Here is a 121,896-nt window from a genome sequence, read left to right as displayed (position 1 = left end):
GTTGGATCCATAAGTCATGACCATAGGTTCAAGTTCAGGGAGGTAAATGCCAACTTCCCATCAGGGCTCAGAGGTTGGGGTCGGGGAGAGGAGAAGGCACTGCTGAGCACATACTGCATGCTGCACTCTTAAGATATCTTACTTGGCCAGACGCTGTAGTGCACACCTGTAATCCCAGCAGCTTGGGAGCCTGAGGCAGAAGGATCGTAAGTTCAAAGGCAGCCTCTCTAACTTAGCAAGGCTCTAAGCAAACTCAGTGAGACCCTGTCACTAAATAAATTATAAAAAAGGAGGGCTGGGTTTGTGGTCAGTGGTTAAGCGCCCCTGGGTTCAATCCCCAGTACCAAAAAAACAAAAACAAAAACAAACAAACACAAAAAACTTACTTAATTGCAAAATCCGGAAGAGGAGGATGTTGTTCTCATTTTATAGGAGAAGAAACTGAACACCAGAGAAGCTAAGCATTTGCTCTAGGCCACAGAGAAAGTAAAAGATGGAGCTTAGATTAAAAACCCAGGTTCATCAGACTCAGGACAAAGAAATCAGAGCTTAATAACATTGAAAATAAGAACACATTTAAGTGATATTAGTCCTGAATTTGAATGCAGAACCTTTCCAGAGTCTTTTTTGGAACCATTCTTGAGCCAGCCTCAGGGTGTAGAGGTAGAAACTCACAGCTCCGGCCTGGGAGAAGAGAAAGCCACTCTACAACAGGTGAATGTAATGAACTGGGCATACAGAAAGCTCCTGTGGGAGCCAGGAAACCCAGGGCTTGGGCTCCAGGGAGTCCTGGTGAGCTGCAGAGCAGGGGGTGTCTGAGGCAGACTGGCTTGTCTGGGAGCTGGGGAAGGTGTGGTGCGAGACCAGGCAGAGTGAAGCAACCCGGGGAACCTCACCTCTGCCACTCAGTGGTGAGGCCTACTGAGGCCCCACTCCAAGAGAAGAGAAGAAGGATGGCCAACCCTGGACCTCTGGCACCCAGCCTGGAAATTGGGAAAGAGAGCAGAAGGCAAGTGGGAGTCCTGGAAGGCCCCTACAAGCCAGTGAGGGACGTGCCTCTGGAGAGGCTGGGTGGTTCCAGGAACTTCACCTCCAAACACAGAGTTATCTGCCACCCCCTGCTGCGTCTGCAGCTGTTCCTTCAGGTGGAAAGGGCTGGAGACTGGTGTTCAGGGGTAGGGAACATGTAAGGAACAGATGTCCTGGGAGTCATTTGGTAGAGGAAAGAGGGCAGCCCAAATCTTTGTGCGCACAGGGGAGACAAGGTGAATAACATGGACAAAGGTTTCTAAGGTGGAAACCAGGTCGGAGAGGGATCACTAAGGTTAGCAAAGGCTAGGCCATGTTGGGTCTTGCAGGCCTTGTTAAAGTTTTTAACCTTTATTCCAAAGGCAAGGAGAAGCTGGTGAAGGCTTTAAGCAGAGAGGTGACATTATTTGCATTTTGGAAAGACTGTTCTCACAGCATGATTGAAAGGCCTGAGGATGAGAAGACAGATGAGGAGAAGCTTGGAGAAGTGCGGGTGGAAGGCAATGGTACTGGGGTAGGGGGGTGTCAGGGAGGTGGGGAGACCTTGGGGGTTGAGGTATTCAGGCCTGGTGACGGACTGGATATGGGGCTTTGGGGGGCTGGGTCCTGGGTTTCTGTCTTGTGGATGGTGGAACTTTCACTGAGCGAGGGAAGGCCAGGTGTGGGGTGGGCAGAGAATGTGAACACGAATTGTTCCCGATGTGTTAGAGACACTGTGACGTCCCATGGGGAAGGGCTGGATGGGCCGTTGGATATTTAAGTCTAGAGTCCAGGCCCTGAGTTGGGGCTGAGAGTTCAGAGCTGAGAGTCATAGGCATCTGGACAGTAATTGGAGCTACAGAACCACTGTGCCTGTTTTTCCAGGGCCCCCCTCAGTCTATCACCTGCTCTAGGAAGCTGCCCATGACCCCACCCCACCCTGAGGCTGATCCAGGCCCCCTCTGGCTCCCAGAGCTTCTCCATTGCCATGTGTCTGCTGGCTCCCTTGGATGGCAGGCTCTTTGGGGACATTTGCCCTCGTGTCTCCAGAGCACAGCACAAACCCTGGCACAGAGGAGGACTTAGGGACAGTTTGGCAATGGAGGCATAAACTATCAGCATAAAGGGCTACCATAGAAAGTAATGAACTCCAAGTCCCTGAAGGCCTCTGACTACAGGCTCTACAGCTCTTGGGGGATTGGGGAGATTCCCATATTCAGCAGGTGTCCCCTGGCTACCTACCTGCTCAGCCCTGGATTCTAGTTTTCCAGGACCTGAGTCACCTCTCCTAGTGAGGCAGTAGTGTTGTTTCCACCAATCCCTAAGTCCGGGATTTGTGCTCAGGTTCTCTGTGGCTTCCTCCTCCAGAGAGGTTTCTGGAGGCCATGCTGACCTCAGCAGGATATCCCCTCCCCCCACCAGCCTCTCTGGTCCTGGGGCTGCCACCCAAGCGTAGATGCCTTGCTAGAGTTTAGCAGAAGCTGCTGAGGTGGCGCTGGCTTGGGCTGCTAGGCTGGCTGCCTGCCCTGCCCAGCCTCCTCAACCTCGGCCTTGGCCTGGGCCCTCCTCCTCCCCAGCTGCCTTCACTCCGCCCCACTGTGTCTCACTGCAGTGCTTGGCTACAGGAGCCAAAGTGTCCAAGCCTGGTGATCCTAGGAGCCCACCAGAAGGCTGACACAGAAGAGGAGCAACTTGCAGAAGATGCACAGGATACAAAGAAACCTTGCCCTTAGAAGGGGGAGAAAGGAGGAGGCGGGCAGAGAGCCCTGGAGGCCATGGGAGGCCATGACAGATGCTCCGTCCAGCCTGGAAAGGGAATGTGGAGCCCTAGGTGTTGGGCAAGAGGGTTCAGGAGTCGAGGTTGGCTGAGATGGATTTTTTGCTCTACAAATCAGCCCACTCTCTCTGGTTCCCAGTCCCTACCACACTGAGAGCTCCCGGAAAGCTGACGGCTTCTTTCACCTAGCTGGATGTCCTTAGCTAAGGCAGAGAAGAGTTCTCCTGTTAGTCTCAGTCCCCTGAGGCCTCGAGATTGGCCCTCCTACCAGACTGGGTCAGGGCCGGCCTAAACTGTCCACGCAAGGTACTCAGCACCACTGTGGGAGGAAAGGACGCCAGGGGTCCACAACTCAGACAGGAGAGATGCTCGGGGGCCTCCAGGGGCCCATAGTTCACAACTGAGCAGCCTTGTCCCATTCGCAGAGGGGACAGTGAACCTCAAAGCCTGGACAATAAGGGATAAAACCAGCAGAGAGGAGAAATCTGGCCACCCAGAGCTGGAATCCTCTCGGTGTGGAAGGGCCTGATAACATGCGCATTTGTTACAAGAGATGGGAGCGCTGGGCTGGTCCCACCCTGGCTCAGCCTTCAGCCTGAGATAGCCAGGGTTCGGGCCTGCAGCGCCACACAGCTCTGGCAGGGACCGCGGTGGGAACCGCCAGGCAGCCCAGGAAACAGCCCCTGCTTCCAAATCACTCCAGGCTCTGGCCATGAGGACTCGGCGGGACTGAGACACCATGGATTGCTTGGATTTTAAATAAAATTTATTTTGCTTATTTTCCCAGCGTGTGTTCACTATAGAAAATCTGAAAAGAGAAATAGAAGTTGAAAGAAATAAAACATGCTTGTTTGAAGAATTTCCCTCCAGTCTTATTTTTTTCCTGTATTTTTTCTCCATAATTATGCAAACACTGCTAAAATCTTTTAAACTGTTTTTACTTTATTTTCTCTTCTGATTATTAAGCTCAAAGGTGCTTTTTTATTTTTAAGTAAACATTAAAGAGCAGGAAAAATGTTACTCGTGATCCCATTATCCCATCCAGCACTGTGAGTGGATATTGGAATATTTACTTCCAATCCTCTCTGAGTCACGACCTTTTTCTTTTTAACATGGTGGGAACCTTAGGTGCAGGTGCTCTGTGTTTATAACCTAGGAGGTGGCATGATATTTATTAACAGCAAAAGCCCACCTGTGTTCAAATCCTGGCTCCATCACTTACCAGCTGGGCAACTTTGGTCGCCAAAGTCTGCTAAGCCTCTGCTAAGTAAGCCTCAGTTTTTTCAGCTGTAAAATGGGACCAACCTCTATCTAGCTTACAGAGTCACTTAGAAAATTTGTATATATAAAATTCTTGGCAATGCATCCAGCACCTGGTAGGTCTTTAATAAAAGTGTAGTGGACATTTGTCACATTTTTTTTTTCTCCCTGAATAGGACTATTTCATTGCTTTGTACATTGAGTGCGTCTCCCAGTTAGGCAAGTTCTTGTGGAAGCTAGGACCGTTCTCCCACTTCAAAGTCAAGGTGGCCAGATTAGCACCCCCCCTCCTTTGACAATTTGGCCAAAAGGGTGTCTGGCTCAGGATTTGGTTTGAGAATTAATGAGGTGGGGAGGCTCCTTTAGAATGGGTGTGTGTTTGGGTCACGCAGCCCTCAGGATATGCATCTGAGTGATGCTCAGAGGCCAAGGCAGTGGGGTCAGCTGTTCCTGTGGTGTGAATCTGGCTGTGAATCCAGCTGCCCGCTCACTTGATTCTCCAGTGTTCTCATCCCTTCTGAGCTGCCTGGTGGAACTGCCAGCAAGTTTTTCCATTTTGTGGAGCCTACATCCGTTCCTGTTGCTTGCAATCACAAAGGTCACTTCTTAAATCTTTTCAACAGTAGAATACGCTAGCTTCCATTCCCAGCCCAAGTTCTCATGAAGAAAAGTTCTGGATGTGCTGTGCTGTGCTCAGTGCTGGCCTTTTGAATAAAGAACAGGGTGACCCTCAGATCCATGCCCCTGAGCCCAGCCTGGAAAGGGGAGGAGCTGCAGAGGAAAGAGTGAAGCACAGGAAGGAGGGAAAGGAGGGCTTCTGCCTGGTGAGGGGCCTCCTGCAGGCACGGTGTGCGGTCCGCTGGACTCCTCAGGTTCCTGGGCCTCAGCTGATGAACCCTGTGATCTGAGCAGCCGGAAACACAATTCATCTCCATACCCTCTGACCTCAGTGCTCTCATGTTTCCCAGAGGACATTGGCCTGGTCCAAGATAAAAATTCTAAGGATCATCCAAGACCCTTCCCCGGCTCTCTTCCTTTGCATCCAGTGGGTCCTGGTGAGCTTTCCCCTGCATACCTTTCTGTCCATGCCTGGCCCCCATCCCCAGGATACCAGTCCACCCTGTCATTAGCTCTCACGTGTATTTGTTCACCAGGCCCTTGCTCACCCCAAGCAGGTCTTCAGAAGGGGTGAGGAGCACGTCCCTGGAGGTCCACTCTCCTTTGACCAAGACTGCTGGTCTGAGTATCTCAGGCCTAACCAACTTGATAAGGGAGAATATTGGTGCCCCCTTCTAGAACCCCTGGGGCCCAGCCTGATTTGGGTTCATCTCTGTTCTCCTGTTTCCCTCCACCAGCTCCATCACAGGGCCTGGCATGCTGTCTGTGCTCAGGGAGTGTGGGTTGATCAGGGACTCTGGGATCCTTGCCTCAGGCCTTTCTTGGCATATGCCATCAAAGTGAGACCCGGATCTGGCTACTCTCCTGCCTCATCTCTCCCTTCCCTGCTCATCCTCTAGGCTCTGTCCACAAGAACTGTTCATAGTTCTCTGAATGTGTGCCAAGCTGTCTCACTGCCATGCCTTTGAACATGCTGTTCCCTCCACAGCCAGGGCAGCCCGATGAACCCCACTAATCAACCCTTCCTTTACGACTCAGTGAGTGCTGGCGCTGCCTCCTCTGGGAAGCCTTCTGGAGCTGGCCCTGGGTCCCTCACTGTGCCCACTCCATGCCCTTCCCACACAGGACTCTGCTGTACCACTTGGCACAGCCAGCGCTCCTGGAGGAATGGGTCTGTTTCTCTCTGTACCTCCTGGCACAGAGGGTACCAGGACAAGATGGCTTCTTCTCTGCCTGCCCCCACCCTTTCGGTGGCAGAAGATGCAGCTAGAGAGGTTACAGGGCTTTGAATGCCAGGCTAAGGAGAGAGGCGTGGCTAGGTTGGTTTTGTTGAAGGATTCTGGTGGCTGGGGCACCCTCATTTGGAGACAGGATAGTAATTTTTCAATTTGGCCCTCTTCCAGCCCAGAGAATAGGGGATTAGATCTCAGCAGGAAGGTGGAAGATGGGTCTGGGGTCACTGCTCCCCCTTCCCCTTCCCTCCCTTTCCCCCTGTGCATTTGCTCTTAGCCCTGGGAGTTCCCCTGCAAAGGAATGGGGTCTAAAACCCACCCCCATTACTCAAGGGTGGAATCCAAACCTCAATCCCCTGTTATGTAAGTGAATTATCCTCTGTCCCCAACCAGCGCCAGCCAGATCTCCTCCTCCTCCTAATTGATTTAATCTTCTCATACCAGAGAGCTAGGCTGGGGTTGAGGAGATGGCATTGATCAAGAGCCAGCACATCAGTGACGTAGATGCATTAATTACAGAGAATCTGGGTCAGGGATTGGCTCTGGACGGCCCCGATTCTCCACCTCCCACACCACCCCCCGAGTCATTTGGGTGTACGAAAGGACATTTCCAGCAACTCCTCATTCCTCTAGCCCCAGTGCTATGTATAGAGAGTATCCCATGAGACCCTATCTGTCTCTCAGATCCCCCCAAACCCCAGCTCTGGGCAGAATCTCCCTGTACTCCAGTCTGAGCACAGGACACAGATGAATCTAATTTACTGAAGAATGAAGAGAAGAACAGAGGACTAAATTTTAATGTAGGAAGAGACCTTTCTTGACTTTCCACGCCAAGCAAGTGTCCACTTTGCAGCTTTCTTGAAGGAAGATGCCAGGCCCTTCTCGTGCACCCTCAGGAGTGGGGAGCTCATTCCCCTGGTTCAGCCTTCCCTTAGTGATAGCTCCACCTGGGAGAGAGCCCTGTCTCTTGTGGGGCTGTGGCTCCAGTCTTGTGGATTCCTCTGGAAACCAGCTCTGCCTCTGAGACCTCAGGGCATCAGACCTCATCTGCCCTCCAGATCCAGGGACACGGTGATCACCACCCCTGAGTTTGTGCTTCTCCAGGATGAACACTCCTGGTTCTTTAACATTTCCCCATGTGTGGACTCTCTAAATCACTCCCGACTGTATCTCCTGTGTGCATAAGCTATGGATAGCATCACCTCTCTAGATTCCGAGAGCAGATCAGACTCTAATGCAGTATGAATAGCTCAGGTCAGAGCAGGACCATCAGTCTTTTTTATCTCGTTATTGGATTTATATTGATACAGCCTGAAATTGCCTGAGATTTTTTTGAGGGGGGGGGCTTAGCACTTAACACTTCTGATTCAGCTTAAGCACCCAGTCAGAAAACCTCCATGGTCATTTTTTTCTGGCACTAGCAATGAATAGTCAGTTTCCTTGAAACTGACATTTGTGACATTAGGAATATCTCCATGTTTCCTCCTCCATATTTCCTCTCTTGACCTACACTGAAATTTTTCTTCCCATACAACAACACAATTATTTATCTACTTATTCACCCACACAACTGTCCAACTATACATCAATCCATCCATTTACTGTCCCTACTATCCGGTACACACCATTTGATTCATCTGTCCAAAGATTCACTCATACAGGCAGTCACCTGTCCATCAAACTATCCATCTACAAATCCACTTACTTTTCATCCATTTTATATCCTCCTATCTAATCATGCACTTTATCTGTCCATCCAGTCACCCATCAACCCATCTATAAACCCACTCTCCCATCCACATGTTTATCCTGCAATCTTCTCTGTGTCCTAGTCACCTATGCATCGAATACTCATCATCCATCCATCTATTCATCCATTCAATATTTAATGAGACACTCTCACATGTCAAATCTTGTATTGAATATTCTGAGGAATTTGAAGCTGAATAAGATACATTCTCACACACACACACACACACACACACACCCCTCATTATCCTTATAGAAGAGTATAGGAGCAGATAAAAAAATGGCGCTAAATACTATAAAATAGAAACTAAAATAAAGTTTGAGATTTTAGAGGAGGAAGAAATGGCATCTGAATGAGGTTATGGATACTTTCCTGGTAGGAGAAATATTTGGTGTGGGTCTTGGTTGAACAGCAGTATTTGGATACGTGGGTGCATTGGAAGGAGTCTCAAGTAGAAACAGCACATCAAAGACGTGGCGCCTTGAGAGCAGAGTTCATGTCTTATTCTTCATATCCCTGACAAGGTGCCTGTCAGAGGGCTGAGTACACTAAGAAACTCAATACAGTCTTGCTGATTGATGTTATCCTTCTCTTTTCTGACAGGGCACCCTTATGCTTGATTAAGATAAGAATTCACTCTTTACTTTTAAGAGTATTCTATAGTTGCCTTGCTGGATGGCCTTGGGCAAATCCCAAAACATTTCTGAGCTTCAAGTGGAATTTCTGTGTCTATGGGGTGCCAGGCGTCATTCTGACTAAACTGTGGCTCTCAATAGAGTCTCTTTACCCAATCACCACATTTCAGTCTCCAATCACAGCCTCTATCTCTGGAGAGCTTTCTCTTCCACCTCCATCCCCCAGGAAGAAACGTGAGGTTTCAAAGTGTCTGGCTGTGTTATTGATTCATGCCTGGGTGGGGGCTGGGCAGGCAGTATTTAAGGGCAAGTATTCCCAGCCTAACGGAGTTAATTATGTTCATCAGGAAGGGAGAAGAGAAAGGAACAAGGCGCTCTGGTTATCTACTGGGCTTTAATCAAATTGAGAAATGAGGAAATCCATCACCCAGAGGCTGAGGCAGTTGGAGAGCTTCGCTTCCGCTGGCTTCAAGTCCTGTAATGGGTTGGGCGCTGTCCAAGGTGCTGACATCTCCACTTGCTCTGCGTTCCTGGGAGGAGCTGGGAGAGGACCACTCCCAGCATAGGGCTGGCAGCTTCTAGGAGAGGGCTCAGGACAGACCAAGAGAGGGTCTGGACATGTTGGGAGAGGCTGGAGTTTCTACTGTCCTTCCTGAATCTACCCTTTTAAATTTATCTCTCTTTCTGTTAAGGAAAACATCCCTTTTGTGGCCAGAGCCCTGAGGAGGGACTGAGGAATCTACAGAGAGGGGAGGCCCTAGATTTCTTGTTGCCAGGGAGACTTCTGAGTCCATCTGAGAGTGGAGGCACAGTCCTTGACCTTGGGAACTTCCCTATCTTCAGAGAACACGTGGCTTCTGCTCTTATGCAATCCTCAGTTTAATGACAGAGACATAAACTTGCCTTTGGGAATTTATTGATCTGGTGGAGGAACGCCATTCAACCTCTAACTCTAACCCAAGTATATCATTAGGGAGCCATGGCCTATGTCTACATGGAGCCTCCGTCCTGATAGGGAAGACATGGTCTTCCTTTGGAAAATTCCCAACCAGACTGAGGAGACATAACTCTTGGTAGAAGGGGAAGTCTCCCACATAAATAGGGGAACAGCTCAGAGCTTCACATTATGATTGAAGTTATTGCTATTAGACATTTAGTGTCAATCATGGAATTCTTCCTGGTAGAGGTGAGTTTGAGTTGGGTTTAAAGAAAAGCAAGAGATCTGGGTCCCTAGATCTTAGGCCCTTTGAGAAGCATGACCTAGTCTTCTCATTCTCTCCTATCCCCTTTGGAATAAGGACAAAGTTGGTTATAACAAAGGCTCTTGCTTAATGAATGACCACTAACATACAGGGAGTGACTGCACCCACTTGGTGACTTGAGAGACAGCAGAGTGGGGGTGGGGCATGGATCTAGGAGGACAGTGGTTAGAGTGCAGAGCCTGAGAATGGGGTGGGAGATGGAGGGCAGAGAATATAGTGGGCAGAGGGAGGAACCTGATAAGTGCCCAGGCCACTGAAGCATAGCATTTGAGGCAACTGCCTCATGTTTCTGAAGCTGGTGAGAGACACTTTATTGAACCTTAAATTGTTCAAACTAGAGTATTAAATTACAAAAATCATAGACTTCTCAGCATTTTGAATCATGGAAAAGTATTAAAACCATAGCATTTTACCAGTGTCTTGAAATTATAAAACTGCAGAAGGTTAGAGTCAGAGAACTAAAAATCCATATTGGAGAATCTTAAAGTCCAGGAATTTCAGAGTCAAATCGGTGGTGGTGGGGAGACCCCAACAGTTCATTGACCCCCTTTATCTGTGTCAATTACAGTGCTGGGAGTATTCTCATGTTATCCCATTTAATTCCCACCACAAGTCTTAAGCCATTCATTTCCATCTCCACTCAATGCCAGACTTCTGACAAAGATTTATCAAACACAGGCTTGTATAACCTCCATGAAAAGGAAGTCATTCCATCTGGGCATAGCTCAAATGGCAGCTGGAGGGTTCTCCCTTATATAAGTTGACTGTCTCCTTATAGTGTTCCCACACTGGTCCAGTTCATATCCTCTGAGCTACCCTGTGCAAGTCTAATCTCCCACTCACATGACAGCTTTTCAGATGGCTAAAGACAGCCCTCATTGCTTTCTTCTCCAGGATAAGCTGGCTTGTTGATCATCTAACTAGAAATGGGACAGCAAATCAAAGAATATTTGAACTGGAGAGGCCCTTAGAGGTCAGCCCTTCTAGAGACTTCCTTTCACTGTTAGGCAGTACGGCAGGATGGGTGGGAGCCTGAACCTGGGGGAGACCAGCCTGGCTTTGCAATGCTGAGATCCAGTTCCAACTTGCTGCATAGCCTCTTGTCACTTGGGTCTTCGTTTCCTTATTCCTAAAATCAAAAGAATAGTAACACCAGCACAATAGAGTTGATGTGAGGATAAACGAGATAATGCAAGGGAAGCTGTTAGAGGGCTTGGCACCCAGCAAGCAGTCAATAAATATTAGCTATAATTATTGGAGGCCCAGTCAGGGCAGGGACTTGCTCAAGATCACAGAGCAGCTCAGAGGCAGACCCGGGGTTAGACCAAGGACTTCTGCCTTCCTGCCCAGGGGCCTTCCCATCCAAAACATCTGTCTACCTTCTTCAGAAAAAAAGGAAAGAGCCCAGAGAGAGCAGGGGGTACTTGGCTCCCTGAATCAGTTAGGATGCAAAGAAGGGACCACCTGCCTTAGGCATAAGCTTCTTGTTTCCTTAACAAGAGGCCAGAAGAAGATGGCGCCAGGGATGGTCTGGTGATTCAACGTCTCTGATGACCTGAGAGTTTCGGGTCCTAAGCTTGGGGGAGATAGCTCTTATGATCACAAGAAGACTGATGTGCATCAGTGCTCTGTCCTCCCAAGCCAAAAGGGTCTGGTAGCTAAAAGGGTCTGTTCCTTCCCCTCTTAGCCACTCATTCACCCAGAAGGAGTGCCTTCCCAATCAGGGAGCTCTCACATCTCATTGGCCAAAATAAGTCACATGTCTACTCTTAGCCCACTTGCTGGCAAAAGGGAAGACACTTCTTTTCTGGCTTGGTTACCTCTGTGGGTAGGCACCTTACTACTGCAGGGAAGAAAAGGTGAAGGACAACAGGAAGGCAACCAACAATGGCTGTGACACTCACCTTCCGTCTTCTCTCTGGATGGCCCTCCCCTCCTTTCTGCCTCTGCCAGGAAGTGGTCTCCCATTGCTCTCATTGGCCAGCATACCCTCTTCTATCATGCAACTGAGCGTTGCCTAATTCAAGTTGCATCCTGCTTTGTCAAGTTTTCTCATCTTCTCATGCCCAAATCTTGTCTCCCGAGCCTGGCTGGGATCATTGTGAGAGCAATAGTAACTACTAATGCATAAGGACCTCCTGTGCACCAGACATTATTCTAGGTCCTCGTGGGAGTCATCTCCCAAAGGCTCCCAATGGTCCACATCTCCTGGCATTCACACACTTTGCTTTCTTCTCCCACATTATACCAGGGTTAGCATGGGTGACAGAATATGGCAAATGTTACAGTGTGTCACATCCAGGACTAGATGATAGAAGATACAATGGCTTCCATCTTGGTAGCACACATTCTCTTTTTGTGTGTGGTGGGGTGGTGGGTATTAAGGATTAAACTCAAGGGCACTTGACCACTAAGTCACATCCCTGGCCCTATTTAGTATTTTATTTAGAGACAGGGTCTCACTGAGTTGCTTAGTGCCTTGCTGTTGCTGAGGCTGGCTTTGAACTCACGATCCTCCTGCCTCAGCCTCCCAAGCTCCTGGGATTACAAGCGAGTGCCACCGTGCCCAGCTTCTTTCCCAGGTCATTGATTCTAGGGGAAGTTAGTTTCCGTGTGAGGAGTGACCTTATTTAGAGGCCTGTGTAAGAAGGAGTAGCAGTCTGGCCAACTGCCAGCAAGGAACAGAGTGGGCTGGGAGGAGGATCCTGCAGCGCCAGTCGAGCCTTCAGATGAATACAACCCACCGCTGACACTTGACAGCAGTGTCAGGAGTGATTCTGAGCCAGCCCCCCCCCAGTCAATCGACTTGTGGGTTTTTGACCCTTGAAATCATGTGAGATTAATAAATACTGGTTGTTTTAAGCTGCTAATTTTTTTGGGGGGGGTAATTTTTTACTCAACAACAGATGACTACTGCAGTGCTACACTGTCACATTCAATTCTCACAATTCCGATGGATTGGAGTTTGTTTCTCTCCCTTCTGGATGGAAAAAACAAAGCTCAGCAGAGTGGAGTGACACCTAATAAGTGGCAGAGCTGGGATTTGCCCTCCTGTCTCTTGGTTTCCAAAGCAGAAGGCACCTGTTTTATCAGCTGGGATGTCCCAGCATGAAGGTTGAAGAAATAGGACATGAAAAAGTGGTCTCTTTCTCTCATGCGTCCACCCCCCTCCTTTTTTCCATTCCAACCAGATTAGTTAGCTGCTACTCTATCTATCCATCGTGTAGTGATTTGGGGTCAAGCTGGCTTACCGCAAACAACATGGGAAATTGAAAGGGGGATGGATACCTAAGCTCTTGAGTGACCTTGGACAGGTTCCTACACTTTTTGGACCTTAGTTTCTTTACCTAATCCATAGGAAGAATAATCTCTCCAGGGGGCCAAGAGAAGTCTTGTAAACATGGGGAGGTTTGCTTTGAGGAAGGAGCAGCCCTGACCCGGGCTCTCTGCCCAGCACATCTACGTCTGTATAAGTGGTGAGGCACCTTTTCCTCTCCACCTGCATCCAGGTTCAGGGAATAGAGGCACTGGGGGTCTGTCCTGACCGGCTTCTTGAGCCTCACCCTCACCACGCCCTCTCTCTCAGACCAGGCTGCAGCCCTACAGCACCAGTGGAAATTTCCCCAGGCTGCCAGGAGCTTTCTGTGTGTTGAGACTTTATCTCTGCCGTGTCTTTGGTCTAGACACCCTTCCCACCTTCTCCACTGGGCGCGCTCCTTCTCAGCTTTCAAGACTCAGCGTAGATGTCCCACTTCCAGAAAGCTGCTCCTGACCTGGATCAAAGCCTCCTACTTCTGTGGATCATTGCTCCAGTCTCCTGCCTGAGTTCCTGGCTTCTAGCTTCTCTCTTCCACTCAAAGCCCCCACAGTGCCCCCAGCGCCTTTCTAAAATACAAATCTTTGTCTTGTCACTCCCTGCTTAAAATAACCCGTCAATGGAATAATCCATCAATCAATGCTTCAAGGGCTCCTCCTTGCCCTCAGGAAAGCATCCAAAGCCTTCGGCTGGACCTCAAGGCTTGGTCCCTGCTGCCTCTTGGCTCTTTCCTGATTGTGCTGCTCAAGCAGTACACGCCAGCCGCAATGCTCTTGCCACCATATTCCAGACATATTGCTCTGTCTTTGCTCATCCCTGTTGTTTCTTCTGTCTACCCCCATCTTCTCCAGCTGGGGAAGCCCTGCTGAATCTTTAGGGTCAGTCCTGCTATAACCTCCTCCAGGAAGTCTTCCCGGTTGCACCCAGGGAGAGCCACGGTTTCCTCTTCTCCCCTTTCCTGTGTAACTGCTTGTGCCTTTGTTACTATTTGTCAGCTGTCTGCTTCCAGGAGGAGTTTCCCGAGAATCAACTCTATCTGACACATGGTTGTGTCCCAGCAGAGGGGCACAGAGCTGACACGCAGGTCGTGCTGGCTGGTTGGGGAGGCGAATGAATGAACGGATCCATCCTTGAATCACCACTCCTCAGCCAGTCTCAGAACTTGTGCTTCCCAGGGCAAACCCACTTTATAGCCAAAGGGGAAGGAGAAGGAAGGGACTGAGCTGGAAGGGAGAAAGAAAATCAATAAAAATGTAAATCTAGTGGAGAAAAGCTGTCCCAAGCTGGCTGTGGCAAGAGATAAGACTGGGAAGGCTGAGCCCTGGCTGACAGCGGAGGAGAGATTAGGGGACAAGCAGAGCTGTGGCCAGGGCAGGGCAAAGGGAGTGTGCCTCCTCCCCGTCTCCTCCACCCCCTCCCACTCTCTGCTTTGTGGGCTCATTAAATCCTTCCAGGCGCAGGGGAAGGGGAGGAGTCTGACAACCCCGGTCATCAGGTGCCCCTCCTGGGAGCCGGAGGAGCATTATTTTATCTGGTTTGCACATTCTGTGGGGCCAGACATCCTGATCAACCTTACTTTGCAGGTGAAAAAAACTGAGTGCAGAGGAGTTGTCATTTGTTCAAGTCACTCCAGGAGACTAAGGTCTGCACCTAAATCTGACTGTCTTTACAACTCTCATCTTCGCATTCCATGAAGGGTCTGGACCTGAGACCCTGGATTTGCAGGGGTCTCACTCAACCTCTGAAATTGCACATGCAATTGTATTTGTTTGTATGTGTGTGTGTGTGTGTGTGTGTGTTTTAATTATGAAGAGTTTATGTCTTTAATCAGATCCCAAAGGTGATTGCTACCTGTTCCCCTTCCCCGACCCACCCATTGCCTATCCTATGCCTCTCTGGAGGTGGTGACTTTGAACTGGGCCTAGAAGGTTGGGTAGGAGTTCATGAAGCAGGGACAGAGACAAGCAGAGGGGTAGGGGTGGAGCAGGCTGAGTGGCCAAGCAGCACGGTCAGGGGAAGAATTCCACACATCCAGGCCTTGGAAGGGCTGCTTTCTCCTCACTCATTAGTGTGCCAATCATGATTCCTGGCTCCCAGCTCCTGAGTGGCGTCTGCCTGATTTGGAACTTCCAGGCATACATGTGCAAGTAAAGGAACTCGGGGCCGGGAGTCAGGACGTCAGTCCCAGTCCAGTCTTCTGCTGGATTTTCCCACCAGTAGACTCCAACAGTAAGACTTAATGTCCTCTCCTCCCACTCCGGGAGCAGGGACAGGAGCGTGAGCAAATACTGTGGCTCTTTTTTAAAAATATTTTTTAGGTTTATTTTTTAGTTTTAGGTAGACACAATATCTTTATTTTATTTTTATGTGGTGCTGAGGATTGAACCCATGCATGCTAGGCAAGCACTTTACCACCGAGCCACAACCCCAGCCCATACTGTGGCTCCTCATTGGCCACAGACTATACTGGGGAGGACTGATCCCTAAGGGACCTCCAGTCCTTCTCTGCTCCATCCCTTGGTTCTTGGTCCCATGTGCCCCTTTCAGTGACTCCTGAGCCTCTTCACCCTTACCAGTCTGGAAGACTTCAACCATAGGGACAAGAGTCATCTCCTCCAGCTCCAGTTCAACGCAGAGTTGGGCTCCCTGTGAGGTTCATGAATTTAGGGCATAAAAACCTTTCCCCAGGTCCAGGTCATGCCTCACCAATGGCTCATATTGTCATATTTTTGTGAAATTTACACAGGTAAGACACTCTGACCCCAATCCAGGTTGCAAATTTCTTTCCACTCCAATGTCCCTGTGTCTCAATGACACAAGGGACCATTGACATTTTTGGGATCTGGCCAAGGGGGAGTCATGTTGGGGGTAGATTGAATTCGGGTCCTTTGGAATATGTTTATGTGGATCTCAGATAGTTCTGTGTACAGGTAAATCACTGTAGCCATCTCTGCATAAGAATGGCTTCTAAGAATAACCCTACCAATTGTCCACCTCACTTGGCAATATGACATTAAGATGTCATATCATGGTATAAATGTGTTTTGTTTCTTGTGACTTGAAAATATATGGGGAGAGGAGGAGAAATGGCAGATACAAGGTTTGAAATGTGCAAAGCCAGAAGCTGGTCTGTGGAAATGTATTATTTTAGACGTATGCATGACAGTTAGTTAATAACTATTTTTTCTGAATCGTGTGTAGAATTTTTTTTTCTCATTCTGGGTAAATATTCACTTTCTTACCTAATTTTGTTCAGGTTCAGCATCCCGAATCCAAAAATCCAAAAGCTGAAATGTCCCCAAATTCGAAGCTTTCTGAGAGCTAATGTAGTAGTACGAGTGGAAAGGTCCATACCTGACCTTAGATCATGGGTTCCCATCAAAACACAGGCTAAGTGGGTACAGTGGGGCACACCTGTAATCCCAGCAACTCTGGAGCCTGAGGCAGCAGGATCATCAGTTCAAGGCCAATCCCAGAAAAAATTTAGCAAGGCCCTCAGCAACTTAGAGAAACCCTGTCTCAAAATGAAAAACAAAAAGACCTGGGGATGTGTCACTGAGACACATTGGTGAGGTCATGCCTCACTAATGGTTAAGTGCCCCTGAGTTCAATTCATGGTACAAAAACCAAACCAAACCAAAAACAAAAAAAACCAAACTACCCTGCAGGCTATGTAGATGAAGTGTCTATGAAACAAAAATGAATTTTATGTTTAAATTAGGATCCCATCCCTAAGATATCTCATTATGTATATGCAAATATTACAAAATCTGAAAACAATCCAAAATCTGAAAGACTTCTGGTCTCAAGCATTTTGGATAAGGGATCCTCAACCTGTATTCATAATTTTGAGCTCTTTTTATTAAAGAGGTCTCCCCAAATTGTATTAGCTTCAGTACCCAAAGATCTGGATGCAACCCTGATTCCACTCTATTTTTTCTGTGTGGTCTTGGGCGAGTCGCTTATCCTTTCTGAGCCAGTTTCTTCCTCTGGAAAATGCGAATAACAATGTGGATAGGTGAGGACTTGCACAGCCTCATGACTTTATTTGAATCATTTCTGAAACCATTACTAGAGGATATAACCCAGCCAAACGGAAATTAGACCAGAATATAAAGAGAGAGAAAGATGCAATATACCAGAAATAATGGTGCGCACTGAACCTAGTCAAACTTAAATCTAAATAACTGGAAATAATGTGGTTGTTGCAGAACTCTAATGCAGTTTATACGAAGGGATTTTTGTAATAAAAGAGACATTATGCATGAACAAATTTAATAATAAGCTGTATCTATAATTTCAGATTATTTCTGTGAAATTTGGGCAACAGGAGGGAAGGAGAAGAAATATAAACATACTAAAGGCCTCATCTGGTTGGAGGAGACTTTGAAATTATTGGCATTGATAAATGCAGGTCCTGCTATTTGTTAAACATTTACAGTCAATCAGTAGAATAAAGCAGGCCTGAGAACATCTATCCTTCCTTCTTCTCCTTTCTCATGGGAAGGCCCCACGTGTTCCCAACCCCAGCTTCTCCCCAGCCCCCTGCCCAGGGCTGGGCATCCAGGGGTGTGGGAGTTTCTGCCTCCCCAGCAGCAGGTCCCAGCCAGGTCAGGGATGTGGTGGCAACAGAGGGTCTGGGAGCAGATCAGGAGACCTTTCTTCCTCCTGGGAAATATGCAGGCCAGATAAGCCAGGCCAGAAACCCACGCAGGCCTGATAAAGCAAAGGATCCCGTGGTTCAGACCCGAGCGCTGCAGGGTAGCTGTGTGCAGAGCTGGGCACTACTACTCCTAGGGTGACAGGTCCCGTGTCACACTGATCCAGGCATCCCAGAGAACCAGATGCTGCCCTTGACGTGTCACTGAATCAGACATGGTACAACCTCGTGATACAGACTCGGGAGCAAGGCAAGAAATGGGAGGAACTAGGATTCTATTCACAAAAGTCACAAAAGTGGCCCCTGGTCAATGTGTGAGACCTCCGCCATGCAGAAAGAGCTGTGAGCAGGACTGAGTATGTGCTGGAAGTTAGAATGTACCCACATGTGGGGAGGGGTCTCCCTCTGCACACCAGGGCCCCTGGGCCAAGGGCTAAGCCTCACCCCTAAACGGTGGCCCCCTGAGGATAAGGGCTGGAACTTCCTGAGCCAGAGAGTGAGTCTCCCCCTCAGCTAAGGCTCCCTTCCCCTCCCCAGGCCCAGTGGCCCTGAGTGAGGCCAGCTTCCTCCTCCCCACGGGGCTTCCCTTCGAGGCCAGCACCACTCTTGGCCTCCAGGGGGCGCCAAGTGGACACGTCTTGAAGGTGGCCTGGGGCTGGGGAGACCTGAGTTCATTTGACCACACAGATGGTCAGAGCCAAATGAGCCTGGAAGCTGGGAAGCTCATTCCCACCTGACAGAGGAGATGCTTGGGACTCAAGATGCTGGGCTGTGGCCTGGTGTGGAGGGCAGCTTGGACTACTGTGGTCCATTTCCCTCCCCTCAGGCACAGGAGAGATATGCAATCTTTCCACCCAGGAAAGTTTGGTTCCAGGTCAGCTGTCTGGCAGGGGAAGGAACAGGGAAGACCCTCTTGCTTTAGAAGTGGCCAACACAGCAAACCCCCCAAATAACTCCTTGGTTCCAATAAGCAAAAGCCCAGAGTGGGCCGGTAGCTTATCCAAAGTCACACAGCAATTTAGGGAAGGAGCTGGAATTGAAACATAGTGCTCCTGACACCCAATCTTGGCCAAAGGACTCAGAGGAGGTACCTCTGTTGACCATCACTCATGGACAGGTGAGGCCAGGGACAGCTCACACACTGGAATCCTCTGGCTGCTTCTTTGGCCCTGACATCAACCGTTGCTGCTCTAGGCCAGGGCTGGATGTGGTCGATTTGTGCCCTGCCTCTTTGCTCTGCTGCCTCAGGATGGCCAAAACCAAGGCAAAGCAGACCAGGGAGCCCGTTTTGAAGAAGAACTGGAGTCCAATGAACCTGGGGAGAAACAAGGGACTCTTGGACTCAGGAGCCCCAGGTCCAGGGCTCAGACGTCCTCGGGCTGGGGCTGAGTGGAGTCAGCTGATACCACTCATGGTGCCATAGGAGACCTTGAGGCTGGGGGTGGGGGGCACTGACTCCCAGGGGGCCCTACCCTGGAGGAGGCAGGGAGGCTCTGCAGAGGGAGCCTTTGGCGGGGCAGAAGCCAGCAGGTCCTCCCCACATCCACCCTAGACCAGAGGCCTTGGAGCCTTCAGGTTGCTTTAAGCCCCCATTGTACAGATGGGTAGACCGAGCCCCAGTGAAGGCAGACAGGGCTTTTCCCCAACCCCACCCTCATCTCTCTTACAGTTGGGCAGCTACTGATTCTCCTCGTCTATATAAGAAGGAACGGTGTCCCGCACCCAGGACTGGGGAGTTTGCACTGGACATTTTAATGGGACCTCCACTCTCTGCTGGTGTCCTGCCTGGGATTCTGAGGGTCTTCCCAGCGCCTTACCCACGTCCCCTGGCCCAAGTCTCACCGGTTCCGGAGCAGGTCATTGTCATAGTAGCGGCAAACAGCTCGACGCCCACAGCTCAGGGCCCAGTGCACACAGGTGGTATCAATAGCGCTGCCGTGGATCACAGGGCTGGGCATCCAGGCTAGGGGAGGACGTGCTCAGGGGACAGTAGAGATCCAGCATTCCCAGGCCCCTCACAATCTTTCAGGGGCTCTGGGCCATGGTGGGGGCCTCTAACCCACCCCTTTGCTATGAATCAGAGGAAGCCCCCATCAGACTGGCCTCTACTTGCATCTGGGTTGGGTCTGCTGCCCCCATGCACCTGTGCCCCTGCAGTCTGGCACACAGGGGACATCTGGGTCCCTATCACCACCACCAAAGGGCCCAAGCTGGCTCTTTACCCAGGACTCTCAGGAGCATGAACTGGATCCCCACAGCCAAAGTCTTGTCTTCTTTCTTCACTCCCCTAACAAGCAGGGACACGGCAACGTGAGGGCCGGCAGCTGAATGAAGGTCACCATGCCCTTCTCTGTCACCACCCAGGCCAGCCCCCTGCCTGCCTCCTGGATCCCTGTGTCTTCTAATATCTATGAGGGGCTTCATTCCTTTCTAATTTTCTACAAAGCAGATAGTGAATAAAATAATCCCAACAGAAGGAGGAGTTGGAATGATCTTGCTCCAAGGTCTCCTCATCCCAGCCTCTACCCTGGGGGACCTCGACTTTGGACTCAGGTGACAATCTGTCAGGCCTGGAGGGCACTGTCAGGACAAAGGCCAGGAAGATCTTGGACCAAGAGGCAGTACTGGGCACGGGCTGGGTCTGTGATGGACGCTATCTGCTTGTGACCTTGGCGGGGCCTCAGGGTCATGGGCCTCACTTTTGCAGTTTGGTCTCCTGGGTGCAGCCCTTGTGGCTCACCCACTGTGGTCAGGGTCAAGTGGAGTCCACCTCCTCCTTACTGAGTGATGCCTCACTTGGGGGAGGCCAGGCCAGGGCCTTGGGGGCAGCATCCCCTCCCCTGGTGCGAGGAGGGGCCTGGCTCTGCTGGGACCCCAGTCCTACTCCCCACCCCACACACTTTCTGTAGAACTGGGGCCAGTCCCTGAGCTTCCCACTGTGGCGAGGGGCCTCTTGGTACACCCCCCCGCCCTGCCTCGGCCTTCACCTTAGAATGAGCATGAAGGAGGGGGTGTGGGTGAGGCTGGCCAGCGCCGCCCCCAGGCTGACCAGGAGAATGAAGGGCAGCACCAGGTGGCTGCAGGCCGAATCGCAGGAGCCTGCAAGCACTGGACCACGCCCGCTCACGCAGCTGCAGTTGGTGTAGAGAACCTGGGTGGGAGAAGGGGGAGTGGAGTCTTCAGAGCCTCCAAGGGCAGCGGCTGGCTGAGGGGCTGAGGCTGGGGGAGGTGCCCCAGAGGCCCAAGGCCCACAGCCAGCTGGGCTGGCGCTGGCCGGAGTTGGGCCTCTGGTCCCTTAGCAGAGTGCAGATGGCTGGAGGAACCACGCAGGTGCCTGGACAGACTGGGCAGGGCCTGGGCTGTGGCTACTGGCAGCGAGAGAGAAGCACAGAAAGAAAGGGGGAGGGACTGGGAATAGCAGCAGCCCCAGAGATGCACCCATCGCAGGGAACCGCCCTGGAGCGGAGCCGGGTGTCTGACCACAGCCTGCGTTCACACTCCCTGGGAGCCTGGGGACCTCCAGCCAAGGGCTCTATAAGAAGTGGTCTGGCTGCAGTGAACTTGGGCACCTGATAGGAGCAGAGCCAAGCCAGGAGGCTGGACTTTTCTTTTCTTCCCATCAGATCAGCATTTCTTGATGAGTGTGTCCAGAGTTGCAGGTGGGCACAGGTGTATAGGGGTGGGTCCTGTCCACTCTCAGGGCAGCCACGCTGCCCTCTGCCTCTCTCCTCAGCCATGGCAGCCTCAGACACAGCCCTGTGTGAGCAGGCTGGGGAGTCCTGAGGTGGAACCTGGCTGGGGGGCCTGGAGGTATTTGAAGCCCAGCAGAGATGGAGATGAGGGTGCTGTACTAAGGATACCCAGGAGGCTGCTGGGAGGGGGAACTGGTGGGGTGCAGGAGAAGGGCCCCATTGTGGGTCAGGGTTGGATGAGTAAAGGAGTTTTGATTTGAGATTATTTAGGAGGTAAAATTCAAGAAAGGTCCACGTGCATGTGCGAGAGAGAGAGAGAGAGAGAGAGAGAGAGAGAGAGAGAGAGAGAGGGACTTCAGCTTGGGTAACTCTCGGATGCTCTTTCCATTGTCCTGCAGAGCTCATGTGCAGGACAGGGCTGTGCTGCCACATGTGTGTGACCTCCTAAGTCCACACCATGTCATACTTCAGGGAAGGTGGTCTTAGCTCTTTGCTACTGGCTGAACAGCCCTCTGACTGGAGACACAGTGGAGGGACAGGTGATGGGGAAGCGCGCTAAGGCCAGGTTCTGGAAGAGGGATGTCCTGCCGCTGCTCCTTGGCTCAGAGGCAGAGGCTCTGGGATGGACACCAAGGCCAGACTTTTCTCTCAGGATCTGCCTGACTCTGCACTCATGTTTATGCAATCTTGGCAGAATTGTTCTCACAGATGCCCTCTGTTTTTCCCGTTGCCTCTAACTCCCACTCCTTGGGCGCTCAACTCCATCCTTTGAGTCTGAGGCCCCCCCAACACCCACCTTCCCCCCTCACCCCATCACTCACTCGTTCATGGAGCACAACCATCCTGTGCATGGATCCACCCATCCCTAAGCCCAGGTGCTCTCAGTGGGCCTGAGGAGGCACATGTGCCAAGGAAAACTCGAGCCAGCAATGACCCCATGTATTGACCCTGACTAGGCCACACCCTCCTTCCAATACTATACCCCAACTCAAACCTCTGTGGTGGTCCAAAGCGGGCTGGGCTGGGGCCAGAGCCTCAGGATCTAGCCCCAGCTCTGGTGTTAAGATTCTGCAAGCTGGGTGCGGTAGCGCACACCTGTAATCCTAGCACCTTGGGAGGCTGAGGCAGGAGGATTGCAAGTTCAAAGCCAGCCTCAGCAACTCAGGGAGACCCTGTCTCTAAATAAAATTTTAAAAGGCCTAGGGAGGTGGCTCGTTCATGGAGCACAACCATCCTGTGCATGGATATTATATGCAACCCAGGTTCAATCCCCAGTACAAAAAAAAAAAAAAAAAAAAGAAAAGAAAAAAGAAAAATAAAAAGACTCTGGGTGCACTGCTTGGTCTTTTTCTGGGTCTTCATTTCCCATCTGCACAATGGGCATAACAGGAGTGGTACTGAGTGCTTCGAATCTCTAGGCACAGTGCCAAGTGCTCTTACGGATGATGCCATGTGGCTCTTCACTTACTAATTAATGAATTCACCCAGGAAAGCATTTATTTAGCCCAGGCCCCACAATCTAGAAGGCATTCCATAATACCATCTCTGTGTACAGACTAGGAAACTGATGCACAGATTAAATAATCTGCCTAAACCAATGGAGCCAGGTAGAGGCAGAACAGGGATTTAAGCCAGGTGGCCCGGCCCCTCAGTATTCAGGGACCCATAACTGTAGGAGTTTGCCACCTACCCAGGATCTTGTCCTGGGCCTGATGGTCCTGGAAGAGTTTTCAGAGAGGTCAAACAAGGTCAGAACAGTGAGAGCTAGGAGGTCCCAAAGACTGGGACAGCCGTTATTCCAAACACCAACAACTGACACAGCTGTGGCTACCCCTGGCTGGCTTCTGAAGGCCCACCAGCCACAGCCACCAGCCACAGCCACCAGCCAGGTGTTTTCCTCTGCAGAAGCTGGGGCCCTTCATCTCCCTGGAGGAGACTTGGGCTTTGGTGCTCATGCCCAGCACTAGAAGTTCTGCCCGACAGGTGGGGACTCTGGAGAGGGGAAGATGTTGTCATAACAACCAGGCTGATACCCCCCCTCCCCCCACATGCTTGAATATAGCCAGGGCCTAAGGAAGGAGGGTATTAGCCCTATTTGTCATTTGGGGGAGCAGAGGAGAAAGGGGAGGGGCAGTAGTGGGTCTTGGGCAGAGGCCCAGGTCTGCACAGAATGCTGCGGCTGCTCACACTGCCCGTTTCCCTTCTGGGAGCTCCCTGAAGGCCAGGCCCCTTGGCTATAGGTCCTCAGTCCCCTGCACAGGGCCAGACACAGAGGAAGGGCTCTGAGGAAGCTTCATTGAGTGACTGGCTGGGTGGCCTGTGCCAGCCTCCCCACTGTCTCTGTGCCTCCTGCCTCTGCTCCTTCCTCCATACCAAGGCCTCAGGTGTGGTTGAGCGCAGATATGATGCTGCCACTCCCCTGCTTAAACCCTCCAGGGCTCCCCATGGATCTGTCCGAAACGTCCCCACTCTTGCACAGGCATCCACGGCCCTTCCTTTTCTGAGTCCACCCATCAATTTCTTCCAGATCTTTTTTGCGATCCTGGGATTGCACCTGCTAGACGAGCACTCTACACTGAGCTACGTCCTCCCACCCTGCTGTCCCGCCACCCGCCTTTCTTCAATTTTGAGAAAGCAGCTCATTAAGTTTCCTAGGTTGGCCTCAAACTTGCAATCCTCCTGCCTTGGCTTCCCGAGTAGCTGCGATGACAGGCATGTCCCACTGCACCAGCCCAAATCTTTACATATGCTGTTCCCTGACTTGGAAAGCCCTTCCCACTCAAGTTCCGGTTTTCCCATCCATCCTTAAAGGTCTGGCACAAATGCAGGGCCCTTGGAGCCCTCTGGGACCCACTGGAGTGGGTGGTGTTTCCTTCCATCCTTGCAGGTACTACAGGGATCATTCTGCCCGTCAGCACCCCTGGAATTCCTGAGAGCTCTTTTCTTTGCAACCTCTCTTAATGGAGAGCTGGGGGCCAGAACTGACCCGCCTCCCGGGGCCAGGCCGTGCTGTAAGCTTATTGAGAGAATAATGTTCTACATCTGCCAACAGAAGGAGAAAGAGACATAGGCAGAGCTCCAATAGAGTGGGAGGGTTCAGAGGAGCAGGGACAGGTCTGCAGAGATGCAAAGGGCAGAGGCCCCGAGGGGCACAGTTACGCCAGACGCTGCCTCACCTGGCTTTTGTCCAGGCCCTCCTGGGCCACTTGGCTTGTGCAGCCGGCGTGGCAGGGCGTGATGTACTCCACTCGGGTGCTGGGGTCACAGACAGGGTTAAAGTCGTCCGACGGGCAGGAGCAGGGCTCTGCACAGCCTGGAAACAGCTCCAGCCCGGGCTGCGTGCTGATGGGGGAGAAGGACAGACGGCAGGGTTGGTCCAGCTCTCCTCCCTGGGTCACGAGCTGGAGCCACCCTGGCAGCTCCCTGGGAGCAATGGCCAGAGACCCGAGCTGTGGCTGGGGTTTCTTGCTGTTGGGTGACCCTGTAGAGGTGAGCTCCCGCAGCAGGGGGCGTGGGAGCGGGGAGAAGGATAAAAGTTCTTGAGGTCTCCTGACAGGAGAAGGGGGGAGTCTGGGCTGGAGGCCATGGAACCTCTTATCTGCCCTCAAACCTAAGCAAATATCACTGCTCCTCAGGGGCCCTTCCCTAGGGAACGCAAGGGTAGCTCCTTCCAGAACTTAGTGTTAGATCAAGGGGCCATTCTCGCTGGGAGCTGGGTAGCTTCTTATTCTCAGAAAATGACAGCTCTACAGGGGGACTCATGGGGGACTTGACCAGCTGTGGGATCTCCAATGCCCCTGCCTCGCTCGGAGCCTCAGTTTCCCTGTCTGTCAGTGGGGCCGGGGCTCCTTCCTGCCCGTCACCCTCCCAGGCTCATGACCTCGATGCTCGCTCTACTGTCCTGATCACTGTGCCCAGCCCCATCTGCCTCCCTCCTGAGGGCCTGCTACCAAATCTCGGGGATGTCCCTACTCCAGGGGGTCAGGGCAAGGTGGGGGTATTCAGGGGCAGGAGGTGAGAGAAAGGCTGAGTCCATGGGGGCAGATCACTCTGGGAAGGGGACAGAGACAGGGAGATGTCTCCCTGGGATGCAGGCTATGGTCTGGCTTCATGGTAGGAGGGAGCATAGCACACCTGGCAGGAGAAAGAAGCCCAGAGAGGCTGATGCTTTGTATAGGGTCACACAGGAGGCCAGCATCGGCCAGGCTGCAGAGGAGGGAAGCAAGGGGAAGACTGGAGGTCCCCACCTTGGGTTTGGGGAGGGAGTGGGGCAGAGACCCAGGCTGATGGCAGGTCTGGCAAGTTTAGCAAAATCTCAGTTCCATGGAGAAGAGGAACTGACAGGGTTGGGGAGGTCAGGAGAGGAACAATGACTGAGATGGGCCTCTGGAAACCTGGGAGGGGGTTGCAGGGAGGTGCTATCAGGGCAGAGGTGAGCTTCTCCCTCCCATAGGTGGGGGTCTCCCCTGAGCCCAGGGGTGGGGGGGCATCGCCAACACAGCCCTTTCCTTCTCCTCCCTGTCCCACAGGCCTGCTCCCGTCCTGGCACGGCTCCTTTGGGAGGGGACACAGGTTGGTGCTATCCTGAGCCAAGCCGAGGACTCCTCAGGAGGCTGTGCCTATGGGAATCTGCCTAGGGGGAGGCACTTCCCAGAGCCATCGGCCAGCAGCTGGAAGGCTGAGCAGGTGAGAGCTGGTGGGGGTGGGGGCTTCCTCAGTTCCACCTCTCTCCTTGGATCTCATTGCTTCTGTGGGGAGAGTGCTGTCCCAGGCTTTGCCTTCTCCCAGTGGCTGGGTGATCTTGCCGCTCTGAGTCTCACTAAAATGGATAATACGGGGGCCCACTGCTGGGTTGAGTGGGAGACCCTTGACTCTTGGGAGCTGTCCCTGCCTCTTGTGAGTCATGCACAATGGTTCACATCTGTAATCCCAGCAGCTTGGGAGGCTGAGGCAGGAGGATTGCAAGTTTGAGGCCAGCCTCAGCAATTTAGCAACTTAGTGAGGTCCTGAACAACTTAGCAAAACCCTGTCTCAAAAAAAAAAAAAAAAAAAAAAAAGTGGATGTGGCTCAGTGGTTAAGTGCCTCTGGGTTCAAGTCCCAGTACCAAGAACAAAAAAACATGAGAAGTTTGACTTGCTCAGTTGGTCCCTAAAAACTTCTTTAGTGACTTAGAACTCAGAACTCGGTGACTAAATTGCAAGAATGTTGATGAGAACTCTGGTGAGATCAGATGTCAAAGCCAAGGAGGGAGAGGAGAAGGAAGGAGAGAGGGCAGGAGGGAAGGGCTGACTTTCCCCAGTTACTTAAAAAAAAAAAGTGATAAAAATATTCATTTAAATATTAAAACAATTACTTTTTGCTATAAAGGAAATCATTGAAAGAAACTGGGTCCCTCCTCCATCAGGGGGTTTCCCACAGACACGGCTGCAGTGACCAGACTGGGCTCTGTACACTCAAGGCCCACGCCAGACAGCGAGCTGCCTCGCTGTTCTGTTTGAGAAAAGAAAGGAGAGAAGGAAGGGGAGCGAGAGAGGCCCGAGGACAGGACCTGGGATCCCTTGGCCCTGAGCAAGGCCCCATGTAGCTGCCACCAAGTGGAAGAAGCCCCAGGTGAGGAAGGCTGGCACCTGGGTGCAGGAAGGAGATGCCAAGCAGGAGGCGGACAGGGGAGGTGGGGATTTCTTGCTGGGTGTTGGGCCAACCTAAGCCTGGAGCAGTTTCCAGGAAAAATGAGATCATTCTGGGACAGAGGCCGGAATGGAACTTCCAACAACCTCTCCAAGAAGGCTCCCAAGGGGAGGCAGGCACATGTGATGTGGGAGGGGGAGGAAGTAGGAGGGAGTGGGGGTGTGGGAAGAAGTGGGAGGGGCATAGGCATCAGGGATCTTACTGTGGAGGAGGGGGCAGTGCTGCCCCACAGACTTAGACAAAGACTTCTGCAATGCTAGGATCATGGGACAACAGAATTGTAGTTCCCAGGATCTAAGAACCAAGAATCTCAGAGACTTCCAGCCTTTCCATGCATAAGTCCCTTTGACAGCATCCTTGGTAGGGGCCATTGACCCTCATCCTCTCTCCCATCTTAGCCCAAGGGCAGGGCCTTGCTTCCTCTGGGCAGGCCTAACCTCTGGCTGGGAGCAAAAGCTTTCCTCTGGGTGAGCCAGGTCCTACCTCTTATGACATAGCCTTCACTCACTTACGCTGGCCCTGCAGGGCGCGGCGGCCACTCTGGAGATGCCATTGCACCAGTGGCTTTGCCCCAACTCAGCCTGTAGCCCTCTCCAGGCCTGAGCTTCCCTGGCCTTGAAGTTCCATCTGGGCCCCTTTTAATGGTGCCTGCTGCCTTCCCTGGAGCCTTCCACAGAGAATGTCCTGTGCCTGAACCTTAGCCCAGGGAGGGGCTGGAATGGAGGATTCTGGGGCAGAGGTGGAGAGACAGAGCTACAGGGAGGTGAGAGTAAGGTAAGGGATGCCCCACTGACCTGGCTTCTGCCAGGTCCACAGCCCTCCCCGTCCCAGCCTCCCCGCGCTGGCCCTCACCCCCCCTGCACACACACCCACCTGGGCTGGTGGATGATGCCTGCAATCTGGTGGGTAGAGCAGCCAATGAAGAAGAGGGGCAGGTTGAAGAGCAGGCAGAGCAGCGACCCCAGCAGGCAAAGGGCACCACAGCGCATGGGGCCCAGGTGGAGGCGCTTGACCAGGACGCCCCCCACCACGATGCCCACGATGGCTGAGGGGATGGTGAGGCCCCCAATGAGCAGGTTGGCATAGGAGGCTGTGATGGAAAACTGGCGCTCCAGGAACTTAGGCAGGAAGGTGGCCATGCCCGCCACCATGCACGACATGCACACCTGGGACAGGACCACCAGCAGGAAGATGGGGTGGCGCAGCGTCCGCAGCAGCACCCTGGGGAAGACTGTTGGGTAAGTGGGAAAGAGGTGGGCATGTGCAGGCCGGCTCTCTACACCCTGTGCCTGTCCATCCCCTCCTGTTCAGTTCAAGCCATTCTGTTCCTTTCCATTCCTTCCGCCCATCCCATTCCATTTAATTATTTTGCATTCATTTCTGATCTATTGCATTTGACTCCATTCCATGTAATTCTATTCCAGTTTTGAAATTCTGTTTCATTCCTTCCATGCCTTTGAGTTAGATTGCATATTATCCAATGTGTTCATTTCCATTAAATTCTATTCAGTTCCGTACAGTTCTGGTCCATGCCACCCCTTTAGATTTCATTTCATTATTTACTCCATCTGATCCCATTTCATTCTTTCAATTCTACTTAATCATCCCTTTTCCCCAGCTAGGCCCCTTCCATCCTGTCCTGCTGTAGCTCTTTCCAAACTGACCCAGACCTAGTCCTCCCTCCTGGGTCCCCAACCCAAGCCTGCATCCCTAGTTTCTCCAGAACATTTTGCCTAACAGATTACACATTTTCTTAATTTAACTGTTTTATTGTCTTCCCAACCTGTTTTTTTAAGATCAGGTTTTTATTGTTGTTGTTGTTGTTGTTTTGTTTTCTAGACTGTTGTGTTAATTACTGATCCTCCAGAGCGGGGGCACAGGAGGCACTCAATACACAAATGAAGAATGAATGAAGAAGTGAAGGAATGACGATGAATATGTGTTCAAATATCAAAATGTCTGGGGCCGAATCTAAGGCCTCTAGAGAAGGTGAAAGCCTAGAAGGCGTAGTACTGGGAGGCTTCCTGGAGTTGGGACAAACCTAGAGGGGTCCTGGAGAGGCAGACTCTGAAGGAAAAAGAATTCTGTAGAAGCCCAGCATGGCCCAAGCTTGGAGCGTGGAACAGAGGCGGCCGCTGGGGCACCGATGACTCTCCTGCCCCCATCTCCTGTCCCTAAAAACAGTGCTTTGCCTCACTGCAGGTCTGCTAACCTGCGTGGAACACAGGGATGGATAAGTCCCTTGCCCTCTGAGGTCCAGTGCCCTTATCAATAGGGGCAGCCCAGGGAACATCCAAAGGCACTTTCTGTGTTCACATGTTCCCCTCTCCACTCTCAGCAAAAGAGGGAGAGCCATGTTTCTACCTGCAGCAGGCAAGACTGAAGTTAGAAAGGGGTGAGGGAGGAAGAGAAGCAGAGCATTTGCCAGGCTGCGGGGCCAAGCCAGCTGGTGCCCTAGTGCCTTGGGAGGGGAGAGGAGCTGTTTCCTTAGAAGCCAGGAAATAAAGAGAGATGGTCCAGGTGGGGTGGGAGGGGGCCAGGGCTATGGAATTCCCCCTCTGCGCAAAGCCTATCCAGCCAGTACTTGCAGTGCAGCAGCATGGCCTGGCCTTCACCCCAGGTGGCTGCTGGGCCTCTCTCCCTCCCTCCCTCCCTCCCTCCTGTGAGCTGCCTGGCTGGGGCATCTGAGGTCCTATATGTGCCAGGGGATTTTTGCTATGGCTTGACCCAAGTTATACAGACTCAAGTTATACCTTCACTGCAAGGTGGGGCCCAGCAAGGGGCAGGGACACGCCCAGGCCCAGGTTCAACCAGAGCAAGGCCAGGAATTCCCCAGAGTCCCCTGACTCCTACTGCAGTGCCATTCTCCCTGGATCCCCTCCTCCCTCCCGCTCCACTCCTAGCCTCTCTGGCAGCCTGACTTCAGAGAGTTCCATCCACTGATGGTTTCTTGCACTAATCACTGCAGTGAACTATAGGCACATCCTCCATCTCAGAACCCACAGCCGTCTCCAGAACAGATGGAAAATTCCTGGAGGACAGGGCTTTGCCTTTCACTCAGCACTACCTGAAAGGGAATTCTAGGGCCTGCCTCCGGCTCAAAGGCAAGTCTTCCTGAAAAGACAGGGCTTCCCTCAGCTCAGTACATGGTCTCTACCCCCAGACACACCAGGGCAGAGAGTCACTCGGTGACAAAGCCAGGGGCCTCTCTCAACTCAGAGGCCTGTACCTGCCTCAAATAGGACAGGCCCACTCAGTTTAGGACCGATCCCATGGGCCAGGGGCTTTCTTTAACCCAAGGACAATGTCTCCCTCATTAGTCAGTCTCCCCCAGCTCAGGAACCTCGTATCCTCCATCAGTCATCCCCCATGATTCCAGGTGGTCAAGGCCACGCTGTGGGTCAGACTAGCCCCTGTGGAGCTCAGTAGAAGCCCAGAAACCAGGCTGGCTAACTGGCCACAGGGCCCATGGTCAGCCCTGTCATGGTCTCCTGCAGGCTCATGTAGAAGCTTAAACTACCAGAGACAAGCTGGCCTAGAACCCCAACCCTAGGATTCAATTTCAGCAACTGGCTCCAACTTCCCTCTGGGCAGGAGCCAAAGCAGTGATTAATAAGCTCTTCCATGGTGCAGTGTGCTGAGGGCTTCCAGCAGCTGGGGATGACCTGAGGTTAGGGAGTCCAGGCCCCTGCCTCGAGGCTCAACCTCATGGAGTCCAGGCATCGCTTTCCCTGGGAGTGCTGGAGATCAGGGATTGGGGCTGGGGGCTAGATTACTAATACCCCCAACATCCAGTCTTAAGAAGCTCTTCCCAAGGATTGGGCCTAATTCTTCCCTGTTGAAAAGTCCCAAGTGAGGGATTATGAATGACACCATCCTGAACCACAGGCAGCTCCATTTAATCTTCTAGGGTTTGGTCGTAATAAGAACTATAGGGTAGGAGTGGTGATGGGAAGAATTGTTCCTTTTGGAAGTACAGTTTTTAAAACAACGTAGAGGGACTTTCCATTTATCATCCCATTTGATTAGGGCTATCATCCTTGAGAGTGGCAAAGATTACTGACCCAATCTTTCAAATGAGGAAACTCAGGGAAGGAAAGGAACTCTACTAGACTGTACACTGGCTAGTGTGGTGGGCCGGCCTCAAGTCCAGGTTGTCTGACTTGCCATCCAGGGCTCTCCCAGAGCCTGCCACACAGCAGGCACTCAATCAGTGTTCATGGGGTTGGACTCTTTAGAAAGGACTGCCTGGTCTTTTGTGGACTCTGGTGATGGGATTGATCCGAGCTACATTATTCTTATCTCATTGAGTCTGAGTCTTACTGTATTGAGAAATTGCATGGAGGACACTGAAGCCCAGAGAGAAGCAAGGACCCAGAATAAAAGCTCAGGTCTCTAGATCTTAGCCCAGATCTCCCTCATCAGCCTAGGACTTTAACAAGTATTTACTGAGGCCCTGTTTGCAGGCTCATTGGTGGGTGGGAGAGGAAGAGCTCAGGCCTTGACCTTCAGAGACTCCTCACTTAGGGGAAGGGCTGGATAAGTACATGGCACAGATCTGAGCTGATACAGAAGCTCTGAGGGTTCTGAGAGCCCAGAGGAGGGAGGGAAGCAGCCTTGCTTGCTAGAGAGCCAGGCATGCTGAAGCAAAGAGTGGCTCTTGAGCTTGACCTAGAGGGACAAGAAAGATTTTGACAGACAGCAATAAAAGCAGATGTTCTGGGCAGAGAGCAGAGACTCACAAGATGTTCCCAGCCAAGACTCAGAAGGAATGTGTGGTGCTCATGACAGGCCTGCAGGAATAGAAGGTGAATGGAGATAGGCAGGTAGGGGTTGGGTCATGCATGGTCCTCTGGCCCTGCCTCCCTAGCACCTGGCCTGAACTCACTCACCTTTGATGAACTTGATCACAGACAGGTTTGGTGCAATCTGGACTAGGCCATCCTGCTTCTTCAGGGACTCCCCAGGGTTCTGCTCAGAGGGAGAGTTCTCACCCTGGGGAAACATACAATCAAGGGTAGCCAGCTGGATGCCAGAGATCCTACCCAGAGATGGCTTTGGACTCAAGGAAGATCTGGGAGGGTGGGGAGAGAGGAAGCTCTGTCACTTTATCAGACACAATGGAGGCCAACAGTGTTCCATTTGTTCTTGGCCCTATAGGTACTCAACAGAGGATTTTAAGAGAGGGAATAATGGCAGGGTGGTTGGCACACATCTGGGATCCCTGTGGTTTGGGAGGCTGAGGCAGGAGGTTTGGAAGTTCAAAGCCAACCTCAGCAAATTAGTGAGGCTCTAAGCAATTTACAAAGACCTTGTCTCTAAAATAATAATAAAATATGAATACTAATAAAATATGAAAAAGGGCTGGGGGTATGGCTCAGTGGTTAAATGTCCTTGGATTCAAATTCCTATAGCTAAACTTTGTCATCACCATCATTAGCATATTAATAGTCACCAACTTGACCATGAAAATTACCACCATAACTATCATCATCAGTATTATTCCTGTTACCTTAAAAATCGTCCCAAATCATATCTCCAATATCCTGAATACATGACCAGTTGATTCGAAATGATACTATCATCACAACATGATTATTACTACCATTGTCTCTGTCATAGTTCCCACCACCACCAGCACAACAATTGGGATTGTTATCACCGTCTCCTGAACCAATATGATTATCAGAATCATCAAGAACATGATCACTGTCTTGAACACCATCATTATCTTTGCCAGGGTCTTCACCAGTATCAGTGTCACCAACCTCATCTTCATCACCACCACCCATATCACCACCAATGTCACCAGGAACACCGTCAACTCACGATCCTGTCATCATCACTACTCTCACCACCAATTATCTCCATTCCTCACATCATTATTAATGTCACTCCTACTGCTGCCATCAATGGTGTCACAGCTACCCCAACACCACCATCATCTGTGTTGCTCTCACCATTAAAATCTTTTCCACTCCCACCACCATCAGCTTCACCAACATGATGACAACCATATCTCTCTCTTCAGTTATTATGTCATTCATGACTGTCAATCACCTGGACAGTCACCAGGAGCGAGCACCTCCAGTGAGCTGGGCTACCATGAGGTGGGGATGGTGTGGGTTTCCGGGCCCATCCTGTTCTTTACCGTCTTCTGGGGCAGAATGGGAGCTGGAGGGTTAGGACAAGAGAAAACAGCCCCCTTTCCTCCCTGGGAAGAGTCAAGCCACCCCTGGAGGATGTGCTCAGCTCTGGGCCAACGCTGTGAGGATGCCCACCGACACCACGGAGAAGGAGCCTCAACCTGGACAAGGATGGCCTCCATGCAACTCCTGAAGGAGAGGGCCGGGGAAGAGAAGGCTTGTGTGGGTGGGCACAATCACCATTTTGGAAGGAAATAATAATAAACAGTGGTTAATGCCTATGACGTGCTTGCTCCATGCACTGACTACACAGTTTTAAGGACTTGCACAGAACTCACGGTGCCCTCCCCACAGCTTTCGAAGTAGATGCCATGAAAAGCCCTTTTATTCACATGACCAAACAGACACAGAGATGAAGTAACTTTCCTCAAGTCACACCACTAGAAAGTGGCCCACCTAGTGTCAAACCCGGACAGACAGCTCCACTCCAGAGTCTGAGCTCTGAGCTGCCACAGCCTGCAGGAGGGAGGCAGCCAAGGCTGCTGAGGCCCGGGTGATTCTCCTGCATCCCAGCCCAAACTCTGTGAGGCAGGTGCTATCACTATGCACACTTTTTAGATGAGGAAACTAAGTCTTGGAGAAGTTGGTACTGATACAGGGTCATTCGAAAGTCTAAGTGACGTTCCGCTATGCAGCGTGAGCTTGGAATGAGAAGGAACCAATTCTATGGAAGACTATGTAAAGTCCACGATAAAGAATAATTTGGAAGAGGCTGCCCTGGGAGCCAGTCAGTTCTCCATAACTAGGAGTGTGGTCCAGGAGGCTGGGTGCCATCAGGCGGGTAGGCTGGACTCCTCAGGTTTTCCCTCTTGTCTCCCTGAGTTCCCTTCAGACCTGGCCACCCTTTGTCAGGGTCTGACATCTTTCTTCTCTGTATTTTTAGTGGACCTCATGAGGCAAATGCTGGATCTCCCCACATTTCAGAATCCTGTAGGGATGGCCAGCATCCTCATCCTCACCTTGCTCCCTGGGCTGGCTGCTAAAAGCCTGTCCTGCCCCTGCAGGGTGATTCATTCAAACCTTCTTTCCTTATGTTCCTCTCCCCAGGGGTTTCCCTGGCTCCTCCCTTCTTTCATTCCAGCAGGGAGCAGGCTTTGGGTTTCCTGGCCTCCGGGGACTTTTGTGGCAAGGCAGAGAGCACTAATGAGTTGCCAGGTTTTGCCTCCTAGCTTTTGTTTTCAAAGCTTGAGGCCATTAGGAGAATTCTGTGGGTTGAAGCAGGGGGTGTGAGGAGAGGGAGGCCTGGGAGAGTGAGCAACAAAACTCTGGAAACCAGGCTGCAACAGACACTGAGCCCTCTTTGGGTTCTGTAAAAAGTTGGGAGCCACCCTCAGAGATGAGGCCCAGGGAGGCAGGTCACCTCTGAATACCAGGCTACAGGATGCCCTAGGGAGGTTGGGCCCCTGTGGTCCCAGCCACACAAGACTCCTCTGCTCCAAGCACACTGATAGGTACCATATGGGTCAAGATGGCAGGTGGGCATGGCTGTAGTGACATGGGTGGTGTGGGGCCTACCTGGAGCCTGGGCACTAAAAACCTCAAGAACTTTGCTTCAACTTGGTGGGAGATCCTTGAGAAGGCTGAGGTTTAGTTTTTGGCAGATCTGGCAGTATAGGCCTTTAGAGTAGAAGTTATGTTGATTCTTAGAGAAAATAAATAATACCTGCTTATCACTATGCACAGTAGCACCCTATAAACTGTGACTCGGGAGGCTGAGGCAGAAGAATAGCAAGTTTGAGGGCAGCCTGGGTAACTCAAAAAAGAAAAAAGGTTAGAGATGCAGCTCAATGGTAGAGCACCTCTGGGTTCAATACCCAGTACAGGACCAAGAAAAAAAAATCTACTTTATATACACTTAGGTCTGGGTCAAACCTTGCTCTGTGTCTATCTTCCCTGCTGGACTCTGAGCACCATAAAAGCAAGAATCATGTTTATCTTGTTCTCTGTTGAAACCCTGGTTCCTAGCACAGGGCCTGGGGCAAAACAGTGAGCATCAGACAAATTCCCATTAAAAGAAGGAGTATAAGAGACAGCTCCAGCCAGCATTGCCAGGTTCTTGGAAGAATAATGAGAACATCAAGAGGAGATGCACATGCTGGGAGGGAGCTCTAGCACTGTGATGTTCAGAGACCAGCAAAGGGTTCCCAGAGCACCCCCAGGGGCTAGCAGAACTGAGATTCAGGCCACAGGGATGTGGACCAAGGGCTTCATGTGCATAAACCTGCTCCATCTTCTCTGAGACCTGCAGAAGGAGCCGGACACTTCTTCACATGTGAGCAAACAAGCTCTGAGATTAGGTGACTTGTTCAACAACACACATTTTGAAAGCAGCAGAACTAAGACCTGAGCTCCAGCTTGCAGGTAGGAAACTCATGTTTTCTCCTCTAAATCCTCTGAGTCAGCTAGCTGCCCTGGTCAGGACGGCAGCATTAGGAGACATCTTACTAGTATGATTTTTTTTTTTAGTTGTTAATGAACCTTTATTTTATTTATTTATATGCAATACCAAGAATCAAACCCAGTGCCTCACACATGCTAGGCAAGTGCTCTACCGCTGAGCCACATCCCCAGGCCCAGTAGTATAATTTGAAGGGGCCTGAAATCTCATCATTGAAATTTTCTTCGGGTGAGACACCTGGACCTATTCACTTATACCTTAGAGCCACATCCGGCTGCTAAGCACCTAAAATATGGCAAGTTCAAATTGAGATATGTCCTAATTGTAAAATACTCATTATATCTTGAAGACTTAGTGTCAACAATGGAAAAGACTTCATTATTTTTTTATATTGGTTATATGCCCAAATTAGAATATTTTAGATATTATTCTATATACTATAGAAAAATGTTATTAACATTAATTTCTTTTACTTTTGAGTGTGGCTGTTAGAAAATTTAGAATTAGGGGCTGGGATTGTGGCTCAGTGGTGGAGCACTGACTGGGTTTGATTCTCAGCACCACATACAAGTAAATAAAATAAAGGTCTGTAAACAACTAAAAAGAAAAAAGAAAATTTAGAATTATATAAGGTGGCTCCTGGGTATTTCTTTTGGCCTTGTTCTTGCGATGGGAGAGTGGCCTGGGAAGGACACCACGGTGGAGCCAGGTGCTGCCCAAGGAAGGAAAGAGGAGAAGCTGGAGAGAGACTGAGAGCTTTCCAACATTCTTATCAGGGTGATTTAGGCTTATCCTTGAAAAACAAGCAGAATCTTGGTGAGTTCCTCATCTCCAGGTGAATAGTAAAAATATCAGTAGTGTCATCTGTTCCCACATGTACATCCTTATAAGGTCTACACAGTCACATCCACCATGTCATGAAATTCCCACTAGAGCCTATTTGATGTAGGCATCATTTGTTTACCCTCTTTACAAGGGAGAAGTCTGAGGCCCCCAAAGAGAAATGTCACCACAAGTTATTGGTAGATCAGGCTCTCAAAGCCAGGCTTTCTCGTATCCCTGACTCTTGTTGTGAAAAAGAGCGTGGGGTGTGAAGACCAGAAGGGAGGGACTGATCTGGGGGGCCAGGGAAGGCAGAAGGAGTTGGTAGGAAGGAGTTGGGTTGGGACTGGGTAGAAGGAAGGGAGAGGTGATTTGAAGCAGGGCTTAGTATAAACTAACGTATGGTAGTGAGAAGAAGCCTGTATGGGGGCAGGCAGTTGGGACACCAGCCTGATTACAGCAGGTGACTAGCTGGGCAGCAACTTGGGGCTAGAGAGGGACTGGGGCCAGATCTTCCAGGCTTGGGGCCAGACTAAAGGATTGAGCTTTATTCTGTGACTATCAGGAGCCCTAACTTACCCCTAGCTCCTGTCCTCTGTGTTCCCAGTAGGTTTCCGCCTCTTATCCCTCATTTGTTTTGAGGACAGATGACTAATAGTGGGTTCCAAAAACAGGAAACATTGTATTTCTGCTCAAGGGGAGCTTGGAGTGGGACCCATCTGGGCTGTGGTTTCCCCGGGTCAGCAGGCCTGGGCAGAGGGCTGTTGGAACTTCCCCTCTGAGGGCTCTGTGCTGACTGTGGCAAGATGTGGGCACAGCACACTATGTAGCTCAGCCCACGGAGGCCCTATTGGCTGTTGGGCCTCCAGGGATCCTGGAGCTAACCTGTGCACAGAACTGAGTTCCAGAAGGTCCTGTCCTGGGGTCCCCAATCCCATGGAGCCTGGGCTGTCTTTGGTGGGCAATATGGAATTCACTGACAGCTCTCAAATTCCATCTCATATCACCATGAGAAGCAGCCGTAGGAGCGGGGCATCTATAAGACTTCACAGCCCTCTATGGGGGGAGAAGTCTTTAGCAGAGCACCCGCAGGTGTGAGCTTCTATGAGGAATGAACTACGCTTCCAGCTTTTTTTTCAATGAGATTCCTATAACCAGTCACTCTTTCTTTTCCCCTTTGGCTATTGGAAAACTCAGGACCAGCAGGGCCTGGTGATGCAGGCCTGTATTCCCAGCTACTCAAGGGGCTGAGTCAGGAGGATCACCAAGTTTGAAGTCAGTCTAGAAACTTAGCGAGATCCTTTTCTCAAAATAAAATAAAAAGGGCTGGGGATGTAGCTCAGTGGTAGAGTGACCCTGGGTATAGCGGGCGGGAAGGGGGCGTGTAGAAGCATCATGGCACCACCTGCTGCAGTTAGAATGGCTATTATAATAAAGACAAAAAGTAACAAGGGCTGTCTAGTAACCAGAGAAAAGGGAAACTTTTACACTGTTGGTAGGAATGTAAATCAGTATAGCCATTATGGAAAACAGTATGGAAGTTCCTCAAAAATTAAAAAAAAAAAAAAAAAGGAACTACAGCATAAACAAGCAATTCTACTACTGGATATATTTCCAAAGAAATGAATTAATATATTAAGGAGACATCTGGTTCTGCCATGCGAGAACACAGCAAGAAGGAACCAAAAGCCCTCACCAGAACATGACCATGCACCCTGGCTCAGACTTTCAGAACTAGCAACAAGAAATGTTTGTTGTTTTAGCCTGGGGTGGGATGGGGTGGGGAGATGCATGACCATGCTTACTGCAGCATTTTTCACAGTAACCAAGATTTGGAGACAACCTAAGTTACGATAATGAATAAAGAAAATGTGGTCTCTAACAACAGAGTGCTGTTCTTAAAAAAGAAGGCTGCTATTTGTGACAGGATGGATGAACCTGGAGTATATTATGTTAAGTGAAATAAGCCAGACCCAGAAAGACAGATACTGCCTGATCTCATTTATATGTGGAATCTGGGGAAGTGGAACTCAGAAGCAGAGAATGGTAGTGCCCACGCCTGGAGAGGAGGGACAGGGAGATGTTGATCAAAGGACACAAAACTTCAGGTTGACAGGAGGAATAAGTGCAAGAGATCTATTGTATACTATGGTGACTATAGTTACTAACATGATATTGTATACTTGAAAATTGCTAAAAGAGCAGACTTTAAGTGTTTTTACCATACACACCCAAAAGATAAGTATGTGAGGCAATGCATACATTAAATAGCTTCATTTAGTCCTTCCACAATGCATGTATTTATCAAAACAACATTTGCTATGCCATAAATATGTACAATTTTTACTTGCCAATTAAAAAATTGAAATAATTCAAAAAATTAAAAATAAATTAAAGCATTTAGAAATAATATTAGAAAAGAGGGTGGTCTTTTTTTTTTTTTTTTTTAAGAGCGGGCCTAACATGGGTGCTCTACCACTAAGCTATACTCCCTACCCTTTTCACTCTTTTCTGTAGTGGAGATTGAACCCAGGGGTACTTTACCACTGAGCTACATCCTGAGACCTTTTCACCTTTTATTTATTTATTTACTTATCTTGTGACGTTGGGGATTGAACCCTGGGCCTTGTGCTTGTGAGGGAAGCACTCTACCAACTGAGCTATATCCCCAGCCCCCCATCTTTCATTTTGAAATAGGGCCTCACTAATTTGCTTAGGACCTCACTAAGTTGTTGAGGCTGGCTTTGAATTTGCGATCCTTCTACCTCAGCCTCCTGAGCTGCTGGGATTACAGGCATGTGCCACTGCTCAAGGTGCTTTTTACTTTTTATTTTGAGACATATCTTGCTAAATTGCCCAGGCTGACCTTGAACCCTGATCCTCCTGCCTCAGACTCCTGAGTAGCTGGGATTATAGGCATGTGCCTCCACACTGTACCCACCTGGCTACATTCCTGTTTTTCTGAGCCTGTATGTTGGACATTAAACCACTTGACCTTCACACTTTACTTCATTAAATTCTTATAAAAACTCCGAACTGAAGTTATATTCATTTTAAGATTTCAGAGTTGGTAAGTAGCAGAGCTGGGCTGATATGATGCAGGGCACCTAATCCTGCTGGGCTGCCTCCTGCTTGAAGCTGCAGGATGCCTCAAGTGCTAAGAAAACTCACATGGTACCTCTTGGGTCTGATCAGTTACCTGTTATCTCTCTTCTTTAACCTCAGTCTTCTCTGTCAATGGGGGTATCACACTAGATCAAACGGTTTTTAGTAACAGAATGCTTTCCCTAATTGGAATCTCATTCTAAAGACTGGTGTAGTGGGCTGGAGGTGCAGCTGAGTGGTAAAGCTCTTGCCTAGCATGAGTGTGAAGCCCCAGCACAGGGGAAAAAAACTACCATAAAGTGTGTGTGTGTGTGTGTGTGTGTAAGAGAGTAGAAGGCTCTTAGCTCTGCTTGGGGACATCCCTCTTCATTTTCTTTATGGTGAAGTTTTGAGTGGTTTGAAAACCACATAAGCAGACCCCCCCCCCCCAAAAAAAGGGCTCCATCCCTGGTGTATGAGGAAGCTGTATGGGGGGCTAGGTGAAGGGGAGCCTCTTAGCCCTTTGGGGCCAGAACCTGGCCTCATACAGATGGGTGCAGGGGCCACCAAACTGGATGGTCTCTCAAGTCTATTGACCTTAGAGAGCAGTGGGGTGAGGGTGGAGACACAATCTGGACTACCAGGGGTGGGAAGGACACAGAGGGCCCAGGCTGGCCTGGGAAGGGACCTGCTCAGGGGACAGGAAGGCCTGCAAAGGCTGCAGTAGGAACATGAAAGTCCCAGAAGAATGTGAGCAGATCCTAATAGAAAAGCTCTAAGTCTTGAGTTTTAAGAACCTTCACCACCTCGGGCTCCTGTCCCCATTCCTGATCATTCTGTTTCCAGTACAGAACCTCAGAATACTAAAAACCACATACTTGTGAATCTCCAACTATTAGAAACACAGAACTTCAAATCTGAATAGTTTTAGAATCCCAGACTCTCAGAGGTTTCCCAGAAATAACAGACACATAAACTCCTGGTAAAGATGACCCAAGAGAAAGTCATGGAGTCCAGTGATGCTCACAGGCCAAGCAAGGCTGGGATCCTTCACAGAATGGGAGCAGCTAGCTGGCCCCCTCCTGGCCCCTGGCCCAGCTCCAGGGGCAGGTTCTCAGAGGAGGAGCACTGGCTGAATAGGGACACCCCAGGCACGCGTGGGAACAGAAAACTTGGAGCCCCTAAGCTTGGACCATCTTTGTTCCACAGACTCTGCAGAGCCCTACCCCTAGGCAAAGAACCACTGTCACAGCCACAGCCACTGGAGAAACCTGAGCTGGCACTCGGACATTCCTGATTTCTCTGCAACCGTCCTTCCTTCATTATGTCAGAGTTCCTCGAAGCAGGGAGTGTGGGAGTCACCCCTCAAATTCCCTATAAAAATGCCCAGAGGAGACAGCATTGAACCTGTCAGAGCCACCAGACCTTGAAAAATCTACTGCCCAGGATACAGATTGGGAGACTGAGGCCAGAGACCCTCTCTGGGTCACAGAATCCTTATATTATGTACCACCATCTCCTGGATACCTTTAAAAACTGCATTTACATCTAAGGACACAGGGGGCCCTGAACCTTAAGCTTAGGAAGGGATGTTGAAGGAATTTCCAAGTGAAATTTTTTCTCCCCTTGCCCATTCCCTCTCCTTACAGAAGATACATGTCCCTTTCTGGGGACCTGGACTTTATGGCAGCCAATTCTGCTCTTTGGGGCTATCCTCCCACTCCATGCACCTCCCCATCAGTGGCCCTAGTGGGTCAGGCCCCCAGCGCTACTGCAAACAGCCCGACCAGGCTGCAAACAGCCTCAAGGAGGCCAAGGAACGATTCCTCCCACATCAATATTTATTGCCTGAGAGCTGCTGGAAGCAGATCATCATGTTCTTGGCCTTCAGTTCTTTTTTAAGAACCTCTCACCCCCTACCCTCCCCATTCCCATCCCTGATGTGCTGACAGAATAAATGCAGACAGCCAGACAGGTTCACAGCCGGGGAGCTGGGGAGCCAGAGAGCCGGGGTTTCAAAGCATCATCACACGCAGCTCTCAAAACCCAACTCTGGGAATCGCAGCAGCTCCGACTCAGGACTGGCACATTCTCGGAATCCGAGGTACAGGGAGTGTTGCTCCAGGCACCTCACACACCAGTGTAGACGGGGAAGTGGCTTGTTGCTCAAGGTCGTACTGCTGACATGTGACCCAGCCTCACACAGGTCGCCCCCTCACTTCTTCCACCTATCTACCCCATGGCCCACTGGTGTTCTCTTTCAAATTTAGGCTCCAACTCAAGAGTATCTGACACAAGCAACCCAGCCTCTTATCCTCCTCTGTGATCACGTTCACTTCTGGGAACTCCTCCCCAATTTCCATTTCCTCCAAACTTTGGCCCTGAGCTAGGCAGAACCGGGAAGGAAAATGTGAAGTCCCCAAGTTGTCTTCTTCCCCTGAAATTGGTCCTTCCCCACACCTGCTTCTGTCTCTGAGACAGTGCACCCCGTCCACGCCTCACTCTCTGGGGCCTCCACAGTACAGCGGCACCCACATCTGGACAGTCCCACTCCCAGGCAGCACGTGGATCCAGCCTCATCCCCTCACTACCAAAGCGCGGCTCCCTGCCTGCTCCACTGCGCAGCTGCTCACCCACCACCCGATCTCCACACACCCCTGGTCCTCCACAGCCCTCTATCTACCCAGCACCGAGATGGACTAGAGATGGACTAGAGCTGCTTACACTTCTTCCCCTGAAGCCACCAGTAAAAACTGTTCTGGCCCCTGCTGGCTGTTCCAGCCTGTTTTCTTGGGTCCGTGTCCACACCCTCTGCTCCAGCCTGGGTGGGATCGGAAGATTCTGTGGGGCAGCTGGACCAGGAGTCAGGCAGGCTTGGGTTCAAACCCCAGCCTCCCCAGGCAGAGACACTTCCGGCCTTCATCCTGGCCCAACCTTCCTTGCTCTAAGGAGGCCCATGCAGCAGCCAACTTGCCACGTGAACCAGAACTCTCCTTGCTGCAAAATATCCAACAGGATTTTTTAAATCGCCCTTCAAAATTAGAATTACTTAGCAACAAGTAGCTTACTTAATTTATGATTGTGATTTTTCGACAACTGCTTTCTATGCTTGGGAAAAGAGGAAATCTATTGCATAAATTTTCAGGATGTAACGACATGTAGTGTGATTGTTAAAGGAGAATTGGTAAAGTTGACATTAGTGACATAAAATTAAACTTTTAAAAAGCATTTCTTTTGCTGGGCATGGTGACACATTCCTGTAATCCCAGCAACTCAGGAGGCTAAGGCAGGAGGATTACAAGTTCAAGGCCACCTTAGACAACCTTAGTGAGACCCTGACTCAAAGTAATATAAAAAAGGCGAAGGGTCTAGCTTAGTGGTCACATCCCCTTAGTTGATTTCCCAGTACTGAAAAAATAAATAAAACGAAAAGGGCTGGGGGTGTAGGTCAGTGGTAGAGAGCTGGCCTAGACGCTCAACGTCTTGGCACTGCAAAGAAACCCAGGATTGCAAAGAAAAGAAAAAAGCATTTCTTTCTCCTCCTCCTCCTTCTGTCATTTTCTTTTTCATTTGGAGTCAACTTATTGTCTTTTATACCTTGTGTTTTTTGTGAGTTACTAGAAAACGTGGAGTCCCCTGGCTCAGGATGGTCTCTCCCCTCCAAGGCTCGCAATGTCCTGCCTCTCAGCCAGCTTTGTGACCTTAGGCAAATCCCTGCACCTAGTTAGGCCTCTGAGAAGCCCACCCGCTCTGAGAGGTCAGCAGGACATTCGGTGGCTGTCCCTGTGCATCCTGCCCACTGCTGGTCCTCACCCAGGAGTCTTCTCCTTGCCATATGATGCCCGCTTTAAGGGTAGAGACCGTGTTCTGACCTCCAATGTCCAGTCTGGATCCTGGCCCAGAAGAGGCACTCAGTGCACATTTGTCCCCTTCACTGTCCCCAAAAAGGTCAGGTTCACTTCTATAGCCAACCTCTCTGTCCTCCACCTAAACGGCTGCCCCTCTCGTTTCTGGGCTTCCACCCATCCTTCACATCCAGCTCAGGTCCTTCCTCTTCCAGGAAATCCTCCCAGACCCATCCTCTGTGCCCGGCAGTCCTTAGCCTTCCTACAGAACATTCAGAATTTACAAAACTAAGTGAACAGCTGGGAAGGACGTGGACTCAGGCAGGCCTGGGTGCTCCCTTGCCACCTTGGATCCTGGGTAAGTCATTTCCAGCTCTGGGCCTGGAGCTCCTCAGCCATGGAAGGAGCTGATGGCACTGGCTGTGGGGCTGGGGAGGTGCCCCGACAGAAAGGATCTTGGTAAGCTTGACACACAGAGCCCCGGAGGGAGGACGTTCAGTACTACAGAGGAAGACACATAAGTGGAGGGCGGAGCATGGGCTAGGACAGGGACACAGGGGCTTACCTTGCTGACAGGTGACGCTGCATCTGCCAAGACCTTTCGCCGGCACCTAAGCTCATGCGTCTCCTTAGGCATCTCCCTGGGGAAGAAGAAGTAGGGGCTGGCAGCCAGTGCCACCATGCCAGCTGAGATGAGGAAGCCCAGCCACCAGGCACCCACCCATCGGGGGTCCTTTGAGGTCAGGTTGATACCACCTGTAAGAGAAGACCATGGAGACATCAGGGTCAGGTGGTCTGTCATATCTAGGTCACCACCCTGGGTCTGGCTTTTGAGACATGAGTCAGTGCCAGCTCGGAGTCAGGAGACCTGCCTCCTGCTCTTGATTCTGCCATTATGTCTTGTGTGACCTTGGGCAAGTCCTTGACCCTTTATGGGCCTTAGCTTTTTCACTTCTTCTGTGCAGTGGTCAAAATCATGGACTTTGGAAATGGATTACTGGGTCTGGATTCCATTACTAACTTATGACCTTGGGCAAGTTATTTCACTTCTTTGAGCCTCAGTTTCTTCCTGCGGTGACATACAGATATTAGTAGTTTTTAGGGGGAGTGCTAGGGATAATAGCTTTTTTGTTTCCTATCATAGCGTTTTTGGAGAATTATGGAAACTAATACATGTAAAACTAAAAGAAAAATTTAATTAAATTTTTAAAAAATCTACCAAAAAATACATGTAATTAGAAAAGTAGATATATTATATAAATATTTGCTCCTCTTCTTTTTCCTTCTCTTCCTATTACCATTACTTTTTTGATTATTAATATATTAAATAATGGTCGGGACTCAGGCCTACATGAAATTCCGGGGCTGCTGATCAAAACTACTTGGCTTCCCAGAAGTCCTACTTGGAATGACCAAGAAGTGGGGTGGGGGGTGGAAGGTGACCGAGGAATGTGCACCTTTAACAAGTTCCCTGGATGGATTTGATTCCCCACCAGGCTTAATTAGGATTGGATTATCCCTGATGTACCTGCTGGTTGTAGTGCACAAATCTGCCCTGGGACTTCTTAAACCCCAGGCTGAGATGGGGACCTCCCCCTTCAATATCCACAGCATCTGCAGATATTTATAAAACTGCAAATGCATGATAACAGCAACCACCAGTTGTGCAGCTGTTTCCCCAGGTGCTTGGCCTTCAGCGGCTCCTGGGCAGGGGCCAGGGCACCCAGTTGGCACCCAGCAGTCTGGGAGAGCTGTGGCTTTTGCATTCACAGGACTTGGTTTGTTCGTCGCTTGTTATCTGCCTTGCTTTGGTGCCAGGCTGAGGCGAGTTCACACGCACAGCTCCTCGACTCCCCCGCTCACAGCATCAGTCTGTGCCTGAAGCAGGCAAAATCCTCCCACCTTACGAAATCCCCCATAAAGAAAGAGGGACTTGGGAAGTGGCATGTCGGTCTACAGAAATGTGTCATCTGCCAGTGGAGCTGCCTCGTCTTCCAGGATGAATGCCCACACGGTCAGAAAACACATCCTCTTCCTCCAGAGCAGAGGTGTATCTGGCAAACCTAGGTAACCCCTGACTCCCAGGGAGGAGAGGGGTTGCAACCAGAGTCCAGGTCTGGCTTTGGGGCTAGAAGAAAGGGAGGCAGGACATGACTGATCCTAGTGACTGCTGTACAGAGACCCCCCAGACCCGTCCTTGCTGAGGCACCCATGGACAAGAGCTAGAGAAAATCCAGCCAGCCATGTGCATGTCACCCAGGGCTTCTAGGACCTGTTGGAAAGTCTCCAGGGGAGGTAGAGAACTTCTGAGCAGCAGTAGGCAGAAAGCCAACCTGAAGCTCATAGCTGCTGGTGTGACAAGCAGGGACATGAGAAGCCACAGTGACATGCTCTAACAGGAATACCCTTCTATCCCTTCCCTGCCCCAGAGCTCCAGAGCTGTGGCAACCCCAACACCCATCCCCCTCGCCACCTCAGACCAAGCTAGAGCCCCAATCCTTGGTGCACTCTGACCTCTAGCTGGATCAGAGACTACTGTTTCCCAAATGGTGCCCCCAGCAATTTCTCAGACTCTGAGGTGATCAGAGCTAGAAGGTTCCCTAAGGCCCCCCCCCAGCAATGTCCCCCTCAAAGTGACACATGAGTCACTGAGTCCTGCTCATTCTTCCGTCGTCCTCTCTGTTCTGCCTGAAACTTGTACCCCACTAAATATGGGAGCTTCCCACAGGCCAAGAGAGCCAGTTCTCCTCCTTGTCCACAGCAATAGCAGGTCAGGGTGGCGGCCTGGAGGTGGGTGGGCAGGTGACAAGGTGAAGGCTTGTGACAGCGAGCACAGCTCTCATTAGATGGCACTTTACAGTTTCTCTTCACTACCTTGCTGGATTCTGGTTGCAGCCTTGGAAGATAGGACAGAGATGACCTCAAGGATGAGGAAGCAGAAGCTCAGAGAGGGTAACAGGTCAGTGGTGCGGCTGGGTTTGAACTTAGGTCCCCCGACTCAGCATCTATACAACCAGCAGTCAGTGAGCTAGCATCTGTATACTCCTGGGGACAAATGTTCATGCCTGAGACTCACCTTCTGGCATCCGGTCAATGTCCACATAAAGGCGAAGCATGAGGCTGCCCAGCCCATAGGCCATGCCTGGCCCCATCATGGTCACTGCAAAGAGGATCCCTGCAACACAAAGCCTAGGTTAGGACCTTCTGGCCCTGGCTTTCCTCAGCAGGTCGGGGCCTGTCTAGTCCTCAGTGGGCAAGAAGTGCCCACTCTCACTCTCAGAGCTGGGGACTCTCCAGGGCTTCTCTGGACCTTTACTGGCCTGATGGGGTGGAGGTCAGGGACTCAACACTCAGCCCCCACCCCAGGCCTCTCTTTCTCCTACCTGACATTGGCCTGACCCTCAGAGCCCAAGGAGTTGGTGGGTCCTTACCAAGGTAGAGGGGAGAGTTGCTGTGGTGGGCAAAGTCATCGATGTAGGAGATGCCGAAGGGCTGAATGGGCACTCCACCCACGCCAAGCAGGGTCTGAGCTATGAACATGATCCCCACCACGCTGAGGTGCTGGGCCTCCGTGTAGCTGGAACAGCTGCCATTGGAGGGAGTGGGGGCCGGGGCTGAGGTCATGGGCAGGCACAGGGAAGCCTCAGAGTCCTGTGACATATCCTCTGAGAAAGAATAAAAATGGGATCACAGCTAAGACAAGAGCACTTACCAGACTTTCGCAAATCACTGTTCTAAGCACTTTATACCAATCATTTGATCCCCTGGCAAACCTAGGGTACAGGTGCGCTCAGTACCCCATTTCACACACAAGGAAACTGAAGCTCAGACAGCAATCAGCAAAGGGCAGAGACAGGACAGGACCCCTGGTGCTCTGGCTTCAGAGTCCCTGACCTCAGAGCCCCTGACCTCAAATTGCCCTGTGTCAACTTCGTAAGCAGAGGCATCCGGAAGAGCCATGCAATGGTGGGGTGAAGAGGTCAAAAGAGGTAGAGTTTTTAAGTCCAGAAGAACAAACAAACAGGATTTTCCAAAAAGAGAGGGAAGGGCAGTGTTCCAGGGACAGGTCACGGTACAGGCAAAACCCTGAGCCGTGTGAGGACTCCGTGTCAGTAGAATGAGAAGTTCAGAACGGTGGATCATGAAGTGGGAGAGGCCAGACCAGGGCTTCTGACAGGGCCAGGCAGGGAAGGCAGTGCCCTTGTCATTCATTCTGGGGAGGGAGCACTGTCAGCTCAGGACACAGACGCGGAGTACAGGAAAGGACAAGTTCTTAATTTAGTACCAGATGCCTATTCCCTGTAGCTCACCAATATTTGGTGAGCAAACTTGAGGAGATCTTCACACTATTATTATCTCGGGTTTTTTGGTATAAACATGGCCCTCTCTCTGCAAACTTCCTTTTGTGGGATCCAGGACTCCAAGGGCCACTCCAAGGGCCATGGATCCAGGCCTCTATCAGAGGCTGCCCCGGCCTTGCTGTGTGACGTGGATGAGATCCCTCTGCTCCTCACCTCTGAAATGGATCTCCTAGAACTGATTCTCTAGAGATGAAGGACTCAAAAGCAGAATAATTCGGGAGTTCAGAGCAGGGCTCTGGGCACAGTTGACTAGCTGTGGGCCGGGGAGCTTCTCTTCTCTGAACCTCAGTGTCCTCACTAGTGAAGAAATAATGATGGCACCTGCCTCTAGGGGTTCTGACACAAATGGAGAGTGATGCACCCGCCCCGGGTCTATTGGACATTAGATAATGGTGATTATTCTAAAGATTGTATTTGCCTTTCCCACCCCTGAGTCTCCAGTGGCTCACAGATGGCCTGCCACATAATACTGAGCAACATAAATACTAGAGGAAGGTGGAAGGATGAATGAAGTAGCCAGGAGTGTTCCAACAAGAAGGGGGCTCAGAGATCATGAGTCTCGCCCACTTGTTCAGCCAACTGCGTGACCCTGCACAGAAAAGCTGTGTTAAAGTGGAAATTCTCAGCAAAGAAATGCATGGAAGTATTATTTTTCAGCCTTCCAAGAAGTCCTGTAGGTAACTGATGGTGGTTATCCATTAGGCCTGGATAACCACCCACATGCTTCAGGTGCACTCTACTTCCCCACTTCTCTGGCCCTGCCCATGCCCCACCCTCCTCCTGCAATGCCCACCTTTTCTCCAGGGCAGCCACCGCCCACCTCCTGGCAGCTCCCTGCAGCTGGGAATGTCTTTCTTCAACCCAGACTTCTAATGGCTCCCTCCCAACGTCTCCTAAGGTGCTGGGCTCTGGACCTTTTAGCAGAATCGTCCACGCTGACCCCAACCCGCACTGAACTGGGGCATGTCTGCTTCATCTTCTCATCCCTGGGCTTAGCAGCTCCAGAGGTGAGGGCTACTAGGGAGGCGAGGGAGGACGGGTGTTCTCCGACAGCTCTCCTGCCCTGGGGAACTTCCTGATGCTTGGCAAGGGCACAGCTCCCTCCTTGGCCTCCCCGCATCCCTGTGTCTCTCTCCTCCCACAACTGACACATTGGGCTTTGTATTTGTCTCTTTCCCAGACTGGGAGCTCCCTGGGGGCAAGGACCGAGTCCCCCAGAGGAGGCAGTTTCGTTCTGGTTGGCTGGGTGGCTGGGTATGTGGGTAGGTGGGAGGATGGATGGGCAAGTAGATGAGCAGGAGGGTGGATAGGTGGATGAGCAGGCGGTGAGCCGGAGAGTGGGAAGGGATGGAGCAAATGCTCAGCTGCTTTGGTGGTTCTCTAAGGGACAGGTGTCTGACTGTTAAGGAAGCCCACAACAAAAATCCCACTGGGTTGAACAAGATGCCGCTATTCCTGACTTAAACTCTTTCATTTTCTTATTTGTTCTCTCACTCATTCCTTCTTTCTTTCACCACTGTCTTGTGGGGATAAAATGCACGAATACACAGAAAGTGCTTAGACTGGTGACCAGTGGAGAGGAGCTGCTGTGGGATACTATTAATTTCTACAAGTATTTCTGAGCACCAACAACATGCCAGACCCTAAAGCAGGCTGCATGGTAAATTGGCCTCTACCTCAAAAAAGCTACAGGGGCATGAGCCGGCCCTGACCAAGAAAGGCCTGCAAGGGTTCACCCCTTTACCCTGGGGCTACCCCCTGCTTCCCTCCCCAGGCCTGCCAGAGACACTCACCTGGGCTGGGCCTGGGGAGACAGTGGGGGTGGATGGAAAGAACTGGGAAGTGTCCTGGGAAGTGGGGACCCGTCTTGTCAAACCTTTAAATCACATCTGAGCCTGCAGATGGGCCCTGGTGCACAGGACTGTCATGCCTCATGTTGGTCTCCTGCCCTGCCCCTCCGGCTCTTACCAGGGCTGCTGTGGTCGTAGCGGTATGGCTCCGAGATAAAGTGCGGGAGAGTCATCAGCAGGCCTGCCAGGGCCACCAGGACAGCCCCACAGCCAATCATACGGGGTCGGTGCACTCGGCTGCCGAAGTAGCTCACAAACACAATCAAGGCTGTGTTCCCCACCTACAAAGGGATGAGGTGACCCATCAGAGTGGACCCAGAGGCAAGGGCCTGCACCTCCATGCTCCTATCTGTGTAATGGACTGGCTGGATGAATAAGCATTATTTTGATCTCTCTTATAAACATAGATTCTAGGTCCTCCTAGGAAGGATCTCACTGCCCCTTTAGGGAAGAGAAATGAGCACAAAGCTAGAAGATCAATTTCATTTAGGAACAGGGAGGAGAATGGGCAGTGGAGAAAAATTTTTGATTTTGAGCTTCAGGACTTCATGAATGAGAGACTCAACAGAGAAAGTCTGAAGCCAGAGAATTAAGGCTTGGAATTTCAGACCTTTAAATCACAATCGTAGGGTGCTATGCTAGAGGGGACTTGTGACCAGGTGTGCGGGCTCACGCCTATAATCCCAGTGACTCAGGAGGCTGAGGCAGGAGGATTATGAATTTGGATGAATTATGAATTATTAATTTGCATGGGCAACTTAACAAGACCCTGCCCTAAAATAAAAATTACAAGGGCTGTGAGATGTATTTCAGTGATAAAACAATCTGGGTTCAATCCCCAGTACTGCATAAAAGAACAAACAAACAAGTAAATATATTTTAGAAAGGATCTGTGAGATTGCAAGGGAAGGTGTACCTTTGCCCCCGGACTTCCTGGCCCGTGACTGTGGGCAAGCTGCAGGGTCCGGGGGGTGAGGGAGTGGGGCCATATCAGCACAGGTTGTTGGTGGAACTGGCTCTGGGAAGGACGGTCATTGTCCATTTTATGGATGAACTGCCTTTCCCTTCTGAGATTTGGGGGTGGGGTGCTGAGGCACATTCTGGGACACTGCAGCTGGAAGGCTTTAGGTCCGGAGGAATATGACACAGTACCCAAGGGAGGGAGTTTCACAGAAATCTGCAGGGGAGGGGCGGAAAGAGACTGATTCCTTCTCTGAGGGTGAAACATCTGTCGGGTGGAGGGCTGGGCACAGCTGGAATCTGATCTCCTAATCCACCAGAGCAGCTATCCACTCCTCCTGTCTGGCTGTGGGCTGCAGGCAGAGGCCTGTCTGCTGCTCCCAGGACAACTCTGAGGACAGACACTCCTCCAAGGCATCACCCTGCCACACTCCAAGGTCGGAGAGTGCCCTGGCTGTAATTAAAGCCTCTCTGGAGACAATAGAAGTGACTTTCTCAAATTCCTTCTTGGGACAGCCAATAGCTAGGTGTCTGAGAAAGTAAAGGAGGCCAAAGATGAGTGGATGGGTTGGGGACTCTGCCTAGCTCTAAAACATCTGGTGCCCTCCAGCCAAGTGCTTCTAAGGGCAAGGCCGCAGGGTCTCAGAGAACAGCTGCTAACAGGATGACAGTTGGGGGCAGGAGGGGCCTGCTCTGTCAGCACTATGGCTGGCCAGTTTCTGGGCCAGGACAAGGTAGGATGAGAAAGCTAAGGAGGGTTTCAGGGAGGGCAGTGTTGGGGGGCTGCTCTGGGCCTGGGAAGGAAAGAGTAGTAATAGAGGAGGTTGGTGGAATCTAGGGGTGTGAGCCTCCTTTGGGGTCCACCCCTGTGGCTGGGCCAGGGCCAATACCTCATTGAAGGCGGCCAGGAGCCCCGAGGTCTGGCTGGAGAGGCCAAAGCGTTTCTCCACTGTGGAGATGGAGCTCTTGAGGTAGCCGGAGATCATGAGCTGTGCCAGCTGCAGCAGGCTGTGGCATAGGACGAAGAACTGCAGGAGGAACACAGAGGTGGCCACGGGTGGAGGGACCGGGAGACAGAGGAGGATACAGTCGGAGACGGGAGGTGGCGGGGAGACAGAGGGATGGAACAGAGGAGGATGAGGACGGGAGAGGATGAATGAAGGGGTAGGGATGGGGGAACCAGAGTCAGATAGGTGGACAGAAAGGGAGGGAGAGAGAAGAGAAAGGAGACAGAGACCGAAGTGGATGTGTCAGGGTGGGGTAGGAATGCACAGGTCGGGGTGGGGTGGGCGTGGGGGGTACTTAGTTATTGGAATAGCCCAAGGCGTCTCACATAGGCCTCAAAACTACACAAACTGTCCTGGGGTCTAAGGGCTACCAGAGATCCATGTGGCTCAGAGTAGAATCTCCACAGGGCCAGGAATGGTGGGGGCCCTCTTGACCCTTAGAGATCCACTCACACCGACCTGGCCCTTCCTCCCTGTTTTACCACCCTGCCCCTTTCCAGGAAACTCTCCCAAATTGGCCCATCTCCTTTCCCACCCCACTGTTACTCAGTTCTCCCTAGAGCTACTGCACTGGGGACCACCCACACATACTGAATCCCCAAGCCACCCAACCCTACCCCACCCTAAACATCCCGGTCTGTCTGTGCTCCTCCTGCTAAAAAACTGGCAGAATTCCTAAGAAAACTTGCTTCAAAGAATTAAAAAAAATAGAGTATTTATGTTAGAGCTTAATCTATTCACTTCAAGCCGCATGTGGGGGTGCACACCTATAATCCTGGCTACTCAGGAAGGCTGAGGCAGGAAGATAGCAAGTTCAAGGTCAGCCTGAGCAACTTAGTGAGTCTCTCTCAAAATAAAAAATAAAAGGGCCAGAGGAAATAGCTCAGTGGTAGAGCACCCTGGGATTCCGAAAACGAAAAATCATGCACGAATACCACCTGGCACAGGGTCTGGCACCCAGTGGGTGTCAGTGACAGTGATGCTGGATGATTAGTGCCACCCTTGTGGAGCCAGGCCTGCTTGGGCACTTCGTTTCTCTAGAGAAACAGGAGGCGAGTGTCCTGGTCCTCCACTGTCCACAGGACAACCCCTCTTTCATCGCTGGAAGGAAAGGACATGTTCTGGACACTGTCTATGAACCCCAATCCAAGCTAAAAAGTGTTTTCAGAAATTGTCCCCTTGATCCTCACAACCAAGGGCCCTCCAGGTGAGGAAACAGAGGAAGGCAGAAACCGGCCTCATGACACAGCCCAACCTGCAGGGCTGGAGGCCCAGCCCCGTCTGGCCTGAGAGGTACCTTGATGCTGTGAAACACACGAGGTCTCAAGTTCTGAGGCTCTGAGCTGGCTTTGCTTCCATATGTGTCTTCTGTGTCCATGGTGGCCTTGCTGTCCTTGTCTGGCATCTGGGGCCCCTCGCCTGCTGGCCCTGTGGGACAACAGCCAGGGGATGAGATGAAATTCCAGAGAATGGCCCTGACCTCAGTTTCAGGGGGAAGGGACTTTGGAGGTTGGTGGGAATCTGAGAACCAGAGCACTCTCAGCCTCCCTGGCTCCTAGTGCTGGAAGGAACCTTCCTAAGAGGGGGCGTGTGCCCTGTGTTGTGAGCCAGATCTCACTGAGGACCATCTCCTCTACACCCTCACTGTTCCCAGCATAAACCTCCCTTCTGAGGAGAGGCTGCAGAGCTCTGCACACAGCAGGCCCTTGAGCAGTGGCCCTGTCACATCGCAGGATGAGCCACAGGGTCTCAGCCACCTTGGGCTTCCAGCTAAGGCAGTCTGTCTGTCTTCTTGCAGGCTGAATCTGGGCTTGGGTGGGTCTGGCTCAGTCCAGGACCAGGGGTTTGGGGTCAAATGTGGGGTCAAGGCTTGGCTCAGAGTCAGGGAATAAAGGCTTGGGTGTATTTTGGAACAGATACCAACCCCCCTCCATGGTCTCACCCTGCATGTGGTCAGAGCTAACCAGTCCACTCCCTGGATCATGCCATGAAACCTGGTCAGTGCTGAAAGGACCGTCAGAGCTCAACTCATTTCACCCCCTTCTGGACAAACAGAGACCAAGTGGGACGATGACTCAGAAGGCAGAGTTGTCTTGGCCCCTTGGGCTCCATTGCTCTTGTTGACTTTCCTCCCATGGTAACTATGGCAACCATGTCAGCATCCCACTCTCACAGTGAGAGCAGCCAGATGGCCCTCAGAGGCACCCCTAGGCTCTCCTGACTGACTCTTCATGGGGAGCCCGGAAGTCCAGTCTTGGGAGACAGTCTGGCGGTTTAGATGGAGACCACCTGCCTCTCCTGGCAGCCCAGGCCTCCCATCCTCCCCTCGGAGGCTCCACTTCCTGCAGGAGGCCCCTCCATTGTTTCCCGCCCCTCCCACAGCAGGCAGCAGCTTCCCCTCATTCAACAGGCTTCTGAAACCTGGAAGCTGACCTGGGGACACTCTGGCCCCATGGACTGCCTCCCACCCAGTCTCCAGACTTGGAAGACCAACTTGGGGAGGGCTACCGAGGCCCAGAACCAGGTTTTGTGCCCCTCACACAAGGTACCTGGGAACCTGAGGACTCTTTTTAAACATTGAGATTTAATTCCCACGTCATAAAATCCACTCTTCAGAAGTTCACAATCCACTGGTTTTTACTCTATTCATAAAGCTGCACAACCATCAACGCTATCTAATTGCAGAACATTTTATTACCCCAGTAGGAAGCCCCATATCATTAGCAGCTGCTCCCCATTTCTCCCAACCTACAGACCCAGCAACCACTAATCCACTTTCTGTCCCTATGGGTTTGCCTGCTCTGATGTTTAATACAATGAAATTGTACAACATGTGGCCTTTTATGACTGGCTTCTTAACATAGTATCTTCAAGGTTGGTCTCTGTTATAACATGTATCAGTGCTTCATTCCATTTTATGACTGAATAGTACTCCATTGTGGGCATAAATCAGTTTATTCATTAATCGGTTGATGAACACCTGGGTTGTTTCAGAGATTATAAGGATTCATGTACCAAGTTTCTGGTGACAAACATGTTCAGTCCTCTTGGGTCTATAACTAGGAGTGCAATCACTGGGTTGTATGGTAGGTAGTTCTATGTTGAACTGTTTGAGGACCCACAGAACTGTTTTCCACAGTGGCTGCCCCATTTTACATTCCTGCCAGCAATCTATGATGGTGCCAATTTTTCTATACCTCTGTTAACACTTGTCACTGTCTGTCCTTTCACTGATAGCCATCTAGTAGGCATGGCATGGTGTCTTCTGTGTGGTTTGGCTACTGATGGTGAGCGTCTTTTCACGGGCCTCTTGGCCATTTGTGTAGCTCTGGTGGGCACTGTCTGTGCCAATGGCTTGAGGAATTTGAGGGAGGGGATGGAAGCGCATGTGTCTGGGGAAGAGCTCTGTTTTTGGACATAAACACTTGGAGGAAATAAGAAAAACCAACACCTGGCTGGGAGGAGCCTGGGGGTTAGCCCAGGAAGGGAAGTGTAGGGAGATTCTGCAGAGGGCACCTGAAGGACAAGAGGAGATAAGGCTGTTCAAAGCCAATGTCCCAGAGACTGAGAGGACCATTTCTGAGCCTCAGCTTTTCTCACCAGCAGAGACCTGTCATCTGCCACCATCTGGATTCTATGCCACAGCTTCAGCCCAAGAACCTCTCCAGGGGTCCGTGCCTCTCAGACTTTATTGTCTGTGCTTCTAATGAGGATACCCAAGCTCAGAGGAACCCCATTCTGCTGGTGGACCCTTGTCCAGGGGCTCAAGCTTAACATCCCTTGATGTCCCTTGAAGAGGTTTGCTGAGGGAAGGAAGCGCAGTCCTCTTCTCTGCCTTGCCCCACCTCGTAGGCTGCCCCGAGGCCAGGCCAATGCTGGGAGGGCCAAAGACATCCACCTGAAGCCCCGGCTCCAAAGGAAATTCAGGAATGGATAGGGGAGGGACAGGCCAGCTGAACACATGTGGCCCCTGGGGCACAGCGGAGGTCAGGTGACCATCCTGAAGCTTCCACCTCACCTCCTCTGCCAAAGCTCAAAGTCTTCCTGGGATTCCTCTACCCTCTAGCAACATGGCTGCTACCGAGGACAGGGTCCACAGCCTTAGCCTCTGGATGAGGGAAGGAGCACTGGCCAGGTCCTGGGCTCCAAGAGTAGTGATGGCCCCCAGCATCTACCAGCTGGAAATCTCATTTACTAGGCAGCTGGCTGGCCAGGGCCTCCTGCGCGGCCACCCCTGTGAGCAGGAGTCTGTATGTTTCCTTCCAGCTGAGTCCAGTGATACCGGACAATGTTTCAGAGACCAGCCTGAAGTCAGGAGAGCCTAGGGGTGCTCTGCCTGGTCTCTGCTGGGAAGGCTCAGGACCTTGCCTCTTTCTACTTCCTCCACAGGCAAAAAGCAAATTCCAGGGAAATGTGGAACTGAGTATATAGGCTTTCTGCCCTCAGACTGTGTTGGAATCCCCGCTCCAGCACCCTGGGCTCTGTGTGAGCCTGACACACCTCTTATCCTTCTCAGCCTGTTGCCTCACCTGTAAGGAGAGGATGATTGCATCTACAAAGAGGGTTTAGGATGTGCTACCCCCAAATATGGCATGTTGGCATTTGAGAAAGCAGAAGCAGAAGGGCCTCACCAAACCCTGTCCTTCTCCCTTCCAGCAGACATAATACCTAGGAAGGTCACTGACCCTTCCCCTCTGAAGTATGTTATAAAACCCTCATTTGAAAGCTACCTTCCCTAAATACAGAGAGAAGGCACATCCTTATCTTTGAAGATACAGAGAAGACTCAAAACAAACAAGTTTGCTAAATTCCCCTCAGATCATTACTGTTATCTCATACAGCCTTTGTCCAATCATACTTCTCCACATTTATAGAGCTCTTCATCAAACTTTGCATAAAAAATATACAGGTTTCCCCATTTCTTTGGATCATCATTATTGAAGGCTCCCACGTCATGTACAATTTATATTAAATAAGCTGGGCATGACGGTGCACACCTATAATCCCAGCAACTCAGGAGGCTGAGGCATGAGGATTACAAGTTTGAGGCCAGCCTCAGCATCTGAGTGAGACCCTGTCTCAAAATAAGAAATCGAAACGCCCAAGGATGTAGCTCACTGGTAAAGTGCTCCTGGGTTCAATCCCCAGTAACAACAACAATAAAATAATATTAAATAAACGTGCTTTTCTCTTAATCTATCTCTTTTTTTAATTTGAAAATGAGTTGCTTTTATTTACTGTTAGAAACAACTTTAGGAAAACAATTTGCATCCCTCCATAGGGGGACTTGCTTAAGTAGCTAAGAAAATAGCTGTTGTATGAGAAAACACGTAAAGTAGCTTCACTGCCCCCAGCCTCGTTTCTTCTTATCGATCTTGGGTTAATCTATTTTTGTTGTCGATGTCTCAGCCATGGATCTAGTGGTGGAGGAGGACAAGAAATCATTCCTTCCCTGCACCGAGGGGATGATGTAGGTAGGGCACCTGGCTCCCTGCCTGGCACACGGTGAGCCTTGTTTCCCTCCCCTTTCCTGACAAATCTTCAAGCACCCCTAAGGTAACATGGTCCAACGGGAGCCGTCCCCTTCCAAGTACACAGTGATGCTCACGGTGTCCTCCTCCAAGGGAACTCTTTTATCTGAACATTGCCATCGTCCATCTCTGGATTGGCTCTCTCTCTCTTGCCCAAGCCCCAGTCACTGACAGGTCTGAGGACCTGGACCCCTCCTCTTCATGCTCCCTCTGCAGCCCCACCATGTGGCCTTAGGTCAGCAGCCCCTTGGATTCCTCATCTGCAATGCAGTGACTATGAGTCCTCCTCCCAGGCACACAGCAGTCACTGAGAGCCTAAAGGGTCTACCTGGCAGCTGACCTGGGCGCCTGCGTCCCCTGAAACCACACCTTCCTCTCCACACTGCCCTGATGGTGCCATCCCTTGTTTCTCCTCCCGGCCTTCCTGGCCCAAGCAGACAGATGGACTGTTCACTATGGGGTCTTCATGAAAGTCCCCGACCAACTCATCAAGAGAACCCATCAGTAAACTGCTGGCCTTTGAGTCCCTTCCCCAAATCTTCTCCTTGCCGTAGTTTCCAACGCTGATCCCGTCCTGATCAACCCCACCTTCTATCCTGCACCGAAAGGCTTCAGAACACAATTTGTCTTTCTTCATAAACACCCACCTTCCTCACCCCCGTGGTGGAGCCCGTAGTGCTGTCCGCAATATACTTTGCCGCGTGGACAGGTTGTGCTGGTCACGCCTGGAGAGCCAGCAACGACAGGATGAATGTTGGTGTTCACTAAATGTTGCTCCTTTCCCTATCAGGCGGCCAGTCCTTCTGTCAGCTGTCTGTCCTTCTGCCACAACGCTCCCCCTCCCCCAGCTTCCAGACTTGCTTTGTGGCAGCAACAAGCACTGCTACATGGAGAACTGGAGAAGCAGGAGGCGAGAGTTCAGCTGCAGAGGCTGGGGGAGGGGGAGGGCATCATGGAAGCCCGAGCTGGGACAGCACTCTTCAGCTGCCCTTCACCCCTACAGAGTGCGGTCTCTGAACTGTAGACCAGGTGGCAGAGTTTGTCCAGGCATCTTGAGCTCAGCAGAAGCAGGGACTGCTGTAGGCCCAGCATCACCATGTCCAAGGAGGGCTGGGCACAAGGGCCCATCCTCCTGCCAGTTTGCTGAGGGTGCTGCTAGGACTCCATGATGCAGTTGAGCAAACAGGTTCAGGGAGGAAGCGGCTTATCCAGGGTCCCAGGGCGGGTATAAATGGCAAAGCCTGGACTGGAAGGCAGATCTGTCTGACTCCGGGGCCCCCAATGGCATGATGGTGGCTGCATGTGTGGCCTTAGAACAGATCTAAAGATTATCCCTAGGTGGTCATTCCTTACTCTGGTCCAGCTGCCCTCTTGTGAACTGTCAAAGGCGATGGCATGGGGATGGCCTGTCATCCCCCCGTCCATCTTTTAGCTTCTCAGTCAACTCACTGAGTGTCAGTGCTCTTCCCACAGCCTGAGGGAACACTGTCAGGAAAGCGCCGAGACAGAGAATGGCAAGAGAGACACGTGGCCTCCAGTCCAGAGGCCCGTACTATGATGGCAGTCCCCGATTCACAGCTCGGGCCTGGATTGGAAACTCAGGAGAAATATGGCAACAGGTTCCTAGAAATGCCAAGAAAGCGCCCGAGGGTCCACACGTCCTGAGGACAACTCCGGGTCAGCCTCTGGAGGGCAGACTTAGGCCATTGTCTGGAATGTTCCAGCCTGTCTCCTCTCACAGACAGCGAGACTTAGGACCACTCAGCAGCCGTGTGCCCTGGGCTAGCTATAGACCTCTCCGATCCTGTAAGACAGGAATAATGAGGCTCACCTCATGCTGCGTGAGGGCCGCCCTAGGTCAACTCCAAGGTGCCTCACACAAGTTCCAGCCTGGTCAGTTTTTGTCCCACACTCACCCAGAGCGTTCGTTTGCAGGCCTGACCACCAGAACTCAGAATAGCTTATTTTCCTTCCTGTGGGGAGACTCACCCCTGCTCTGCTCTCTCACCTCCTCCTGGTCCTGGACACAGCACAGCCCCCTCTGGAAGGCCTCCTTCTGCAGGCTGGCTCCTTGTCCCTTCCCCCGCCATCTGTGTCCCCACCCTGACTCCACCCCGGTCCCTTCCCAGTCCTCACCAACTGCATTCCAGGACTTCTTTGTTTTTTCCTAATTTTCCTGTACACAGAGAAAGGCCTCTCCCCACACTGCCCCTCCCAAGCCGGCTCAGGATCCCTCAGAGGCAGAAAACAACACCAGGACAGTCCAGCCAGGCCGTGCAGCAGTGCACGGGGACCATCATTTCTGCAGTTGTCCTGTCTGAAGACACATTTGGCCTTCGGTCTGCTGGTGGGGGCTGGAACTTGCACAATGCTGGCTCACTGAGCCATTTTTAGTTGCCAGCATTTAAAAATCAGGAAATTTCACACAAAACTCCAGATTAGGGGTATTTTTCTTGAAAGATCAGCAGTTCTGGCCACACAGTCCACACTCCCATGTGATGACCCTCAGCTGGTTCATGGTAACAATTCACCCTGCGGGAGCCTGGCTAGGGGCGATCGTCGCTGGCTTTCCCTGCTCTCCTCACCTCCGGGCTTCCCTGTCCGATGTCCCAGTGTCACTGGGGACACTCCTGGACAGGAATCCAGGACCAAGCTAACCATTTTGAAGGGGGAGGAAATGGGCCAAAGAGGCCCATAACCTGCCCAGGGTCACCACATTAGGGACAGAGCTGGCACTTAGCTGATCCTCAAAGTGAAGTGAAAATTCATTCTACACACACTGACAGGCCTGGAGCCCCAGGGACAGAAAGTCCAGTTCCTAGCCTTGGGGAGCTCTGGTGTGTGAGCTGAGGGATGGGGACATCCAAAGGCACCAGTGCCAGTGCTCAGTGCCGTGACTCTAGGTAGGTGAAGGCTATTATGGAAACAGCAGAGAGCCCTGGCCTGGACAGGAAGGGTTTGTAAGGCTTCCTGGAGGAAAAAACATCAGAGAAAAGGGCAGAAGTATGAAAGGATTGCTCAGGGGACAAAGAGTGGCAAGGTGGAACACTGAGGTAGAGCGGGGGCCGGAGCTGAGGAGGAGAGGGACCGGGCAGTGATGTGAGGCTGGAGAGAGGCACAGCTTTCTGTCTGGGCCAACCGTCCAAGCCAGGTTCACAGGATGGTGGTGTGCTTGGCTTTGGACGTGGTGTGTTTGGGTGGCAGAGGCACCGGAGGGAGATGCCCAGGAGGGAGACTCCAGGAGAGAGGACGTGGGCTGGAGACAGAGCTCTCGGGGTCTGGGGGAAGGCCACAGTGGCCAAACTTGCCTAGTGAGAGGGAGAAACCTTTGCCATGGCTCCAGTGGTAGGAGAATGGAATGGAAGGAGGTACCCACCCTGCACTCATGTTCCAGGTGCAGAGGAGGGGGATACTGTCACTGAAAAGCCACCAGCCTCTAGCACTAACATGCCCACAGCCTGCACTCGGAAGCAAGAATATTCCCAGCAGCAAATGGCGGACAATCCACCCCTCAGGATGGTGGCAGACACCTCTCTCCAGAATTGTGGGGTGGCAGGAGTCCAGTCTTCTTGTGGCTAACCCTTGCCTTGAGCCCTACCTCCTAAGTTGCCCGGGGTCCCTCATCTGCCATCCTCTGCCTAGTTCTGAGGCCCAGGTCAGCTGCCTCCTCCCTCCATAGCACACTTCTCCCAGGCCACTTACCACGGCTGCAGTTGGTCCTTCTCTCGCTATTTATGTCTTTCTCTTTCTGCTTGATTCGGTGGTAAGCTCCCCCAGGGCTGGGACTGTCCTCTCCACCTGTCCTGATGGATTATGTTAGATCTCTGTTGAAACTCTCTGGGTCAGAAGACTTTGGATCCAAATATTTATTCTACCATATTGTAGCCTTTTTGACCCTGGGCAGCTTATTTAATCTTCTCTAAGTCCCATTTTCTTCTCTTGAGAGCATGCAAGTCTCATCAAGGATTGGTTAGGACTAAGGGAAAATGTCCCAGGCTTGGCACACAGCTGTCCTCAGATCCTCAACGATGGCTGGCTCCCTTGTCTTTTCCCTGCCCACCTGCAATGTGGCGTCCAGACTCCCTGGTCTCAAGATCAAGGCTACTGGGAACTACACATGTCTCATCTCCCTGCCCTGAGAGAACATTATCTTCTGGTCCCAATAGATCCTCACCATTCCCTAAATCCATCATGTTCCTCCCCATTTCTAAGCCTCTGCACAGGCCGTACCCTTAGCCTGGAATGTCCTTCCTCTCCAGCAAACCACTTATCTTTCAAGGCCTGGCCCAGCTGAAGAGCCCATTGTTGAGTTGAGCTAAACATGAGGGAGACGAGAAGGCCAGAGCCTGGGCTAGAGGCAGGGGCTGCCCAGGTGCTCACAGGGTGGGCATGGGCAGCAGGGCCTCGGGGCTCCAGTTTCCAGTTTGACCTGGCCCGGCACTGTGGAGGGGAAATAGTCAAAGGCAGGAAGGGGGGTCCCTGAGCAGGCGCCGGGCTTGGCTGTCGTTCTGGGGGAATTCCTTCTGGCAGGACCCTTGGGTGGTCATTTGGGAGGACAGCGACATGCTTGAGGTCCAGTTGTTGCTTCTTTAGGGAGATCTGTCTGGCCAGACACTTTCTGGTGGTTTCCGAGCTGGGTCACAGACCCTGTGTTGGGACTTTCTGTTCCCAGTTCTGTCTCCAGCTACCCCATCTAGACCCATGATGACCTTAAAAATAGGGAGCAGGGCCTGTGGGGGAGGGTGAGCCCTGACCCCTCAGAGAACCCAGGCCAGTTTCCTTAGGCCTCAAACAAAGAGATAAGGCTTCTGTGGTGGAATACCTATAAGCCCAAGGTGTCCCAGGGCTTCCTGAGGGGTGGATTCTGAGTTCAGTTCCTTGACTGTGTAAGTTACACTGAGGCAGGAGAGAGAGAGAGAGAGAGAGAGAGAGAGAGAGAGAGAGAGAGAAGGATATGAGGCTCAGAGACAGGCAGCCAGTGACCCAAGGCCATTCTGCCTCTCCCTCCCTGTGATCCAGGCTCCTGTGTCTGTGTCTCCTTCAGGGCCATATTTCTCAACCTCCCTTCATGTCAGGAGGTTCCATCCTGGCTAAGGCACAAGGTCATCCAGGTACCTATTTGAACACTGCAGACTCCAAGATCTGAAGATCTTGGCCCCTCGGGCCTGTGTCCACCAGGCACAAGCTGGACACATGGGAGATTAAGATCTAGACTCATCAAGAAATAAGGCAAGGAGAGGGCCAGAGAGGGCCCTGGCTCCGTGGGAGGCTCCAGTCACAGCTCTAGTTCTGCCACTGACTAGCTGCCTGACCTGGGGCAGGTAAATGGGCTCCTCCTGGCCTTGGCTTCTCCATTTGTTAGATGGACATGAGAGTGCTCTGTACTCATAAAAGTGCTGTCCACAAGAGTGAGCTTATGAGTGTCCCCAAGGCCCAAACTCCCTGTGCCACTGAAGCATGGCCACTGCCTTCCTCGCCTACCTTCTATAGTTCCCGATTGCTACAGAATGACAAAGTCCATATACCTAACTTGGTATAGGATGGGGCCCTATCAGCTTCAGCTTAATGTTTTGAGATATCGCCAGGGACCTCCCCTACTCCAACTGCACCCCACAAACAGGTCTATCAATGCCTCTGACCCCTGGAACATGCATCCTGTCAAGCCCCCATTGACGTCCACTCTCCTGGAGTTTTCCCCAACCCCCAGCCCATGCTGTCATGGATTGGGCCTTCCTCTAGGCTGGCCAACTTCCTCCCTGTTTCAAACCTTGGTTTTGTTATCCATGGGATGTGTGTCTGACTCTCTGGTCCCCTGGGAGCCCCTGGGGGGACAGATCCCTGTCTGATTTCATCCTGGGTCTCCTTCATCATCAAGGAGCCTGGCTCAGTGCAGGCTTCAGGTCTTCAAAGAAGCCTGGAGGGAGGGAGGGGTCATGGAGAGGCGGAGGACAGTTTATGAACTGCACTTTCCCACCATCCTATCTCTGTCCAGCCCTAAACTGGGCTCAGGGACCCCAGGAATGGATGAAGCAGGACCCAACTCCCAGGGAGCTCCTGCTGTGCTGAGGTGGGCATTGCTATCCATCATATCAGGCATTAGCACTTAGGTGCTGGGCTGCAGCGTGAGGGGCAGCAGCTGAGGCCCAAGCCAGCACCCCGGAGATAGCCAAGTCCCCAACACTGATGGGAAGACCTAGCCCTGCAACTGTGGAGAGGCCTCTGCCACCGCTCCCTCCAGAGACCAAGTTTATCAGCAAAAAAAGGAACCAAGTGACCACTTGGCCACCACCTTCCACTCCCCATCCATGCACCCATGGAAAAACCAAGTCACAGAAAGAGTCTGGGCACTGAATGCCTGTTACCCTTTGATGAGTCTAGGCCAGCTCACATCTGGCTCTCAGCTGCCTAAGATCCAATAGGCAAGGCTCAGTGCAGCCTGGGAGTGAATAACCCCCCTCAGTCCTGTTCATTCTCCAATCATTAGCCAGATGTGGTGGCACACACCTGTTATCCCTGCAACTCGGGAGGCTGAGGCAGGAGGATCGTGAGTCCAAGGCCAGCCTCAGCAACTTAGCGAGGCCCTAAGCAACTTGGCTAGACTCTGTCTCAAAATGAAAAATAAAAGAGACTGGGGATGTAGCTATGTGGTAAAGTGTCCCTGGGTTCAATCCCCAATGTAAAAAAAAAGAAACAAAATAAACAACAACAAAAACCCACATATAATGCAGAGCTGGGATATGAACATAGCGCTGCTGGTTCTTTCCCTCATTCCACTCTCTGCCCTGAGACAGCTCACATTTGAACACAGATGGGCTGCAGAGAGTACTAGCAGCAATGCTGGGAGCCAGGAAGGAAGAACCTCACTGAGAGGGTCGTGGAGCATATGGATGCTGACTGGCGAATGCTACCTCCAGCTGGGAGAGTCAACCTGGGAGGCTTCCTGGAGGAGTTGGTGCTTGGAAGAATGGGAAACAAGGCAAATTTCACCAGAATGGGATGTGACCAGGGCCCTTCCGGAGCAAGGGTGCAGAGGTGGGAAAGGGGGTTCTCTGGCTCACACCGTGGGAACAGCACAGGGAGGTTATGTTCTTCAGCCCCTCCCTGCACAGACAGGGAAGCTCGGCATGTTGCCTAAGGGCACAAGGCCAGCTGGTGGTGGGGACACATCTGACCCTCCCTCCTTCTGTCTGACCAGGGCGGGGGACAGCAGGCCCTTCTCTGTCTGGTCAGCTGGGCCCAGGATTCTTTCCAGGCTCCAGGCCCTGTATTCTCCCTCATCTTTCAGAGGGCCTGGCGACCCTGGCCACAGCTCAGGTGGGGCTCAGAAAATACAGCTAGAGGTGGCTCTGGAAGCCCAGTGGGCAGATGTGGGATCAGCCTCCCGCTACATGTGTGGCAGGTCAGAGGGCACCTAGAGAATATTCCAGAGCTGGGCCTTTCAGAGGTCAGAAAAATAGTCACGGGGTAGGGCTGGAGGCTGGGAGCTGGTGCAGGACAATCAGTGTCTGGTAGTTCCTACCTTCCGGGTCCCCAACCCTCCCATCCATACGGAGCCAAATCTGACAGCAAAATTGGTGAGTCAGTGGCCCAGCCACCCTCACAAGCCACCCCCTCCATGTGACCGCATTCTCTTTTCTCCGTGAGGAAGCGTCCACCCCACTCTTCCTGCCATGCCATGGTCCCCACGCTGTGGCTGCGTCCACCTGGAGTCCCTGGGCTGCCCCTTGGCTGGGTCTGTCTCCTGGGCTTCCCCTACAGCCCTCACTGTGGAGCTCCTGGGAACAAGTCCACCCTTGCCTGAGTGGGTGTGAGCCTAACACACCAGGGCAAGGCAGCTGGGAAGGAGGCCAGAGGTAAGTTCTGCAGGGAGACCAGCTGGGGATCTAAAGGCTAGAGGCTAAAGACCCTTTGTTTCTTTTCGGTCCTTCCTTGCTGCTTGAGGTAGGCTGGGTCAGGCGCTCAGCTCCAGAAACATCTCCCTTGCCCCTAGTATACCTTGTCCTGCTCCAGGTTGGGCTTCTGGAGGCTTCTAGATCCTACCCTTCCAGCCTCCTCCCCGCCCTCGGGGTCTCTGTCTGGTCAAGCGGTCTGTTTGGGTTTCTTCCAGTTCCCTGGGCCATCGCTTCATTCATTCAGAGCACCCTGCACCTTCACGGGGCTCCAGCGCCACCTCACTCTGTGCAGAGACCTGTGTGCCCCTCCTCCCCAGCATGCCCAGCCCCCACTTCCCACGCCTTCTTCACCTCGCCTGGACTTACCTATCCTAGGTCCCATGACTGCTGGGGTGCAGTGAGTTCCAGACTCTAATTCAGCCTCAGGACTTGGAGTTTAGCAGGAGGAAGGAATCGAACCTGCCCTGGGGATCCTGAGGACAGCAACTGGCGAGCCACAGCAGGGACAAGTCGATGTCAGGGACCGCATGCACTGGGCAATGCTTCTTGGGCCACACTGGACAGACAGCAGCCACCTCTCCAGGCAGGCTTGGGGGTTCCTGCTCAAACTCAAACTCACCCCTCTCCAAGTGCCTGTGTTTCCCGGTCCTTTGCTCCTTCTCTGTCTGTCCTGACCCCCACCCCCGCCCTATTTCTCCCTCCTTTGGTTTTCCTCCAATCTCTGGCTGGGATAGCAGGGGGGGGGAGAGGCAGAGTGGAGGAGGAGGCTGGGTTTGTTTGGGTCCAGCCCCTGTGTGTGTGTGGGGAGGCTGTAGCCCCGCCTCCCTCTGGTTTGGTCTGCCCTCCTCCCCAGCCTCCAGCAACTGCATTTCCCTTGGATACCTCCCCTGCTCTGCTAGGTGGAGAGGTGGGAGTGCGGGTGTGCTGGTGGGCCTCCCTCAGCCCAGCACCTTGCACCATCAATTCCTCCATCTCCTCACTGCGCTCCCACTCTCCTCTGAGCCCCATCTCCTACTAAGCTCTGTCCCCCTTGCAGAACTGTTATGAGCCCACATAACCGTTCCCCCCCGACACACTGAAATGCCATCCTTTCTGGGCTCTTGTCCTCTCTCATACAATAACCCCCAGGTCTCCAGCCTGGGTGCCCCCTGGAAAGCACAGTGGCAGCCCACCTGTTCTGTCACAGCCACCTAGATGCAAGGGGTTGGGGAGCAGAAGGGCCACTGTGAGATTCCCAGAGATTTCTGGGCTGAGCACAGAGGATGGAGGCCTTGCTGCCAGATGGGCAGGTCTGGTCTCAGCCAAGTGGCCTCAGGCAGTACCTGCACCTCCCTGAGTATCAGCTCCCTCATCTCTAAAGAAGGCAAAATAACCATGCTTGTAGGACGTTGGGAAAGTTCAGGGAGCTATACAGAGGCCAAGTCTGGGCCCCTGAGCGCAGAGGGAGCAGCAGGGAGTGGCAGAGGCAGGACTCAGGAAAAGGGAGACTGAAAACAAATCTATCCGCTTTTCCAGTTTGCTCTGCCACTTCTACACCAGGCTCCCCTGGCTGGCCGTGGCCCCCCAGGGCAGGTATACTCCCCTTTTACAGAAGGGATGCTGGTCTCAGAAATTTGCCAGAGATCACCCAGCTATTGGCTGTGGACCATGTTTTGGATCTCTGACATTAGAACCAGGCTTCTTCCTCTTCCAGTTGTCTTCTCAGAGGAATACCCTTGATTCCCCCAAATCCAAGATCCCACTCTAGACATAGGGTCTTTGCATTGGTGGGGATACAGGTTCAGAGCCCAGCACTCGGGGCAATGATAGACAAGCATCCTGCAGCCCCACTGGGTCCCAGTGGCTGCATGAGTACATTCGTAGGAAGTAGGGAATATAATGCTTGAAATACTCACAGATCTGCCTGCACTTAGTAGGCATTCAGTGAATGCCTAATGTTTGTTTAAATGAACGCGTCTTTGAGAAACCAGACACGTGAATGCATGCCCATTGAGAGAGGTTAATAGTTAGCAGACACGGAGCCTGCTTGAGAAAACTAGATTAGTTCTTTCCATAGTTCTTTCTAAATCCTTCAGTCTAAAGTCTGCACTGTGGGTCTTCATAGAGATTAGTAGAGGTGGAACTTTCCAGATTTCAAATTGCAGGTGCACATTTGAGAGGGGGAGGTCCTTTTAGACTTCTGGAAGCATCACTGCCCCATCTTGGCCCTAGAAACTGAAAAAAAAAATGTATACATGGAATAGTCTGGGACCAGAATATTCCTGAACTCAGAGCTGTGGAACTGGAACAAGGATCCTGGCATTTAGGTTTAACCCGTCCTGGGTTAGTCCCACAGAGAGGTCCCACTGTGGATGGCCCTGGCTTAAAGTCTGACCACACTGGTTGGCACCCTGGCTTGGCCACTTGCCAACATGTGGCATTTGCTGCACCCTGTGCTTGTTATGGGGCCCCATGATGTGTGTGGATCCCAATGCCATCTGTGGATTCCCACAGTTAGCAAAACCTGATGCCTTTTTGAGAGTCCAGTGCTGCTGGCAGAGCCTGGCATGGCTTGTAAAACTCTGCAGCTCCCAGGGCTCCGTGATGCTGGCACAGCCCTGTGTCTCACGCTAAGCCTGTTGTTGTTGTCAAATCCTGGACAGTTGGCAAATCCCAAGCCCTTCCCCTCTTAGTCAACCCCCTTAGAGACGTGAGTTTTGTAAACCAGGCAAAATAGGAGACTCTTCATCTTAGAGAACCACCTGCTTTGGGGTACAAGAGAAGGATTCTGGGTCCAGATTAGAGAGCTCAATTCTGTTGCCAGCTCTGCCACAACCCTGCCGTGGGACTTTGGACAAACCTCTCCCTGCGTCTTAGTCTTCCCATCTGTTAAATGGACACCATGACGTCACATTACCTACCTCCAGGATGGTCCTGAGGGTCACTGTGAGATTGCCCAGAAGATGAGGGGTAGGGGGAAAAGAGGAAGAATAACCAGAGGCTTCTTCCTGAGAAAGGCTCCAAAATGCCGCGTCGGCACCTTTGACCCCACTTCCCTCTGGTCTGCTAGCCACGGAGCGGATATCTATAAATGAGCCCTGGGCTGGGTGGACAACTGAGGGCCTCGGTCAGGGCCGTGACCTTCCCCTGCTTCTGATGCCACCTTGGGTTCAGACCCCCAACTGTAGACACCCCTGCCTGGCTCATTGGCTCTGCCCAAGGAAGGCAATGTCAGACTTGGTTCACCCACAAGGACACTGCCACTTGGAGGTGACTTGCCCAGGGCTCTGCATCGAGTCTGCACACAGCAGGGGCTGGGGTGGCAGCCAAGGACTGCAAAAGGCTGGACACGCGGTTCCCAGAGGTCAGAGCAGGAAGTATGTGGCGCTCATTTAATTCGACTGGTCCCTTTTCCAGATTTGCCCTCTGAGGCCTGGACAGTGCGGTGACCATGGGGTGGTTGCCGTCTCCCTCTCCCCGGGTTTCGGTTTCCTTGGCTGATGGATGAGAAATCAGCCCCAGCCCCGCCTGCCGAGCCTGCAGGGCTTCCCCGCTTCACTGGCCCAGCTCCTTCATCCCCACGTGGCTCGTTTCCCAAACAGGTGAGAAGCGCGGGCTGCAGGCCAGGTGGGGGTCCAGGAGGGGTCCAGGTTGAACAGCGCCACCCACCTTGGCCACCCTGGCCAGCCTTTGTAGCAGTTTAACCCTGCCCAGGACCCCACACCTTCGGGAAGCTGTCCTCCACTCCCGGGCTCTTTCATGCCAGCAGTGGCCTTCTCCTGGGCCCCAAGGCCTGCAGACAATGCTCCAAACTCTACAGCCTTCCCTGGGGGTGGTAGCCCTGTGTCCCAGAAAAACATGAGCTTAGGCACCAGACAGCTCCATCCTGATCCAATAAGAAGCTCTCTGAGGCTCAGCATCCTCTGTCAAATAGGAAGACAAGAAACCTCCTGATAGGACTGCACCTGCCATCATCTTGCCCTATCTTCTTCTCCCTGTGTACTTGGTAAGTGCACAGCTTATCTCTTCAGGGAGACTAACCTCTAGAGTCTGAGGTCTTGCTGGGCTACTTGGGGCCAGTCCCTCTCCCTCTCTGGTCCTCCATGCCCTTGTCTGTGCAATGCCTCCCCAGAGCTGTCAAGGCTCAGATGAACTGATGGATGGATCAGTCAATGCTTGCTAAATTCTGACAGCTGAGCAGATGCAAGCCATTGTCAATATGGCAATGAGAGTGAGGGTGATGACTCTTGTAATTCTGGAAGCAGAGAGTGAGGGGGAAGTACATCATAGCAGGTGTTTGTCAGGTCAGTTCCACCTGAGTGACAACCCATGGGAATAAAAATCACTGGGAAGGGCTTCCTGAGGTGGGAGGGAGCTCAAGGGCAAAATGGAGGCTGTGGTCTCTGATAACAGCCATAGCTCTGCAGATGCTGCCAAGCTGTGCCTTTCGCAGGGCTCCAACTGGGCCTGGGCTGAGCTGGGCCCCCAGCCCTGGCTTCAGCCCTGCCCCCCATACCCTGGTATTACTCAAGTCCTGTCCTCTGTCTGGTCCTCAGTTTCCTGAGGGGAGTGGATTGGAAATGCCCCTCTTTTGGAAGGACCACATGAGCTAATGCATGTACCATTGTTATTGTAAAGTGTCAAGCATGGGGTTACAGTTATTAATAATTGTGTCCTTGGAGAAAGTACATTGATGGAGGGTGGTAAGACAGCCTGGGAGGGGAGACACAGCTGGGGTAGGGATTGGATGGGAGGAAGCATCAGTCCAGGCTGTGGACAGTTGGGAGCAAGAACCAGGCTCTCAGAAGACTTTGCAACACTGCCCCCTGGAGGCTGAGTGGAGTTCTGTGCCTTGACTTTTCCTCCAAGACTCCAGTCAGGGAGGAGGGGACCTCTGGGAGCATCTCTGTCCATGGGGACTTCCAGAAGAAGCCCAGTGAGAGCAGCCATCGCCTGTTCCTCCCTCTCCCTGCACGCCTGCCTGTCCCTTTCCATTCCACTGCCTCTGTCCCGGTCTCTGCCCCCAGCATCTCTTGCATGGGCTCAGGTCCTCCCCACCTCCAGTCTTACCTTCTACTCCAACTTCCTGTTGGCTAGAGGGAGCTTCTAACCTGCAGACCCCACCAGGGACCTCCTCCCTGAAACCCTGCCACAGATGGGCGTGGTGACACTGCCTGAAATCCTAGTGACTCAAGAGGCTAAGGCAGGAGGATCACAAGTTCAAGGCCAGCCTCAGCAATCTAGCAAAATCCTCAGCAAGCAAGACACTGTCTCAAGTTTAAAATAATAATAATAATAATAATAATAATAATAATAAAGGACTGGGGATGTAGCGCAACAATAGAGTGATAGATACTGTGTTCAATCCCCAGTACCATAAATAAATAAATATATATTTTTTAAAAATCCTGCCGTAGTTCCCTCTTCCCCACATAATCCACCTTTCTCAGCCTGACATTGAGTGGCACCTGTCCTCTTGTCCAGCCACATCCAGGTCACTATCTTCTCTATCTGTCGGGTCACTATCTCCACTTGCAAGGGAGACAATAGGAGGGTGTTATGAACGGGATGCTTGGGCAGGACTGCTTGGTGTGACCTCCAGCTCTGCCACTTGGTGTTACTTCTCAGTTTGTAGTATTTATTTTAGTGTCGTAAGATACACACAACAGAAAATTACCATTGCACCCATTTTTAAGTATACTATCAGTGATACTAAGTACATTCACAGTGTTGTGGGACCCTCACCTTCGTCCATCTCCAGAACTTGGTCATCTTCCCAAACTGAGATTCCAGACCCATGTGCTGCTTGACTCTTTCTGCCTCATTTTTCTCATCTGAAGGATGGGGCTGGCACTCAGACTGGTGCCTCTCCATGCCTGGTAGGTGGCATAGGTCTTTGTCCATGATAGTGTGGCTGCTCTGTGAAGCCAGCGGGAGATCTCTAAAAACTCACGGCCCCGCCACTGCCTGGGTTTCATTTATGAGGCTCAGGCAGCTTGTGACGGACAGCAGCTGGGAAGCACGCCATCTGCTTCCTCTAGGAAGATGAGTCACTTCCTCCCCTGATGGACCACAGCCTGGGGAGGGGAAGGCAGGAAGCAGGCAGAGCTCCGCAGCTGCTTCTGGCCAGCCTGGCCCTCGCCAGGGTCCGTGCACGCTGCATGGCCAGAGAGGCCAGGGGATTGTGCCTGGCATCAGGGTGGAGCGGACCAGGGTAGGTCACCCTAACGTGCCTCTGCTCCCCCCCCCAGGAGGCCCAGAGCAGCGCCTTGTTTCCATCAGGGCTGTTTATTCAGAGCATTGTCAGTTTGTGCTTGGCCTGAGTCCCTCCCATCACACCCGGACACACGCCCTCCACCCAGCTTGCTCTCCGGATCTCACTCCCACTGTGCTGGGGTCCTGCCTCAGGTTCTCCCACCCGTGAGCCACACCCTCCCCCCCCCAGTTAAATGCATGCCCTGTGTGTGTGTGTGTGTGTGTGTGTGTGTATGCATGCACATGTGCATGCATGCTAGGTGAAGCACAGGCATGTCCTACAGGCAGGGAGAAGACCATGCCTCGGGCCTCACAATGGAGTGGACTTGTCTCTGGCCAGGGCAGGCAGGGGTCACTCCAGCAAAGAGGTCTGAGCTGGGCCCAGACCAGGAGCCTAGATGGCTTGTCTGCAACTAAGTGTCCTCTGCGGGGGACTCCAGTCTCTTAAGTTAAAAACATCAATCATCTGCTAGAAATAGCCAGCAAGGGAGGCAGTTTAGCCTAAGCAAACCAATTCAGTCTTTCCAGTGTCTTAGTTCTGAGCTCTGCCAACAACTAACTGGGGGTGGTGGTGCGGGGGGGGGGGGCATTAGGCAGTGACTTTATTTTTCAAAACCTCAGTTTATTTGACTATAAAACAGATGTGGTGTGACTGACATTCACTACATGTCAGGCACAGTTCTAAGTACTTTATTTGAGACACAGTCAATATTGCCAACAACCTATTATGATCCCCAATTTACAGATGAGGAAGCTGAGGCACAGAGAGGCTAAGACATTTGCTTAAGGTTATACAGCTGGTAAGAGGCAGACCAGGATCTGAACCCACACAGTCTGGCCCCAGAATCCAGATCCCTAGCCATGACCCTGACTGTCTCAGAAAGCTGGTTTGAGGACTCTGTCACCAACCTGAGTCCCTAAGCCTTGGGTTTGAACGCCGAGTTGAGTACTGAGCTAGTGCCGTGGCTAGGTTCCAGTCCTGTTCTACTGATGACCATCTGTGTGACCTTGACATGTCACTTTCCCTGTCAAATTTCAGGTTTCCCTCCCACAACAGGAAGGGCTTGAATCCTGGCTGGTGACCCCCAGATCTCTGCTGCCGCCCAGGGCTCCTCCTGAGCAATTCATGTCCACTCCCAGGGGCCCCCTCAAGCTTGGTGGAGCTCCTCACCCCGTGGGAAAATTGCCCTCCCGCCCAGTCCCTGCTGAGCCACCAGTCTCCTTGGCCTCAGGAACAGTGTTCCTCCCCTAAACCAGTGTGACAACTCTGTCTCTCACACTCTTCTGTCTCCGCCTGGCCCCGCCCCTTAACTCAGAGCCCCGTCCTCATTCCTGCAGGACACCTGCACCGCCTCCCCACTCTCCTGCGACCCCCTCCCCTGTTCTAACCCACCCTCCACATTCCACCAGACGCCTTCCAAACACTAAGCTCACAGTGCTGACGGTCCCATTCAAGAAGACCTTGTCCTTCTTCGGGAGCAAAGGTTTATTCCTTAACCTAACATTCCACACTCATCACCACACACCTGCAACCTATCTTCCAGCCCTACCCAGTCACCAGGCCCCTCCTGTCTCCCTGCCTCTGGCCAGACACCCTTCCTCATCCTCCGGCCACCTTCACCCCCACCCACACCTGAGTGTTTCTAGACTCCTCTGGAAGCGGCCGAGCTCACCTCCTACTTCTCCACAAGTCCTCGATCAAGAAGCAGCCAGCAGCTGACCCAGCCATGGAGTCCCCGAGGCCAGCTCCTTGGCCCCCGCCACCCTCTTCCTGCCACTCCTCTAACGTCCCTCCAATGAGATAGAGTTCTGATGTTTCTCTTTGGAGCCCTGTTTAAGAACAAGGTAAGCCAGGAAGACCCATCCCAGGACCAACATGGTCCCGAAGAGAAACAGTGGAAGAGTTTCAGCCTTTCCAGGGTGAAAAGCCCCAGAGGAAGGGACACATGGGGGTGGCCTCTGTGTGGCTGTGGTGGTGACAGTCCCAAGGCACTTCACAGTTGCAAAGTGACACAAACTATGTCACTACACCTTGACTGGAGCCACTCTGCTGGTCCCATCACCCTCGTCCACAAAGGGGAAACAAAGGCAGAGGGAATGGAGTCACCTGCCCAAGGACGCACAGCTGCTTAGTGGTACAACTGGGATTTGAACCCAGGTGCTTGTGGCCCCCACAGCGAATGCCCTTCCCTCAGACCACACTCCCCCTGGTGGCAGCGAAGGGCATGACAACACTAGGCGCTGATTCTGGACTTTCCTCCCCAGAGCTCCACCGGGCTCCTGCCCAGGCTGGGGAAGGCAGACCGGGTTCTCCCTGGATGCATTTATAACTTCATTTTCTTCCTTGTCACTTTCGCATCTGCCAAGGCCTCATGCAGGTGACAAGGGGCAGTGGGAGTGAGACAGGGAGAGACAGATTGTCACCATTTCCAGCCCTTCCAGGGCAGAGTGGTACCAGGGCCTGGCACAGGCAGCCGGTCTCTGCCTGGGCTGAGGGCCGGGCTATTTTTCTGTTTTGAAGTTTTAAATATTCCTGAGATGTAGGCTCCTTCCAGAGATGTCGCTGGACCTCCCCACTTGCTGAGGAAGGAGATTCAGTGGACAGTGAGTATATGAACCTCCCCAGAGAGAGGCTTGTGTGATTTGGGTGGAAAACATTTGTGCCACTTTCTTGCATCCTCTACAGCATTTTAACCTGTACCATGTTAGCAGCGCTTCCACATGAGGAGTGCCGGAGTCCCGAGCAGTGGCCCACAGGAGGCTAAGGCAGGAGGACCGCAAGTTCAAGGCCAGTCTCAGCAATTTAGTGAGACTCTGCCTCAAAATAAAAAAATAGCTGGGCGAGGTAGAGCATGCCTATAATCCCAGCTGCTCAGGAAGCTAAGGCAAGAGGATTGCAAGTTCAAAGCCAGCCTCAGCAAAAGTGAGGCGCTAAGTAACTCAGTGAGACCCTGTCTCTAAATAAAATACAAAATAGGGCTGGGGTGTTGCTCAGTGGTCAGGTGCCCCTGAGTTCAATCCCTGGTACATAAAAAAAAAAAAATAAATAAATAATAAAAAGGACTAGAGGTGTAGCTCAGTGGCAAATCACCCCAAGTTCAGTTCCCAGCACCGAAAAACAAAACAACTTACTGAACAAACCCTCATTTCTTTCTTTCTTTGTTTTTTCTTTTTTGCAGCACTGTGGATTGAACTCAGGGCCTTAGCACAGGCTAGGCAAGCACTCTACCATGGAGCTACATTTCCAGCCCTTATAAATCCTTATTTCACAGAAAAGGAAACAGATTCTCAAATGTGCCAGACTTGAATCCAAATCCACCTGGCACCAAGATCTGAGCCTTATTCACTCTCCTGCCCTCAGTCCTGTTTGGTGGTGAACCGACACTCCCAGCATCCTCAGGGGATTCTCCCATAAATCCCCTGAGGCTTGTCCCCAGCCCCCAACTTACAGCACCAGGTCTGTCAATCTAACCTGTAGCCCACTCTGTTTCTAGTCCCTTCTCTGCCCCTGGAGACTCCTTTAAACCTTGAGAGTCAAGAGGCACCAGCCTTGGAGAGGGATCAAACTCTAACTCTGATAAAGGCAGGTTTGGTGTCTCTCTGAGCTTCCTCATCTGATAAAACAGGGGTAATAAAGATTACTGCTTGGATTAAGGGAATGAAGTATGTGACCAGGGCACAGCCGTTAGCACAAGGAAGCACTCAACAGGGGCAGCCGTTATTGTTAGGACTCTTCCTGCTCCTTCCTCCCGACAGGCTCCCTGGCTGGACTTCCTCCTCTAGCCTCTCCTGCTCTAATCCACTCTCCTTGCTGCAGAGGCTCTGAGCTTTCTGAAACGTGTCACTATGATGTTAGTGTCCCGTCTAGAGGCTGCGTCTAGCTTTCCAGTGTCCCCGGGCTGAGTTCGTACTCCTTAGCCTGGAATTTGAGACCCTTCTCCCTCTGGCCCCCACGGACCCCTTTCGCCTCACCTTTTGATACTCTCAGCCTCTCCGTCTACACTGGATTCCAAACAAACTTCCCCCTAGCCCCCAACACGCCTCCTGCCTTTTCCCCTACGGTGACTTTGTTTACCCCTTCCTTATTGGCCTGGGACAAGGCTCCTCATCTGCTTATAATTTGGGATTTGGAAAGCTGTCTTCCCTGAGACAGGCCTGCTTTGTCCTCCCCTCCTCTGGGCCTCGAGACTCCTGAGTTGCACAGCTCACAGCGTCTGTGGAGGCCAGCTCTTCCCTTGGCCACCCCACTGGCCTGTCAGATGGCTGTGACGAAATGCCCCGTGTAAAGCTAGTTTGATTCAATGTGGAATGAATGTGGAGCTGCAGTTTGAATCTTAAAATGGCAGCATCAGCAGTCAGGCCTGGTTAATCCAGAGGGGAGAGCTCACTGGGGCTGGAGGAAGAGGCTGTCATGGAAGGCTCCCTGGAGGAAGATGACTTGGAATGATAGGGCATCTAGAAAGGGCAAGAACAAGAAAGAAGGAGAGAGTGTGAGCAAACAGAGAGAGGGAAGGCTGGGGAGCCAAGCGGCCTCTGCTGTCACACTTGCTCCTTTGGCTTCAGAGCATGCAGAGTGGCCCCGCAGCCCAGTGGTGTGCACCCTTCATGGTCACAGAGAGAACTCACAGCCCTTTCTCGCATTGTTGGTGGGCACAGAAGCTGGACTGGGGGTGAGCAAATCTGAGGGGTCAGATCTGCTTGGGCTTGGGTTGCTGTAGCCAGGCCACCCCCTCCTCCTGAGCCTGTTCCCTGTCTATCACCTGGCGGTACCGATTGTTATTTATTCGGCCCCCATAGACCATAAGTTTTATGTCCCAGTGAGGACTATTAATCTTGTTGTTCTAATTATCAACAAGGCCCAGTGGTAGCTGCTAACAAACCACCTGGGAGTCCCCCATAACGTTACTCAAGGTCACAGTGGAAGGGGATCTCAAGGGGTCAAGGCCCCGGCAGACGGAGAGGCGTAGAGCTTGGGAGTTTAGTGCCACCAGGCTCAGCCCTGAGCTGGATGGGGAGAGGAAGGAGCCACTGCAGAGACCTGGGTAGGACGTCTGGGCTGGGCCAAGCTGCAAGGGCAAGAAGGCTAAGGGGATGTGGCCACAGGCCCAGCAGGGGCCCAGCTCCAGGAGGACGGGGTGTTGGGAGGAGGCGGTGAGGGCCCTTCACCCAGCTCTGAGAGGGGCAGTGAAGGAGGGAGCAGCTACTCTCTTTTTTCCCTAGGTTATGGCATGCTGGGCTGCCTAGCTCTGCTGCTGAGTTGCCAGCTGTGTGACTCTGACCAGGTCATTACCCTCTCTGGGCCTCCCCATCCCTTTGGCAAGAATAAGGGAGCTGGACCAGAAGCTCTAGACAGAGCTGATGGCCTCTTATTATATTGCAGGGCTGGACAGAAAGCCCTGAGATTGTCAGGATAGCCATGGCCCCATCTCTGCCTCTGGAAAATTAGGAGCAAGGTGCCTGTGCCCCACTGATGTGTTGGCTTTCTTGAGAGGGGTCAGAATTAATCCCTGGCCCAAGGAACCCCCAGGCCTAGAGAGAAACAGATGCGTATGTGCACAACAAGCCCCAGATAAGCTGGGCCTAGGCAGGCGGGCTTCAGTGCCTCTCCCATGCTGAGCCTTTAGGAGTCCTGGGCAGGGAGCAGTATATGGCGTCTGATGAAAGTGCCACCAGCTTTCTGTGTGACCTTGACCAAGTCTCTCCCCTTGCTGACTCATTTTTATTGAAAAACAGGGGACGTGGAGATTAGGCAACACTGTTTGCTTAAGGCTCTGGTGTTCTGGCATTGCCCAGCAAACTCTGCACCTTCATGGTCCCCGTGGGTGGTGGGAACAACTCCTTAGAATTACTTAGAGAAGTGTGGTTTGTATTTCTTTAGATGCTGTAAGAAAAATCTCCACTGACTGTTCCATTAGGGAAAACGTTCAGTTTAACTCATGTTAGCCCTTTCATTTATTAATTAATTTATTTTTAAAAGTCATTATAGAGGGTTTATTAGGTGTCAGGAAGCAAGTGTAAAAAACTTATGCTCAATGTGAAGCTTGGATGCCCAGAACTTTTTTTTTTTTTTTTTTAATGAAAACAAGCCCAATCTCTCTCTTCCTTAAGTCATTTCTCAAAACAGCATTTTCCTAGCTATTTGCAGCCTCTGCTTAGTACTCAGTCCATCTGAATCTATTTTCAAATGCCCTCAGAACAAAACTGATTTGTAGCTGTCTCTGATGTCAATCTAAGAAATAGAGGAAAATAAAACCTTTCCCCTAATTTTCCATCTGGTGGAAATCAGAACTTCCAACTTCTCTAGGTAGCCTGAGCCAGGAAGCCTGGTTCTAGGACCAGCTCTGTCATGGGCCAGCTGTTGTCCTGGTGGCAACCCCTCCCCCTCCGATTCCTTCACTTGTGAGGAAAGGACATGGACGCCATTATCTGTGGGGCTGTTTCCACTCTTACATATTCTGCAACATGAGAAAGATTTTGTTAGAAGGAGAAGTCAAAGGTGGTGTTGGGAAAGCCCAAGGTGTCATCAGACTAGAAGTGGCAGTGTTCCAGAGGTCACATTACCTGGCCCTAGATAGCAATAGAGGGACAAGTCTTCCCTCAGCTCAGTTCTATGGGTTGAAAAGTCTCACTTTAGAGGTCGTGGGCTCTGGGAATGCCCAGTTCATTTTCTGTTGCTATAACTGAATAGGAGGCCTGGACCACAGCCAGGTGGTCGCAGAAGCTGTGATAGATGTAGAACTGGGAAATAAAGAATAAAGGTTTATTCGGCTCGTGGTTCTGGAAGTCCAAGAGCATGGTGACAGCATCCGCTGGGCATCTGGTGAGGGCCTTCTGCTGGGTAATGACGTGATGGAGGGATCACAGTTGGGACAGAGCAACCTATTAACTCTTCCTTTTCTTAAAAGTCACTAATGCAACCATGGGGGTCCCACCCTCATGACTTCATCTGGTCCAAAGTATTACCCAAAGGCTCCGCCCCCAAATGCATATGACTTTGGGGGATGTCTCAACATGCATTTGGGAAGGGATAAATGACCATCGCATCCAGTAACCTTCTTCCACAGCCTCGGGTGAGAGGAATGATTCCCCGCAGTGGTTGGTCTTCTCTTGTGACACTGGCTCTACAACTTTTCAGCTCTCTGTGACGCCCTTTGAAGTAGGACAAAGACAGGAAGCTCTAGGGTCATGCAGGAAGCCACTAAACAGCGACATCTGCAGCAGCCAAGAGGAGGGCAGACCCACAGAGCGACTTGGCGGGATGTGGGGCCCGCTTCCCCGCCATGGGAAAATAGAATTCAACTTGAATGCCATGAGGGGACAAAACTCCTTCTATCAAGGACATATAGCAGTACAAAGTCAGCCCTCTGGGGGTGTCATTGGTCTGGGAAACCGAAGGACTTTCAATGTTAAAACCAGGACAGCTCTGGGCAAATCAGGATGGCTGATCACTGTACCATATGACAAGGGACTAGATACAAAGGCAGGTCCCAGGGCACCCAGGTAGTGTGAGACAGACACAGAGAGGTCCAGCACAGGGACACAGAAGGGGAGTCCAGTTGATAAAGATAGCACAGGACAGGGGTCCTCAAGAGGATGTACAGACAGAGACCAAGGGCTGACATGGCATCCCTGCCCAGATGGAGCTAGAGGATGGAGTGGGACACAGAAGAAGAGGACTTGAATCCAAAGCAGAGCAGAAGTGGCTCTTCTGGCCATCCCTGAAGGAACCCTCCAATTCCTCAGAGTTCATGGGCACAATCCTTATGGAGGCTGTGGATAGTCCTGGAGGCCTGGAGGAGAACCTCCAAGTAAACCGCATGGCGCTTTTCTCTAGGACCTGACCTCACGCACACTCAGCCAGTGCATCTGTTGATTTCAGAAAGTCTTGAGTTAAAGAAGTCCATTCAGGAGCTGTGAAGAGCTCCCTGGACTGGATGGGCATGTATTCAGTGACTGTAGTCAAGAGCACGGTGTGACCATGGGCAAAGTCTGGGCTAGTGACTGCTCAACATTTCTATGCCCCGCATGTTTCTTCAGCTGTGGCTGCAGCACCAGCCTAAAACATCAGGTCCCCTTAAAGGAGCTACTTGATTTTATGGTTGACATTTAAACATTGGAATGGATCCATCTCAAGTCTTTTTCTCATTTGACTTCCAATCTCGCAATATTAGGAATGTTGTTCATGCATGAAACTTTTTTGTTTGTTTTAGAACCATTAAATCTAGGTTTAGAAGGCTGCTTAAAGGTTTTAATCTAGCTCCTATCCAAGTATTAGATCTCTCTGTAGCATCCAAAACACTCCACCCTGCATACATGTTGTTACATGGAATCCACTGATTTCCAAGCTACCTTCTGCCTTATGCAATAGTTCTGATGGAAGGAACCTTCTTCCCTCTGTGGGCTGCACTCTGGGTCCCTGAGTCTGCTGCCACTCTTGGTAAGTGTCCTTCCTTCTTCCCATACCCTTAAGGCATTTGCATGCACCTCCTTTCCTCACTTAACAGGACCACCTCTCTCAACCATGGCTGTTGGACACTTCACAATCTGGGCATCTTAATTGTGCAATGAAAATCCTGACACAAAGAAAATGTTGGATTACCATCTGTGGTTGGAAAGAAAAAAAATGCACATGGTAATTAAAGTATCCCTGATGTGTCCAGACATGTCCTACTGTACCCAGTTCTGTCTGTAGACACAGGGCTGTGTCTGATCCGCTGTAGGAGACACTACTTGTGATGGATCAGAGGCCTCCTCAACTGTCTCTGCCTGGTGGGCATTCCCTCTCTAAGAGTCCCTCTTCCCTCCCCGTCTTCTTGATTTTATTCTTAATCTACCTGCTCATCCAGATGGGTAACGCCCTGCTCCCAGTGGCTGTGCTGGCAGAGGCCAGCCTTCACAAGCCCCGGTGCATCTCTCTCTCTCACTCTCATTCTCTCTCTTTTCAATAGTGGGGATTGAACCCAGGGTGCTCTACCATTGAGCTACACCCCCAGCCCTTTTAATTTTTTTTTGTTTTGTTTTGTTTTGAGGCAAGGTCTAGTCAAGTTGCCCAGGCTGGTCTTGAACTTGCATTTCTCTTGCCTGCCTAGTCTCTGGGATTGCAGGTGTGCACCAACACTCCAGATCCATGCATTTCCTTCTGATCAACCTTCCCAGTCCTTGTAACCACTATCTCCAAAATGCTGTCCCTATTTCTGTTGGGGATTGCTTCTTCTGTTTCTCCACCTACTTCTAGCAAATGTAGCTTTGCCACAGCTACTGCTGCTCAGAAGCCTTCCTCCTGGTGGTCATGGCCCATGACTGCTATGTGGCTGTCTGTCGCCCACTGCACTCTCCCGTCCACATGACCCCTCACATCAATGCTGCACTGGTGACCAGTGCCTGGCTCACCGCCCTCCTCCTGCCCATCCCAGCAGTGGTCCAGACCTCCCAGATGGTATATAACAACACTGCCTACATCTATCACAGCTTCTGTGACCACCTGGCTGTGGTCCTGGCCTCCTGCTCCAACACCACCCCCCAGGCCCTCATGGGCTTCTGCATCGCCATGGTGGTCTCCTTCCTCCCCCTTCTCCTGGTGCTTCTGTCCTACGCTCACATCCTGGCCTCGGTGCTTTGCATCAGCTCCCGAGAAGGACATTCAAAAGTCTTCTCCACCTGAGGTGATGGTGGACATCCTCTGTAGTTTGAATATTGGGTACACCACAGAGGCTTTGTCCCTAGGGTGGGGCTATTGGCAGTTCCATGAACCTTTAGGAAATGGGGTCTTGTTGGAGATTCTGAGGTCATTGGGGATTGTGAGACCCTGGTCTCTCTCTCTCTTTACTTCCCTAATCACTTTGCTCCCACACAACCTGCTATGAATGCACCACCCTTGCCAGAGATCTAAACTGATGATGCCACTTCATCTTGAACTGGAAACTCCAGAACTGTGAGCCAAAATACACCTTTCCTTTTATAAATTAATTGTCTCAGGCATTTTGTTATCATAACAGGAAGCTGACTAATACAGCGCCTGCTATTCATCCCTTGCCATTGCCAACATGGCCTATAGAGCCCACCTGCTGAGAATGCTCTGTGCCATTCTCATGCCTGTGCTCAATCCTCTCCGTTACATGCCGAAGGACTTTCATTTGCAGGCAGCAACACGGAAGAATCTCACTTAGTGTTGAGCAAATTAAGACTCAAAATGATATAGTACTCATCAGTTATATAAAGTTTAGGACCAAGCAGAACTAAACTACTTTTTTAAAATCAATGCTTACAAAGGTCATAAACCATGAAAAAAGAATAACTATCATAAAAACCAGAATCGTGATCACTTTTAGGAGAGGAGGAGGGTTGTAAGCTTTGAGAAACCCCAGGGGCTTGTGAGGTATTACCAGTGTTCTGCCTGAATGGTGACACAGGGGTTTGTTTTAAATGAGACTGTACACAGTGGTGTGTTGCTTAACAGGGATAAGTTCTGAGAAATGCGTCACTGGGGGATTGCATCACTGGGCAACATCACAGAGTGTGGCCAGCTACACCCCAAGGCTATAAGAAATGTATTGCTCCTGGAGAAAAGATGAGCAAGAGCATGACATTAAATAAAGTACCAGAGAATATGATGCAATCAAAAGAAGATATAAATACAAAATACAGGGGGCAGCCTCCAGAGCAGCCCAGCACACTGGTCACAGTAAACTTTTTTTTTTATAAGTAGGACTATACACTAAAATAACTATTTAAGAGTATAGTAAGTACCTAAAATGGTAACAGCCATTTATTAGCATTATCAAGCATTATTTTGTATAATTGTGTGGGCTACACTTGTATACAGCTGGCAACACAGAAAGGTTGTTCACACCAGCCTCACCTCAGACCCAGGAGGAAGATGTGGCATTATGACCCTCTGATAGCTATGACATCACAAGGCAAAAGGAATTTTAGGGCCTCATTAGAATTTTGGGGTTTTGTTGGTTGGTTGATTGGTACCAGAGATTAAACTCAGGGGTGCTTAACCACTGAGCCACATTCCCAGCTTTTTGAAATATTTTATTTAGAAATGGTCTCACTAAGTTGCTTAGGGCCTCCCTCAATTGCTGGGGTTGATTTTGAACTTGGGATCCTCCTGCCTCAACCTCCAGAGACACTGGAGGCATATATCACCATGCCTGAGTTAAGCAGTCTTTATTGAACTTTTGAGCTCGAGGCCCAGAATAAATCAGAACAGTCACTGCCCTCAAGATGCTCCCAGTCCAGGGAGGTCACAGATGTGGGTGCAAGTAGCGCAGGTGTTTGTGCTGAGGGAAGCAGGGTGGAATCCAGGGATGGCGGGAGGGGAAGTTGGTGTTCAGTCACAGTAAGCATGTCTCTTAGGAATGTTTCAGCCCATGCCTCCTTCTACTGCCTGTTCTGAGTCACAATTATCACTATTTTAAGTCAAAACAATGAAACAAGGCGCAAGAGTATCATTTCTCTAACTATGTTTTATTCTTATTTGTTATACATGACAGCAGAATGCATTTAAATTCATAGTACACATATAGAGCTCAATTTTTCATGTCTCTGATTGTACACAAAGTAGAGTCACACCATTTGTGTCTTCATACATGTACCTAGGGTAATGATGTCCATCTCCATCTTTCCCACCCCCCAATCCCCCTCCCTTCCCCTCCATCCCCTTTTGTTCTATCTAAATTTTCTCCATTCCTCCCATGCTCCCCACCATCCCTATTATGGATCAGCATCCACTTATCAGAGAAAACATTCAGCATTTGGTTCTTTGGGATTGGCTAACTTCTCTTAGCATGATATTCTCCAACACCATCCATTTACCTGCAAATGCCATGACTTTGTTCTCTTTTAATGCTGAGTAATATTCCATTGTGTGTATATACCACAGTTTCTTTATCCATTCATCTAATGAAGGGCATCTAGGTTGGTTCCACAATTTTGCCTTTGTAAATTATGCTGCTATAAATATTGATGTGGCTGTGTCCCTGTAGTATGCAGTTTTTAAGTCTTTTGGGTACAAACTGAAGAGTGGGATAGTTGTGTCAAAAGGTGGTTCCATTCCAAGTTTTCCAAGGAATCTCCATACTGCTTTCCATATTGGCTGCACCAATTTGCAGTCTCACCAGCAATGTATGAGTGTGCCTTTTTCCCCACATCCTCTCCAACACTTATTGTTGTTTGTATTCTTAATAGCTGCCATTCTGACTGGAGTGAGATGAAATCTTAGAGTAGATTTTCTTTTTTAATATTTATTTTTTTTAGTTGTAGTTGGACACAATATCTTTATTTATTTATTTATTTTCATGTGGTGCTGAGGATCGAACCCAGGGCCTCGTATGTGCTAGGCAAAAGCTCTTATCGCTGAGCCACAACCCCAAGAGTAATTTTGATTTGCATTTCTAGCATATATTCTTGAGGTAAATAAAATACTTACACCAAATTCTTACTTGGGACTTTCTGTTTATATTTCAAATAGCATGGTTCATTTTAATCTCTTATTCTCCCCTTACTTTTTCTTAAAAGTATCTTCCCAGACTTGTTCACACTAACATTACCTAGTTTCACTTTTGAAGACTTAGTTATTTATAACTAGATTTTTTCCCTAAGTAATATGTTTTAAATTTTATCATTAAAGTCATAAAATCTCTGTCACTGAATGCTACTTCCACATACATGAAAAATCAGACCGCTTACTCTGAAAGAACCAATGGATCAAAGAAGAAATCATCAAGAAAAATTAGAAAGAAATGAAAACAACCTACTATAACTTAAGGGATGCAGCTAAAATAGTAACTAGAGAGAAAATTATAGCTGTAAATGTCTACGTTATAAAGAATAATCTCAGATCATTAACCTTTCATTTTAAGAAATTTGAAAAGAACATCAAATAAAACTTGGAATCAGGTACAAAATCAGAGCAGATAAATGAAACAGAGAATATATAGAGAGGATTCCAATTACTAAAATAAGCAGTAAAATGAGGGGCTATTACTTCTCATCATACGGAGATAAGAAATGTTAAAGGAAAAGACCACCACTCAACATCTGAAACAAGCCTAAACAAGCCTGTAATTCCAGTGGCTCGGGAGGCTGAGGTAGGAGGATCAAAATTCCTCTCTTGAATAGAGGGAGTAGACACAGAGATGCTGAGCAACTAGTGAGACCCTGTCGCTAAATAAAATACCAAATAGGGCTGGGGATGTGGCTCAGTGGTTAAGGGCCCCTAGGTCCAATCCCCCAGTACCAAAAATAAATAAATAAATAGAATCTGAAACGAAGAGCTGGGTTTTCACTGGCTTCTTTGTGGAGATGCTACGGTTTTCAGCAGTCTGTTTCCTAGTGACCCAGGGAGCTGCTCCTGTACAGGGCTGTGGAAACATGGACATCAGGGGAAGCTGGGCTTCGGGCAGTGCTGTTTAAGGACTGGTCTGCCTTCACTGTGGAGGCATGGTGACAGAGGGAAGACATTCTGAGTGACTTTGGGACGTGTGTGAGCTGACATGAAGCTGTCATTGAACAATAATCAGGTTTAAAACAAGTTCTGATAAGTATTTATTACCATGGCTACAGAACAACCAGTCATTTCCTAGAAATAGGAGAACAATTTCATTCTCAGAGGTAATAAAATTGTATTTCATCCTATGACGCAATAATAGCGGTTCTTTAGAAGGTTAGCTTTTTCCAAAGAAGTCTCCCCCAACATTTTTACTCTCCTATTTTGGTTCATTTCCTAATAGAAAACTCAGTAAAATAAGAACCCTCTTAAAAAGGGATCTAAACTTGGATTTTGTTTGATTTTCTCTACTTTCCACAATTCTGTCAATGGTCGCACTCCATGTGGGTTCTTCTGGCCCAGGCACCCAACTCTTTTTATCAGTTTCAGCCACACATCCCCCAAAGCCTTTAGTCATTCTTGTGCTGCCAAAAAAATGCCCTTTAAAAGTTTATTAAAGATCTCTGGGGCTGGGGATGTGGCATGTGTGCGGCCCGGGTTCAATCCTCAGCATCACATACAAACAAAGATGTTGTGTCCGCCGAAAACTAAAAAAATAAATAAATAAATATTAAAATTCTCTCTCTCTCTCTCTCTCTCTTTAAAAAAAAGTTTATTAAAGATCTCTATTATATCTGAGAATTAGGAAGCAGAACAAAAAAATTCCACCCATCCATCTGGCAATTCTGCAAGATTCTTTGCTTTTAACTGAAGAGTGGTTAGATCTTCACCCCCTAAAACACTTTCTGTATTTACCTTTATGGTACTAAAGCAAAGATCCATACACACATTTAGCCCAACCCAAAATTCCTCTCTTGAATAGAGGGAGTAGACACAGAGAAAAGAAGGTGGTACACATAGTTTCTGCTTGTTCCAAACCATCTTCAGCTCCATCATGAACTTCACTAGATCAAAAGGAGAGCAATCTCTGCCCTGCTGCCAATAGTTTAGTAATCCCAGTTTGCCATTGTAAATCTACAGTCACCAGAGGTCTATTATGGAAATCTCTGCTGCGGACTGAAATGAACCCCTTGTGCATGTTTTTCTCCTGGTTCTGGGCAGAAGCATCAGCCCCTGGTGTAAGAGGGTCATGACAATCATTGCTGAAACTTGATGTTCCCAAAGTCTTTACATACGGGTCAGATGGTTCTGCCCATGTGTACCTGTGCTGTTTTAAGATGTAAAAATTGCTTGGCACAAAGTTCTACTTCTAGGGATCTACTTCTTTAAAGATATATTCTGGCACATGTAACCCAAAATGCATGTTAAAAGGACATTCATCACAAACTGTTCACAGTAGCAATAATTGGATCCAACCTAAATGTCCCAACAGGTGACTTATTAGAGAAACTACATCCTTATTATGAAATACCAAATATGAGATCAAAAGAATGAAGTAGATCAGTCATAGAAAGATTCTAAGACTTATTGTTGAATTAAAACTATTTTACACAATAAGTACAAAATGATTCAATTTATGTTAATAGAAAAACCACACACTCACTTAGAAATGCCCAAGAAACAGAACATCAGTGATTAACTGTGGGGTGGGAAGGGGGAATATGGAGAAGGGATGGCGTGAGGACTTCCCTGTTCACTCCATAAAGCTCTGCACTGGTTAAAATATTTTATAATGACAATATATTTATTAATTGTGAAATTTCCAAAGTTGATAAAATTCATATACATATTAGTGAAAAAGTAACAGAATCAGAAACAGAGCAGTAAAGCCAAAGGAGGGAAGGAGAGAGATGAGGCAGAGGGGTCTGAGACACATGCCTTTGTGCCGCCTGCGGTTAAGATGTAGCTTTCCACCTTCACTGTCCTTCCTCAAAACCTTGGCATACTTGTTATGGCACAGCAGCGGCTGAGTCTGACTGTTTTGCTTCATTAAATATCAGCTCCTACTTACTGAGTGCTTAGTGATTGACAGGCTCCCGACTAAGCAACCCAGCTCTGCCCAGCAGCCTGTGAGGCAGGTGGTATCTCTCCACCCTCTCTACAGGTGAGGAACCCCCGCAAGACTCAGGTCTCAGCTCCTGGATGACATGAGCCAGGTCCCACTCCTAGCTCTGCCATGGCACGCCGTGTGACTTTGAGCAAGTCACTTCACTTCTCTAGATCTCAGTTTCCCCAAACGAGCAATCTCGACTCTTGCTTTCCCCGGTGGTTGCGAGGACCAGTTGAGGAAACAGGAACAAGACTGTTCCCCTGGTGATCAAGTTCGGAGGCCCTTGAGGGTTGCCAGCGCTGCTATTTTCACCATCAGCCAGGTCTCCCGCTACACCCTGGGAAGTCACTCCCAGCTGGAGGCAGGTCTGTGGTCCCAGAGGAAAGCCAGCTGGAGGTGTGTGTGTGTGTGGGGGGGGGCAGCAGGCATGGCTGCCAGGAGGCGCCTGGGGATTTAATGAGCTGTGGCTCAGCTCTTACCTGGCCCTTCCCAACAGAACCGAGTGTGACTCCACAGAAGGCACTCAGGAGAACCAGGCTTGGCTGGTGAGCTGGGCTGGGGATGGAGTGTGCAGATGCAGACAAAGGCTGGGGTGGAGACAGGTTCGGGAGGAGTGGCCCCAGTGCAGAGTCTGGGAACACACACCGGACACGTATGAATGACAGGGTCTCAGCTGTGCACACAGTCCTTGTGACTGTAGGTCAGACACAAGCAGGCCAGAACAGGGATGTGCAGTCACCAGCAGGAGGCTGCAGATCTGGGAGGAGAGTCTCACGAGGAGGCAAAGCCAATGACAGCAAGAGACATGGGGATGATTAATGAAACATCTGTCAGCTCTGCAAGAGTCACAGGCAAGGGAAATGTGGTGCAGGCAGGGAAAGGGAAAAGCAGGTCTGTTTAACTCCAAAGTTAATGGACCTACATTATTTACATGTATTGCTCCCCCGATAGGAGCAGCACGGTGGGAGCCTCCTGACCAAATTGCACAGGTTTGGAGGTTGCCATCTCTGAACACCTCCCTGTCCAAACAGAAGGGATGCACAAAATTTTATTTTTACCTGAAGAAGAAAATTTTTCTAAAGGCTTTATTTATTTATTTATTTATTTTTAACAGATAGAAAAACTGAGGCTCAGAGACCCAAAGTCACAGCGAGTGAGCAGCAAGGCTGGCCGAGGAGCCAGGACTCTTGGTTGCCAGGAGGGGTCAGACCTTTGTAGCAAGCTGGCTGCAGAAACAACCTTTTTTCTCATCTTTTACCAGCCAAGGCCTTGGATGAGGGCCTTCTCTGACCTCCAGTTTCTTCATTGTTGAAGTAGCACAATCCCTCCTTGGCAGGGCTGTGTGATGAGAGAAGTTGAGATGATGTTCATAAAAGTGCAGGTTGAACATTCAGATGACTGGCTTTTCTGACCTTTCTCTCCCCTAGTGGTACAGCACCTGGTTCTTAGGCAATCTCTACAGGGAAAATCCTATTAAGGAAATGGTCCCCGAACAATTCCATTAATAACCTGAAGCATCAAAAACACTCATGTCATTAAAAATAAAATCCCTTATTCTAAATGAATAAATAAGTGTAAAGAAGTAAAAACAATGTTCCAATTTTTACCACAGTGTTCCCTCAATGCTCTTTAAAGATATCAGGTACCAAATTCTTTCAAAAACATTTTTTTGGTGTTGCTTCTCATCTAGCTGGTGCCCTAAGGACACCTTTTACTTGTCTGTCACTCAGGCCTGCTCTCCAGAACAGTGGTTCAGGGGATCAAAGTGTTCTAGTGCCTTTGGGGTAAGCACAAAAACCTGGCTGGTATGTTCTGTGGTCCCAAATAAGTAGGGCAGCTCAGGCTCCTGGCTGGATCACCCCTGGCTCAAGGCTGATAATCCAGCCTCCTGGAGTCTAGTTCTAGTGCTGTCACCCCTCTTACTGTGTGTGACCTTAGGAAAATCACAGCCCATTTCCCATCCTCTCTTCTGTGTCCCCATCTATATAAAAAAGGGGTTAGACTAAAACTGCTTAATCACTAATGGCTCCTTCATGCCTATTTTATGATTCATCAGCAAAAAGAGGCAAATTGAGGGAGCTGCATTCGGGCTCCCATCTCTCCAGCAAGAGCTCCTGGGAGGAGCAGTGGTGCATTATTAAATAGAAAACAATCAGCCCCCGTTACTGCCCTGAGAGTGCGCTTGGTCTGGTAAAGTCATAGACACATAAATAGACCATGACAACCCAGTGTGATCAGAAATATGACACAGGACAGTACAGGAAGTTCATGGTTTGGAAAAGAGGCCACTGAGCCAGCCAGGACCATGAGGCCTCACAGAGGAGGTGATATTTTGAGTTGAGTTTGGCAGAAGCACAGGCCAGGTCGGGGGTTGCCATGGTCTAGGGGAGGATGAAGTTGCAAGGTGGTGGGTTTGGCTGGCAGGCTATGGAGTCATCTTCCCTAATGGAAGATGTGCTGGCTGGGAGTCAGGACACTGGGTTCAGGACCTGTACTTCTGGTATAAATTTGTTGGTTGACCTTGGAAAGACATTCTGTATTTCTGGGCTTCAGAATCAGCAAATGCTCCCACTGTTTGATGGAAGTGAGGAAGAGAAGTTTTGGTAAAATGGCACTCAGTGGCTTTGAGTTTTAGTCCCTCAAATGCCATCTCAGCCTAATTCAGTGATATTTAATCCGTAGTTGACTTTTCTGAGCCATAATGACATTCAGGGAAATATAGCTAGCATCTGTTTTGGGTTTAGAAAAACACAGCGGTGGGCTTGGCAGTTGGGTGTGGTTAACAGGGTGTGGTTAACCCTCTTCCACAGAGGTGCAGGGGTTTTGGTTTGCTGCCTGGGGAATGGGGCCGACCCTTAGAACTCTCTTTCAAGGGGGCATTCACAATAGAGTGACTGTCCCATGTGTCATTTAGAAAGACACTTTACCAGCCTTCACTCTCTGGTGGAGAACCAGGCCACATGCTTAAGAGAAAAAAACAAACAAACAAACTCTGGAATGTGGAGATCAGGCAGTGAAATGGCACTAGCAGCAAAGAAATGTGGAAGGGAAGAGAAAACCTGTGCCTCAATCTCTCGCCTCATGAAAACCTCAGCTTCCCAATTCTCCAGATTAGAGAAGAAAGGATTGATGGAGAGAGGGTTGGACTCCAGTCCTGGACCCATGACTGACTGGCCACAGGAACTTGGGCAGAGCCTTAAACTTTTTTTTTTTGTCATTTGTCCATTTTTGTAAAGGAAAAAGCTGACTGGACATTTTCAGGTTTGACATTTTTGCAATTGAGTGGCATGACAGGTGTTTTATGGGAGCTAAGAGAAATGGGAGAGTTCTGAAAAAATCAGGGAGGCAGTAATCTCAAAATCATCGGTACTAAAGAGGCAATGATACCCATGTGCACACAGGCTCGCTCCTGGCTCGTTTATTCAGGAGAACATCCAAAATAGCAGAGAAGTCCTATTCTTCCTCAGTTAGAGACCCCCAGATCTGTGGGTCCATAAGGGGAAGCAACTTCATAGGTGGGGCTTTGGCCTTTGGGCTCTTGTCACAACACTGTGTTCTTCTCTAGTGACGATGGCTCCTAAGTCTACATTACTATAGTACCTACCTATCTGTGGCAAGGGAAGCCTAGTCATGAAATGGTCAATTGGAAACACCTGCTGAATGACAGTAGCAGCCAGGAGGAAGGAAAAACCACAGTATCACACAAGGATGCCCTTCCATCAAGGGGCAATTGGGCATTTTATGTAACGTTGCCGACAATACACCTGTAACTTAGACTCCAATCAGAAGTGACTCCCCCACAAAAAGCATCCTCTGCTGTTCCTTTTATTGTAACGTGACAACAGTCACAATCTAGAGGCAAGCAATATATTCAGTTGTATGTGTTTAAGGAACACAGAAAAATAAAGCCCACAAATGTTAGGCATAGATATGGCTATTTAGAGATCAGCTACAGATATAGCTAGATAAATAGCACATTTCCAGCAACCCAGAAGCCTCTCTGCCCCAGACCCAACCAAAACTCGACCACAGTGTAGCTGCTGTTGCTACCACCATCATCATGGACGAACTTTTTCTGTTTTTGATCTTTGTCTACATGGAATCATGTAGCATGCAATCATTGGGTCCGGTTTCTCTTATTCCATATTATGACTGTGAGCTGTATATATTAAGTCGCTTGTAACAGTGCCTCATCATTTTTCATAGCCATTTAGTACCTCATTGTATGACTATACTACCATCTGTCCATTTTACTATCATGGATATTTGGGCTGTTTCATTTGGGAACTGTAAGTAAAGGCTGGTAGGTACATTTTCTATTAAGGCAAAATTTATGACATAAAAATTACCATTTTAAACTATGCCAATTAATGACTTTTAGTACATTACACAATGTTGTACACTCATTACATCTATCAAATTCCAATACATTTTCATTACTCCTATATCTTAAGCAGTCCCCCCTGCACCCTGCAACCCCCATTTTTTAGTTTGGCAATCACTAATCTTTCTGCCTCTATAGAGGCCTATTCTGGACATATTCTATAAATGGAATCATACAATATGTGCTCTTTATATTTGGCTTCTTTCATTCAGCATAATGTTTAAAAGATTCATCCATGTCTTTTCCTTTTATGACTGAGTAATATTCATGGACAAACCACATTTTGTTTTTCCATTCATCCATTGATGAATATTTTAATATTATACTTTTTGACTAACATATAATTCTGCAATGAACATTCATGTACAAGTTTTTGTGTGACACATTTTCAATTTTAGGGGTGTATTTTTAGGGCTATGGACATAGCACTCATTTTCCTTGGCTATGTGTCCAGTAGCAGGATTGCTGAGTCACAAGTTCTAGGAGGTTTTGCCAAACCATTATGCAGAGTGGTTTACCAGTTACCAGCAATGTGTGAGAGCACTCACTAATCACTCCTAATTTCACTAACACTTGGAAGCTCTTCACATATTAGCGATCCTGGTGAGTATGTAGTGTTATCATTACGTTTTAATTTACATTTCTAAGAAGGCTACAGATATTGATCACTTTTTCCTGTGCTTATTCACCATTTGGATGGTCTCTTTGAGGTACCTGCCTAGTTAAGTCTTTCTCCCATTTTTCTGTTAGTTCATCTGTTCCTTTCTTATTGCTTGTGGGAGATTTGTATATATGCTGTATACATGCCCTTTGATATATGCATTGAGAATATTTTCTCCCATCCAAGATCTTACCTTCTCACTTTGGGTTGTGTGTGTGTGCAGTTTTATTTATTTATTCATTTATTTGGTACTAGGAATTGAACCCAGAGGCATTTTACCACTGAGTCACATCCCTAGCTCTTTTTATTTTTTATTTTGAAACAGGGTTTCGTTAAGTTGCTTAGGGCCTTTCTAAGTTGCTGAGGCTGCCTTTGAACTTTTGATCCTCCTGCCTCAGTCTCCTGAGCTACAGGAATTATAGGCATGTGTCATCACATCTGGCATTGTATTTTAATTGACATAAAATCTACCACAGAAGATAATGCACAGATTTAGGTATAATTCAATGTGGTTTCATAAATATAAACAAACATCCATGTAACCACCACTCAACTCAATATATAGAACATTTCCATCACTTCAGAAAGTGTACTCTGACCACCTTCTTATCAATCCTCACCCCTGTAAGCAATCACTGTATTGACTTATGATACCATAGATGAGTTTTGCCTGTCAGTTAATATCAGTTAAATTGCACAGCATGCACTCTTTATCACTTTCTGGTACTTTAATATTTTCCACTGATCTATTTTTCAGGTCTCTAATGTGTCTTCCATTATGTTCAGTTTGCTACTAATGTTTATCCAATGAATTCTTAATTTCAAATATTGGATATTTTTATTCTAGAATGTTTGACTTTTAAAAATAGAATTCACTCTTCTGTTGAAATTCTCTATTTTAAAGTCCATTTTGCCAACACTTTCTTCTATTTTTTTTAAAACATAGTTATACCAAAGTCCTTGTTTACTAACTCAGGTATCTGGATCATTTGTTTGTCAACTTTTATATTATGTTTTTTCTCTTAACTCTTGGTCACGCTTTCTTTCCTTTTGCATATCTAATAATTTTTATTGTGGGTAGAATGTTATGTTAAATTCATGGAGATCCTACATGACATGTCTCACCAGATATATTTTCCCTTTTCTCTATTAGGCAGGTTGAGTAAGGAGCTTATCACCTTGATGCTTGAGTTAGGTCAGGCTGGGTTTTAGTTCTAGTAGGGTTTACTAAATTTGGTCTGTTTCTTTTTCCAGGCATGACTGTCCTGTATTTTGAATTGATAACATTATTGATCTGTCCCCTCAGCCCTGAAAGACTAGTAGATTTGTTTCTTCCTTTGGAGGGTTTGAGTAGCTCCTTGGCTGCCCTTTACCCCCTCCATGGCATCCACCCCCATTCACATATCTTCAATGCTTGGGGAATCTTTTGAAGGGTATAATAGTGTGTTTGAGGCAAGCCCTCTTTTATTTTTTATTTTTAAAATGATTTAGCTACTTTCATTTTTCTCACTAGTCTTTTAAGCATCACAAAATCATGAGAGATTTTGTTTTTTTAGAAGCCCTTTAGCTCTCCAGCTTCCCTTGCATAGCTCCAGAATTTAGATGGCCCATTTGAATTTCTAATCTATTTTGCAAGACTTTCTCTGACTGATAAAAGGTTTGCTTCTTTCTCTCTCTGCTCTGTCCAAGTTCAAAACCCATGATGGCCCTCAAACCAGATATTTCCAGAGAAACAAAGAGCTGGTGATTGTTGCTGCTGAAAAAATTTTACAAATGGATTTCAATGAAATTTTGGTGAATGGATCCTTTCACCAGTCCCAGTTTGCTCCCCCAAATTGGTTTTGCTATGTCCAACGGCACTCTTGCAAGAACAAGTGGTGATTGTTAATTTGCTTTGGAGCCCCCCAGGTCCCAACCTGAAGAGTTCAGTTTTATTCTTAATGCACTTAGGTTTCTTCAATTTATTTAAAAATATGATTTGTGTAATTTATCCAGGTTTTCCTAGTTGTCGCAGTGGGAAAGTTCAGCTACCATGGCCTGTAACATCCTTGGCAGTAGCAGAAGTTCAGACACCCAGATTAAATGGAGTCAGGAAGAACCACAACTCAAAGAACACAGGGAAGGGAGAAGCTTACTAAGTATCTGAGCAGCGTATTACAGTGAACCTTGGACACAGGAACCCCTCCAAAGCCACATGGTGGATCTTGAAGTGAGTGCAAAAGTCAGGACACAAGCTTAATGACTTGATTCAAGAGATCTCACAACACAAAACCATGCATCATGCAACCTAAGATGGGAACCAGAAAGTCTTCCCAAAGAATTCAGTCATGATTAAATATCCAACTATTTAGATCTGGTTTCCCAGTCAAATGTAAACTCTCAGAAAACAGGAATTTTGCCTTTCTTCTTCACCTTCAGCATGATCACCTAAACACATCATAAAGCCTTCTATCTACTAGATCATTAATTAATAATTAATATTTGACAAATTCTGGATTCACATGATAGAAATCACAGCCCTCCCTCAGCCCTCAAGAGTTGGTTATAAATAATTGTGTTCATGTTAACTACAGAGTAAACATTACAGAATTATCACTTGAAAATCCTTTGTTGCTGTGGTTTCCAGATGTTCTCAGTGTCCAGATATTCCAGCTGTCCATTTTCCAGAAATCCAGCTCTGTCTCACTATGGAGGCCACAACCTGTAACGGCTCAGTGGACAGCACCCCCGTCTTCTACCTGGTGGGCATCCCCTCTCTACCAGAGTTCTTCTTCCTCCCCATGTTCTTTATTTTCCTCCTGTTCTACCTTCTCATTCTCACAGGTAATGCCCTGATCCTGGTGGCCGTGGTGGCAGAGCCAAGCCTTCACAAGCCCATGTACTTCTTTCTGATCAACCTCTCAGCCTTAGATATTCTTTTCACCACAACTACCGTCCCCAAGATGCTGTCCCTGTTCCTGCTTGGGGATCACTTCCTCAGCTTTCCTTCCTGCTTACTGCAGATGTACCTCTTTCAAAGCTTTACATGCTCAGAAGCCTTCCTCCTGGTGGTCATGGCCTATGACCGCTACGTGGCCATCTGCCGCCCACTGCACTACCCCGTCCACATGACCCCACAGACTAATGCTGCACTGGCGGCCAGTGCCTGGCTCACTGCCCTCCTCCTGCCCGTCCCAGCGGTGGTAAAGACTTCCCAGATGGCATATAACAACATTGCCTACATCTATCACTGCTTCTGTGACCACTTTGCTCTAGTCCAGGCCTCCTGCTCCGACACCACCCCACAGACTCTCATGGGCTTCTGCATCGCCATGGTGGTCTCCTTCCTCCCCCTTCTCCTGGTGCTTCTGTCCTACGCTCACATCCTGGCCTCGGTGCTTCACATCAGATCCCGAGAAGGACGTTCCAAGGCCTTCTCCACCTGCAGCTCCCACCTCCTGGTGGTGGGCACCTACTACTCGTCCATTGCTGTGGCCTATGTGGCCTACAGGGCTGACCTGCCCCTGGACTTCCACATCATGGGCAATGTGGCCTATGCTATTCTCACACCAATTCTTAACCCGCTCATTTATACCCTGAGAAATAAGGATGTCAAGGCTGCCATCATGAAAATTGCATATCTCAAAAACCAGGCAGGGACAGGAACATTTAACCTTTAAATGCAGCCAATTCTGCTCCCAGGACTCCTAATAATGATGCTTAGCTTGGAGTGGAAACTCAATAAATATTGTTGAATGAATAAATTAATCATATAAAATAGTAAAATAAAATTCAGCTGAGCAGACAGTTCCAAAAGTGATTTTCATACTTTGGTCCAGGGTTTTTCCCCTGGTGCAATGGAATGATGTGAATGTACACAGGAATCTGGAGTTGTATAAAATTTTTGCTACTGAATAATTCAACAATAGTTTGCTGAAATAAAAAAAAATCTGCATGGCAGGGAAAAAAACCCCTTTATAAACAAAGTCAAAAAATAAAAGACATAGCTCAGGAAAAGAACAACTACTTATAATACATGAAGAGCTCTTCAAACTTTAGAAGAAAAAGTCTAATATATTTCAATATAAAAATGGGCACAATGTGAGTAGATAGATGACCAATGCCTGGCCTTCACACAATTAAAAGGTATTTCATCTACTATCTAAAATGTATACAAACTAAAACTATTCCTAAATGCCGTATTTTACTTACTTAGAAAAGCAAAAACCTAAGATTTTGACAATATTCCTGGAAAAAGTAGAAGTCTCATAAGTCTCTTGTGAGGATGAAAAATTAGTACAGTGCTACTATAAATAGCCATCAAAGGTACTTATGCTCTCCCCTTTTATTCAGTAATCTTACTCTAGGAATCTGTCCCAAAGATTGACTGGCAATCATTCTTTAGTTTACACATTCATCAATAAGGGCCTGGTTGAATAAAATATAAAAATGTATAATGCACATACATTTTCCTTTTTAGGAAAGGAAATGAGTCAGGAAGGGAAACAAGTAAGCTCTACATGTTGACATGGTGTCATTCTTAAGATATATTGTTAAGTAAGTAGAGGGAGCAGTTGGGCACAGTGGTGCATGGCTATAATCCCAGTGACTTGGGAGGTTGAGACAGGAGGATCGAAAGTTTGAGGCCAGCCAGGGTAGTGAGATCTTGTCTCAAAATAAAATAAAGTAAGAGCTGGGGATATAGCTCAGTGGTAGATCACCCTTAGGTTGAATCTCTATTAACACCACACCCACGCACACACACACACACACACACACACACACACAAAGCTACAAAACAGTGTTTTCACAAGGAAAAAAAATTTAAAACTTGCTTAAATTTTCAGAAAAAAAGAGTTTTAAAAATATGATTCTATGTTATCCTCTCTTTTAGCTTATTATTGTTCTTTAGTGGTTGTCCTTGGGTTTATGATATACATTTTTAATTAATTACAACCTAACCTTTATGTGTAAAAGAAACTTGTACCAGTAGATCCTCCATCCTGTGTGCTGTCTCAAACCTTCTACTTTTATATATGTTCTAAACACACAGAACATTGCTACTTTTGCTTTTGACAGTCAGTCACTTTTTGAAGCAATTAAACAAAGAAATTAATTGCATTTTGCTTTAGTTTATTCCACTTGCACCACTCTTCATTTCTCTATTGTTCCAACAAACCAGTTATAAAACGGCCAGGGGAATTCAAAGATGAACTAGAAATTTATGCTATCAACTTTATTGAGGCAGACTTTATATGCAACATTAAGGACATCTCTTTAAGTGAAGTTTCCAAAAAGCTTGACAAATGCATACAATGGTATAACCTCCATCCCTGATGAGATAAGAGAATATTCCATCACCCTGGAGGGTTCCCTGCATCCCTTCCTAGTCAGTCCTCCTACTCTGTCCCTTGGCAAACACTGATTTGTTTTTGGTAGTGGAGATCAGTTTTACATTCTACAGGATTTCATATAAATGAAACGAACCTGGCTCCTGTTGTTCACCACAGAGTTTTTTACATTCACCTGTTTTATTGCTTGTGCGAGTGATTTGTTCTTTTTTACAATTGACAAATGCTTTTCCTTTTGCCTTATTGTTTCACATTTTCCTTTTAAAACTTTAAAATTTCTCTTTCTCTTATTGTTTTTTCTTATTGCACCAACTAAATTTTCCAGTACAATGTGGGAAAGTGGTGAAAGCTGATATTCTTGCATTCTTATTCTTTATAGTAATCTTTCACTATGGTGCTAAACATTTTTTAAAAATTTTAATTTGTTATATATGACAATAGAATGTTTTACAATTCATATTACATATATAGGGCACAATTTTTCATGTCTTTGGTTGTACACAAAGTAGAGTCATACAGGTACTTAAGACCTTCATGTCTTCATACATGTACTTAGGGTAATGACGACCATTGCATTCCACCATCTTTCCTACCCCATGCCCCCACCCTTATTCTCCCTCCCCTTTGCCCTATCTAGAATTTATTTAATCTTCCCATCACCACCACCATCCCCGCAGCATATTATGGATCAGCATCCTTAAATCAGAGAAATCATTCAGCATTTGTTTTTTTGGGGATTGGCTAATTTCACTTAGCATTATCTTCTCCAGCTCCATCCATTTACCTGCAAATGCCATGATTTTATTCTCTTTTAATGCTGAATAATATTCCATTGTGTATATATACCACATTTTCTTTATCCATTCATCTACTGAAGGTTGGTTCCACAGTTTTGTAGAACAATTGGAAACCAAATATAAACAAACCACTTATAGGGGCTGAGGTTGTGGCTCAGTGGTAGAGTACTCGTCTAGCACGTGCGAGGCACTGGGTTCAATCCTCAGCAACACATAAAAATAAATAAAAATAAAGGTATTAAAAATTTTAAATACAACTTATAATAGCAACCAAAATAGGAAATACTTAGGGATAAAGTTAGCAAAGTAAAGTTAGCAATACACTTTACTAAAACTGCAAAACACGGCTAAAAGGAAGTGAAGAAACAGGTATAACCTTACTATAAAACTACAGTAATCAAGACAGTATATACTGTTGGCATAGGAAGAGAAATATAGATTTATAGGACAGAAGTTTATAAATTGGCCAATATTCACTGAATAAGGAAATTCTTAACAAATGGTGTTATAACAACTGATAGCTGCTATCATTCCCTTAATTGCCAACTCTGCAAATGCTGTGAAAAATAACCTATATGGGCATGGGACAACAGGCACCTTTTCCTCCCAAAATTCCTTGGCACCTTGTCACCGCCCCCTACCTTTGCATACACAAACATAGCTCCTGAGATGGTCTCCTAAGGAGAAAGATTACAAATTTGTCCTGTGAGGGAGTTGGGAGCGAGTAGGATGTTTCAGATGATCTAAAGAGTCAAGTGTCCTCAACTCTTCTTGCATATCCACATCCCGATTGTCAGATTTGCAATAAGGACTTAACACTGACCGCAGAACACATCTTTGGGAAATGGCCCCAGGCTGCTGTTTGACAGCACCCGTGACCAGGTTCTGGATGGGGCATCCTTCCTGCTCCAGCGTTCCATGACCAGTCCAGGTTCTTATTTGCTTTCAGTTGGCCAACCTAATATTGGGAGATTTTCAACCACACTCTGTGAGAAATAGTCAACCCTCACCTGTATGAGTACACTCTTTATTCTCTTAAAATTATCGTAAGGCCACAAAAACTCTCAAAGTCTTGCCCTTCCTTGTTAGGAATGTGACTCGGGAGACTACAGGTATTAGCCACATAGGTCACTTCACGACGCATCCTCAGAGCTCACTGGCATTCCATCCTCGGAGGTCCTCAGACTCCGTCCCTGGCCACTCTATAACCCAGCCTCCACCCGTAACGTCTTTACTTTACCTCCTTTTTCCTCCACAGTTTTTTTTTAAATCAATGTTATTGAGGTAAACTATTTAAACAATAAAATGCATCACTTTAAGTGCACCATTTGATAAGTTTTCACAAAGGTGTACACCCACAGAGCCACCACCACAAGCAAGCGGTACTCCATTTCCAGCAACCCCACCAGTTCACTATGCCCATTCCCAGGCTCTCTTCCCAACTCTGGCTCCAGGCAACCCCTGAGCTGATTTTCATCTATATAGATTAGACTTGTCTTTTTTTTTGGTTTCTTGAAAATCGAATTCTACAGTATATAGTATTTTGGATCTGACTTGTCCTCAGCATATTTTAAGACTTCACCCATGTTGTTACATATATCAATAATTCATTCCTTCTTATTGCTAGAATTATTTCATTGCATGGATATACATGTTCATTTACCCATTGATGATCATTTGGGTTTGGGTATTATAAATAAAGCTTCCAAGGACAATTTGTGTGTGTGTTTGTTTGTGTGTGTGTGTGTGTGTGTGTGTGTGTGTGTGTGTGTGTGTATGGAAATACACTTTCATTGCTGTTGGGAAATACTTAGGAGTGGAATTGCTAGTTCATGTGATAACTATTTAAGTTAAAAGTAATTCTGAAACTTCTTTCCAGTGTGTTCCATCCGACAGTTGTCCCATGTCCTTCCCATCAGTTGGTATTATCAGTATAAAAATTTTAGCCATTCTAATAAATGAGTAGTTGTAGTTCAACTGTGGTTTTATTTTGCACTTTTATGATGACTAATGATGTTGGGCATGTTTTCATGTGCCCATTAGTCATTCATATCTTGTTTTTATAGTATATGTTCAAATATTTTGCCTTTTTAAAAGTGAATTATTTATTTTTTAACTAATGAGTTGGAGTTCTTTACTTTATGAGTCTTATGTTAGGTTTATACTATTTTTCCCCAGGTTTGATTTCTCTTTTCATTTTCTTAATGATATCATTCGAAGGGTAGAAGTTTTTAATTTTGATAACATCTAGTTCACCAATTTTTCCTTTATGTTTTATGTTTCTCATACCCTATTTAAGACATGTTTGCCTACCTCAAGTTTTCAAAGATTTTCCTCCCATGTTTTCTTCTAGATGTTTTGTAGCTTTGGGTTTCAACATTTAATCCATTCTGAGTTGATTTTTTAATATGGTGTGAGGTAAAGATCAAGTTTCACATCTTCCAGGTAGATATTCTGAAAATCATGTTGCTTATATCCTCCCAACTTATTATTTTGTTGGGTTTTCTTTTTACTTTTATTTTTCAAAATCATTTTGGCTCTTTCAAGTCCTTTGTATTTCCATATAAATTTAGAATTACTTCAGTTGCTACCAAAAATGCTGACTTGGATTTAATGGAAATTGCATTGATTCCATAGAGCAATTTGGCATATTTGACATCTAAACAATGTTGAATCTTCTACTCTATAATCATGGCTTATCTTTCAATTATTTAATTCTTTAATTTTTAAAATTTTCTTCGCAATGTTTTATCATTTTGAGTACAGCCTTGCATATATTTTGTTAAATTTATCTCCGAATATTTTATAGTTTGCCATTGTAAATGATATCATTTTCATTTTTAATTCATATGTAATAATTATATACTAAAATTTTCTTTCCATTAGTTTATTTTGAATGTAGAAATAAGGTATATTTTGTACAATAATTTTGTATCCTGTTATCTTGCTAAACTCACATATTAATATTAGAAGCTTTTTAGATTCTTTAGAATTTTCAACATATTTGTTTATGTTATTTATGAATAATGACTTTATTTATTCCCTACTAATATAAATACCTTTTATTATTTTCTTCTTCCCTTTTTTACAGTGATTAGGACCACCAGCACAATGTTGAATAAAAGAAGCCAGGAACAGTGGTTCACACCTCTAATCCCAGTGCCTTGGGAGGCTGCAACAGGAGGATTGCGAGCTCAAAGCCAGCCTCAGCAATTTAGTGAGGCACTTAGCAACTCAGTGAGTCTCTGTCTCTAAATAAAATATAAAAAAGGACTGGGGATGTGGCTTGGTGGTTAAGTACCCCTGGGTTCAATCCTCAGTATGAAAAAAAAAAGTTGCGAAAAGACATGTTGTCTTGTCTTGACCTTATGGTAAAATGTGTTCAACATTACACCATTAACTATGATGTCAGTTGTGGAATTTCCATAGATGTCCTCAGACCAAGCTGAATTCTGTTTGTATAGGATACTTTCAGTGAGTATAGAATTCTAAGCTAGAGGTTTTTCCTGTTAGCATTGTGAAAATGCCATCCCATAGTCTGTTGGCTTCAATAGTTCTTGTTGAAAAGACAGCTGTCAGTCCTATGTTGCTATATTAAACAAAATGAATCTCACTTTCTCTATTTTTCAGTTATTCCTTGTATCTTTAGTTTCCAGCAGTTTGACTCTGCAATAATGTGCTTCCTTTTTTTTGTTGTTGTTTTGTTTTGTTTTAGTTTGTTTTTGTATTGTTTGGCCTAGAATTTGTTGAGCTTCTTAAATCTATGAATTGACCTTTTAGAGTCAGTTTGGAAATTTCTCGGACATTATCTTTGTACAAACTATTTCTTTTTTCTTCTTTTCTTTTTCTGGTACTGGGGACTGAACCCAGAAGTACTTTATCACTGAGCTAAATTCCCATTCCTTCTTATTTTTTAATTTTGAGGCAGTGTCTCACTAAGCTGCTTAGGATCTCTCTAAGTTGCTGAGACTAGCCTGAGACTTGTGATATTCCTACTCAGCCTCCTAAATCACTGGAATTGCAGCCATGTGCCACCACATCCAGCTGTCTAAATTGTTTCTGCATCACTCTCTTTCTTTTCTACTATTGGGACTCATTAAGTACACGTTAGAATTTTATGCTAGTTCCTATAACCATTTTTATCCCCAAATATTTTTCCTCCTGTGATTTGATTTGGATATTTTCTGTCTTTCAGTTCATTCATACTTTCTTATTTATAACCATCTAAAAAATTCTGAAGTTTACACACTATATTTTAAATTATGGAATATTCATTTCTTTTTCTTTGTTTTTTTTTTTGATAGTTTCAAATTCTGTCTTTAAATTCTCTGATTCTTACATATTGTCTCTTTTTTCTTCTTTTCTTTAAAAATTATTAATAATAGTATTTAAATTTTCTGGCTGATAATTATATCTGAATCACCCACAATCTGTTTCTACTCTCTCTTCCTCTTCTTGTTTTTGCTCACTGACTTGTTTGCTTTTTTGTAACCATGCATCACACTTTTAAGAAATATTTGTTTATTTATTTACTTATTTATTATTAGAGCTTTATGGTTATACATAGTAGTTGGGTTCATCCCAACAAACTCATACCTGTATGGAAATTGAATTTGCTTCATAATCCTCCCTTTTCTTTCCCTTCCTCCCTCCCTTCTCCCATTAGTTCATTTGCCCATTTATTGATTTGGGTTATTATTATTTATTGTTGTTAAGTTTTTGAGTTCTTTTATATTCTAGATATTAATCCCCTATTGGAGGGGTAGCTGGCCAAGATTTTCTCCCATTCTGTATACTCTCTTTGCACTCTTAATCATTCCCTTTGCTGTGCAGAAGCTTTTTTAGCTTAATGGCATCCCACTTATTGATTCTTGATTTTATTTCTTGCACTGTGTGGGTCTTGTTAAGGAAGTTGGTACCAGCACCAATATGATGGAGTGCTGACTCTATTTTTTTATTTTCCTAGCAGTTGTAAAGTTTCTGGTCTAATTCCTAAGTCTGATCAGTTTTGATTTGAATTTTGTGTAGGGTGAGAGATAGGGTCTAATTTCATTTTTCTAAATATAGCCATCCAATTTTCCCAGCAACATTTGTTTAAAAGGCTGTCTTTCTCCGAGATGTGTTTTTGCAAGCCTCATACCCTTTGATTGGGTACTAGACATTGAATATTTAAAAAAAAATAAATTTCTGGATAACTTATTCTCCTCCAGAAAGAGTTGTATTCTTTCCAGCAAATAGTTATAATAGTTTGTCCTTGTGCCTTGGTTTTAGATTATGACTCATTTATTTCCATTTTCCTTTTTCTTTTGGATTTGGTCCTTATTCCTAGAGCCTGGTATCCCCTCCATTCAAATGGTGCTCCCCAACTCATGAAAACCACTGACTGATTCTCTAGCATCACATGGCTGTTAAACTCTTTCTGCGGCTCCTTGGCCTCCCAGCTGCTGCATTCTTCTGGATCTTTCAAGTATTTCCCTGTATTTACATAATTTAGAAGTTGGTCAATGACTTAAGGGAATTTATACACCAATTTTGGCATTCCTTCTCTGCAGTGTCTTCTTTTCCAGGAATTTGACTCTAAACTTTCATTCACTTTGGCAACCCAAATTCAAACCTGTTTAACTTCAGCCCAACAGGACTTCTGTTTCCTAAATGGACTCTATTTTCCCATCTCACAGATTGGGAAGTGCCCTCAGGTGAAGAACTGGGGACATATGGAACTCCACCTCTTGGGCCTCCCTCCTCCCAAGGACTGAAGTCTTGAAGGCCTGCCCTGGGTTATCTCCAGAGCCTTCAAACAGTTGTTTTATATATTTTGTGCAGCTTTGCAGGGTTTTTTTTCCGCATAGTTTAATCCAAACAATCCTGCTTCTCTACCATAGTCCAAACTTTAAAATTCTCTTGAGTTTTTGAGTAAACTATTGATAGGAGAATCAGACTCCTAGGATTTTAGCATAAATCCATGTTTTGTTCTGTAGATAACCATCTTCCTTTTGAGAAATAATTCCTAATCTTGGTGCAGACTGAATGCTTGAGCAGGGAACACCAAATGAATATGGGTCTCCAACTTTCCTTTATGAATTAGTTATTAATTTGAACAAATGTTAAAATTGATCACATCCCACCATCAAGTGAAAGTAAGAACTGTTATATTAGGTTCAAGCAGATCATGAGGACACTGGCATAAGCAGGTAATACAGACTCCAGTGACACACAGTCTTGTTGCAATTGTCATCTTTCCATCAATTCTAACACACAGCCTCATGGGAAATTCCCTGTAATCAATTCCCTCAGAAAGAAAAAAATTCAGGCCTTCCTTTCCTTCCTTCCTTTCTTTATATTACAAATATTTCTTTAAAATATGCTTTTACTGCCCCAAAGTGGACTGTTGCTGCCTTACAGTGCCATTTGGGAGGGCCCGGAAGGGTCACCAGGGAAGTAAACAGTATCAATGGGCAGAACTTGTGGCTGTGTATCTGCTTCTTTCACCTGGAAACTTCCTCTCACCTGGAAAAGCAAGAGGACTTTGAGGTCAGCCTGGGCAACTTAGCAAGACCCTGTCTTGAAATAAAATAAAAAGGGCTAAGGATATAACTCAGTGGTAGAGTACTCCAGGTGTAATTCCCCATGGTGGAAAGAGAAGGAAGGAAGGAAGGAAAGTGGGTGAGGTGAAGGGAAGGAAGAAGGAAGGAAAGGAAGGAAAGGGTGGATGAATTGATGGAGAGGAGGCTGAGTTGAGGTGGTAGACCTCTCAGAATGAGTGCAAATGATGGAGATATTTACATCTCCCAAATCAGCAAGAGTAGGAAAAATCAAGTAGACAAGATGATCCATCCCATGGATGTCAATCAGTGTCTATCCTAGCTCTTCTTTGCTCAGTATATTCAGGGGGAAAAATGTCACAGTAGTGTGGATGAGGGGTTGTACGTGGGTTCATCAAGGCTCATCTGGCTTAGTTTCTGATAAGTATCAAATATGCCATGCACAATGATGTGAACCATCACTCAAGGACACTCATCCCCATGGGTGGCAGGTTCATTTCACTGGATCTCTTTCATCATCTGGGGGAAGTGGTTTGTCTTTATTGGAGTAGAATCCTATTCTGGGTATGAATTTGCCTTTATTGCTCACAGTGTTTCTGCCAGTTTCACCTTCTAAAGATTTAATAAATGCCTTATTCATCATGTTGATATCCCATATGCCCTTCTTTTGACAAAGAAACTCTTAGTTTATAGCAAAAGAGGTGAAGCGGTAAGTCTCATGCACATAGGAGTCACTGACCTTACAATGCATCCCATCTCTCAGAAGCAACTAGATTGGTTTAAGAATGGAGAATAACCTGCACTCCTAAAGACAGTTTTGGGTGCTGGCCAGATAGCAATCCCTGGCAGGTATGGGCACAGCCTGACAAGCTGAACTAGCAGTCAAAATGCAGAGCAGAATATAAGGCCAGAACACACAAGTCTGGGAACCAAGAAGCAGGAGCACCTCTTCTCACTAGCCTTAAGAACCCAGTTGCAAAATATTTGCTTGCTTCTCCTCAACTTCAAATTCTGCTAGTTTATACCTTTTAGTTCCTAAGTGAGGAATGCACCTACCTTTCTTCCTTTCTCTTTCCCTCCTTCTCTCCCTCCCTCCCTCCCTCCCTCCTTCCCTTCCTTCCTTCCTTCCTTCCTTCCTTCCTTCCTTCCTTCTTTCCATTTCTGCCAGAAATGAAATAATCATTTCATTAAACTGTAAGTGGAGATAGCCACCTAAGCTTTAGGACTCCACATGCAACTGAATTAACAGGCAAAGAAGGGTACAACTAATATATCTGAGGACAAAGAAGGAACACAATTGTGGCTATGTAATGGGAAGGAGAATTATTTCTAGAACCAGAGAACTCTCTGGAGAATATATTAGTACTTCTATGTGCAATTGTAAAAGTTAATGGAAAATCAGCAAACCAATACAGGAAGATGTTTAATAATTAATAGCTCCATACCCAATCCTCTTGACCAGTATGTAATCCTATTATAGAGATGAGGACGCATGGAATAGGGCCCTGGGTCTGAATACTAGCTCTGCCTATAGACACCAGTGTTAAAATGGACCAGTTGTTTCAGCTCCTGGACCTCATTTTCCTTCTCTTGGACTTCCTATATGCCCTGTTGTTTCTTCCTTCTCCTCTACCATTGAGAATATCAAATGGGTTAATGAGAATAAAAAATACACTAGTGTAAAATTCCACACCCTTGAGGGCTGTTAACAATGATTTCACTATCATCAAAGCCTGGGGACAAATCCTAACTGCTCACATCATTCATGCTCTAGGAGACACCAGGATGTGATCCCTGAGGGATGGTAGGTGTGGTGCCAGGGGAGCGCTAGTATTAGGAAAGTACCTCAAGAGGTCTGCCTGAAAAGAGGGGCCCAAGTGTTTAATGGGCCATGGCTCAGTCCCAGCCTGCTACTTCCACCAAGGCCTCTCAAGGAGAACTACAAAACACACCAGTGTGTACCAGGCTTAGCAGGTACATGTTGCTGGGGATGGAGTGCCCAGAGACAGGCAGAGAAAGACAAGGACAGGGGGACTCACGGGCTACAAATCCGGGCCAGAGGTTAGGAAGATGAATTGGATATACATAGAGGCAGGCACCCAGAATCCAGAGCTGTGAAACCTTGGGCCAGATACCTCAATATATCAGGGGAAGAGAGGTGTGTTCACGGGAGGAATTCAAACCATCTTGGCTAAGGCCTTCCCACACAAAGACAAAGCTGACCACAGCAGAAACCATTGAAAACATGGAAAACCTTGAGCTCGTACAAGTTCCAAGCTCTTTGTAAGCACTGCCTCATCATTCTCTCCATAAAGAAAACCCTATGAGGTTTCAGAGAGGGAAACAAGGCTCAGAAAGGGGAAAGTGAATTGTCCAAGGTCACACAGCTGGAGGTAGGAACAGGGATTGGAATCTAGCCCTCTCTAGCTCCCAAGTTAGAACCGCTACGCTGCATGTGGCATAATGAAGGTGAGGTTGTGGCCTTGCAGAGAGAGCTAGCTAAGCCAAAGAGCACTCTCTCTTCCACTTTGGGGCATGGATCATGCAACATCTGTCTCAGAAAGCTCTGCTCTGCCAAACACAGAGAAGACAATGGCTCATCGAATTGGAAGCCATCCAGGGATGCTTTCCTCAAACCCCTCACTGAACAGACTAGAAAACAAAGACTCAGGGGTTCAAGGTCACAATAAGCAAGCAGCAAGACTGCTCCAGGAGCCAGGATCTTGGTTTCTAGGAGGGGCTCAGCCTTTTGCAGCAGGCTGGCTACAGAAACAACCTCTGCTCTCGTCCCTCATCAGCTGTGGCCTGTCCTTCTCTGACCCTCAGTTTCTTCATTTGTTGAAGCCACATAACCCCTCCTTGGCAGGGTTTTGTGAAGAGAGGAGATGCTCATAAAAGTGCAGATTGGACATTCAGGTGACTTTCTGTCTTTTCTCCCTATAGCTGACTTATAGATAATTCCTACAGGCAAGATCTGTGCCTTGAGATAGAGTCCTTTTGGCCCTAAGCACAGGATTGTATTCCTTAGAGGTAGCATAGAAATCAGAACAACACAACCTTGAACTGTAAAATAAGTGTTAGAAAGCCCAGCCAAATTCCAATATTTCCTATGATGAACTAGTTGACTATGCTTTGAAGTATTAAATGTTAAATCTTTTTAAAAGTAGTTTGATGACCCTACTTTGCTGGTGACCTAAACCTGGGCTTCCTGTTAGACGGTCCAACAATGAAAATCCATGGACCATCTCTCCACCAGGATCTTAGCATCTGAAAAAAAAAAAAAAAAAAAAAAAAACAGTGTACAGAGGAGAGAGGAGGAAGAACAGGTAGACTTGGTGGCCTACTAGGGTCCCTTTAGTTTTGAACTTCTGAGTTTCTGTTCCTCCAATGTCCCAATTCAGCCTAACCCAGAAACAACAGCCCATGGCTTCTTCTAGGTGCCACAATGTCCAGGGAGGTATGGTTTGTGTCCCTCCTAGTTACAGAATCTGTTTGAATGAGGTCTGACTAACTAAGGAACAGCCCTCTGAATTTGGGACAAAGCAGTCTCATTCTTTTGCCTGGTTCTAGGACATTACTTCAAGGAAGCATTGGCATTGCCAGAAACCAATTTAGTATCTACCATAGAGAAACCCAGAGGAAAAGTTGAAATTTGGTTTTGTCTGATATTAACAATTAAAAAAAAAAGGAAACAGAATTCTTTGTCCTAATGTTTTCCCCTTGGAAATATGAATCCCAGTTTAAAAAATGTAGATTCTCCAGTAAAAAATGTAGAGAAGAAAAGCACTGTCCTGGGAATCAAGGATCTGGCCCAGTTCCTAGCTGTACAGCCAGGGGCTGTAGCACCTGGGAAAGCCCCTGCCCTCTCTCTACACAGTCTCTGGCCTATGGGAGAAGGCATTAAAAAAAATTTAAAGTATTTTCCAGTTTTGATATTGTTGGTTTTACACATGAGAGATTTTTTGTTAAAAGAATGGAACGTTAAAAATGACTCTGAGGAAAACTGCACATGGAATCATCAGAAATAAGGAAAGAATGATACAAATTTGACATGAGGGTCACTTGTCCAAAGGACAAGCCTACAAAAGAGAAGAAATCAGTATTTCCTTTAGCTCAAAATCCCTAGGTCCTTGGGTTGAAGCACTCATTTCTGATTCCTCCAGGAGAGATCCTTTTGTCTTGGAGCAGCTACTGGGAGCAGGTCATCTCTATCAGGAAGGCTCCCCAGGGCGCCTGCTGGGGAGGGTTAGTGGAGTGGTCAAGCACAAGCTCGTGCTGGCTGCAGCAGTCACTGAGGAGGAATATTCTGTGAAATTGCAGAGATTGTCTGGATTCTCTTAGCAGAATTTTGGGAGAGGGTATTACCCAGACCCCAGTCAGGAATCACCCTTCCTGCCAAGAGTCACTTCCTTCACTGTTAACAATGAAAAGAGCCCCACGCCCAGAGACAGGACCTGAGGACTCAGCTTAGATGGAGACAGAGAAACCACGACCCCAAGCAAACAAGAGAAAGAAGCCAGTCCCTGGTTAATAATTATAGCGGGAAGGCAGAGTGTTGTAGAAAATCAGTTCTCCCTAGCTACACTGTGACAAAGATGTCCTTTTATTTAAAAAAAAAAAATTGAAGTGGTGCCAAAAGAGAAAGGGAATTAGGGTCCTGGCTTAAGAGATCCGATATCCCCCAAAGGGTCATATGGAACATGAAAAAGAACACAGAAGTTTTTTCACAGCACTTAACACAACTGCAATTAAGTAATTATATGATTCATTGCTTAATGTATTTCTTTGCTACTAAAATTTCAGCCCCATGAGGTTAGAAACCTTTCTCCTGCTTGTTCCACTTCTCTACTGTATTCCCAGCAAATGAAACATGGTTGTACATTGTAGGTATTTTTTCTATACTTAATTTTCAAAGGAAAGAGGGAATTACAGAATAGGATGAAGAGTCAGGGGATAGGACAATCCCATTATCTATCTGCTATAATTACTTGTCAATAAACATGATTATATTAATTATAGATTGATTACTCTGTAATTCTCATTTCAGAATTTTGGATTGTTCTCTTTCTAGTGAGCCTGGTTCCCAGATGTTCCCACGACTCACCTCCTGAGCCTCCAGCATTGACCCACCATGGAGATCACACCCTGTAATGGATCAGGGGACTCCTCCGTCACCTTCTACCTTACGGGTATTCCCTCTCTTCCAAAATCCCTCTTCCTTCCTATCTTCTTCATCTTCCTTCTCCTCTACCTACTCATCCTCATGGGCAATGCCCTGATCCTGGTGGCTGTGGTGGCAGAGCCCAGCCTCCACAAGCCCATGTACTTCTTCCTAATTAATCTCTCAGCCCTGGACATTCTCTTTACTACAACCACTATCCCCAAGATGCTGTCCCTATTCCTGCTTGGGGACCACCTCCTCAGCTTCCCGGCCTGCTTTCTGCAGATGTACCTGTTCCATGGCCTCAGCTGCTCAGAAGCCTTCCTCCTGGTGGTCATGGCCTATGACCGATATGTGGCCATCTGCCGCCCACTGCACTACCCTGTCCACATGACCCCACAGACTAACGCTGCACTGGCGGCCAGTGCCTGGCTCACTGCCCTCCTCCTGCCCATCCCAGCAGTGGTCCAGACCTCCCAGATGGCATTCGACAATACTGCCTACATCTATCACAGCTTCTGTGACCACCTGGCTGTGGTCCAGGCCTCCTGCTCCGACACCACCCCCCAGGCCCTCATGGGCTTCTGCATCGCCATGGTGGTCTCCTTCCTCCCCCTTCTCCTGGTGCTTCTGTCCTACGCTCACATCCTGGCCTCGGTGCTTCGCATCAGATCCCGAGAAGGACGTTCCAAGGCCTTCTCCACCTGCAGCTCCCACCTCCTGGTGGTGGGCACCTACTACTCGTCCATTGCCGTGGCCTATGTGGCCTACAGGGCTGACCTGCCCCTGGACTTCCACATCATGGGCAATGTGACCTATGCTATTCTCACACCTGTCCTCAACCCCCTCATTTACACACTGAGAAACAAGGATGTCAAAGCAGCCATTGCCAAAATAGCATGTCCCCAGGGGCCAAAGAACATTGGGATTCCCTGACTCAGAGGGGCAATTCCATCTTTTCTCATCAACACAGCAGGACAGAGAAAAGTAGAAAATCCAGGCAGCCAGGCAGAGCAATGAGTCTCACAGTATGTCCTAGGTATTCCTTCATTATAACCCAATAAGAGTATTTTCCTTCATTCATAGTCAGCATGGTTTAAGCAATAAGTCCTAAATGTCACAAGACTGTAAATACAATTGGGGTCACATTATCATTAAATCAATGTTCATTCTCAGAGACGGCAGATATTCAGCAACACATTTAGTCTTTCACTTGAATCTCTTCTTTCAGTATTTCTGAAAATCACCAGCTTCTCTGGCACATAGGTATAAATCACTCTTGTTCTTTATGGAGAAGTAGCTCACAAACACCCCTCCCAGGAAAAACTGAAACGGTTATCTCAATCCTCAGTGGTTGCTGAAAAGTCACTGCCACTAAAAATATTTCAATGCCATTCCCCAGGAGGTCTATCTCTGCTATCTAGAACCTCAGGATGTCTTCAAGGTAGGTCTTAAAGGTGTCTCCACCCAGCTTATGCTCAGTTAAGGGTGTCCCTGAGCACACACCGTTTGAACAAAAAGTGTCACAGTTGTTTTCATTCTAAGCACACTTCGGTTTCCCTACCCAGGACACTGGGTGGCTAAGTAGAGAAATTTCTCCTTATCAGTAACATGCTGTTCCCACAGCCAGCATTTTTTTCTCAAAATATAGTCCCCAGTGTTCCTCTTTCTGACCTTAATAGTCAGCCCAGCCTCTCGATCCCTTCCTCTATGCTAAGTTTCCTCTTAAAGACCTGTCAGGTTTGTCCAACCAGGGAAATAAGAGAACAGTAAAAAGTATTTGGTGGGGAGATGGGTGCCCCCCGTGACAGATGTCCTCCTCATCTTTGGCTCTTTGCAGATAACCTCATTCCAATTTCTAAGGTTCCAGTTTTTGCTAATCAAAGCATGAATTTTAACCATTTTCCTATTTCATAAAACCCAATGAAGATGGAAATTCAACCAACGCAATTCCACAAAGAATATGATTTGCTCCTGAATTCGTCTCTCAGAGGTCTCAGAAATCCTGCTACAGTCAGAAAGGGCTTCATGAAGCAGAGTGATACAAAGCCACTGAGTTTCCTTGTTTGCCACCTGGGAATGGGACCCCTGTTTTCTATCTAAAATTTATTCATTCGATATTATGTTTATTCCTCGCTCTTTGAAATTGGTATCTAGACCTCTCTGGTGCTATAATCCTCAAGTTCTAAAGGAGACAGAATAATAAACTACCTTGTCCCTGAGTTCCATGAGCTATTAGAATTCAACCTAAGGATGTGAAGAGGAAGATTTTTCTCTCTTTACTCCACTATCATTCAATAAACAACTCCAAAATTACCCCCATTTTACTACAGAAGTTCTGTTTGGGGCTCCTCTGTTCAGAACTTATCTTCTGGTAGCAATTTGAGTTTCAGGTGAAACTGGTTTGTTGTGTCCCCAGATCATGACACATTTTCATCTTCAGCAATCCTTGTAGATGGAACAAAGAATCATCTGGAGAGTGAACTGTGGTGATAAGGAATCCCCAGATAGTTTACTCACTATTTTCTTGTGGCTCCTCCTAAACATTTATCACAAGTAGACAAGAAATAATAACAATGAAAACAATATTTTCATCTGCAGTCATGTAATTGGCACATTTTCTGTATTTGGCACAGTTTCTGTATTTCCCATTTATAAGTAGTTTCAACTTTTGCACATTAAAGAACATAATCAAGGGCCTAAAGTTGTAGCTCTGCAGTAGAGCGCTTGCCTTGCACAGCTGAGGCACTAGGTTCAATCCTCAGCACCGCATAAAAAAATAAACAAGCAAAATAAAGATATTGTGTCCTTAAAAAAAAAGAAGAACATAATCAAGAGAGTGAAAAGCAACCACAGGATGGAATAAAGTATTTGCCAGTCACATATCTAGTAGAGAATCAATATTCAGAATACATAATAAAAAAATAGCCCTCTTTAAAGATGAGAAAGGACTTAGACATTTCTCTAAAGAAGATACAAAAGGCTGATAAGCCCCCAAAAAAGATGTTCAACATCACTACTCTCTAGAGAAATGCAAATCATTTCTCTGGGATTGTGGCTCAGCGGTAAAGTGCTCACCTCGCATGTGCAGTACCCTGGGTTTGATCCTCAGCACCACATTAAAAAAATAAGTGAAATAAAGATAATGTGTCCAATTACAACTAAAAAAAATTGCAATGAGACACCAGCATCCAGTATCTCACCAATGGCTAATATTTGAAAAAAAAAAGAAAGAAAAGAAAAGAAGTGCTTGCAAAATGTGGAGAAATTGGAACACTTGGACACTGTTGGAAATATAAAATGGTAGAGCCACTATGGAAGATAGGACAGATCCTCAGAAAATCAAACAAAATTATCATAGGCTCCAGCAAGTCCACTGCTGGGCATATATCCCCAGATAATTAGGATCCCAAAGAGATATTTGTTTACCTAAGTTCAATGCAGCATGAGTCCCAATTGTCAAGAGGTGGAAACAACCTAAATGTCTATCCACAGATGAATGGAGAAAATAAAATGTGGTATATACATACCATTATGGTTTAAATAGGAGGTGTCCCCAGAAGTTCATGTGTAAGACAATGTAAGATGTTTAGAGGTGAAAAGATTGGGTTATGAGAGCTTTAACTCAATCAGTGCATTAATCCACTGATATGGATTAACTGGGCAGTAACTGTAGGTAGGTAGGGTATGGCTGGAGGAAGTAGGCCCATGGGTTGTGCCTTTAGCATCTATATTTTGTCCCTGGTGAGCGGAGCCCTCTGTTTCATGATTACCATGTCCTGAACTCCTTTTCTCCTCCATGCCCTTCTGCCATGATACTCTGCCTCACTCGGGCCCAAAACTATGGATTTGGCCATCTATGAGCTGAGACTTCTGAAACCATGAGCCCCAAATAACGTTTCCCTCCTCTAAAATTATTCTTGTCAGGTTTTTGGTCATAGCAACACAGAGCTGACTAAAACACATACAATGGAATATTATTCATCCACAAAAAGGAATGAAATTCTTATACTTGCTGCAATATAGATGAACTTTAAAGACCTTATGCCAAATGAAATAAGCTAGTCATACTTTCACTTAAATAAGTGAAGTTCATAGAAAATAGTCAAGTTCATAGAAACAGAAAGTAGAACAATAGTTACTAGGAGTTGAGGGGTGAGAATAATGGAAAGGTTTTTGTTTGTTTTTTTGTTTGTTTTTTAAGGGTACAGAGCTTCTGTTTGAGATGATGAAAAAAATTCTGTAAGTGGATAATGGTAATGGTGGGGATAACATTGTGAATGTACTTAATGCCACCAATCCATAAGAGAGATTAAATAGTGAATTTTATGTCATATATATTTATCATAGTTTTTTAAAACTTTAAATAGTTTCAAACTAGGCCACGGGTGGGGTCATTCAGTAGCCTTGGGATTAGCTGCCCTTTTGACAGATGTCCACCTCTGTACCAACAAGCTGTGGTCAGAGGGAGAGGGATGGAGGGCAGTCATATGGTTTAACACCGACAATCAAGAACAGAGAAAGGGATGGGTGGGGATCTTGGAAAGAAACAAGTCAAAGGATTTTGACTTGTGCAAATTTTTAGTTATTTGGCAGGAATAAGTTCAAGAGATATATTTGTAATATGGTGACAATACTTAATACCAACATATTGTATACTTGAAAATCATTAAGAGAATAGATTTTAAGTACAAAAAAATGAGATAATATATGTGTCAATTAATTTGATTTAGCCATTCCACAATGTACACATATTTCAAACGTCATGTTGTAAACAACAAATATATACAATTTTTATTTGTCAGTGAACTAAATAAATAAACTAAAAAGAATCATTGGAGCAATTTGCCTTGAAAAGATGGGCAGGTAGGCACCTGAGGTCCTGTGCACTCCGGGAGGGACTTCCTGGTGGCCCTCAAGTCGAGGCTGTGAAGATGTGAGACAACGGGCAGTCTCCTCTCTCCCCTTCTCCCTTCACCCTATTGCCTCTCACCCCACCCATTGGGTAGGTGCACCCCTTCCCTCTCCTGGCCTCTTCCTGTGCCCCTGCTCCAGGCCATACAGAGGCCATGGTGGGGCTTCTTGACATGCGGATATGGTCACTGACCACCGTCCACATGACTTACAGGTTCGCTGTATCTGGCACTCTGATCCCTTTGCCTCAAGTCACCCAGTGGCTTCTCACATGACCCTTCTGACCTCCTTCCAGCTTTTCAAACACACCAAGTTCTCATGGTCACCAATAACAAACTCTCCTTTTCTGGAAGCCCTCTTTCTCCTAAGTCAAGTCAGTCTCCTCCTGAAGCATCTCTGCTCTGGCTCATCATCCTGAAAGGTCAGACAGGCATCATTCTCTCAGGCCTCCAGCACTGTTTATTCCCCATCATAGCTTTTGTTTCAGGCCTTATGAGAGCAGAGCCCAGGGCACAGTGGACCCTTGAGCTTCTGCAGGCCCCTTGCTTGTTCACTCATTCTCCTCTTTCAATCTTCTTCCCAACCAAAGCATTCTAATGTGCTGGATATAGGTCCATAGATAAAAGTATATCTTTGTAAAATATGCAGTGTTGTTTTGTACCTGTATGTGTACTTCTAATTTACATAACAGACTTGTCATAAGTCCAGTTATTTCTGACCTTTTTTTTTTTTTTTACCCAATTCTGTTTTTCAGATCCATGTTGCTTTTATACATCTAAAGTTCTATTGGTTCCAACTGATGCACAATCCACTGGATGATTTCATCACATTTTACTTTTTCCTGGTGAAGGACACCCAAATTGCCTCTAACTCTTTACCACTAGTAGACCTTGATGAATGACCTTGTGTATATCTCTTTAGGGACCCACAGAGGATTTGCCCTGGAATTTATGCCAAGGAGTGAAACAGATTAGTCATGGGGTATGCATAACCTTGATTTGTAGAGTCCACATTTGCAAATTCGCCTACTCCCTTACCCAATACCAATACTCAGGAAGATTCAGGGCCATTCTCAAACTTGCACAGAGCAGCCAAACTGAGTCCCCTAGGAGCAGTTTTTCAGTTGAGATCAAATAATATGGCCTTCTGCCTTAGGATGCCAGTCCTTTCAGTGTCTATCTAGAGTCACATTTTTTTTTGCATTTTTACACTCTCTTTTGGTGATTTCATGTTTAAAACATCCCCCAAGCATGATGCCAAAGTGTTGTCTAGTGTTGCCAAGTTAAGAAGGCTGTGATGTGCCTTCTGGAGAAAATAGGTGTGGTAGGTGGGCTTTGCACAGGCATGAATTACAGTGCTATTGGCTGTGAGTTCAATGAATCAATATTTGTTAAATAAGGTGTCTGTTTTTAAACAGAAACACATGTAAAACAAGACTATGTATTATTTGATTGACAAAAATATTGAAACTATAGGTTCACAGGAAACTAACCCTGAATTTCCCTACAACTATTTTTCAGTGTTCATTAATTCTGTTTGCAGTAACTTTACAGAATATAATTACTGCAATAAAGAAAACCGTGCTTTAGATTGTTTCCCAGAATGATTGTGCCATTTTCATATCCTCACCAAAATTGGCTATATTCAACTCTCTAATTTTTTTCTCATCAGGATAAAAAACTACTCATTCTGAGTTGGGACATGCCTATAATCCCAGTGCTCGGGTGGCTCAGGCAGGAGGATTATGAGTTCAATGCCAGCCTCAGCAATTTAGTGAGGGCCTAAGCAATTTAGCGAGACTCTGTCTCTAAATAAAATATACAAAGGGGCTGGAGATGTGGCTCGGTGGTTAAGCACCCTGGATTCAAACCCCAGTACCAAAAAATATATATATAAACATAGCAATAAATTTGAGGGGAATTGCATTCTACTACTCCTCCCACTTGTTTGATATATCTCTCCATTTTTTCAACCCTTTTGATGTCTATCATTTAAGTTTTTAATGTTTCAACTAACATGGTAGTGCTTTTGGTAGGATAAACTTCATTATTTATGTAACTGTCATGAAAAGCATTTAAAAGTTTTTCTAGTTGATATGCCAGTGGAAAAACAGTTTCTAGCTAACAAAGGGTTCCCAATCATTGCCCTATGGCACTAAATTCTAATTACCCTGTTGTGACTTGTATGGAATCTTCATTGGAGGAGTGAAGCCAGGTACGGTGGCGTCTGGAGAGCGTAGGTGCTGAGCCTGTCTTTTTCAAGTCGGTAGCTCCAGCCTTTCATAGGGCCTTAATGAATGCTTCAGCCCTTGGCACACAGTGTTCCTCAGCATTGGTGCCCTGCCTCTCTCTGAACAATCATCTCACCAGATCCCACATTGTAGGATAGATACACTCATGTCCAAAAAGCAAGAACATGCATTTCCTAAGGACTCAGGGTAAATGAAAAACAAACAAACAAAAAAAAAAAAAAAAAAAAAACTGGAGCCACAGCCCAGTTCTAATGGCTGAGATCCTTCCATTTCCATTAAGTTGTCTCTGCTCATTAAGTATCCCTACCTTAACCTTTTAGGAAAAACGAATGGCAGATTCATACTCAATAAGTGAAAACAAAGTCAAGGGTTAATTTGCCTCAAAAGGCCCAGGGAACTGAAGAGTGATTCATGGTGACAGTGTGATGGAGACACCAGACCTGGTTATGCAATGAAGTTATAAGAATATTATGATGAAGAACCAATGCCTGGGGAAAAGGTTGATTTTCCTTTACTTTGTAACTTTCTGAATTCAGTGGAAATATAGCTACATCACCTAATTGCTTGGCCAATTAACTGCTGTCTAAACCATATCCTTGTAGGCTTAGTTCTTAGAACTATAGGGTTTTAGGGAGGAAAACTCAAGTTATCTCGAGTTACTGTTGCCTGTGGTGAAGGCTGCTTTGCCATAACACTGGCAGGTGTTTTACTGTCTTTGTTCTGCACCTGTGAACTACTTATCTTAAATTAACTTCCCTGTGCATGGTCTTGGGTCACATAACCCACCCATGTTGTAATGGTTAAAAAAATGATGTCAAATTTCCTATAAAAGCCCCCCACCTTTAATCTTAGCTCAGGCCCAGAACTTCAGAGCACTAGCTTATCCGATTTCCAATTTCCCAGGGGCAAATAAACCTCTGAGTTCTCCAACCTTCTGAGTGATGCTTGGTCTCTTGCTGAGCGCGATTTTCCATAACAACCAGCAATACCAAGCTGCTTCTGGAACTTCAGTATGCCTGGAAATCCTCCTAAGGTTTCTGGGCTCTGTTCTCATTTTTCCATCCAGTAGGTCTTAGGTGGGGCCGAGGATTTGCAATTCTAACACAAATAAGTGGACAGCAAGTACTCAGTAAACACTGGCTTTTAATAATATTGTGCAGAATGACAAGTTGAACACAGTGTCCATTGTTGTACTCAGCATTGCCCTATGAGTTTCTCCTTAAAAGCAGTGGAAGAAAAGAGTTTTATCTAAAAGTAAACTACTGTCTTTTCTTTTGTCAGGTAATGGAATACTTCATACCCAGCCAAATTCTTTTTTGTCTGGCTGACAGGAACTCAGAACCTCTTTCTCATCTTTTGCACCTTTCTTTGTCAAGAACCTAAAAATATCTATTTCTCTTCTCCCTCCCTCTAAATTATTTTTGTTATGTTTTGTCCTATTTCACCTTGTCTTCAGTTCCTAAGCTATCTCAGATCCTTCTTATACAACAAATATAAATAAACACATAGGTATTATACATAAGTGTCGAGATATAATTATGAAGACCCCTGCTTAAAACAAAATAATGACCACCAGAAAAATGTGAGGACTAGATACTATTTTGCATTACCATTTCTTTTCAGTAGATTGTTTTGGATGATCTCCAGTTTCAGGGAATCTTCCTTTCCCTAAACTGTTTAATTAATGATCCTCAGGGAGAGTGGGCCATCAGACCTGAGCAACCGTCATAAGGGAAGTGGTAGAGTGATACTGACTACCAGCACCTAAGCCAAGCCAGCAGCTGCTCCTATGGTGTGAGGTAAGAGTCTGATGAGATTTCACTGGCATTTCTCTCTTACTGGGGACCACCTTTGGCTGGAATCCCCATTCATTTCAGTTGCTAGTGGACCAATATTCAGAGGAATTTTATTGTCCCAGAGGACCCTTGGAAAAGGTCTGAGAAGGGGCTATTGCTCTCTCCTATTGACTCATCTGCCCAGGTTTGGACCCTAACCATGTTGACTGATCACCAGGAAAGGCCTGGGCATATCAGCCCCTCAAAGAGGAGAAATATCCCTGAGGAGATGGAGTGACATAGGGTTGGGGGGGGGTTGTCTATGTGTGTTTGAAGCCTTAGGGAAGAGTATGAGGCAACTGGACAAGGGGAAGTTCAGGTTCAGGTTCAGAGCAGAAACCCATCCCTAAAACTGCAAATTTACTGCCCCCCCAGTGCTTCCTAAAAAATTCTGAAGTGCCAAATAAATGTCTTTCCTGACTTTAAGTCCCTGATGGATCAGAGGCCCTAGGGTCAAGAGACCAAGAGTCAGAGCCCTAGCTTCTCTTATTCTAAATATTTATGATCCCCAAGGCAAGATTTTGAGAGTAAGATTCAAATATTCTATTATCTTAAACCATTCTCCGATTGTAAGATATTAAAATCCAAGGTTTGAGATTTATGGTTTAAAAAGTGAAGTTTTAAAACTTAGACAAGATGATCACAAGGGCAAAGAAGTAAAAATCTAAAATCCCGTGAGTTTAGAGAGCTTAGATTCGTAGAGTCTAAAATACTAAAACCTTCAGAATCTAAGTTTGTCAATGACTCCAAATTCTTAAAAGTTGAAGTCTAACAGTAAAAAATGGGATCTGCAGTTTTATGACTTTATACCTAATCACTGGTGGCACTTGAACAAATAAATCCATTTTCCAGTCCATCTACCAAGAAATGATTTACACCTTCCAAGATGGTGCTCAGAATCGAACCTAAGGGAAGGTCATAGCTGTTCATTCCCAGCAAGCCAGTTCCTCATAAGGCCTGATCATTTATGATGGCGGACCTCTTCACCTTCCTACCTTCTCTGCAGTGCTGGAGTGGGCCCGTGTTGCTTTTCTGTGTGCCTAGGATCTCTTCTTTTTAGGAAAATCCCTGCCCCACTCATGTGTCTGTAGTGAGGCTATTGACCACACAGGTGGGCACGTGACTCAGTATGATGAGAAAATCTCCACATCCTGAACACAGTGAATCTTCTACAAATGAGCCCAGGGACTTGTCAAGAATGATGTATATAATGGGAGAGACAATGTTGAGGACTTCCGTCACCTGGGATGATGAGCTATAAAGACAGTATCAGCGCTGTGAGTCACGATTTGTTACTGGCCAACTCAGGTGGAAAGAGCCAGGGCTGACTCACCTTCAGGCACAGTAGATAGAGTGCCTAGAGTACACCATATTTTTAGGACTCAGATCAGCAATTTCAAAAGTCAAACCATTTCCTTAGAATTCCCAGATAAGTGAACAAGTAAATTCCTTACTCAACTTGGACATGGACATAACCATTTATGTTGGCTGCCCAGAACCCTGCTAGGTTTGAGGAGCCTTTCCATGCTTCCCAGTCTCCCTTGCAAGTAAAGCCCCGGCATGTGGCCTAGCTTCTCCGGTCCCAAAGAGATTCTGTAAGCCACTGATATCCTTTAAGAAAATTATTTGCTAATTAAGCCAGACAGAGTGGTTTTCTGTTATTTGCAGGTAAGACCCTGACAGGTACAGCTAGTTAGAGCTAGACTTGTCTCTCTGGCAATCAAATGTTTTTGCTAAAACACAGAGGAGCCCTCTTCTGCATATGTACCTTCCTCCAGGTCCAGAACAAGTCTATGCTCTTTTAGTACCAACAGCTCAGCTCTTTTATCCCTGGAGAGAAAGGACAGGTCAGGCTGAGCACTTATTCAGGGCAGGAGTACAGAGACCAGGATAACCACAGAGCACAGCATGAAAGGTCAGTGTGATTCCAAGACTCCCCAGTGCCTTTATCTTTTCTCTCCTGACTCTAGCACCTTTTTTTATCTGGAACCTTTCCTCTGATATCATCTTTAGAAGGTAGGGTGCAAAGAAAATTATCTTATTTGCTCCATTCTCCTCCCACAAGCATCACAGTCATTCTCCTGTAAGAAGATATAAGAGAAGTACCTTCAGGACTGCCTGAATTGATAGACTTAGGGAAAAAATCAGGACCTGCTGTAAGGACAAGTTGCTGATGGAGAAGAAGAAAAGCCCAGGAAAAGGAAATGCAGCCCAACAGGAATCCAGAAGGACAAGGGAAGGGCCTCAAGAGATCCAAACCTACAATTTAGTCTAAGTACCTATAAAGTGGTACAAGAGTTCAATCCCCGTACTCCATCCCCCCCCCCCAAAAAAAAAAACCCGACTACAGTGTTGAAGAGATAGCATGCATGAGGCTATGGGTTCAACCCCTAGTGCTGCAAACAAAACAAAACAAAACAAAAGCTCTGCTATGTAGCCCATAATCCCAGTTATTTGAGAGCTGAGGCAGGAAGATCGCAAGTTTGAGGCCAGCCTGAGCAGTTTAGCAAGACCCTGTCTAAAAATAAAAAAATAAAAAGGTCTGGGGATGCAGCTCAGTGGTGGGGTACCCCTGGGTCCAATCCCCAGTACTAAAAAAAGAAAGAAAGAAAAAGGACAATGATAAAACAGTAAACAATCCACTTAAACATGGAATCCAGACTAAAGAACTTTGGGGCTATCACTACAGAACAGAAATTAATGTTCTAAACTTTGACAAAGTAAAATTAATAATACAAATAACAAATAACATCTCTGAAGATCAAAGGGAAGTGAGAAGAAGTGTGCAAAAGTTAATATCCTAAAGTTAATATCCTCTAAAATTAAAATGAGAAATTAAAAAATAATGACTCTGAACTCTTAAAGTTTTCATAATCTTTTTATTTCTTATTTCTTATGCTTCATTTAGGAGTTAGTTAATCATTCTTAAGCTGAATATACATTTATCTTAAGTCCATAGGTTTCTTCAGTTTCATTTCAGTTTCTTTTCCTTTGTTAAGTTTAAGTAAAATAAAATTCAACTGTTTTAATAGGACTTGCTTGTGTTTTAATGAAAAGAAGAGAAACTTCATACTGAAAATAAATAAAGGTGTTCTGACTCAGTCATTGAACTGGCGCAATTGCTGATTCCTTCTACCACCGCAGGGAAAAACCCGGATGCTGAGAAAACTATAAGCACTTCCTGGCGTGGTGGGGCCCCTCTGGAGCTGGTAGACTAGAGAGTGGGAGCATTGGTTTTGGATAGAAAGTAGCTTTGAAGGATTGTAGGAGACAAAGCAAAAAGGGAATAATTGGAATTCTGCTTTGACATCTCTCGAAGCATTGTCTCAGGACAAACTATTCCTGCTCCCTAAAGCAGCAGCAATTTGGAGCTCAATTCCAGGTGACCTCACAAGCAAAATGATGGTAATATAAAAGTACATCTGAGAAACTGAGGAACAGAAGTTTAGACAACAGTATGAGACTTTGTCTGTGCATACTTCCTACCAG

The 121,896-nt window shown here is 47.9% G+C and overlaps 4 protein-coding genes across 8 annotated transcripts; 3 read left to right on the top strand and 1 right to left on the bottom strand.

Moving 5' to 3' along the window:
* Positions 1–16,985: 16,985 nt before the first annotated feature.
* Slco2b1 (solute carrier organic anion transporter family member 2B1) lies at positions 16,986–65,500 on the bottom strand. Of its 5 annotated transcripts, none has more exons than XM_026387352.2 (14): positions 65,222–65,500; positions 52,730–52,860; positions 51,316–51,453; positions 49,584–49,746; positions 46,686–46,919; positions 46,331–46,429; positions 43,820–44,010; positions 31,792–31,894; positions 27,773–28,130; positions 24,387–24,552; positions 20,506–20,669; positions 19,741–19,805; positions 19,361–19,481; positions 16,986–18,833 (listed from the first exon to the last, which is right to left on the bottom strand). In XM_026387352.2, exons 1-14 carry the CDS (start codon positions 65,235–65,237, stop codon positions 18,653–18,655), a joined length of 2,130 nt encoding a protein of 709 aa, XP_026243137.1. In that variant the 5' UTR covers positions 65,238–65,500; the 3' UTR covers positions 16,986–18,652. The 5 variants fall into 5 exon arrangements, with proteins under 5 accessions (XP_026243137.1, XP_026243138.1, XP_026243139.1 ...); XM_026387353.2 differs by lacking the exon at positions 65,222–65,500 and adding an exon at positions 60,666–60,748; XM_026387354.2 differs by lacking the exon at positions 65,222–65,500 and adding an exon at positions 58,953–59,031.
* Positions 65,501–78,726: 13,226 nt separating this feature from the next.
* LOC113181701 (olfactory receptor 2AT4-like) lies at positions 78,727–80,750 on the top strand. The gene is given in 3 exon segments (XM_026387312.1): positions 78,727–78,897; positions 79,879–79,994; positions 80,213–80,750. Coding segments are annotated over 3 exon segments (825 nt in total).
* A 13,514-nt stretch (positions 80,751–94,264) lies between these two features.
* LOC113181662 (olfactory receptor 2AT4) lies at positions 94,265–95,229 on the top strand. The gene is given in 2 exon segments (XM_026387261.2): positions 94,265–95,191; positions 95,194–95,229. Coding segments are annotated over 2 exon segments (963 nt in total).
* Positions 95,230–109,377: 14,148 nt separating this feature from the next.
* LOC113181663 (olfactory receptor 2AT4-like) lies at positions 109,378–110,343 on the top strand. Its single transcript, XM_026387262.1, has one exon. It carries the CDS (start codon positions 109,378–109,380, stop codon positions 110,341–110,343), a length of 966 nt encoding a protein of 321 aa, XP_026243047.1.
* Positions 110,344–121,896: the final 11,553 nt, after the last annotated feature.

Source organism: Urocitellus parryii, chromosome 4 (genome assembly GCF_045843805.1).
Source record: "Urocitellus parryii isolate mUroPar1 chromosome 4, mUroPar1.hap1, whole genome shotgun sequence".
Classification (NCBI taxonomy): Eukaryota; Metazoa; Chordata; class Mammalia; order Rodentia; family Sciuridae; genus Urocitellus; species Urocitellus parryii.
The sequence above is the reverse complement of the archived record's forward strand: the minus strand, read 5'-3'. Positions and strand labels throughout refer to the sequence as shown.

Bases quoted from the DNA above. Each gene is read 5' to 3' on its own strand.
- Slco2b1 (XM_026387352.2), bottom strand. The intron at 51,454-52,729 runs GTACCTCTCAGG...TTCCTCCTGCAG, and splicing joins GTGTGTTTCACAGCATCAAG to TTCTTCGTCCTATGCCACAG. The intron at 24,553-27,772 runs GTGGGTGTGTGT...CTCCCCCATCAG, and splicing joins GGCATCATCCACCAGCCCAG to CACGCAGCCCGGGCTGGAGC.
- LOC113181663 (XM_026387262.1), top strand. From the start codon at position 109,378: ATGGAGATCACACCCTGTAATGGATCAGGGGACTCCTCCGTCACCTTC.